General features: G+C 39.2%; 6 protein-coding genes and 3 long non-coding RNA genes across 12 annotated transcripts; 5 read left to right on the top strand and 4 right to left on the bottom strand.

The window, feature by feature from the left end:
* Positions 1–9,243: 9,243 nt before the first annotated feature.
* LOC117264995 (uncharacterized) lies at positions 9,244–11,286 on the bottom strand. Of its 2 annotated transcripts, none has more exons than XM_078163016.1 (4): positions 10,325–11,286; positions 10,046–10,164; positions 9,423–9,905; positions 9,244–9,339 (listed from the first exon to the last, which is right to left on the bottom strand). In XM_078163016.1, the coding sequence occupies exons 2-4, from the start codon at positions 10,057–10,059 to the stop codon at positions 9,306–9,308; spliced, it is 531 nt and encodes a 176-aa protein (XP_078019142.1). In that variant the 5' UTR covers positions 10,060–10,164; positions 10,325–11,286; the 3' UTR covers positions 9,244–9,305. The 2 variants fall into 2 exon arrangements, with proteins under 2 accessions (XP_078019142.1, XP_078019141.1); XM_078163015.1 differs by having other exon boundaries at positions 9,423–9,892.
* On the top strand, positions 11,280–24,182 carry LOC117264926 (neutral cholesterol ester hydrolase 1-like). Its single transcript, XM_033639252.2, has 5 exons — positions 11,280–11,512; positions 13,625–13,847; positions 13,989–14,058; positions 15,541–15,712; positions 16,672–24,182. Exons 1-5 carry the CDS (start codon positions 11,378–11,380, stop codon positions 17,290–17,292), a joined length of 1,221 nt encoding a protein of 406 aa, XP_033495143.1. The 5' UTR covers positions 11,280–11,377; the 3' UTR covers positions 17,293–24,182.
* On the bottom strand, positions 17,246–46,961 carry LOC144458988 (uncharacterized). The gene is made up of 2 exons (XR_013488305.1): positions 46,862–46,961; positions 17,246–17,393 (listed from the first exon to the last, which is right to left on the bottom strand). It is a non-coding gene; the product is annotated as an uncharacterized LOC144458988 (long non-coding RNA).
* LOC144458849 (uncharacterized) lies at positions 36,964–37,672 on the bottom strand. The gene is made up of 3 exons (XR_013488222.1): positions 37,598–37,672; positions 37,383–37,504; positions 36,964–37,183 (listed from the first exon to the last, which is right to left on the bottom strand). It is a non-coding gene; the product is annotated as an uncharacterized LOC144458849 (long non-coding RNA).
* On the top strand, positions 46,070–67,563 carry tnfsf10 (TNF superfamily member 10). The gene is made up of 6 exons (XM_033639097.2): positions 46,070–46,294; positions 47,288–47,413; positions 54,120–54,165; positions 54,370–54,486; positions 55,430–55,674; positions 62,802–67,563. The coding sequence occupies exons 1-6, from the start codon at positions 46,187–46,189 to the stop codon at positions 63,009–63,011; spliced, it is 852 nt and encodes a 283-aa protein (XP_033494988.1). The 5' UTR covers positions 46,070–46,186; the 3' UTR covers positions 63,012–67,563.
* Positions 67,564–71,281: 3,718 nt separating this feature from the next.
* Positions 71,282–79,987, bottom strand: msl2b (MSL complex subunit 2b). Its single transcript, XM_033639382.2, has 3 exons — positions 78,616–79,987; positions 75,101–76,473; positions 71,282–73,115 (listed from the first exon to the last, which is right to left on the bottom strand). Exons 1-3 carry the CDS (start codon positions 78,755–78,757, stop codon positions 72,816–72,818), a joined length of 1,815 nt encoding a protein of 604 aa, XP_033495273.1. The 5' UTR covers positions 78,758–79,987; the 3' UTR covers positions 71,282–72,815.
* Positions 79,988–89,977: 9,990 nt separating this feature from the next.
* LOC144458935 (uncharacterized) lies at positions 89,978–93,620 on the top strand. Of its 2 annotated transcripts, none has more exons than XR_013488272.1 (4): positions 89,978–90,116; positions 90,934–91,042; positions 91,881–91,950; positions 93,325–93,620. It is a non-coding gene; the product is annotated as an uncharacterized LOC144458935 (long non-coding RNA). The 2 variants fall into 2 exon arrangements; XR_013488271.1 differs by having other exon boundaries at positions 90,931–91,042; positions 93,325–93,613.
* A 2,278-nt stretch (positions 93,621–95,898) lies between these two features.
* On the top strand, positions 95,899–100,129 carry LOC144458938 (uncharacterized). 2 transcript variants are annotated; one of them, XM_078162823.1, is made up of 4 exons: positions 95,899–96,058; positions 97,982–98,096; positions 99,163–99,235; positions 99,885–100,129. In XM_078162823.1, exons 1-4 carry the CDS (start codon positions 95,986–95,988, stop codon positions 99,930–99,932), a joined length of 309 nt encoding a protein of 102 aa, XP_078018949.1. In that variant the 5' UTR covers positions 95,899–95,985; the 3' UTR covers positions 99,933–100,129. The 2 variants fall into 2 exon arrangements, with proteins under 2 accessions (XP_078018949.1, XP_078018948.1); XM_078162822.1 differs by having other exon boundaries at positions 95,900–96,058; positions 99,882–100,129.
* Positions 100,130–101,700: 1,571 nt separating this feature from the next.
* LOC144458928 (uncharacterized) lies at positions 101,701–105,986 on the top strand. The gene is made up of 4 exons (XM_078162774.1): positions 101,701–101,882; positions 102,773–102,890; positions 103,908–103,980; positions 105,079–105,986. The coding sequence occupies exons 1-4, from the start codon at positions 101,810–101,812 to the stop codon at positions 105,157–105,159; spliced, it is 345 nt and encodes a 114-aa protein (XP_078018900.1). The 5' UTR covers positions 101,701–101,809; the 3' UTR covers positions 105,160–105,986.
* The last annotated feature ends 6,787 nt before the right edge of the window (positions 105,987–112,773 follow it).

Here is a 112,773-nt window from a genome sequence, read left to right as displayed (position 1 = left end):
TATTGCATTGATTATGAGATAAAATATGTCATGTAGTCAGGGGTCATCACTTTACTCAATGATAGAAAAGGGGTCCCCGAAGGTCCCCGGCTTTATGCTGTAATGTGCATGTGCAAGTACTAACAGCTTCGACTAGTTCAAATCTACAGACGTCTTGTGGCCCACTGGGACACTCAGACCGAGGAGAAGGAGCTGAGGAAATTAGCACAAGTAGTTTTATTTTATGCTGCTCATGATGCAGCCTAGGCTGTCTTTGTGCCAAGCTAGCTTGGTGTTAGCATGCTAGCTTGTAGCATGCTGTGTGTGGACCAAGAGTAAACATAAACATGCTTCCAGACTATTTTTTGTTTGCTGGGTAAAATAGTGAAACAGAACCAAAAAAAAAGCACACCTTTGTTAGACTTTGTCTAAACCTACAGCTTTTAAAATTACAGTTGTAAAATGATGAAGCAGAGAATCCAATAGAAACGCCCATTCTGTCTGCTTGCACACCTTGAAACAAAACACCCACATATAGCCCACTGAAATGTTTGTGTACATTGAGAAGCACTGACGGGCAGCTGAATGAGGAGACATGCTGCTCATTTAACCAAAGTGAAAAGATGACTTGCATGAGAATAAAAGCAAAACCTTCAACTCTCAGCAGACCTTCAGTTTATCGTGTTCCTATAAAATCTAAATGTTAAAGTAAAACCATCTCTGGGCTCACTGGTTTTACTACAGAACAAAACTTAAGAGTCTAAAATCATCACTAACAGCTGGAGGCCGTTCTGCTGTTTTTGCATGATTCGATCCAACAGGTTTGAAGTTGAACCAAGCACCATCAAAAGAGGAACTTGATATTTGCCATGAGTAGCAACTATGGTGCCAACGCCCTGCTGACCAGGCCTTTTTTGTGGGGTGTGACATCTAATCACTTGTTTTCTTTATTCCTCAGGGTATTTAAAGTCACGAGGGACAAAGAGAGGCTAGGAAAAACTAAAATCAAAATGAAACTATGAAGGAGAGATTTAAATCAGGCCTGCAGTTGGTTTGAGGATAAAATCAGTTGTTCTTAAAATATTTGATTTGTGCATTGCATTGTTACCTAACCTACATAATGTTACATTAAATGTGCAACTTTATATATGTTACACCATTGATGGGGTGCTAAATTGTTCAATATCATATGAACTTTTGTATGAGGACTCGTTGTTTGGATGGGTCCTGAAGGGGTCATGGGAGATTGCCCATTCAGTCTACTGAAGCTTTGTGGACTTGGACTAGGCCTATGACCTCAGCGTGTCTTTTGAGGGGTACAGCAGTACTAAGGTGCACGGGCTGCTTTTGCTGAAAGTGAATTGTTCTCTGTAAATTCAAAGAGCTGTATGTGTATTCTCTGTAATCAGTCAGATGTATTCTGTGTTGGTGCTCAAGTTCATCAAGGTGGTCCTCTGTGCTTTTCATGGACCGAAGGGTGGTAGAGTGTCTGTTTTGTTTGACCTCAGGATTTCATTTGTGCTTTTTGCTGATTATGTAGTTCTGTTGGTCCTCCTTGACCCAACCAGAGTCAACACTTCCAAATCTGATACCACGACACTGATAAAACAGTGGATTGATTCAGGAGCAAGTTTCAACCCCAAGTGAAGGGGTTCTAGCATCTGAGAATATTGTCTGACAACCTGCATGTGTTTGGACTGTGGGAGGAAGCCAGAGTACCCAGAGAAAACCCACGCTAACGCAGGAAGAACATACAAGCTCCACACAGAAGGGTTCCCTCCTGGGATTTAACCAGGAACCCTCTTACTGTGAGGCGACAGCAAAAAACACCAAGTCACACTTAATGGGGCGCAGTGCCGATATTTTTTAGTCCAAAAAGTTTTTTTATTGGTTTTAATTACGGTTTCAGTTGTGCTTATTCATTGAATGTATCCATTAACATTTATGAACTCATCCTAACCACCTCAGGTAGTGAGGCAGAAATCTCAGTCCAAATTTTTTTTAGGAACAGTACCGCAACATATACATGTAGTTTGCTGGGATTTGGTGACATTGATCACAGGAAGGAGACACTGTTTCGAATATTTTTGCAAGCAGAGCTTTGGTAAACTGGGTTCTTTGCAGAATCCTGCACTGGATAAAACTGTGTCTAGCACAAATAGACTATCTGTGTACTCTCTGCAAAATCTCTTCCCAAACATCAACCAGAATCGTCACACCCAAATCCACCTCCGTAATAGTTTTAAGACACTCTGACAAATCAGAGAGCCTTGCTACACAGTGTTTACAAGACAGACCAAATTGAATTACGGGACCTTAACAGGCGGATGAACAGCTGTATCACGGTGACAACAGAGACCTGGCTGCACCAAAACATCCCAGACCTAGCTGTGGAGCTAGCAGGCCGCACAATCTTCCGGGCACACCGGCCGCACATCAGACTCCGCTAAGACCAGAGGAGGGGGTGTACATGTGTGTCGTCTATATTAACAACAACAGTTGGTGCACCGAGATTACCGTTGTTGAGAGACACTGCTGTTCAGACCTGGAGTTTTTACTGTTGAAGTGCAGAGCTTTTTACCCTCCCAGAGAAATCACCAAAGTGTTGGTAGCTGCTGTGTATATCCACCTGTGAGCTAGCGCTAATGTAGTTATGAGCAGGCTGCACCACAGGGTCAGCAGGCAGCAGAACACACACCCAGAGGGCTTCTTTATCGTGGCTAGTGATTTTCATCACACTCATTTAAAGACTGTGCTCCCCAGATTTTATAAGAACGTGGACATTAAAACAAGGACGGGCAGAACACTAGATCAGATCCAGCATTCCTGGAGCCTACAAAGCCCCTCCCCTCACCTCAGACACTCAGACCATCTTTCCCTGTTCCTGACACTTGCTTATAGGGCCCTCATCTGCAGGTCTAAGCCACAGCACAAGCCAGTGCAGCGCTGGACTGAAGAGGCCACACTATCCATCCCACACCTGGAGGAGATCTACTGGAGCCGTCTCCTCCGACGGGCCACAAAGATCCAGAATGACCCCGCCCACCCAGGACACTCTCTGTTCACCAGCCTCCCCTCTGGCAGGCTCAGACACTACTAGCTTACCTCCTAGTCCAATAATATGGACTACTGCAATAACTGCTCTCTTGCACCTTTTAACTATGCCTAGTATTTTTAGCTGTACTTTACTATACATACATACATACATACATACATACATACACACACACATACACACATAGATAGATAATAAATGTTGTTATGTTATGTTATTGCATGTGACAGAAGGTGGAGCTGAGCTGGAGCAGGCATTTGTTAGTATGAAGTGTGTTTTGGTTGTGGAGGTACAATGACAAAAGTGGTTTGAGGTGAAGGCACCGCTGTGGTGTTTGGTGTGATTGTGTAGCCGTGGGTGAGCGGGAGTCGAACCGTCAATCACGGAGTTTGAAGCAGGTGCGCATGCGTAGTATGTATTTCCAGTTTGAGCATGTGCATTAACCACTGGGTCACGACAGGAAAACGGGTCTGAAGATGTGAAAAAGTGGGTATAGTTCCAGCTCCCTATTAAACCAACAAGCTGTGGTTTTAATTGGGGCTATTATGATGCCAAGGCAGGCTGCAAGAAAAACAAAGAAAGAAAGACAGAAAGATGGCCAAAGGTGTAATTGGGCAAGATCCAATGTCTGTGATAATGTGGAGTGTTGAAAGAGACAAGTAGGCATTTAGTATGATGTGCACTTTGACTTATGAAGTGGTGATAGCACAGTGTGAAATCCTCCAGTCCAAGTGGCCTAAAAGTTGTAGGTATTATCAGCAGCAGATTGCATATAGACATATATGGCATAAGTGTGTTTGCATGAAATGGTGAGAAAAAAAAAGTGAGGTAGTTTGTCCAGCTTTATGTACCATGGTGCTCTCTGACATATCTGTCAGTTATAGCTTTGTGTCCTCTCCCTGTGCATCGCCTGGCATATGCAGTAATCCCCAGTGCCATACCGTTGCACATTTTTTTTCTCTCTTTTTTCTTTTTTTCCCCTCCGTGTCACCGCACATACCAGCAGTGCACTGCAGTCAAAGCACGAAGAGCGGATCCATGGTAACAGCCGGATTCATCCACTAACTACCTACTAAAAACATCCTGTAGGTCGAGGCCTATTTAATGTACATATCTGAAAAATAGATTTAAGATGTAGGGTGGTTGGAGAGCACGAATCACTGTGGAGAGTCTGATCAGGGCTCTGGTGGGTCTCAATAACCAAGCCGTGGGTTGCCGAGAGAGTTCTTTATTTTCTACTTGGCTGGTTCTTACAGGGCTTCTAGTTGTGGTTGTGTGTGTGGTTTCTAGGATGTACACAGAACAAACAGAGTGAAAACCCACACTACTGTAACCTTCATACAACAAAATGGTAGGCTAATGACCGATAGCAAGTTAACAGCGTCCTACATTAACACACTGCTTATTACTTAGCTCAAAGTAACTGCAATTCACAAATAATCATATTAATATCAAACTGAAGTCCACTTACAGGACATATGGACGCACACATCCCTCTTAAACTTAAAAACTAGAACCTGGAACACCAAAAAACCGACTGACAACTCTCAAAAACACCTGTAGTCTTCTCTCCCGTTCTGCTGCTGGCAAACTGGCTTGAACTGGCTCCTGTAGCCAGTCAGAACAGCGCCAGTGCACCACCTAGTGGCCAAGATGAGTATCTCCCTTCTCAGCTACCAGGCAAAAGGCAGCCTTTTCAACAATATCCTTGAACTTAAAAATCAGAGTACACCCCAACACCCACACACCCACCCGACGGCCTTTCTGGGATGCAAACAGGTTAATCACCAAATCAATAAACAATATAACACTGTATTTACCAACAGCATCCATTTAGGAATTGTCTAGTGCTGCAGACAGGGAATTACAATCAGTTGCAATATGGGCATGGACTAATAAGTTAGTTCTTCATCTATCAAAAACACAAAGTATAGTGTTTGATCAACGTTCAGACTTACAACATAGTTAAACCTGTCGGTACAGAGAGTGCCTGTGGAACAGGTAGTGGAAACCAAACTCCTTGGGGGGTGAGTGACATTAGACAGTAGATTGAAGTGGTCAAAACAGATAGAAGTTATGGGGAAAAGTCTGGCAGTTATACAGAGATATGCTAAATTCTTACCACAAGAATGTATCTCCCACATTGTTCAAACATTTGTTCTTGCCCTTTGAACTTGCCCCGAACTGTAATAGAAGAGTTAACATTATCAGAATGCATACAACCTTAAGTTAGCGATTGGTGAAGGACAAAATGGTTACTTCTCTGCTCAGTTTTATTAAAAAATATGTAATTGTCTGAAACCCTGAATATGCTTTACCATCATTTTTTTATTGTAGTAATGACTATAATATTAATACTGGGCATGCATCAAGACGTTGTTTTTCACTTCCTGTTTCAAAAACAAATGCAAGGCAACGTACTGTAATGTTCAGAGGAATGAAATTATGTTATTGTTTGCCATGGGACATTACACAACAAGTGTGGCTGTTTTTAAGAGATTAAAGAAATTCCTGGTGGCACAGAACACCAGCCCATCTCAAACAGAGTTACAACTAACAGAGTTAGTTTGTTACATAATATCTGACTGCATAAACCTTAATGTGAAACTTTCCTCATTTTTTTTATTCTCTCATCCACTGTATGATGTTTTTAGTAGTTCTACTATTGCCTTTGAGCTGTAAAATTAGTATTGTTTTTTCCTGACAATTTAGATATTGTGAGGATACTTAATGTCACTATTGTAATTATTGTCGTATGTAGTTTTATTTTGGTTAATCTATTGGTTTGTTTGTTTTTAATTATTGTGTTGTAGTTCTCCTGTTTTCTTGTTGTATTTTGTTCCTTTTTGCCTTGGATTTTTAATCATACATTTGTTTTACTCTATGATGTAATATTTGCTTGTGTGGATCTCAAAGAGTAGTTGCTGCCTTTGAAGTGGATAATGGGAATCCAAATGAATAAAAAAATAAAGTATATTTTGGTTCTTCCATTAAGCTGAGCGGTTTATAGGTTAGAGTCTCTGCTGGGTCCACTTGATATCTTTTTAATCTGGAAACAAAGTTTTAATTGGACCCGTTGGAACATTTTATCATCCTGTTACATGAATTGCAAAGTATTTCACAGATTAATAGTCAGATAACATGAATGATAAATATGGGGCGCCGGTGGCTTAGTGGTAGAGCAGGCGCCCCATGTACAAGGCTGTTGCCGCAGCGGCCTGGGTTTGACTCCAGCCTGTGGCCCTTTGCTGCATGTCACTCCCCCTCTCTCTCCCCCCTTCACGCTCATCTGTCCTATCGATTAAAGGCTTAAAAATGCCCAAAAATCTTTTTTTTTTTTTTTTTTTTTTTTAAATGGATAAATATGGTTTTAGATGGAAAGAAATGTCATTTCAGAGTGGAAAATGTGGCTCTGTTGCTTCAACATTCAAGAAAGGAAAGTATTTCTTTGAAATGTGCAAAATTAAGAAAGGGGGAAGTATGTCATAAGACAGATTCAGAGGGAGGTCATGTGATACACTACAAATAGTTTGAGTTAGGTGGAAATTATTAAGTATTTGTTGAGAAAAATGGAAAATGTAAATCTTCACCACAACAGAAAATTCCTTCTTAAACGTTATTACACAATCTGTGAAATTAGGAATTCTTGGTTGGTTACAGGACTGTTCTTGGCAAATAAACTCAAATTATTTCCAAGATCTCATTCTGAATAACATGGTGGGTTTGAGCTGAAGTAGCTGTTATGTGCTGCAGTTATCTTTCTTGCTGTAATGGACATGACAGTAAGTGACAAAGAATCAAAATCAAAACTTTGACCACAAACAGCTGCTCTCTCAGTAAGGATGCTGTCGCTGAAAGCAACTTCAGAGAACAATCTCCAACTCTTATTTTGTTGTTTGTTTGTTAGACAGGTTCATCGTGGCCCAACACCAGCTTCATGTAGGAGTATAGCCTATGCAGTAGCTGCTCGTGGTGAAATTGGGTGGGAGGGCTAACGCATTAGGCCTATGGCCTATAGCTACTGATCAATAGTTCAGATGCAGTAACATCACACTTCGACGGCCTTTCTGGGATGCAAACAGGTTAATCACCAAGTCATTTAAGTCTGATGATTTCTGGATTAATTTAGCCCAACTGGACAGTAAATCAAGGGGGCTTGTCACGACACCTGTCACTCACCATGTGACAACAATGACTGGAAGCTGATTCTAGGAGTATGGGCTGTAAACAAAATCAGCCCATTTAGATAAATCCTACGTTTTTGTGACTATTTTAGTGCTGCTGCTGCTGCTATAGGTTCCACCAAAAACAATCAGTTCTAAGGTTCAATAACTAATATTTTAATTTAATAATTTAATAATTTTCTCATCTTTATTGTAAAAGATAGGCAGGGCTTAGCCCTGCTAGCCCATTTATACTTGCAGTCTCTGCTGGCGTGTGAGCACAGGCCCCACTTGTGGACTTCAGGCCCTCATGCCACCCTCATGGCGTCTGTTTCTGACAGTTTGGGCAGAAACATGCACACGAGTGGCCTGCTGGAGGTCATTTTGTAGGGTTCTGGCAGTGCTCCTCCTGTTCCTCCTTGCACAAAGAAGCAGATAGCGGTCCTGCTGCTGGGTTGATGCTCCCCTACCGCCCCCTCCACCTCTCCTGGTGTACTGGCCTGTCTCCTGGTATCTCCTACATGCTCTTGACACGGTGCTGGGAGACACAGCAAACCCTCTGACCACTGTGCATATGGATGTGCCATCCTGGAGTAGCGGCACTACCTGAGCAACTTCTGTGGGCTGCAGATACTGCCTCATGGTACAATTAGTGGTGAGGGCACTGGAAAAATGCAAAACTAGCCAAGAATCAACCAGAAAGGATGCAGAGTGGGAAATGGTCTGTGGCCACCACCTGCCAAACCATTCCTAAATAGGGGTTGTCTTGGTAATTGCCTCTCCTTTCCACCTGTTGTCTGTCCAATTTGCACAACAGCAGGTGAAACTGATTCACAATCATTATTGGTTCCTAACTGGACATGTTGATATCCCAGTTTGACTTTTAAGTTACACTGATGTGTTCTTTATTTTGTTTTTGAGTAGCCTAGTGTATTATTAAAGATTTAACTACCCAGTATAAAAAGCCTTTCAACATAGTGATTACTTGTATGCCCTCTTCCACATGATCACACAAAATGTGCTGTTTGAATGACGAGGTCCGCACCATTACCATCTTGGCATACACCTGCAGTACACGGAGCAGGTGGAGTCTACACACCATTTGAAGGGAATTGTCAAATACACTGGATCTGCCGTTAATTTTACCAGAGCAGCATATGCGGCACCATGACCACATGGCTCATAAACAAATCAAGGGAAACACTGACCTTTGTTTTGAGCTGACAATTGACGTGGTTACTGCCGGTGGCCGACATTACACTCCATTAGTACATGTTAAGCAATGCACCGGCGCACTGAAATGGAGCGGCCCCACAACTTGCGTTTTTGATAGGTATTTTGGGAGGCTTTAATGTCTGAACAGAATCAGATAAGATGGAGGGCTTTGTTTTATTATCATCAGGCCTATTCTTACTTTAATATACACATTTATATTCTGAGATTCAGAGTTATTAATATTTGGGGCTGAAGCCTCGGACACCCAAGCCTACCAACGCCACTGCAAAACAGAATTTTTTAGTTGAGTTACCACCTGAAATGTAAATCCAATATTGACTCTTGAAGCATGTTGGCACCTACAATGAGGGTGAATGAGTTGATGAGTGATGTGTTGCAGTTAGAGTAGATTTTCATTCATTAACAAGGTGACTTCAAAAAGTCTGATCTCTCATATTTAGTGATTGTTGGTTTTGGCTTTTACTTTGTGACAGTTTACTTATGCATATATTGTTAAAGAGCCACACTAGAAGAATGTTGAAACATGTTAAGTCACCCTGTTGACATACAGCAACCTGAAATATTTTTAGTCTGGGCCTGTGATGCATTTGTGCATCAGCCCGTTAAATGCTCTGACTCCACCTGCTGGTGAAAATGAAGACCTGCTGACAGATGTAGATTTCAGAGGCGACACAGCAAAAGGCAATGTCTTAAGTATTTGACAAAAACAAAGAAATTCAGTTTACAATCAAAGACTAAGCATTAACTCCACATTTAAGATGCTGGAACCTGTATATTTCTAGAGTTAAAATAAAGATTCACTGAAGATATCCAAGGATAAAGTTATTTTATTGTAATTTGACTGGTCAATAAGGCTCAGTTAAAAGCAGTCTTCAAAGAACCCCCATTGTTGCAGTGCCTGAAACACTATAGATTTGAAAAATCTGCATTTGAAAGCGGTTAATTTAAAAAAAAAAAAAAAAAAAAAAAAAAAAGTGATCACAGCTTACCCACTTAAATCCATTTGAGGAGAGACTCCTTGGGCAAAAGTTGGGTAACTACTGTAGCGTGGCTGCTTGGGAAGGTAGAGGGGCTGTTGGGACCACTTGGGTTGGTAGCTAGGCACCTGCGGTCGCCGCTGAGGCTGCTTGGGCGGGTAGCTAGGCACCTGGGGCATCTGCGGCTCCTGCTTGGGTGGATAGCCAGGCACCTGGGGCATCTGCGGCCGCTGCTGAGGCTGCTTGGACATGTAGCCAGGCACCTGGGGCATCTGCTGCTGAGGCGCGTGGCTAGGCAGTTGCTGGGGCATCTGCGGCTGCTGGAGTTGATATCCAGACTCTGCTACCTGTGGCTGCTGCTGAAGCTGCTTGGGTGGGTAGCTAGGCACCTGGGGCATATGTGGCTGCTGAAGTACCTGGGGCGGGTAACTGGGCTGCTGGGGTGTCTGTGGCTGCTGATACTCAGACTCTGCTACCTGTGGCTGTTGAGGATAACTGGATGGAGGACATGATTTCTAGTACACATTGGTAGTTTGCTTGCTGGGATTCAGCAAGCAGTGTAGCGTGTAACTGAGAAATAGTTCTATGTTGCAGCTACTTGCCTTATTTGCATTTTAGGTTGAACCATCACCAACCTTAAGTGCTCCATGAAGATCCGTCTCCAGTGTTAAAGCCATTTGAGTCTAGTCGATAGCCTCCAACTGGCACTTCAGTAGGCCATCTCCATGCTTTCCAGCAGATCCAGTACTGTAAGCTGTAGAGCAAATATTTCAGTCCATGCATATGACCAGTTAAGTAGTTCCACAATGTGACTAAACTCACCTTTTGTTTGATGTCTTCCAACAGCTAACAAGGACAACAGCAAACATCAACACAAGACATCCCAGAAAACACAAAACACAGTTGAAACTTACCTGAAGAGAAACCTCATGGCTACAGCCACAGTTGTAGGTCAGTGAGGCAGCAGACTGAATCACTTCAGTCAGCTCCTACCAAACCACACAACTGAACCAGTCTGAAAACAAGAAGTAACTGGAGAAACACTGGAACTCTTTTTGAGCTCACTCACCTTGCCTTGTTGATTAAGTGGACACAGGTGTGAGTTGTTGAAGGCAGGTGTGGCTCATTATCTGACAGGAGATGTCTGCTGCATCATGGGAAATAGAAGAGGCTGGTTCACAGGCTTTTAGCATTTCATTGCATGAACATGATTGAAAAAGATCTTTGAGGTGTCCTGAGACAGTACAAGTTTCTGCTCAACTTCAACATTTGTGTTATTTCAACTATATTTATTGTACCAGACTTCAAATATTTGGTTCAGTAAATATCCAGAAGAGGGCAAAATGAACTCAGATCATCAAACTTCATCTACAGTAAAGTTTCTGCTTGACCAGATAAGTGTCTCATATTGTATCAATTAGAAATTTAAGTCAGACTGACAATGACTTTAATTTCATGGTTACATTCGGTAGATATTTAATAGGCTATTTCAAACAGAGGAAGGGTGAACATAATGCAGACCAATAATAGGCTAATTTCATAAAAGCATGTTTTTGAAAGTAAAAATTTATTTAAAATGATCGTCCTACATACAATTATAAATTTTGGAATAGCTATTCATTTCAAAAACGTAACATTTGTCCAACACGTTTCATTAAATACCGGTATACATAGTTTTTTTAATCGCTACAGGTCAGAAGAGCTACATTTCCCTTCAGCAACCACGTTACGCAATGCTTACACTACTTCCTATAAGGAAATGTCAAAATAAGAGCATTTTCAAATGTTGTCCGTCATCGCCGCTTTGAGATCGCTATAAACCCGAAACTCCGACTTTTATTTTGAAATCGGGGTCATTCCTCCGTGTTTCGTCGATCCCTGGCGGAGCCACCGATCGCCTGGAACCGGAGGAGTGTATTCCTGTATGAACGGTCAGCTTTAGGCAGGTAGCCTACAAGTCCGCCGCGATGAGGCTCCGTTTGGCCGGAGCCGTGCTGCTGTCGGCGGCCGCCTACTACGTCTACCTGCCGTTACCGAGCGGCGTGAGCGAGCCGTGGAAGCTGATGCTGCTGGACGCGCTGTTCCGGAGCTTCATGCAGGCGGTGAGAGCTGGAGGATGCAGTGACAGGAGAGCAGAGGAGGACAGGTTGATGTGAGACGACAGAGAGCTGTCGGGGTTAGATAAGAAGAGAAAATAACAGGAAAAACAGAGTATTCTGAAATGACAGTCAAAGAGAGTTTCATTACATTACAATACATTACGAGCATCACTTAAATGTGACAGAGGTTTAGATCAAAGGTGACATATAAGTAGGCTAATGCATAGTAATTGTAAACTCAGTGTACAAAATAAAGGAGAGTATGCTGTGCTGCACCATATTACAATAGATTAGAATAGATTTGGACTTGAGTAGGAAATCTTGTACGGTCTTTTGTCAAACATACGGCCCGTGGGCCAGAACCGGCCACCACAGGGTCCAGTCTGGCCCACTGGATGACTTTGCACACTTAATATTGATGCACTTGTGAAGGCAGAGAGTCGCCAGGTTTCAGGAGCAGGTTAAACAGCAAGTAGCCGACTTCATGTAAAATGCTGCTTTAGGGGCTGTTCACCCAACCACAATACAGTTCTCTGAAAAACAATGACTACTTATTGTGGTCATATATAGCAGGGATGCCAAAATAAGTGTGATGTGTTTTGGTCAAAAGTGTAGCTGCTGAATCTTGAATGATTTGGAGCTGGTGTATACTGTAGCTCGATTTTTTTGGGCGGACGAACAAATCATTACAGTAATCAAAGCGGGATGATATAAGAGCATGTATGACTTTCTCTGTGTTATTGAAGGCCAGAAGTGACCCACAATTGGAGATATTCCTCAGCTGGTAAAAACAAGACTGGACTACGTTCTTTACATGTTGCTCCAGGGTCAAATTACTGTCCAGAGTGAGGGAGTTGACCAGTGGCTGAATTTGCTCTGAGATATGTTCAGGGCCAATGATACCCGCCCACTGTTTCAGTCTCTCTATAAGAATGGAATGGACAGCACTGTCAGATGTTTTACTGGTCCATCCCCTTGGGATTAAATTGAGCTGAACGTTGCCCATGAACTAAAATGAGTCTGACACCCCTGGTCTATACCTTACATTAGAGGACAGTAGAATAGGATAAAAGAATTATATACTGTACCATACTTTTATATAGTAAATTAGAATAGAATCAAACAGAATAGACTTGAGTACATAACTATATACCACATCATACTGTAGATAAGAATACTAGAGTGCAATATATATGTATATACCATAGTAGATGAGAGTTGAACAGAATCAAATATCAGCCCATTGTACCATGCTACATTAAAGTGGATTAGAATAGAACATATTGTGCTTGGAATGTAAGATTGCAGTATTATAATAATTGGATAATAAAGTAATAATAATGATAATAATAATAATAATGTATACAATAATACATTATTATTACTTTATTATCCAGTTATTATAAAGTAATAACAACAATAATAATAATAATAATAATAATAATGTATACAATGATACATTTTTAATTAATATTAGAATTATTATTAAACTGTATTCTTTAATTTCCAGCCCAGTTGTACTGTGTCAGATGAATGTATCACCAAATTTGGTGATTTTTAATTTTTGAAATTAATTGAACGATTCAGTTCTTTTCAGGGTCAAGAAAATTCTCCCATATCTAAAGCTGATTAGTTTCTGAACATATAATGTGTAATGTAATGTAATGTGTATAATGTAACCCTGCTGCTGAATGCTGTAACTCCTGTGTAACATGTTAGTCTTATCTTAAGCTGCTGTTGCAATGTTAATGGCACACACCCGAACCCTATAATCTCATGTGGTGCAACAAGTTTAAAGTTAACACACACATGCAATGCACAGGACAGGTTTCCACGCCCTGCTAATTCTTTCCCTGCAGCACTGCTGGGTACATTTCTTTTCCACCTTACTCTAATGTTTTTGAATCCACACAATGGAGGGGAGAGGCTCCAGAGAGAGCAAGTAGATATTCTTAAACATTTCCTGAAGTTGCTTTGACACCTAAAGACTTTGTTTCTGTCAGTGAAGTTTTGATTTCATCGTCTTTCCTTCCCAAGGAATCAAAACTGTGTTTGCTCAGGTAGAGAAAACTCCCTCTTTCTGTTAAATAACTGCCACCTTTGTTTGTATTGCAGAGTGACGTGGCTCACGCTCTGGGTGTGTGCCATCGGGTCCACCTGTTGAACCGGGTGGTGTCATGGGTGGAGGAGATTGAGGCACACTCCTGCCCTGCTGTGCATGTGACCGACTCCTCACTGGGAGGTGTGCCCACTCGAGTCTTCCAGCCAAAGGGGGGGAAGCAGCTGAAAAGGGGAGTCATATATTTCCACGGTGGAGGATGGGCGCTGGGCAGTGGACGTGAGTGCTGATTTTCAAGCTCTTTTTTTTTTTTTTTTTTTTTTTTTAAGCTGCAGAAAATTTAATTCATTTCATTTATTTTATTCTCACCTACAGTTGGATTAAAACATTTCTCTTTTTTAAAAATTTCTATTATTGTAGGGATGAGATCTTATGACCTTCTTTGTCGGAAAATGGCGAAGGACCTGGACTCTGTCATCATGTCTGTCGAGTAAGTCTCATTAAAGCAAAGTTAATGTTGATTAGTTGTTGATATTTTGCTGATTGCTAAAAAACTCCAAATTAGACAATGAGTCATTACTTTCTCCTTTTCTTTTACTAGTTACATTTTCACTGGTGGCTTTTATTAATCAACTACAATCTTATATTCATTTCTGATTTCTAAAAGCCAATATTGACATTTATCAGTTAGAGGTGACTCATCATTTTCAAATTTTGTTTTAATAAAGTTGGGAATTAGTGTTGACAAAACAAGAGGAAAGGAAAGGTCTGTAATAACTACTAAGTGGACTGTTTAACAGACAAATATCTGAATTTAAAATGAAAAAGATATGTATATTTTTTGTAAATAACTTAAATGTACAATTAGGGCCATTCTAAGGTGGAAAATAATAAAACAAATATTTTTTGAAAAGTCGTTGTAAGGAGGTATTATTCCAAGATTTCCAGAATTTCTAAAACTTCTGAGGAAACAATTCGGATATTCTCTGAGATTAAAATGGTAAATATATGAGAAAAAGAAAATTGCAAGGAAAAACTCGAACATTGTCCAAGATTAAATGCGGCAAATTAATGAGAAAAACTCACAAATTTACAAGAATAAAACTTCAATGTTCTTTGAGATTTAAATGGAAGATTTACGAGAAAAAAAATAATCAAATATTCTCTGAGATTAAAAATGTAGATTTGTGAGAAAAAAAACTCACCAGTTTACAAGAAAAAAACCTGAATATTGACAAAGATTAAAGTGGTAAATTTACAAGAAAACCTTAAATATTCTCTGAGATTTAAATGGTAAATTAATGAGAATAAAACTCACAAATTAATTCTGTAAGATTAAAGTGGTCTGTTTACACAAAGACAATTGCAAATTTACATGAAAAAAAAAACTAAAATATTCTCTGAGATTAAATAAGTAAATTTACAAGAAAAATATGTATAAGTTTGCCAGGAAAAGAGTCCAAAGTGTAGCGATGTAGTTCCTAGACAAAGGGAAAAAAACAAAAACACATTTTTTTGCAACCGTCTCCAAACACACACAACTGCAGACACAAGATTTTGATTGTAAATTTGTGATTTAAAATTCTCAGAGAATATTCAAGTTTTTTCTTGTAAATGTTCTAATTTTCCAGCTCCAGAATTTTATTCTCTTTATTTATTTATTTTTTTATTTTTTTTTTATTTTTATTATTTATTGCCAGCTACAATGACCCTAAAACCCTATAATATTAATGGGGTCTGTCAGTCAAGCTTAACTTTTTATCACTTCGTTCGGGGACATAAAACATAGAAGAAAATCAATTTAAACCAAAAAGTTTCTCAGTGAAACAACATTTTGAACCTTTCTCATTAGTGGTTCTGTGTCATTTAAACTGGTAGACTGAAGCGCCAACACAACCCTGGCTTTTAGTCATGTTTCAAAGTATTATGTAACATAATAATGTTGTCTTCCTGTAATATCCTGTTGCTATAGTTACCGTCTTGCTCCAGAGGCGGTGTTCCCAGATCAGTACCATGATGCGTTGGCAGCAGCGCGGGCTTTCCTGTCAGCTCAGGTTTTAGAGCACTACAGCATCGATCCGGAGAGAGTGTGTGTATCTGGGGACAGCGCCGGGGGAAACCTGGCTGCTGCTGTGGCACAGGAGGTAGAGCAGCAAACACACACATAACACACACATCTCACAACATATTACATATTAGCAGCTTCATCTAGACGTATTCAGTTCTAGTTTGTAGGCACAGTATCCACATCTGGTCTCCACTGATAGTCTGAGACAACAGAAACATCAAACTGCTCTCACCCTGGTTCCTTTGGGACTTCCTTCACCCTGTAAACATACAACAGATCAGTTAGTCTTTTGAATTGTTTATTCATTATTCATGAGCTTGTGGTAGAGATCCCTTAGGTAAAATACAGCAATAACCAGATGAAGACAAATAACATGTTTGGTATAACAGCTGTTCAGCCTGCTCAAAGTGTGGCTTAGTTCATTTGACATTTTACACCCTGACAACATGACAGTTAGGGGTGAAACACTCGATGAATGGATGAAGGAAGTTGAAAGGTACTGTGTGATTAACTGTAAACATTTTTTTACTTTGCTACCCTCCCTTGTCAATCTAAGGGACACAGAGATGAATAGCACCAATTGGTGTCAGAACCAAAGGAGTGTAAGTGACATTTTGGATGAAAACAAGTTATATATATCAAATGAAAGCTCCTGATGAACTTTTTCTACTGCCAAAATTCTACTTGTGAATTCTAATCCAATTTAGAGTTATTTATAAAATACCAAAGGACAAAGGTTTTGGCACCAAAAAGAGCCAATGAGCACTTACTCACCTAAAAAAAATTCAAAGTTTTTTTGTTTTGACTGTCCTATAAAGTTGGTCAAATGTTAATTACATCCCTCTGGTTCTCAACCTCAAAACATACATCATCAGAATAAGTTAAATGATGCTGTTATCAATGGCTTTATATTGTATACAATAAATTTCAACCAAGACGTATCAGAATTCAGCTCTTTCAGCGTAAAAAGTTGATATTGGCCCTCAGAAACTTGTATCAGCTGAGTTGTGCTCTAAAGCCTGACTGTGTCCACAGCTCAGCTCAGATGACAGTCTGACACCGAAGTTCAAGCTCCAGGCACTGATCTACCCCGTGCTGCAGGCTCTCGACTTCTACACCCCATCCTACCAGCAGAACCGGGCCGTGCCCATCCTCTACAGGCCTGTCATGGCTCGTTTCTGGCTGCAGTACCTGGGCGCCGACACCTCCCTGGAGCCCCTCCTGCTTGCTAACAACCACAGCTCCCTGGACCAGACGGCCATCAGCGCCAGCATCCGCTCCAAGCTGGACTGGACTGCTTTGCTCCCGGCTGAGCGCAGGAAGAACTTCACGCCGGTTGTGAAAGAGACGGGATCGCCAGGGGTGATGGGTGAGGTACCTGAGCTGGTGGACGTGAGGGCGGCACCACTGCTAGCAGAGCAGGGAGTTCTGAGAAGGACACCTAAAGCATACGTGATGACCTGTGAATTTGACGTGCTAAGGGATGATGGGTTGATGTATGTCAGGCGCCTGCAGAACGCCGGCGTCACAGTGACCAGTGATCACTATGAGGATGGCTTTCATGGCTGCATGGTGTTTGCATTCCTGCCAATGATGTCTAGTGTTGGACAGAGGAGCATGAACAACTACATCCATTGGCTGGACCAGAATCTGTAGACAAACAAACCGCTCCAGATCATCCTGAACCGGGAGAGATTGTTTGCAGCGCCAAAGACGTCCTGGAGCAAAAAGTCAGGTACTTGAGGTCCTTGCTGGATCTGCAAAGAGGGAACATGGCTTTGATTAACACACATGATCCATTTTTGAACTAATGTATCCTTCAGCAGCAACATGTCCTGAGCAAAACACCAGACAAGAAATCAGATGCATAATCTGCACAATCTTTCAAATTTAAAAACATGGAAACAGAACCAACAAATTGAATTCAAGGCTTGTGATAACCTGCTGTTTACCAACGTGTTTGAGTAGACAAGCGGCTGCAATGCATTCACATACTCACCTGTGTACCTGTCCAACTGTAGGATACAAATTTATATCCACTAGTGGGCAAATCAGGGCCAAATCATCTGTAGCCCACACCAGAAAATCCTCCTTGAGAACTTCTGCCACAATGTCCATACAAACACATTTTTAAAGCAGGTTTATGGGCTCAGTGTAGCTGAACATCACTGAGTCAAATGGATCACAAAGCATCTTCACTAAATCCTGAAACCAAAATATTTCCAATCAGAAGTAACCAAAGAAACTGACGCTTAAGACCATAATATCAATGCAACCTTGTGGACAGTGATAATATACTTAAGGCTCATTATTTTCAAGAAAAAAAAAAAACACAATCTAGGATCTATGTCTTTGACTGCAGGATAAAACTGTATTAAAACACTAGACAAACATATAAAACAACATACAAGTATCACTCATTTATAATCCATGGTGTTCTCCAGCAATAGTATTGCTAATCGTATCAGTGATTAAAAATTTGTGGGGAAAAAAACACGCTAAAGGTTCATTATCCCTTAATTAAGATTGTAAAGAGGGTTCAATACCAAATAAATAATTGTGCAAAATGTTTCACAAGTATGCTAGAGTGCCAATTGTTTCAAAATTATGTAAACATTTTAAAATCGTGTATCATCACACACGTCAGGAGACATTTCACAGATTACCCTCAAATCATAAAACGAACACCTACATTTTTCTAAATTAGAAAATAATATTAGAAATCAGATTTTTTTTCAATGGCCATTGTATAATATAATGATATTCATTTGGAATATAATTAACAGGTAAAATTTATATTTCAAGCAACATTATGCAGTTTTTTTAAACCTTAAAATAAAAGCTTCAAAATCATGTTGATGGGACACTCCCACTGATTGCCTATTCTTGCAATATGTAAATTTGGTGACCAAGATTTAGAGCTTAACACTTTACAGTGTTTCCCATTCATTGATTCATTTTTTGTAGCCACTGAAAAAGCAACATTGACTGCCACATGATGGGTTTCCTTTTTTTACTATTTAAAATGGGTAAATTCTTATTTCTGCTCTTGGTTTCTTTTGAGAGAGGAGGCAAAAATCAGCTAGGTAGCCGCCACCCCACGGTCCCTCAGCCTTGCTCCCCGCCGCTAGGAGACTACTTCACCAGTGATTCACAGCTTTGGAGATGAACCTCCAGTGAGTGGCTGTAGCAACTAGAGTTGTTCCCATATCAATAACAGTACTAGAAATGCCTCTGATACAGTTTAAAATGCTAGATCAGATATCAGCCACTCCAGGACTCTATGCACTGATCTGATACCATGGAATTTATTTATAAACTTAAAAGTAGTTTCCTGGAAACCAATTCTTCTTCGCCACTTTTAAACAGTAGCCGACACAGCAAGTTGTGTTGCACAGCCACTGCCAACAGCTTTCTTTTTTTTTTATACGTTTGTTTGTATATCCCTTTGTATCATTCTCTGTCCCCTCTCAAAATTTGGAGGTTTTTGTTGGTTTATGAACGCAGCACAAGCGACACTTAGTTATTTTTTATCTCAGCAGCAGTTTGTGGAGTTTTCAGTTGCAGGGTGGATAATTGATAAGTCAATCTGATCAGTGCTGATCAAATCAAATCGACTGATGAGAACCTCTAGACCCAGAGCAATGAATGGTTAAGTTTCACCTTCACTGCACCTGGCATTCTGCTGCTCCCTCTGTGCCCAGAGTAGCGCTCAGTGCACTCCTAATGAACGGGCCGGCTAAAAAATAAAAAATCAATACATAGTGTTAGATGTTATCGTGATGTGCTGCTACAAATAAATGAATGTGTGGAAAACCCTGCAAGTTTAGGTATCAGAACATCTCCAGTAGCAACTCGAATTCAGCCAGTGCAAACCACAACCCTGGAGGTCACAGCAGGCTGGTGGTCAGCAGCAACACTGTGTCTAACTTGTATAGCAGCAGTTTGCTAATCTTGCGAGGAGTCAGGGCTGTCCGGGATCAGAAGCGCTGTGTTAGCGCTAGCTGAATTCAGGTTGCTACTGAGGGTCCATATTTACAACATTGGTGCAGATTCTGAAACTGTCAGGCTGCCAAATCCCAAAAATACCCAATTATGCATTATGTTGCACTAAAACATCAATAATACAAAAGCGCAAGGTTAAAATTTGATTTCAGGATTACCAATCGCAGCTCAACACCATGTTGTCTATCCAGGTAATGTTAATTCATTACTAGAGATAATTCCCGGCTCATTTCTCTGTTTTTTGGATACAAAATTAGGGAATAAATTTGGAAATAGATTTGGATTAAAACATATGTAAAAAAAAAAAAAAAAAAAAAAAAAAAAAAACAACCAATCTGCTCCTTTAAAAAAAAACCTGCAGTATCTTGAAAATGAAGAGCCTTGAATATTCTGCCTAATGAGCTCCTAATCTGATTAGTTTTAGAGGTCAAAGTCACTCAGTTTATCTTCAGCTTTTATTCTTTTATAATGCACTGAGGCACTGAAACAGTCTGCTCACACACACTTAACAGGCCAGTCAAGGTTACAGTGTGTGTGCGTGTATGTGTGTGTGTGTGTGTGTGTGTGTGTGTGTGTGTGTGTGTGTGTGTGTGGTAGAAGTGTGCCAGAGTTCACAGCTGTGTATACTCACTGGATTGTGCAATATTGTATGTTTGAAAGTCGCTCTCTGTAACTTCACTCTCTGATGACCACTGTACTGCAGAGCCAATGCAATGATGATGATGATAATAGCTGTGAAATGTATGCAAGAATTACTGTATCACCACGAGAGACGAGATCCCAAATGGACTATCATGTTTCTCTCCCGCCCTCCGCTGCTTGCCCAAAACTAATATAAAGACCCGACGACTGCAAGCGTCAGACAGATTCGGTTTTGGCTTTTGGCCCAAACGACAGCGAGCCAAGAGTTTAGCAGAAACACTGAGCTGAGTGTGGTCATTACTTCACATTATCCAGAAAGAAAAAATGTTGAAATTGTAACACTGGCTATCAGGAGATTTTCTTCTTTTCTTAAAGGGAAATTATTCTAGACAGTTTGTTCCTAACATGGATTTCTGCGAGCAATTACCCTCCATACATACATGCAATGCTGAAATGTAACTAAGTACATTTACTCAAGCCCTCAACTTGAGGTACTGTACTTGAGTCTTTCCATTTATACTTCTACTCCTCTACATCTCAGAGGTAATATTGTATTTTTCACTGCACTAAATTTTGTCTGACAGCATTAGTTACTTTTCAGATTTGCATCCCCTTCCTGCCCAGTGAAAACCATGTATCTCCAGGTGTGTTGATATTAAATGTTGAGAAAATTCTCCTCCTTCTTAAGCTAAATAAACTCTTTAAAACCCTCCTGGATCAGTTGGAAAATGCATCGTCACACAGCTGAAAACAGGGCTGTTTTTCTGACCCCATGAAAAGTTGACTTTTTAGAGATACATGATTCTCACAGGACAGCCACGCCACAAACATATGATGATCCTATAGAATATGAGTATTACTGTAGATTAAACTACCCAAAAGTATATAAAGGAGTTAAAATGAGCTCACCATCTACAGCAGTAAAATGACACATACACATGAATGCAGCAGGAATATTAACCCAGAAACATGAGAATAGGGGAACATTTTACTGCACCATCGATACTTTATTTTGTCTCAGTGACTAACGACATAAACATGAGCAGCATGTTTGCACTGACAGGCTCAGATTATTAATCTTAGTGTCTGACAACATTATGGAAAGGATTGAACCAGTCTCAAAGTCACTAAAATCCCCAAAACACCAGACTCCATTTAAATGAAGAGGAATTTTATCATTGGATAGCACAGTGGTTCCCAACTGGTGGGTCACTGGTCCATTCTGAATGGACTGCAAGTGACTTGTCTAGTTGGTAAAAAACAGACTTTATTTTTTACGTGCAGTAAATTTCCAACACAGAGCTTTTATTTTGAAGTGCTGTTTCCTGCCGTAGAGTGTGAGACTAATGAACAGCTACTTGATCGAGACAGCAGAATAACTCGATGACATGGCCAAATGCAAGTGTGACACTGAATTTATTAAACTGTGTGGACCTTGAACTAATGATTAAAGAGAAATCTGGCCCCTGTGGCTTGACCAGTTGGGAATCACCTGTATAGCACATTTCATTCAAAGTCAACAGAAAGAAAATAAAGCTCACAAAAGCTGATTTGTTTAATTGCTCCTCTATTCAAACAATCACCAATTCTGGTTTCCTTGAAATAAACCCCTAATTCATGCAGTTAGATGTGAAAATGTTCTGCATTTATTCACGCTTTTTTAACAGAATCTGGTGAGTTTGGCAATGGCGTTTGCAGGGCTGTTTCTGGTCAAACTTAAAGGATCCTACTCTTTAAGAATAATTGTCTATCTCTGTAGGGATCGTCTCCATATTGTTGTCAGACACTTATGATAATAATCTGAGCCTGTCAGTGGCAAAAACATACACTTTAAGGTGATGTACATTGAGGATGCACAAATGCCCCAAGTGGATACACTGCAGCTTTTTTTCGCCGCTGCTGGCTGCAGCCCTCTTGCTCAGTATTGGACCAGTTTAAAAAAGTGTTGTCCCCATTAGTCACTTAAACACAAAAATATGGGAAAATAGGGTCCATGTTGGAAAAAAAATTAAAGTTTTCCTTAAAGTTAGGTTTTAAATGCAGGACTTTTACTTGTAGAGGAGGAGTTTCACCAAAGTCAAGGATCTGAATACTATCACCACTGAATGTATAAGCACAGGTTTTGTACACCTATCAGTAAAAAGTGACTATGTTTGATATCCGTGTGAAGTGAAATATATCATTTATAAATAAGTAATATGAGTTTTAAAATTAGCTAAAGCGATGTGGATTATCGAGAAGGACTTTTGAATGTTTTGTAAGTGCTGTAATTTTATTGCTGTATGTGAAATGACACATTAAATAGTTTAATACTCTACAAATAATGTTTTTTATATAAGTTGGGGTTATGCAACAGGTTCTTTCAGCCAAGAGATACACAAAAGCAGCCCCAGATGTACTCCTGCAGCGCTAATAAATCCCTTGAAATAGCTGTTTTATTGGCTTCTGTGACAACTTTAGTGGTGTGGGGGGACCAGGGATCATTATATTTTTTTATGCGTCTTTTTTAAATAATGTAATAATGCACATGTATTAGTGTGAGAAAGTATTACATTCCTGGACAGTGTTTTTACTGTGTCAACAGGGACAAGAAGTGCTGCAGGAGATGTGCAGCAGCACCTGTAGAGGGCAAGCTCTGGTCGCCATTATTGGAGGTCCTCAGCTTTAATCGAGTATTTGGCATAGGACTTAAATCTTAGAGCAAGAATGATTGTTTTGTCTGCAGCATATGTATATGTGTATAGTAAACATCTGTCCAAATGACTCAGAAAGACAAAAGCTGATAGTGTGAATATTTGTAAAAACATGCAGTCAAATATCTAAACATCATATTTGTTTCTACAAATGGAATCACGTTTTCTTCTCCTAGTGCCTCCAGAAAACAAAGGCACGTGTGAAACTATCAGACAAAGCACTGAAATGATTATTCATCAAGTCTATCAATTAATCATCAATGTTTGAGTCACTTTTCAAGAAACATGCAAAAGAATTGTCCACTTTTCTCTGTTTTAAAATCATTGTAAACAGAATATTTTGGGGTTTTCTGACATTTTACAGACTGTGCTCATCGAGACTAATTGAGAAAACAATCAGGACAGTTTTCAATAATGGAATAATGAACACAATCTCTCCATTAGATCCATATAGCAGCTGTTTTGGAGCTACAAACCGATCACATGATCTTCGTCATCTAACAGATCTGTAGATGTTAAAATTTCCATTTATATTTCAGATTGTGACACACATTCACATTATAATTTTCAGATGTTAGACATGACAGGTGAAAACACACCATTTCACACATGAACATGAATATTTATGTGTGATCTATTTTTTATCAGGTGATGAATTTGTAATTTTTGGACATTTACATTTAAAATATAACATAAACTTCATTTTGAAGCTAATTTTTAAAGTCAGCAAACTCCAAGTGAAGTAAATAAAACTAAAATGCTTGATTTTGCCCATTATACATATCATATAATAAGACCGAGATGTTATGCAAATAATAAATATTTTCCTAAAATTATATTGTTTTGTCAGCGTAAACTTTCCAATCTGCAGTTCAGTTTTGTGTTGTTTGTTTGCTGCTGCAGAGGGCGAGCATGTTAACTTCCTGTTGGAGTGGTTGTGTTTATTATGTAACGCGCGACCTGATGTAAAGGAAACTTTACTTGGTGCACAAGCCAACCTGCAAAATGGCACCAGATGTGTTGGGTAGTGTGAACTTGTAATCACAGCTATAATAACTTTGCTATAATTATTAATTGATAACTGATGTAACAGGGTTTAAATCCTTCCAGAGGGTCAGCTACTGTATCTGTACACAATGTAAAATGTTCACAATTTACTATTTTGGGATTTATTTATGAATAAAATATTACAATGACACATTTAAAGGTTTTTTTGTGTCCATGTTCTGTGTTGACTCAACATTTACAAATGTTTTTTTTTTTTTTAAGGAAATAAACTGAAGTTAATATACAATAATAAACAGTCTGTAAATGTATTTTGTGAAAAATAATAAACAATTAAGTTATGGTTATTAGTTATACTTACAAGTTATTTGTATGTCAGATGCTGAATAAGCCCTTTTGAAAAAATGATTTTGAATTATAGTTCATGATGTTATTAATGGCTTTCACACTATATATTAGTAACAACATGCATTAGGAAATATAGTGTCTCCATTAAAAATATATTTTGTGTTCATTAAGTTGTAATATTTTAACTTTTTGTTATAACAAGTATTACAAATATTAATTCATTATAGTTTATTAAATTGTTTTAGTTTATATATTATGTATTATAATAATTAGTTATTATAGGTGTTAAAATTTTAAAAGTTATTCATTATTCCATTATAGTTTACTATGTTATGATCCATTGGTATTACATTTATTATATATTTTTTTTAATTAAAAAACAGTTTGTTAGTTACCAAATCATAGTGTAGGTATAAGTTACTGATTATGGTTATCATTATAGGTATTAAAAATACAGTTATCCCTTTAAAATTATACATTTCATTTTTTGAGTTGAAGTTTAAGTGTCAGTTACACCAGATAATTATTACAAATACAGCAAATTCCATTTGGAAACAGTTACTCTTTATTGACTCATAGTCTAGTTAAAAGATATTAATAATGGCTATCACTATTGGCATTAAAATATTAAAAGTTATGTTTTATTCTATTAAAGTTTATTAAGCTTTGATCAATAGGTATTAAATGTACTGTATATTTATTGAAAATATTATTAGTTATTAACTAATATATACGTTATATTAATTATAGTTATCATTAAAAGGTATTAAAATGTTGATGTCTCTTTAGAATTATTCATATTCACTTTAAAGTTGTAGTTTAAGTTGCAAGTTATTCATAATGGCTATCATTATAGGCATTTAAATATTAAAAGTTATTCATAATTCAATCAGTTTACTAAATTATGCAAGTTATGTATTAAAAATTTGGTTTTAAAAATGTAGTAATTCCTTTAAAATTCTAGCTTAAAGGTTAATAATACTTATTGTTACAAATATTTAAAATATTGCTAATTCCCTTTAAAAGTTTGTTATTTCTTAAAAAAAATTTTTCATGTCACTGTTTACAATTAATTATTATAAAAATATGTTTCTTCTTTAAAAAACATTGTGAAACATAGTAATTATAGTTCATGAATAATTTCCATTGGTACTTAAGCTACAGTGATCCCTTTAAATATATGAAGAGTTATAAATTAAAGGTGTCATCCATTATTTTTATGGGTCCGTATCTAATTTCAGTATAAAAGTCTGACACAGGAGATGGCGCCAAATCCTGCTCCTGAACACTGGCCTCCAATCAGTAACTCAGCTGTTAAATATGACTGTTGATATTATTTATCACGTGAATTGTATCTTTTATTCCCTTTCCTGTTGTTTTTATCTTATAGATTTATAGAGGTCGTAAAATTTCATGGATTTTCCCTGATGGATTTACACCCCCATGGTTTTTTAATCTCTGGACAGAAAGTCTTTGCTTTTGATTTACGCCTGTGATCTGACGTCCTGCGATATTCGAGGGTAATAAAAAACACGTAGGGGGTGAAAGATTTCTGCCAAACTTTCTCTCCATCTGTCATCCTGGTGAAAAACTGGTTTTAGGCTGGGCTCTGCACCTCCACACTGGATATCAAACAAACCTGTTGGCCTTCACTTTTTATCATTCTTTCACTTCTGCTCTCATCTTCAAACAAACTCTCGTCTGTCAAGTCAAAGCCTGCAGAGAAACAGAAACAAACCCCATCAGATGATTGCGTGACAGAATACAACATGCCTGTCAGATCATGTGATCAGAGAGGTGAGTAGGAACATGCTTCTCCTGACAGACTGGTCTGTTTGTTTGCCATTAGCAGCCAAATCTGCATCATCAGACCTGCATCTGGAGCGCCACAGGGCACACTCAGTGTGTGTCTGCACAGATCTAACACTGTTGATTAGTGTGCGATTGTCCATCAGGACTTGATTAGCAAAAAACTGTGTGTGTGTGTGTGTGTGTGTGTGAGGTTGGGTGGTGTATCAGTGAGGCAAGAGTCTGTCTGCAACACTACATCCTGCTGCCAAACAGGCTGCACAATTGAGTGCCAGCTCTGTTTGAGTATTCACTCACCCATTGTGTTTTCCAAAACCTCTTAATCCCATTTACAGTCACAGCAGAGCAGAGAGCATATCCCAGCATGCATGTGCTCTGTCTGCATATCACAGGGCAAGTCCACAATTCAAGATGGGATATGTCAAAACAGGTCAACAACTCTTGCATCAACAGCAGTCAGATGCAAATTTAGAGGAAACACCTGGTTTATCCTTTGCAGCCATCAGTATCCCACAATCCACTGTGCAACTGTTAACTCTTAAGGGACAGTTTACTAGCCTGGTGAGTCCGTTCTGACCTGACGACGTGAGCTTAACATTCTGTTTTGCTCTCTGTATCAGTCTGGACTCAGTGGTCTTACCAAGCTAACAGTTCACCCAAAAATCAAAATATATATTTTTCCTCTTAACTGTAGTGCTATTTATCAGTCCAGGTCATTATAGTGTGAGTTGCGGGGTGGTGGAGATATCGGCTGTAGAGATGTCTACCTTCTCTCCAATATTATTGAACTAGATGGCACTCAGCTTGTGACGCTCAAAGCACCAAAAAGTACATTTGACAGTAATGTCTCTTTCCAAAAATCATGACCCGCTAACTCAAGATAAACCTGTGAGCAGTTTCCGCCATAGACTATGTATGTAATGATAGACGACATGACAGCTCCCAAAAAGTGAAGCCGAAACAACCAAACCAACCTCTGGTGGCTGGCTGCAGAATAGGTCATAAAGCCTGCCCTCTCCATGTTAGTGAATGGGACATGTGCCAAACTAAACTCTCAAAGTTCACATCAAATACATTTTTCCCAAAGACGGTTTCTGTCATTTAAGGTAGTTGTTGTCACACTGCTGTGTGTTAGCGTAGTTGTTCTGATAAGTTTGGTTTTAATTATTTATTTAAAGCTATAAAATGGAGATGATCAACATGATCAACAACTGTGTGAGTCAATCAATGGGCTCACATTCAGTGGCACTGCTTGCGATTAGCTGGATGAGTGCATGGGTGGGAAAAATGATACTGTGAAGATCGCTAATTTGCAGACTTTAGCTCCAAATGACATCACTGGAGCAAGATGGCAGTGGCCATATCCAGGATATTTTAGCTTCTCTTCTGTACAGTGGGGGTAACTACTGCCATCAACTTTTTGTAGTGGCCAAATCCTGTAACTACAGCTTCCAGGCATGGATGGATTACTAAACAGGCCTAGCGGGCCCAGGCCCTGGAGCCCAAAATGTCAGGCCCCTGCAATGGTCTTCTTCTGCATAATGTCACTCAAATTACCAACCAGAAAGAGACATACAGAGATGCAAGGGGACTGCAAAGAGACACAAAATAACTACAAAAACAGGCAACACAACCACAAAGACACACAAAATGACCCTTAAAAAAAGAAACAAAATTACTTCAAAGAGACAAAACCACAAAAAGATGCACAATGACCAGGGCCGTAACGGTACATGTATTTGTGTCGAACCGTTAGGTATGCGACTTTCGGTTCGGCACGACCCTGTACCGAATTATTGGGCGCAGGATATTATTTTATTTTATTTTGTTTTATTTTAATTCCGTTTTTGCGAGCCGAACCATTTAAAATATCTAGTTCCCCGACGGACATAATTGAGTGACGGACCGAGTCCCGTAAATCTCCGCTTTCACTTTGTGCAGCGTATTCTTGCATTTTGACAACATGGCAAGTGAGCCTGACGAACCTGAAGACCCACCCGCAAACCTTAAGTCCTCCGTTCGGGAACACTTTGGTTTCAGGGTAAAATACGAAGATGGAAATAAACAAGTTGACAAGACAAAAGCAGTGTGCCGACACTGCAGAACAGCGGTCGGGTATGTACTTCAAAACACGTCTAACATGCTAACGCATCTAAAGCGACACCACCCGAGTTTGAACGTTAACCGGCACGACTAGAAAAAGCAATCTGGTGCAAACTATGATATTGTCGACGTTTAAAAAGAAAGAGCGTTTCCCTGACCATTGCACTAAAGAAATAACCAACGCCATTGGAGTTGAGTAAAATTGTTTAAGCTGCACTTTAGATATAAGCATGTTTTGTTTACTGCACTTTAACAAAGTGGGAAAGCTAAGTAAGTTCCTAGTAAAACTGAATCTGAGCAGGCTTTAAAGCTGACCAGCTGCACTATACTTTTTATTTTAATTGAGTAAAACTGTTTAAGCAGAAATTTATATTTATATTTTTCATTTAAAAAAATGTGTTAAAAAAACAGCAGGATTTTATTTTTCACTTTTATATTTCTATTTTCATTCAAACAATGTGAAAAAGCAGGATTTTATATATATTTGTTTCATTCAAAAATTGTGTAAAAAGAGTTAACTTGCTGTGGTGGTATGTTTTAATAAGGTTACCAATAAGTAAAAGATATTTAATAGTTGTCTATTTTTTTCATTACTGTACCGAAAAAAACTGAACCGTGACTTGTGTACCGAGGTACGTACCGAACCGAGATTTTTGTGTACCGTTACACCCCTAACAATGACTAAAGAAAGATGCCAAACAACAACAAAAAAAGAGACGAAACCACCACAAAGTTTGTGTGTCTTGGTCCTGTGTAGGAGAGGTAGTGGGCCCCTTTGCATATCTGTGCCCAGGGGTCAGTTGACTCCCAAGCTTACAGGTCCAACATGTGGCCATACCATGTGGCCCAAAAATAATTTTTCTCATAGACTTACATTGTGAAACTTGGCAATCCCTGCAAAAACTATCAGAATTTGAGGCATTCAGTCCAATAACATTTCAAAAGTCCTGGAGACGTGCGTGTATAAATCATTTTTATCTCTATTCAGGTTATTGAAGGGTTAAACTGGAGGATAGACACTTGACCAGCGAAGTCTCTAGTGCACTTGCCCAAGAAGTCAAACTTTTTTGGCTTCATGCACCACTGAGCAACTTTCACAGGAATGAACGTGGCCCCCCGCCTTAAACACTGTACCAGTTCTCTTGATACGAACATGCTGGATCACCTAGCACCACTGAGCCAGCTATTGTTACAGCTCAGCTGAGGAGGATGCCATTAATGTTTACATCTCGTGCTATCATGAACACAACCCTCTCCTCTATGATAGATGCATGCTTCCCTCTGAGCAGTGATTTGATTGGAGGGTCTAGTTCAATAAAAAGAAAACTGTTCCTATATGAAACTGCTCACAACAAGGTCTGTGAATTAGTAACCAGAACATGATTTCTGGAAAGAGACATTGCTGTCGAGTTTTTTAAATGATTTTTTTTTTTTTTTGAGCACTTTGAACACCACAAGCTGATTACCATCTAGTTCCATTATATTGGAGAGAAGGCAGACATCTCTATAGCTGATATCGCCAGCATTTGGCACCTCACACCAAAACAATCTAGATTGATAAATAGCACCACAGGTAAGAAGAATAATGTGTATTTTGATTGTGGAATAAACTGTCACTTTAAATGGTGCGTTCAGGGGAGCCTCTTAAACTCACAAACTGCTACCTACTACTTCTAAGTACCAAGATTTTGAGTGTTCACCCTGAACATTGACAAAAAATACCCAAAGATGTCAGTATGCAGAGTAAAAATGTTTTGAATTTTTGCTCACAGCTGCAGAAAATTAAAATGAATTGGTGATGGTGGTGAGACAGCTACAGAAAGATGCAGGAAAACAAAAGACAAATTAAATGGCTGTAAAAAAAATCCTCACTGTCTCTTTATGCAGTTTAGTTGGCAGTTTGATTGACGCACGTATTGTATCACTTCCTGTTTATATAAAATGTTAACTTTTTTTACATTAATTACAGAAATTATAATGCATACTAATACAGTTATGTATGCAGTATAGGAGTGAAACAAGATGTTTAAGTCAGGAAACATCACAGGATCACAACATGTTTACGAGGTGTTTGCACTGAGGTTGTCAACATTAAAAAATATCCGCAGGACATAAATAAAGAGAGCCAGATGTTACAGCTTCTCAAATGTGAGGATTTCCTGCTTTGTGAGGACTTTGGCTTTCGGACTGTTAATGCAGAAATGACATCTTGACAGCACATTGTCATAATTTTTTAACTGATTCTGAGGCCCTGCCTTTGGACAAAATCATAAACGTTTTTTTTTGTTGTTGAAAATGTTGTGATGTCAGAATAAACGTATTAAATGACCACAGACTATCTGACACACAGGAGTACTGTTTGGCTTCTGGAGCACCAAACATATTTAAGGTGTTGTGAGCTGCTTCCACTGTACTTAATGGCTATTTGAAAATGACATGATATGTCAAGGGCGAAGGTTTTGTTTCAGCACTGGGGTGAACAATTATGTAATTGAGGGTTTGGGGGTACCCGTTGGTACCCAACAGCTAACATGCAAAAAGCTGTGTAATGGGTAAAAATATGTTTATACATAAATTCACAGGCATGGGCATGGATAAAAATGAATAACATGGACATGGATAAAAATGAACTACATGCAGGCGACAATATATTTTTTATTTTTCAGAATTAAACAAATGAAAAATATGTGCAGTATATGTGAAGTATTTTGACATCAAAATCACTATTATCAAGCCACAATTATTTTTATTTTGAAAGTCAGTGACACAAATGGAACCTTTGATCCCGTTGTCACATTTGTTGTCACCAACATGGAGGACTCCAGTGATGAAACTTTGCAGCCTGAGGATGAGGTGGCAGCTTACATCGAGTTCAGGACACCCGAGGAGGATCCTTTTGAGGTTTTATGGTGGTGGAGGGAGCATGCTAAAATGTTTCCAAACCTTGCAGTGATTACTATTACTACTACTTCTATTAATGGGTGTGGGTAGGTGGAGCTTTGACTTAGACATAACAAGTTGGTTCTGGTACTGAGCTTTACAGGTATGGGTGGAAGCAGGTTTTCAAAAATGGACCCATGCAGGACTCTGTTTGGGAGGTCATTAGCTTATATTTTTCTTAAAGCATAATCCATCCCTGCTTCTGGGTCTAATCTGCAGACATTCCCAGAGGGGAATAAAAAAGAAAAGTTCATGCAGCTTCTCACTGTTCACACACTGGGGATGGGCATCAAGAACCGGTGCTTAATTAGTACCAGTTCCTGACATACAGTGCTACTTCTCGTATTTATGTAATGTTAATTAATTCTAACATAGCTGCCATTTTTAATGTCCTAACTGTCCCCTAGTGATGACGCAGCAACAGGAATCAAAGTTTGACATTGTGTGGCTGTGTCTTTACATTCTGTGCTCTCCAGTCATGGCTGACAGGGCAAAAGGTCAGGGGTAGAAATGCCTTACAAGCAACTCATGAGTAAAAATGTGCTCCTTTTTCTATACGTCTACTCTTTACTCAAGAATATTTTAGCACCTTTAATCTACTTTATACTTCACTACTTTCTTTGATGTTATGACAGTGACATTAACTTATCTTTTAGCTAGTGGTCTGTTGGGCTTTTAATTGTTCTGCTTTAGAACAGTGGTTCTCAACCAAGGGGTCCTTGAGGGAGTTTCAGGGGTTTCCAGGAAAACTGGAAATAGCTCATTGTCACTATTTAGGCAATTACAGAAGTGAGCCCAATGTGAGAAGGAGTCATAAGAGTAACTATTCTGACCAAAGGTTTCACCTCCTCCACGGTTAGCTCCTCAACTGTAGTTGACAACTAAAGAACTATGGTCTTAATATCTAACAACCAAAATTTATATCATCACTGCTTTAGAAAGTAGTTACCCTAAAGTAATGTCAACTTTAATGTTAATGTTAGTTTCATAATTCCGCCTATATGATTTATTTTAATGTTTTCTAATTATTTTCACACTGGTCAGCACACCCTAAATGGAAAGTAATGTGTAGCTACTTTAAGTAAGTTTTTAACCAGGTACTTTATTACTGTTACTTGAGAAAGTTTCTCAGTTAGGAATTTTTACTTTCACTTGAGTGATTTTTTTTTAAAAAGATATTTTTGGGGCTTTTTTACCTTTATTAGATAGGACAGATTTAGTGTGAAAGAGAGAGGGGGGATGACCTGCAGCAAAGGGCTGTGGGGGGGCTGGAATTGTACCCACAGCCTCTGCAACAAGGACACAGCCTTTAGTACACAGCGCCTGCTCTACCATGTGAGCTGAATGATTTTTAATGGGTGTTAGTGTTCTTTTACTTGAGTATAGATTGTGATATGAGACTCAATATGGTCTTAGATTTTGGATATCGTAATATTGTAAGTGTTGTCTTTTCCAGGATTTAATAGCTGTGTTATAATCCACCCTACTGATGATTATTTATCAAACATCTCTGTACAAATATTTTGTGAGATCACCAGTGGTCAACCCTACTATATAATCACAATATCGATATTGAGGTATTTGGTCTAAAATACAGTAACATTGTACAGTACAGGCCAAAAGTTTGGACACACCTTCTCATTCAATGCGTTTTCTTTATTTTCATGACTATTTACATTGTAGATTCTCACTGAAGGCATCAAAACTATGAATGAACACATGTGGAGTTATGTACTTAACAAAAAAAGGTGAAATAACTGAAAGCATGTTTTATATTCTAGTTTCTTCAAAATAGCCACCCTTTGCTCTGATTACTGCTTTGCACACTCTTGGCATTCTCTCCATGAGCTTCAAGAGGTAGTCACCTGAAATGGTTTCCACTTCACAGGTGTGCCTTATCAGGGTTAATTAGTGGAATTTCTTGCTTTATCAATGGGGTTGGGACCATCAGTTGTGTTGTGCAGAAGTCAGGTTAATACACAGCCGACAGCCCTATTGGACAACTGTTAAAATTCATATTATGGCAAGAACCAATCAGCTAACTAAAGAAAAACGAGTGGCCATCATTACTTTAAGAAATGAAGGTCAGTCAGTCCGGAAAATTGCAAAAACTTTAAATGTGTCCCCAAGTGGAGTCGCAAAAACCATCAAGCGCTACAACGAAACTGGCACACAGGAAGACCAAGAGTCACCTCTGCTTCTGAGGATAAGTTCATCTGAGTCACCAGCCTCAGAAATGGCAAGTTAACAGCAGCTCAGATCAGAGACCAGATGAATGCCACACAGAGTTCTAGCAGCAGACCCATCTCTAGAACAACTGTTAAGAGGAGACTGTGCCAATCAGGCCTTCATGGTCAAATAGCTGCTAGGAAACCACTGCTAAGGAGAGGCAACAAGCAGAAGAGATTTGTTTGGGCCAAGAAACACAAGGAATGGACATTAGACCAGTGGAAATCTGTGCTTTGGTCTGACGAGTCCAAATTTGAGATCTTTGGTTCCAACCGCCGTGTCTTTGTGAGACACAGAAAAGGTGAACGGATGGATTCCACATGCCTGGTTCCCACTGTGAAGCATGGAGGAGGAGGTGTGATGGTGTGGGGGTGTTTTGCTGGTGACACTGTTGGGGATTTATTCAAAATTGAAGGCACACTGAACCAGCATGGCTACCACAGCATCCTGCAGCGACATGCCATCCCATCCGGTTTGTGTTTAGTTGGACGATCATTTATTTTTCAACAGGACAATGACCCCAAACACACCTCCAGGCTGTGTAAGGGCTATTTGACCAAGAAGGAGAGTGATGGAGTGCTGCGGCAGATGACCTGGCCTCCACAGTCACCGGACCTGAACCCAATTGAGATGGTTTGGGGTGAGCTGGACCGCAGAGTGAAGGCAAAGGGGCCAACAAGTGCTAAACACCTCTGGGAACTCCTTCAAGACTGTTGGAAAACCATTTCAGGTGACTACCTCTTGAAGCTCATGGAGAGAATGCCAAGAGTGTGCAAAGCAGTAATCAGAGCAAAGGGTGGCTATTTTGAAGAAACTAGAATATCAAACATGTTTTTGTTATTTCACCTTTTTTTGTTAAGTACATAACTCCACGTGTTCATTCATAGTTTTGATGCCTTCAGTGAGAATCTACAATGTAAATAGTCATGAAAATACAGAAAACGCATTGAATGAGAAGGTGTGTCCAAACTTTTGGCCTGTACTGTATTTTCTCCATATCACCTGTCCCTAGACCTAAATACAAGTGAATGCCCATCCTTAGTTCACACTAATTTAAAACATCAGGTATGACTGACACATGCAGTGGTGGAATGTAACTAGGGACATTCACTCAGGTTTTGTGCTTAAGTACAAATTTGAGGTACTATGTAACTTTATACCTCTACTCCTCTACATCTCAGAGGTAAATATAGTCATTTTTAGCTTTAGCTATAGCTATTCAGCTTTAGTTACTTTACAGATTACAGATTTTCAGCCCCTTCCTGTCCAGTAAAAATCATGTATCTCCAGATGTGCTGATGTTGAATGTTTGTCATAAACTGAAAGATGACGTGTTCCTATATGTGTTGAGAAAATTCTCCTCCTTCTTAAGCTTAATAAACACTTTTAAAACCCTCCTGGATCAGCAGGAAAATCCATCGTCACAAAGCTGAAAACGGCTTTTTTCTGACTTTTTAGAGATACGTGGTTCTTACAGGACAGCCACACTACAAACATATGATGATCTTATAGAATATGATGCACTGCTGTAGATTAAACTACCAACAGTATATAAAGGAGTTAAAATGAGCTCAACCTTAAACATCTACAGCAGTACAATGCAACACACACATAAGTACTTTAGCTTTATTGTGCTGATAATATCTACATACTTTTTAAGGTTTTGAATGCCGGACTTTTACTTGTATTGGACTATTTTGACAGTGTGGTATCAGTACTTTTACTTAAGTGAAGAATGTGAGTACAGTGACACGTGAGAGGATCCAAACATTGATGAGACACTTTGAGCTGCAGTGTGAACATATATGTAGTACATGTATGTGTATGTGTGCAACCCCGTGGAGGCCTGACTTCCTCCCTGCCCCCTGGCGCTGCTCGTTAATCACAGGGTGATCATTTCTAAGACAAACAGAGGCGCCGGGAGCGAAAACAAACCGGTGAGAATGTGAAAGGAAAGCCGGAGCGGCGGGGAATTCATGAGGGAGAATGTTATCGCCGCGACTAAAGGTCATATTGTTCACTTCTTCCTGACAGGCAGAGAGAGAAAGAGAAGGGAGTGTAAGGCAATTTGGAAAGAGTTGGAGGGAGGGAGGGAGGGAGGACAGAGAAAGATTGTAGGGAGGAAGAGAAAACCACAGTGTGGGCCTCAAACTGCACAAGGACACATTCTGTATGTTACACATGCACAAAGACATGGAGATAAAACCACACACATTTACCCTACATGGCCAAAAGTATGTGGACACTTGAGCATTACACCCATGTGTGATTGTTAAACATGAGTGTCCAAAACCACGGGCATTACTTTGCTGCTGTTACAGACTCCACCCTAGATGTTGGATTCCCTGACAACAGGGATTTGATCCAGTTCGGCCACTTGGATGATAAAGTCTGGCTCACAGTTGGTGTTTCACTTCATCCCAGAGGTGTTGTATGGGGTTGAGATCAGGGCTCTCTGAAGAAGATGAAGAAGGTATCTATTATGAATATGCTTTTTTACAGCAAAGGGAAGCAAAACAGTGCATTATCCTGTAAATAATCTCTATATACAGATATCTGCATATGTCTGCAAAATCTGTTGGCAACAGGACAAGATTCATGCATTGGAAGTGCTGGTTTCCTTTTGTAGTCCAAGTACTATACCAATCATGTTCGATCAGCAATAGTCCGTGCGGAAAGCAAAAGAGGGTGAACATGTTGGCCAAATGTGGTCTGCTATTGTCTGACATCAGTTTAGCTTTATGTTGGCTTTTTTTGAAGTTTTAACTGCATTCATGTGCAGGTATCTGTTTACAGAGATTAGTCAAAATGACTGGCGCATGGAAGAGGAACTGATTGTCCAGATATCCACTTACTACACTCGATCTCCTGAAATACTGGCCCATATATTTATTTCATATATTTTATTTTGTTATATTTCCACAAGATGCTTTTATCATCAGTGTCAGACCGATAGACTATTCTGATATTGTCCTGTAAAATACATTAAAGCAGCTGTATATGACATTTAGAGCATATCTACGATTCACAGCCACCGCTGAGATTGCCTGCACACTCTCAACATGGAGGTGGCTGAGTTGTTGGCTAGCAGCTAACGGCGCTAACAGTGCTAACAATTGCAACAGTACTAACAGGGCTAACGGTGTTAATGTGGGGGAAATGCCTGACAACGCCATCCAAAATTCAGCAGTAACTGCCATGAGAGCCTAGTGCAGAGCGGTGACAATGAGCTAGCCAGTTGGAAACACACAGGGACTTACATGCAGATAATGACCTGACACACAAGGCCGATGGTTGGCTTTCTTTCTGCTGATTCAGCATGTTGAATTAACTCTGACTGGCACTTCAGCTCAGCTCACGAGAAGAAAAATGGAAATGAGGAAAGTCAACAAAGCTAAATACAAGAGGGAGTGAGACCAAAACAAACTTGTTTTATTGGGTAAGATAAATTTAAGCTTTTGAGCTCTTTAGCATGGCTTGTGTTATTGTTCACTGGCGCACGGTTAATATGTTTTGTTCTGTCAACATTGAATTCTGTTGTTAATGTGCTAAATAACATTGAGACAGTCTTCCGGTTTCCCATTTTGAATGACAATTACAGACTACTGCCATCTGCTGGTGTGGAGAGTTATTTCCTGTTATGCAGGTGCAGAACGTACATGTTGGTTGGCTGGCTGCGGCGACGTGAGGTAACACAGCAGGGGGCTACGTTGCCACCAGTTCTCTGAAGTCAGTTTGGTGTGTCTGGGCCTTAACATGCATGTGCTGCCAGACTGTCCACCAAAACAAAGAACAGAAAAGGTCAGATTACAGCACACACAGAGGGAGTGTGACTTCATTCTTTGCTCAAAACACCATTACTCTACTTTATTTACACATAGCAAATTGTGATTCAGCTTTATATTAATGCTTTTATTGGGTAAAGGCTGGGTGTGCCCTTCTTTTCTGTTTCCTGCGTTTTTCGTGTCTCACCTTAGATTCTGCCCTCCCCCCTCCTTGCCCTGAAGAGTGGTTGGGCACACCGGCATCGAGTGTTGAGGTCACAGTGGTTGACGAAAATCTCACTTTTGTGCAGGTGATGCAGGAGTTTGTGCCTCAAAATAGAGTGCAATTAACATTGGCTTTTTTATTAACTGTGTAACTGTGACCAGCTGTAACTATAAGTGCTTTAGTGTGCTAACTCTTACCATACTTTAACCAGAGCTGATTTGTAATAACCATAACTTTTCCCCAACCTGGACCATACAGTGGCTGCCATATGCAGATACTGTAATAAATGAGAATTTCAGCATGAGACGTAATCTGGGATTTTGCAAAATATTTCAATATTAATGTTCTTATGTGGTGAAGAGGTTGTGAAAGACTGAACAAAAGTATATGGATGGTTATGTCTCCATACTTTATCTGCTCTACATGGCCAAAAGAATAAGTCATACACACACAGAGGAACACTGTTGAACACTTAAACATTACCATAAATTTAAAAACTCAGAAATACTTTGACGCACGTTGAGACATGTAAACGTCTTGGACATGAGAACACACACACACACACACACACACACACCTATCTGGAGGGGGTCTGTCTCCCTCTCTTGGGAGTGTCAGCCTCCTCGATCACCCGTTTTTTTCTGAACTCTTGATTCCTGAAATGAAATGAAGCAGTGAGCAAGCAGCCTCAGCTTTGGCTCCATACACACACACAGTTACACACAGACACACACACACACACACACACAAGGAGGGGGGCCTACACACACACACACACACACACACACACACACACAGTAAGAGAGAACCTATTACATGCAGAGCAAAAACACACATACACACACATGCATGCACGCACGTATGCACACACACACACACACACACACACACACACACTCACACACACACACACACATACGTCAACATAAAAACCCCAAAATCTGACAAAAGCTAGTAGAGCCAAAAAAAGTTTGGAAACTTTGGAAAGTCCCCAAAAGTTTCCTGTTTGTTCATTGGTCAGCTCTCAGGTTTCCAGAGTGCCCATTGGTTGCTTTAGTTGTCCCACCTCACCCTTCCCGAGGTAGGTGTGTGTGTGTTTGGGCCAGATATCAGTGATATTGTTCAGCTCTGGGTACTGTGTTATTTCTAATAGTAAGGATAAAATTAACTCTGTGTGTGTGTGTGTGTGTGTGTCTGTGTGTGTTTACCTTGGCAAGCAGGCAGAGAGAGACAGATTTAGATTTACAGCATGTTAGTTTTCACAGTTATTGTTTTAAGAGATAATGCCAATGTTTATATTAATAATCTTAACATAACCTAAAAATAGGAGTCAGAAACTAAATAAATTAATGGTTTACCTTATATGGATTGGCTTTTTGTCTCAAAATCAGATGTGAGTCCCCATAATGTGACTGTACAAATCAGTGTTTGTCCCATGAACAGGATTAATACACAGATAAATCCACACTTTTATTGGTCTTAAGTAGAAGTACTCAATCACATACATCACAAAACAAGTTTATAAACTCAATAAAGAGAAACAACAGGAGGAAAATGAAAATTGGAGCCTTGGAACACAATACTTGTTCAGTGCAACACCTGTCTCTAAAAGCATCCAAACTGTTAGTCAGAGTCAAGACTATTAAAGTCCACCCTTATGTGAGCTGCAAGCTGTTCTGCCAACATCGTGTCTTCCATATGAATAACTTAGCAAGTCCACTCAGCTAGACAAACTTTACGCAAGATGTGTTTTTGTGTGTGCTGTATTTAAATAAACAACTGCAGTGAGATATCCGAGGTCTATCCACCTTATTTTTCACGGAAACACGGAGGCAAAACAGAACGCAGCCAGCTTCCGTTTTTTTGTGCGACACTTCCGGTCCAGCACTCTTACCACTGTGTAAATGGAATCCCCTTGTTGTTTACCTTGCTGAGTTTAGCTATATATATGTATATATCACATTTTTCACGTCACTATATCACTGTTTAGACTAATCTGATGTTTGTAAAGTCTATAAACACAATGACTGAACAAACATTAGTATTTTCTCTGTGTGTAATTAATAACATGGTTATCGTAGATTAGCTGGGCTAACCGTTAGCTGTTAGCCGTTAGCCGTGTCTGTAATAACTCACTAAACTCACAAAGTGGCCCGTGAAAAAAATATTTTCTCCAGCGGATGTCTTAGTTACAACATGATTGAGCTAAGTGGAGTAGTTTCATGTCGTATCCGACAACGGGAGGCTTTTAACGGATGACGATCCTGATGTTAGCTTTGCTGCTAGTGTTAACGTTAGCTGTCCCTGTCAGCTGCAGCCACTGATGCTTTCTAGACATCGTGATTTCCCAAAACTGAATAAATACCACACATAGCAACACAAAACTGCTTTGCTAGCTCAATCATGTTGTAACGGCTGGATGGTTGATGCGTATATGCTGATTCAGGTGCTATCAGAGCCGATCCGCGCATCACTATGGCTTAATGTTCAACTCAGTCAATTAAAACAACCCGTCCTGTGTTAGGAGTGTATGTCGCTGACAGAAAGAAAGAAAGAAAGAAAAGGGAAAAAAAGCAGCGTACACCTCACATATTTATTTCTCACAGTTGCGCACATGTGTGGCTGGCATGCAGAAGCACCGTCTGTGTCTGTGTGTCGAGGGTGCGAGCCGCAGCTTCAGCTGCTCAGGTAGAGAGGCTGTGTAGCCCGGTGTGTTTTTTCGCTGATTCGGTTCTGCAGGTTCTCTGCTGGTACACTGGAGACGGGGATCAAGCAGTTTGTCTCACTCGGGATAGATTGTGCTTTTTTGGTTCATAGTTTATGATTGACGTGCGATTTATTCGCGTTTAGAGGGAATAAATTTTCGTTATAACGGAAACGTGGGCACAGTTATCTAACGTTATACAAAATACACAGACTAACTAACTAACTAACTGATTGACTAACATAAACAACTGAAAATTGAAAAAAAATTAGCTTGCACCGTTAGCTCCGGTAAGGGAAAGCGGCTGACTGGAAGTCACGTACAAAAAAACGGAAGTTGATCACTATTTACTTCCGTGTTTGAAAATAAGGTGGATATCATTCCTCTACAAGTGGTACACCTGGGGTCCAGGTGGGCTGGACACCTGTTATTAGTCAATGAAAAAATGATCGTTCTTAATTTCTGGATTATCTCATATGGAAGCCCATTTCCACCAGTTTAACAAAACAAAACAAAAAAAAGATAAAAAAGACTTTTGATGAAAAACAGATCCTGTTATTAAGTCATTATAATGAGAAACTTTCTCAAAGTAATAAGTTAGTATCTCAAAGTAATGACTCAGTATCACAAAATAAAAATGTAGTATCTCAAAATAAGAAAGTTTCTCAAAATTCAAAGTTAGTATATCGAAATAATGAGAAGCTTTCGCAAAATAATAACGACAGTGGCATGCAAAAGTTTGGGCACCCCTGGTCACAGTTTCATTTACTGCAGATAGTTAAGTGAGAAGATGAACTGATCTCCAAAAGGAATGAAGTTAAAGATGAAACATGCTTTTCAACATCTTAAGCAAGATTAGAGTATTACTTTTGTTTTGTACAATTTTAGAGTGAAAAAAAATGAAAGGAGCACCAGGCAAAAGTTTGGGCACACCTAGACATTTGAGCTATAGACTCTTTTTTAAACTCTTCTTACAGGGTCTCAGATCATAATTAGCTTGTTAGGGCTCTGGCTTGCTTATAGTCACCATTAGGAAAGGCCAGGTGATGCTAATTTCAAAGATTCATTTGTAATGTCATTAAGAAATGGCCGTTAGCAGGAACTGTGGAGGTCAAGTTGAGGTCTGAAGACCAAGAAAAGTTTCTGAGAGAGCTGCTTGTAGGATTGTTAGGATTGTTAGAAAACCCCCGTTTTCCTGTGTCCTCACCACGAAATTCAGCGTCAGAAGTTTGCAAAGGAACATCTAAATAAGTCTGGTGCTTTTTGGAAACAAATCCTGTGGACTGATGAAGTTAAACCTTTTGGACTCAATGAGCAAAGGCATGTTTGGAGAAAAAAAGGTGCAGAGTTTCATAAAAAGGACACCTGTCCAACTGTTAAACACAGGAGTGGGGATTGATGATGCTTTGGGCTTGTGTTGCAGCCAGTGGCACAGGGAACATTTCACAGGTAGAGGGAAGAATGGATTCAGTTCAATTCCAGTAAATACTGGAAGCAAACATCACACCATCTGTAAAAAAGATGAAGATGAGGAGAGGGTGGCTTCTACAACAGGACAATAATCCTAAACACACCTCAAAATCCACAATGGACTGCCTCAAGAGGCACAAGCTGAAGGTTTTGCCATGGCCCTCACAATCCCCCGACCCAAACATCAATAAAAATCTGTGGACAGACCTCAAATAAGCAGTGCATGCAATACAGCCCAATAATCTCAGAAAACTAGGAGCCTTTTTAAGGACGGATGGGTGAAATCCTCCAACCAAGAAAAAAAGAAAGAACTGAAAGAGTCTTAGCTGGTTACAAAAAGCATCTGGAGCTGTGATACTTGCCAAAGGGGGCGCAGCTAAGTACTGACCATGCAGGGTGCCCAAACTTTTGCTTCAAGCCCCTTTTTGTTTTGTTATTTGAAACTGTAAAAGATTGAAATTAAAAAGTAATCTTGCTCAAAATACTGAAGAAATGTGTCATCTTAAACTTTTTGTCTTTTAATGATCAGTTCATCTTCTACTTACCTAACTACTCACAGTAAATGAAATCTCGACCAGGGGTGCCCAAAGTTTTGCATGCCACTGTAAGTGTCTAAAAATAATGAGAAGCTTTCTCAAAATAATGACTTAAAATGATAAGAAACTTTATTTTGTGATAAAATTCGGTCATTATTAAATTTAAGTTTGTCATTCTAATGACTTACAGGATCTTTTTTTTCATCACAGGCTAAGTTTTCATCTTATTTTTTTCTTTTACTGGCAGAAATGCATTTCCATACTTACATGTATTGCATTGTACAACATGCTGTAGCAATACTGTACCTACTTATGGTCAATGCAGAGAGAGATGTGGAGAGGCAGAGAGAACAAGGAGGACAAATGGAAAGAGATGGCTGAGAAATGGCATCTGAAAGACAGGAAAGGACAGACAAAGAGAAACGAATAAAGAGGCAGACAGACACAAAGAGAGCGAGGGAGAGGGGAGCGGGAGACAAAGTTTGGAAGGCGACTGAGGAGGGAGGGAGTCGACTTTGCGGGGGAGTTGGTCAGTTCTTGTCTTCGTATCCCTATCAAAACTTGGCCGCTGTTCAGAAATACACTCAGAGTGTGTGTCTCTAGCCTGCATTAATCACAATGTGGGGACTATAATCAGTTCACAATGTGGGACTTTAAGGCCATTTCTGGACAAAAAGCTTGTGCTCAGAAGGTAAAGATTTATTTAAGGGCTTGTTTTTCGGTTTAAGGTTCAGATAAGTCTCTCCAGCTTGTACCAAGGATGCTCTCATGGACGATGTTGACCTTCACATATTCTCTGTGCTCTTTATCACACACACACACACACACACACACACACACACACGGTTTACAGTCTGCGTTACCCCCAGCAGGCCCTTGCAGGCGTAGCAGAGTGAAACCTAAGCGCAGTGCATCTCCCTGGAGGGGACGGCGGGGCGTAGGAGCCAGATTGAGGCCAGATGTTGCAGATGCAGGAACGAGCCAACAGGACCAGGATCCATTTATAGGCTCAGCTTGCCTCACTGCACAAAATTGCATTGATAACGTGTCCAAAGCTGCTCATAGCACTGACCAATGCGCTTAACGTCAGGAGAAAAAGCCGTCACCGCTCACATTGTGTCACCCTGCTTGTACCAGTCTTGTTCTTTTTTATGTTGCACCATCCTCTGGCCTGAGATTTACTTTGTAAAATAGTTTGGATGTGCTCTAAAATGCTTGAGCGGTCAGTCTAAAAATAAGGCTACTTTTCCAAAGTTGACATTTTTTGAGACACAAGGGTTTTACGAGAAAGCAGCACCAAACTCACAGTGTGTTCAGAGGCAAAAGTGTGTCAATAATTAATATTTTGTGAGATAAAGGGATATGTAAGATGTTAATAACAAAATAAAAAAGAATGCAGAATTTATGGGGGGTGAAGAGTCAACATTTTAATAGTATTAATGAGGACGTAAAAAAAAGATTTACTTTTTCATTTTTCTTGAGGATATGGTGTCATTTTATTGTGTTATCTATTTACAGTACAAGACAAATTTAGAATAAAAATAGCAATTTAAAGGTGTCCAGAATTTCATATTTTCCATCACTTAGGCTACTGATACAACGCCACAGAGAGCAAACCTGCTGAATTTACTGCTCCAAACATTAAGTGTCAAAAAGTTTTTTTCTGGGAGAAACCCTCTGGCACAAAGGAAGGGACGTGTTTTAATTTTCAGTTTGTAATAAATACAAGAAGAAGAACAAGAAAATGAACTAGTTAGTATTAGTAATGGAAGCTACCATTGCTGAATTGGCAAAGAAAAAAAACACTTCTACCTACTGAAACTTCATCATCAACAACAACAACAACAACAACAACAAAAGAATCTAAAGCAGAAACAGAAAAACAGCTTATGCTTTGCTCAAAATAGTGTTGTTGGCTTCATCTGATAAAAAAAAATCACTTTAATAAAAGCAATGAAATTGTTCCTCTTTCTCTTCAACTGGCAAATTGTACAATATTATATGTATTATATGTATTAGCTGCCTCCCCCACTGATGCACTGCAGTGACTGTCTAACACAAAGAATGTAAGAATCTCCCAGATTAAAACGTTACTTTTGACTTCTGTATGTGGGCAGTTTCAATAAAATCTTCTATAATGATCAATCCAATGGCCAGAAAAATGTTGGCATTGTTCATTTCTGTAAACCACGGATGTGTTACATTTACAATATGTACGCTGGAACTCTTATGACAAAGTCAGTTCATATACAACATCACTTTAGAAATGTTGATGTGATACATATGAAATACATGTAACATATTGTAGTTTGCCGAAATATAGAATGCCAGCATTTTCTTTTGATGACTGGGCTGATCATATGTAATTCTATACCACTACACCAATATATATACAATATTATAATGTGGTAAACTTGCAGGAAAAATCAATTGAGAGACTATCAATGGATAAAATAACCTATTTTCAGTCAATCCAGCTGATTAAAATAACCAGCAAATTAAGGTGTTTCATCACATTAGATCACCACATGATTCCCGAGCGCGGCACCGCTGCTGCTCACCGCTCCCTCAGGGGATGGGTCAAATGCGGAGAACAAATTTCACACATTCAGGTGTGTGACAATCAGTGGAACTTTACCTTTACCTTTACCTTTACATTGATGCAAAGTTTATACAAAAATCCAATATTGGCATAATCAAGCTCCAACTTTGTGTCAACTTCAATATCATGATTTAATGAATCCACAGATGCAAAATCATGGGGAAAAAAATCATCTCACTATGACTTTTGGTATATTTCGTCATATCACCGAACCCTATCTTCAGCATATGACGTCATTTCTGATTGGTCCATCTGAATCTCCAGTCTTTTAAAGCATTTAAACCACGTGCCATTTATTCTGAATGATGTCAAAATGAAAGCCAGAAGATAAAGGTGAAGCAGAGGCTACAGGTCAACAAGTTAATTTACCAAGCTTGTTTTCTCACCACTGACTGACACAGGACTCAAGTTACCACCTTGTTTTGACGGTTACGGGGTCAACACTGTGAGTCAATGTGAAAAATTGTGTGACAAACGTTTTGTGTTTCATACTGACACCTCATCATCCATCCTCAAATTTCCTTCCAATGCACTTTATCCTTCAACAGGGTGGCAGGCAGCGATGTTGAGTAACATGTTTTTGTTATGCAGCTGGAGAAAAACTATAGAAGCTTCCTGCAATCTCCCATCATCAAAAGGCCCTTTAATTAGATATGTGTCCAAAAATATATCTCCAATGCCAGCTACTAGGACAGGGTTCACACATATGAGCACAGGCAAATAGTATCTGACCTATTTGTGTCCTTAAAAACCCCTTTTCTCACCTCACAATGACACATGATGGATGAACAGTGTAAGATAAGATAAATGTGGAGAGATGTGTAACTAAAACAGAAATGCCAGGAATTTGTTTATCTAGACAACTTGACATTTTGGATACATGTGATCTTAGTCAGCATACAGAAACAAATAAGCCAAAACCTTTGAAGAAAAGCCTGTGTTTTTCCCCAGAAAAGACCCCTTAGTAATGTAACCTAAACCAATGTTCAACTCTTCAGTGATGCAGAACATATATGATTTTATTGAGATAAGTGATTCAAACTTTAGTTTAAACTCTATAACATTGTAATAACAGTCATGTACGTGCCAAAATTCAGCTGCTGTGCCACTGTGTGCATGCATGACAACATTATCTGTGATCATGTTCTGATGTTAAATGTGTTTTTCTCTCAGTAAAGCTCGGCACACAGATCTACAGCGAAGATACGAGCGTTCACAATAAACTTGAAGGCTATCTGTGTTTTTCCAGCGCAGAAATGAAACAATAATCTCACCAGGAGAAATTCAAAGAGGGAAAATAGCTCTTGTTCTCCAGGCCGGCCCCGCCTCCTCCTCTACCTCCTCCTTCTGCATGCAGGGGACGGCGAGGGAGGGTAGAAGTTAAGGAGTCAGTCCTCTGCCATTGTTCTTGTTCTGTAAGTCTGAGAACGGGACGGGACGGCGCTGGTCGGGTACCGGACGGCGGTCTGTCGTTATGACGGGCTCCGGTCCGAAGCTCGGGGTGCTATTGCTGCTGGCGGTCCTGCTGCAGACTGTGGTCGTCACCATCACCGTACTGCACTTCACCACGGCTCTCAATTCGGTAAGGACAAAAGTGAAGGTTCGGGGTGAAAGAACCGGAGACGCACGGAGGCTTTTACGCATCGTCTTGAAGTGCGCACCGCGAGGTGGATGCAAAGTTTTTCAGCTTTTCAATGCAGCTTAAAAAAACTTTTTGTTGACCTTGAATGCTTAATTGTAACTTCTATAGACTTACGTGCGTGATATATTGCTGACAGTTTTGGGGGGGAATTGGTTTTTATGCGCTCTGGTTGTGTTGCTGCGCTCCAGAGCACAAACAGCCCAGAACACGTCTAATTTATTTTCCTGTTTTGTGCACAATGCAAGGCAGGCCACATTTACTGCTTTCACAATAAAATAGTTCAGTTTTGCACAATTCAGCTTCATGCAAGAACACACGCTTTGCTTTTCACTGCATTTGCAAAAGAAGGAGGACAAGGAAGTAAAACGCTTTGGCAGCTGCAGAGGTGGACTGTGCAGCTATTTTTATGATTAGCTGTGATTATCAGGAAGACTTGGTATGTGAAGACGTGTGTGTGTGTGTGTGTGTGTGTGTGTGTGTGTGTGTGTGTGTGTGTGTTGGACTCACTCTGCTTGTTTTGGTGAGGCTAGAGTCCTTTGGTTACCTGGATCCAGTCCAACTCAACCTCAGTCTGTGTTTACAGGAATTAATCATTAAACCAGATGAGATGCAGCAGAAATACATGAGGAAATGAAACCTAAACAAATGACAAGCAAAGAGGACAGACACATGCCAAGAAATTATGCTGACTCAGGGTTTCAAGCAAACTTTAACACAGTGGTTGTGAAGGTGTAAAAGAAAGTTTATGCCTTATTTTTCATCAAATTATGCTACAAATGTATGCCCTAAAGTTTACATCAGTGAAAATCAGTGTCTGCATCAAACAAAAGGAACTAAAAGGAATACCTACCTTGGGTGTGTTTGATGAGAAATTAAAATAGACGTCCTTTCTAATTGTTTGATGTCCTTCTTGACATTTGCACTCTGTTGCAGATGAAGGAGACGTTTGCCAGGAGCAGTGTTTCCTGTCTGACGGGCACTGACCTGCAGAGCATCACAGCTGTTCGGGGGGATCCGTGCTGGCAGGTCACTCAGCAGCTTCACCTGCTCATTGAGAAGGTACAGTGAAGTGACAATAACCCCAAACACTTCCAAACTCACAAGTGAAATCTCAAAACCTGATTTTGATTCTCACGTTAAGGCTGTATAAAGTATTACTTCACCGCCCTACAGCACAGAATGACCTTTGCGTATCAGTATTTGTTGATCAGTGATGATTATTTGGCCAGCTGCTGAGATTTCTGGCTTTCAAAGCTCCATTTTTTTTCTCAGCCTGCTGTGGATCAAAAACTCCCCACCCACTGGAGTTTGGAGACATTACTAATCCCCCCACACTTAAGCTGCATAGGCCAACAAAGAAAATAATAAATCAGCTTTAATGTTATCATTGTTATCACACAGTCTGTTTCTGATTGTACTTTTTACAGCTGGGAGTTTTACGCTGATGATTACATTTGAGTCGAGGTTTCCTCATTTCATATAAAGGGTAACTTCAGTATGTATTAACCCGGACCCTATCTTCCCATGTTTTTGTATCGGAGTGACTAATAGGAACAACTTTTGAAACTAATGCAGTATTGAGTGAGAGGGTTGCAGCTGGCAGCTGTTAAACCGACTGCAATGTAACCACCGAAAGCATATTTGCATCAATCTACGTCTACTAAAAGAGTTTGTTTTTGCTACTGACAGGCTCAGATTATTATTCTAAGTGTCTGACAACATTATGGAATGGATCCCTACAGAGACAGACCTTTTATAAAAAAGTAAGATCCTTTTTGTTTAACAGACTCAAAACCACCAACGCCAAACCCACCAGACTCCATTTAAATAAACATTATTTCTGTCATTGTAAAACACACTTCATTCAAAGTCAACAGAAGAAAAACAAAACTCACAGAAACCATCTCGGTTCATCTTTCCACTGTTCCAACAACCACCAATTCTGGTTTGCTAAAATAACCCCTCAATTCACTCAGTTAGATGTGAGAATATGCCGGCCCTATACACGCTAAAATTACTGTTTATTTAAATGGAGTCTGGTGGGTTTGGAAATGGCAATATTGGGGCTGTTTCTGGTTAAACAAAAAGGATCCTACTTTTTAACAAACAGGTCTATCTCTGTAGGGATCCTTTCCATAATGTTGTCAGATACTTTGAGTAACAATCTGAGCCTGTCAGTTGCAAAAACAAGCATCTGAAATGGACGTAAATTGACTATGTGAATATGCTCTAAGTGGTTAAATTGCAGCCTGTTTCACTGCTGCTGGCTGCAACGCTCTCTCTCCATACTGGACCAATTTGTGAAGGTGTCATTCCCGTCAGTCACTCAGAAACAAAACAATGGGAGAAAAGGGTCCATGTTGAAAAATACTGTGGAAGAGTGAGCATGGATCTGACTCACAAGCCACTTATATAATGCCTGTTCAAGGTGGGAATGTCACGCTGTTATTCTGCCCTGCTGTTCTGTATAAAAGGTATGATCACAGAATGGGGACACACAGTTGTCTTGGCTTTAAGCTGGCAGTGGAGGTAGTTACAACACCAAATTGATGCCTGTGTAAAAGGGGGCAGCTGGCAGGACGGGACCATGGGCAGGACGGATGGGACATTTCCACGATGTATTATGTGTGTGACCCATCAGTGGGATATTTAATACACAGCTAGCAGCAGTCACAGCTAACTAAAAGATCACAAGCAGCAATCGTAAATGTCCACAAATTGGGAAAACAATGAGGTCCAGGAGCTCCTGACCCTCCAAGCAGAGGACGAGATCAGCTGCTGTATGACAGGGATAGTAAATAATTGTTATTGCCGTATTATACTGTTATTGTTTAGAAAGCACTGTCAACGCGTATGTGATATGACACTAGAGGCCAACACTGTTGTCTAACATTTCATGCCCCTTTTGTGTTAGGAATGCCAGCATGCTGTCTAAAATCATACACTAGGGTGACGTTATGCCGGTGAGCTTTGGTTCTGTATAAGAAAGCAAACCTGGTGTAATGAAGCTCATTGTTGCTGTCCTATCACGGGACCTCTTCAGGCTGTGGTGGCGCCTCACAGACAGACTGTCAGTCAAAGCGGCCACGCTTTTAATTATGCAAAACTTTAAGCTGTAATAATGTTGAAACAAGTGAGTTACATAAAAAGGGTCAGTCCCAGAGGTTGCTACTTGAGTTTTACCAAAATATTCACCTGAGCATTAAATGCGGATTAATCCGCCGCTAAAAATAGTCCCCAACAGATGCGCTACTTCATCCTGTTTGTTTAATAAAAAGCTCCAGTGACCAGCTGTTTTAGGAGACTTTCTGAAAAATGAAAGTATAAATTAGTTTGGTGATTTTATAGATTAACGTCTTCAGTAGGAATCAGTAAGCGTGGGGTGTAACAGACAGGCTGTAACACATAGCTGGATATCACAAAGTCTGCCACGATATGATTTCGATTCGATTCACCTCAGAGGCCTGCGATCGATGAGACCATGTCTGTAAATATTCTGATTGTAATTTGGCTGCTTCCTGATGTCTGTCTGGCGCTACTAGCACTGTTTGAATGTTTAGGGAGGAGGTGTGTTGGGCAAAAATGGTGACAAAGAAGTGCCATAGGAAAATCAAATTAAAGGCATATCTTAAAGATAACGATATAATCAATGTTTTTACTTTGCATCAGTCATATTGTGGATCATTGACCACTGAGTGGATATATCTATCCAGATCGGTGTATTTTCACAACCCCAGTCTTTTCCTGGGATTTTTTCGACAAAATGGAGCAACAAAATGACTTGTTAGGACTTAAGATCCTTGTAAGTACATTAGTGAAGAAATCACAAAGTAATTATTATTATTATTATTATAATTATTATTATTATCATAATTATGAGGGGCTTCCTGTGCTGCTGATCTCTGCACATTGGTAGGAGAAGAAAAATGCTGAAATGATCCAAATCACTGTCTGCAGATACACAATGAGCTCCTTCATAGCTGGAGATGTGATGTGATCCTGTGTGGTTTAATCAGCACAGGAATGTGTTCACCTGCCCTGCTCTCTCTCTCTCTCTCTCTCTCTCTCTCTCTCTCTCTCTCTCACACACACACACACACACACACACACACACATATATGCATGCACACATACTGAACGTATTCTTTTTCCTTTACTTGCTATTTGTGCATATTGTTTGTTTTTGTTCCCCTCTCCTCTGACTGACTTTGCTGCTCTCTTGAATAACACACAGCGGGTATTTTCTGACTCAGTTGCTTGATTAAATTTAGTTCAGAATATAAACATAATGCTGGGACAGTCTTAGCCAGAACATCAGGTTTCTGCTTTTAACGCAGAATGCAGAGTGAAAGCACATTTAAGGCTCCTGCAAAGTCAAAAAAGACGTTTTGTTATCCTGTGCAGTGCTATTTTTTGTTATCTGTAAAAATACATTTTCCACATGTTTTCCATCAAACGTATTTTATTGAGCTGCTTTATTGCTAAACCAAGGGGGCATACATCGTAGCATATGTGAAAAAAACATGATTTAAAGTTGCTTCTGAAGACTGGTGTCTGCCAGAAATGGGAGAAACATTCAGATGGATTTTGAATTGAATTAAAAAGCATCAAACATGAGCTTGTGCATGTTGAAGCCCTTCCTTATATGTCATGGGCATCTTGCATTTGGGGGCAGATAAATCAACCCCACAGACAGTTCCCTCAGATAAAACCTGCAGGTCTTCCTTTGAATTTCATCCCCTCAAAATGAAGTCGTAATAACTTAAAGAGAAAATAAGTGTTATACAGACATGGTTTACCCATAAATTCTGGCTCCTGCTGACAGACTGCAGGTAAACTCAGCTCATAAATGAGTTGTTTTCTTTCACCTCCCTCTCAGTTATTGCTGAAGCTGTAAAAATATTTTTAAAGGGGAAACCATTAACCTTTGCAACCTCTACTGGCAACCAACAGGATCCGCAACAACACTAGTGAAACTTTTCTCCTTCTTTACAAATGCTATTAATTACAATTAAAATGTAACATTATGAGTAAACATCTAATTAAAATGTTGTATCTCTGTTCTCTAATGCGTTCAGAATGGCTTTCTTTTCATCAAGTTTTTTTCTTTTAAGTTTTTGGAAACATACTGACATAAACACATGCAGAATCCACTACAGCTTAGAAAATCGTTTTCATCAGTTTGGCAGACAGTGCATCTTTTTTCAAGCCAGTTGGTCGGGTGAAGGAACGTAAAACACGAGGAACTGGGAGAGGGGTCGATTACTAGGGGAGGCTCTGTTACAGACCTGAACATGAAGACTCCATTTTATTCCTGATCCTGATCAGCAGAAGTTCAGGGTTAAAGCCAAACAAAGGGCTGCTTGGCACAGGGTTCCTACGTTGTATGGAAATAGACTTTAGTAAATTCCAGGTGTGTAGAAATATGGAAAAAACAAAAGAGATTATGGAAAAATGTTTGTGTTTCCAGACTATTGCCTGTATTCTCTTTTCTGAAATACAAAATTCAGAATTCCTAAAAATAAGTCAATCATACAACGCAGCCAAATTGTTTACCACTGTGTGGGGAGTGCTGTTCAGAGCAAACTGAATTTCCTCAAAAGCAAGGCGAGAAGTATGGCATGCGATTGAAGCACACAGCTGCCTCTGCGCATACAGTATGTCACAGAAAGAAAATGCAGCAAAATCTTTCAATTGCATCAAAAACATTAAGCTTGTCTGAACATTTATGCAGTGTTATCAGTTATAAAGAGTAAACAGACTTTCTTTTCTGAGTAAGGAGACATTATGGCTGCTTTAATCGTCGTTTCCATGGACGGTGAATAAACAAGGCTGCAGATACGCCGTAAAAATTAAATTATTTAACTTTTTTCATTTTCGGTTCCTATTTATTAAAGAGATAGAATTATGGGGGAACTAATAGAAAATTATGTATTCAATATGTTAAAGGTCCAGTGTGTAAGATTTAGGGAGATTTAGTGGCACCTAGTGGTGAGGATTGCAGATTGCAACCAAATGAAACTTCTTCCGGTTAGAATTCCTTCAGTGTTCATTGTTTGGGAGTTTTTTTTCCCAGGAGCCTAATTATCCGCAGAGGTCTCTTCCTCTTTAAAACAAACTGAACAGGTGATTTAAACTGGTAAAAATTGTTTCACGTTACAAATCAGTGTTTCTTATATGCTGTTCAGCACGTCGCAGGTGGGCTGCTAGTCTAGCACCTGCTAATCTGTGCTCACCTTATTTCTCCTATAACTTAAGATCCAGACATTCAGGAGGTTTTTATCGTGAGCCGAATTATCCGCAGAGGTCTCTTCCTCTCTAAAACAAACTGAACAGGTGATTTAAACTGGTAAAAATTGTTTCACGTTACAAATCAGTGTTTCTTATATGCTGTTCAGCACGTCGCAGGTGGGCTGCTAGTCTAGCACCTGCTAATCTGTGCTCACCTTATTTCTCCTATAACTTAAGATCCAGACATTCAGGAGGTTTTTATCGTGAGCCGAATTATCCGCAGAGGTCTCTTCTTCTCCAAAACAAATGAAAATGGTGATTTAAACTGGTAAAAACACTGAATAAAACAGTTTCGCGATAAAAATCTGTGTTTTTCCAATGCTGTTTGGCACGTCCTTGTAAAAACCTCCTTAACAATAGATGAACAAGGAATTCTGACAGGGAGAAGTTTCAGCTGGTGGTAATGTGCAATCCTCACCACTGGACGCCACTAAATCACCCTAAATCTTACACACTAGACCTTTAGGTTTATTTTAACTTAGGTTTATTCCCACACATAAAATTCACCTCTGCAATGCCTTTTGATTATTTTATCAAGACATTTGTCATGGAACACTTCTACATAAACACATATATATAGTATAGTACAGTATGGCAATAGAGACAGAGCATATATAAGTCCCGCCCCCCACCGGAAGAAAAAACAACTCATTGCTCTTCATTGACTTTGTATTGAGTGAAGGTGTCTCTTTGTCTTTTTGCTAATTTGACAGAAAGACGGTATTGGTTGAAGCTAACTAAACTTTGCAAGGCCTGGTTTTGATCTTTGTTAGCTTAAATGATTACCTGGTGATTTGATCAAATAGCTGTAAATATCAAAGTATGTCATTACTGGCCATTTAGTGGGATCCTTTTTCCAAGATGAGTAATGTAACGAGAGAGGACACTGAGATAGACGGACAATATAGAGTTTGTCAGTGTAACTTTTCCTCTCTAGTAGACACAAGGTGCTAAATAATCCTTTGATATGCTCATATCTAAGATGTTTTAAGGTTTTTAGGGCCCTGCAGCCATCATGTTAGCTTGTTAGCCCTTGGTTGCATAATAGATTTAGATACACTCTGGTCTTGGTCATAACTTGGTTTCTGTTTAGCTGGTCTTGACTACAACACTGGGGAAAATAATGCAAGCAAAGGTAGCACTTGTTGGTTTACTTCCTCTTTGGGCAGAGATTCATTTATCTGGGTTTAGTATAAATTGATTTGTATGAGCTACAGTACTGAGCTACAGTCTTCTCACAGTTATTTGGCAACATAATGGAAAACATACATGTTAACAGCTGGATGTTAAAACATCTTTTTTACATAATAAACATCAAGCTTTTTATACTCATATGTCAAATATGGTCTCAAAAATCTACAGAGAAGTCTGGAAACATATGTCGTTTTGACATGTAAAATATCCACTCATAAATTTAGTTTTGGGTTGTTTGTTTTAAGGCTTTAATAAATGTTTTCTGCTGTTCACCCTGCAGTCTCTGTCTCAGCGTTACCAGAAGCAGATTTCGTCGGCAGTCAGAGGTGAGAGAACTGAACCGTATGTTGAAAATACTTTTTTTTTTTTTGACAATCTGGTTCTGTTTAGGAGTCTAAAGCAGTTGCAGCATCTCACTGTTCCTTTCAAATCAATTTCCTTCAAAAACTTGAGCTTGGTGGTTTGTTAACACACGTTATTTGTTCATGGGCACATTGTCATACTGTTTCTTTCCTTTTTTCCCATGTTAGATGAAGTATCTCGGGTGCTGCCCTCGCTCGTGATGGTGGACAGAGCTTCACCTCGCCCTAAAGTTGCAGCCCATGTCACGGGCAGCTTTGTGCCCAAACTGGAGCAAGAGGGAGGAGGTGAGTCCTGCAGAAATTAACTGTGTCTGAATTTAACAAACACCTTAAGCTGTGGTTTGATTTCACATTACCTCATGATCCATTGATGATCAGGAGAAACTGAAAACCTGCAAACTTTGATTTACTTATTGTGGTCTGGAAGGAATAAATAGGTTTGCTTTGGTTTATAGTGCCATCCACAGGCACAGGCCAATATTTCTTTGCACCGAAGTACATTGTAAATTCATCTATTTTAATGAATTCAGTCTTTCTCTTAACTAATGAAAACCTGCAGACTGAAACATTGCACCTTAATAAAATTGACTGAAACTGTGTAGTTTTGCAATAAAAGATAATCGTACCAAAGATGTTTTTTGCAAGAAAAAGTACATTTTCTTCAATGTTTTACTAAAGATCTAAAGGATGAAAAGTTAGGAATTATAAAAAATGTAAACACTACCAAGGCAAAATAATGAGATACCGTATCATGTTATTTAACTGTCCTCTCTGTCATAATATTAGTGACTTACAGAATCAGAATTCATGCACAGAAAATCTCATAATTTCTGCTCACAAGGAGTATTTTTGTTTTATTAACTCAAACTTTTTATTTCTTTGAACCCAGCAGTTTTTACTATCACATAATTTTAACCTAAAATGCCAAAAAATTTGACTTAGCAAAGTAAAGTTTTGCTCAAAATCTCATAATTTTGGCTCATGAGGAGTATTTTTATTGTTATCAACCCTATCTTTCATTACTTCTCATCCATTTAAAGGGATACTTTGCTGATTTTTAACCAGCTTTGTATTAAAACAATGTGGGTAGTATGTGTAAATGAACTGGTAAACTTCCCTCTATTTAACAAGTGCCTAAATATCCCTCCTTGCCCCCGGTGAAACTCCACTCTCCAAATCCTCATCTTTTAGTTGGTGATTTTATTCTGAATGTGTGTGTTCTCCACAGCTCCGGTCTCCACTGGGCGTCGAGTTCAGGGCCAGAAGATCTCATGGTGGGAGGGGCAGAAGGGGCTGGCCTTCCTCCAAGACGTCCAGCTGGTGGACGGGGAGCTGGTGGTGCCGCAGCCCGGCCTCTACTACGTCTACGCCCAGACGTACTTCAGACACACCCACTCCCTGGAGGAGGAGGGCGAGGATGGCGAGGAGGCGGAAGACAGAGGGAGACCCCTGCTGCAGTACGTCTATAAAAAGGTAATGATGATTTCAACTGAATCTCTGCTGGCACTGTGTTGAGTGATTTTGCTGCTTCAGCCTGTTCTGTTGCTGCTCCTTCCTTGACTCATCAGCTGCCATTTAATGCTGGATTCTGACTCACCTCTTTTGTCGAATGTCACTTTAATAAAAGTTTAAAATGCACTTTGCCTCATGGACAAGTGTTCAACTAAACTTTATTTATTTATTTATTTAGTTATTTATTAAGCCTCTGACATGCAGCCTTTCAAGACTAAAAATGACAATAATAAAATAATAAAATGTAAATAGAACAAAATGGAACATACACCAAAAATAATATGAAATCCAGTGATTAAAACTTGAAAACTATGGCTATAACATTACTCCAAATTAAGTCAGATCAAAACCATAGGTCCTTTAATCAAATGTCCTCTGATTATCTGTCTAATCTTCATTGATTTTACCTCTTCAGTTAACTATTTTAAAAATAGATCGCATAAATTTTGGTCAACAAAAGATATTTTGTGTAATTTTAAAGCTGATATGTGATTGTAGGTGCAATTACTGTGATTGTAAACATGTACACTGTGGTATTGTTTTGTTGTATGACTAGTTTGTTGTAGTTCGAGGGTCTAGTGTGGAGAGATTATATCCTGTACCAGCTCAATAAAATTCTGCAGAAGTCAGTCTCCACACTTGTATCTTCAGATTTATTTATTTTTGCATCTGCACCGGCGATAGCTGTATGCATTATGTTTTGAGTTGTCCGTCCATCCCATTCTGGTGAACGTGATATCTCAAGAATGCCTTGAGGGATTTTTACAAAATTTGGCTCAAACGTCCCCTTGGACTCAACAATGTACTGATTAGATTTTGGTGGTCATGAGTCAAAGGTCAAGGTCACTGTGACTTTGTCTGTCTCATTCTCATGAACGTGATATCTCAAGATCATCGTGAGGGAATTTCTTCAAATTTGGCACAAATGTCCACTTGGACTGAAGACTAAACTGATTAGAATTTGTGGTCAAAATTCAAAGGTCAAGGTCAGTGTGACCTCACAAAACATGTTTTTGGCCATAGCTCAAGAATTCTTGCAGTAATTATGACAAAACTTCACACAAATGTCTAATAGGATAACATGATGAAGTTATGACATTTTATATCCAAAAGGTCAAAGGTCAACTTCACCTTGACATTATAATATTCTGGATAAAACCTCTTTCTGGCCATTATTCAACATCATATCTCAGGAACAGAATGGGGGCACTTAGTCAGATACTGAATTGGTGACACTAATCTTGGGTGTCCACCTTGAAACTGTGCTGAATGTATAGATCGTCTGTGCTGTCATATTTTGACAGACATGGATGTAAACTGTAGAGAAACATGACTGGTGCACAGAGGCATATAACCGTTGGGCTGTAATTCTAGCTTGCATTTTTTATTTGACACTAGACAGTAGACTGACAGACAGGAAATGTGTGGAAACAGTGAGGGAACTTTCATGCAACAAAGGTCTCCAGCCAGAATTAAACGGAGGACATTGTGTTTCCACGATGTGCAACCCGATTGTCTGCAAATTATATTTTAATCTCTTAGTTTTTGTTGCACTGAACAGAGCAGACTGATGATTCACAGCAGAGGAGTAACTCAGGATGAGGGTCTGACTAATCAAATCATGTGACTCATGTGAATCCAGACAGTGAGTACGTGTTGCATCACAGCGTGGGAAAAATCCAGGAACAATCGCTATCTGCTTTGTCAGATAAAACTAATGAACTAACTGCTGTTACTGTAAATTAAATAGCTAAACTAAGCATGATAAACCGTTCATGCAAAGTTTTTTAATGTAAAAAATCCTGACTCAGCAAAACAACATGTTGTTGTTATGTTGAGTTACATCAGACAAACTTTAAAAAGTTAAAATAGTTCATTATAGAAATGAATACTGAAGGAGTTTAATGATTTAAAGATATTTTACCACAGCAACTGAGGAATATGATTTGCAGTGTTTTCTGTTAGGTTTGTGTATTAATGGCAAACAAATTGGAAGTCATATCAACATGCTTTGAATTTCCTTTACATTTGGATCACAGATGTGTGACTTCAAGGAATTTAAACACAAACCAAATGTGATGTTTTCATATAGCAAACTGCAGGGTTTCTAAAATTGTCCAAATCCTCCAGATTCTGACCAAAGCTGCTGCCCATTTGAGTCTGAGGTCTCAGGTTTCCTCAGATCCGTCATTTCACCTGTGTAATAAATAGTCAAACAGTGTTCAGTTATGTCCTTGTTCTTGTCGGTTGCATCATTAGAAAGTTGTGCTGTATGAGAAAAGTGATTATTACGGACAGATAAAATCTAGCAAAAGTTTCTAGGGCTGGACCCGAACATTTGACTATTTGGGTATTTGTACGTTGGGTAGGTAGTCTGTTTTCAGTTTTGGGATATGTTTTTGCTTCTGATATCGTTTTATAATTATATCGTCATTTTTTTTCTGACCTTAGTTTGCCGTCATTTTTTGGCGTCTGTTGTTATGTTGCTGCTGGGGTTTCTTGCCTCTGCTTTGCTGTGTTTGTCAAAGCACTTTGCAAACTCTGTTTTTTAAGGTGCCACATAAATGAAATTATTTTTATTATTAGAATTAAATATAGTGTTCCCCATACACTGATTTATATCAATGTCAATGTTTATCACCACATATTGATTTTCTGTGGGGATTTTTCTTTTTAAATTGAGTGAAATCTTATTTCATTGTGGAGTTGTGCACTGCCTCTCCGTGCTCCTTTCATCATAAGAGCTCCACCTGCACACATACAGTGACAGGGCTAACAGTTAGGATCATACAGCTAATGTTACCTTCAGCTGGGCATACACTATACCATTGGAGCCAGTTTTAGAAATGTTGTTGAATACTAGCTCCCACTGTACGAAATAATAACAATCCAACATCAGTCAACGACCTGCGTGTTCACACTGTACACATAAAATAGAAAATAAAACTGCTCATCTGCCCCTGCTGACTGTTCTGGCTCTTGACTATTGTCAATAAAGATTCGTCTGAAAGCTCCAGGGCTGCAGGCAGGGGCGCCGCCAGGAATTTTGGGCCCAATGAAAAAAAAATCACACTGGGCCCCCCCTGCACAGCTGTTGTCACCACATCTCCTGGACCTAACTGACCCATTAAAAGCTTTACATAACTCTTAACTTTGAAGGCTTGCAACTGCCTTGCTTCTTGTAGCTCAATACTGCCAGTACAATATTTACTGCTAGTGAGTTGTACATGCAACAGTCTGCATACAGTATGCAATTCACTATTTGATGCGAGATTAAAAGCCACCATAAAAAAATGCGCTAAAGGCCATCTTTTACAGTCTAAATGTAATTTTTATTGTAAAATCCCAAAATGGAAAATTCTCTGAACATTAATGAAAGACTTAAAAAAATAACTTAAATATACATTAATTTTTCAATCAAAATAAATTAAGATCATCATCTCAAAATAATGAAAACAGCAGATTTTTGATGCCAATAAATGAACGCCACTGAATCACCACCACTAGATTGCATACATTAGATACATGCTTTTGTTGTGTGTGTGTGTGTGTGTGTGCAAGCTGCTCAAATAAATTGCCCTTCATGGGAATAATAGTCTGTATCTATAGATGCCATTTAATGGCCATAATTCAGTGTAAATGAAAGCATCTAACTGGATTATTTTAACATTAATACAGGCTGAGTTAGGCTACTTAATGTTTCCAACTGTCCAGCATCCAGTACAGACAGTTGTAGGCTGTTTTTGTTTCATAATAATCATTATGTGGAAAAATAATTTGTTTGAATTTCTGTCATTAAAAAGTATTTCATTTTCTTTTTTGTAATAGTAAAAAAGAGCAAGAGAGAGAGAGAAATTCCCACAGACTCCCTGCAATGATGCTAACTGCCATGTGTTGCTCACCGTCTTCATTGGGACGGGGAGGGATAAAGTTATGGGCAGACAGGGCTGCTGCTTCTGACTCATCTGTTGTTGAGTCTGGTAAAAGGGGCAGGGACAACTGGTTTAATATGAATATCTTGCTAAACATTTACCTGCACTGATTAAATGTAGGTTAAAAAGGAGTGAAATGTAGGCTAACGCTAGCCTGTAGCTAGCTTATTTCACTATGGACATTAAGCTAACAGCTTCATTTCTACCACTCAGAGTGTAGGCTACCCACCTTTCTTGGAGAAAAACTGGCTCACATATTGACACTGTATCTTTTGCCTCTTCTCTCTCTCCTTTCTCTCTTTCCTTTAGTGAAAACAGGATTTTCTTTTAGTGCTAGGTAGCATGATGATGACTGTAATATTCTAGCGCAACTGCTGACTGCTACTAGGCACCGTCAACGCCAGTGCGCTAAGGCAGGACCAAACCATTTCATGCAGATACAGGGGGGTGGTCAGTCAATATGGATGGTTACTTTTTGGTCAATGGGGATATTTAACTTTTACTGACAAAAACAAGTAAAAACAAAGAGATCATTCATTTTATTACTATATTTGAAAAAAATATAAGTTTAATAATTTTATTTTATTTTTTTTTACCTATTTTTGGGGCCCCTGTCAGTCAGGGGCCCTTGGAATTGTCCTAACTTTTGGCGCCACTGGTTGCAGGCAGGTGGAAGTGTGTTTGCTAGTGGAGGCACGGTTCACAATAATGTAGAGTCAGACGTCCCAAAAAGAACTTAAAAGTCAGTTTCTGCAAAGACTGGTCAGTCCAGTCAGCAGAACCAACAAACTAGCTAGGTATACACTGTACAAGTGAGAAAAAAGGCACTGATCTTGGGTAATCAACTCGTGGTTCTGCTTCAACTGTGCAAGAGCCTGAAGATGGCCTACCAGAATTTCCAACATGTCAGAAATTCATCTGAACATCTTACGGCTGGTCAGGATCAGCTGATCGGGCTGTGATTGATCCTCACTCCACCATGTACACTTCACAGCAAAGGACGAAGCTGAAATTCAAACACTTGAATGAGTTGTAGTGCTCAGGAATCGGGTCAGAAACAGGCTCAAATCTTACAGTGTATACCCAGCTTAATGGTTATTCACTGGTTTAATAACAGAGTCGAGCAATTTTGGTGTGAGTTTGCTTTGAAGCTTTTGATTACTACCAAAGCTCCAGAGTCCAAAAAAAAAAGGTATATCCCTGAGAGTTTCCACTCTCATTTTTTCAGATCACAAACTATAAGCATGTGGACTACTGCTTATTCTGTGTCTTTTTTTTTCTTTCTTAAAAACAGTGGTCATTATTAAAAAGGATAGAGGAAGGCATCTTTCATTGTGCTGCAAGAGGGGAATCTTTGACCACTGAAAGATTGAAGAAAGCAAAAGCATTTGTCAAGAACGTGTGTATTATTCAAAAACAATGACGATTAGATCTTGTCTTAGTTTCAACAAATGATGCCAACTAAAAATCCAGGAAAGTTATTAATAAATCAGCTGTTTTACAGACTGATTCTGTGGTTCATAAACAGTCGTCTTTATGACCAGGGGTCCGTTTCACAAAGCAGGTTCAACAAACTCTGAGTCTAATCCTGAACTCTGAGTTGATCTACTCTGAGATAGGAAACTCTGAGTTTCCGGTTCCAGAACAGCTGATTTGAATCAGTTTAATCAACTCGGAGTAGTTTCACCTGGAGTTAAGCACGTGCACCACAACTATAAAAAGCCAGCATCAATGGAGCCCCGATTCGACGAGTCACCATGGCAACGGGGATGGGGAGGGCTGCGTTTTTCACCCCACTAGAATAAGAAATCTTAATGCACTCATACTGCGAGTTTGAACACGTTTTCAAAAAGAAGTGCAACACCGCTACAGCTGCAAAAGAGAGGGCGACGGCATGGGAGAATGCATAAGTTTAAATGTAGTCCTTTGCAATCACAATAATATTACGGGGGAAAACTGCTTGAATGGTAGCCTATTCGTTTATTTCATTTAGGTGCAATCCCGCGGGGGAGAAGCGCACTTGGCAGCAGTTTAGGATGAAATATAAAAACATTGTTCAAACAGGTAAGACCTCGGCATAATCTCATGGGGGTACCTCATTTTGATCATGTTTTACATTGTAAAGTAAATATTAAGTGGCTGTTTGACTGTGCAGTTGTTTTATCCTAACATAATGCTGTTTTCATACACATAAATGTCTTCTCATCTATATCATGTTCTGTTAAATAATTAAGCCTATTTAAACTAACACAGACTTCTACTCAGCCAACAGAAAGAAGGCAGATGCCTGTAAAACGAGCACACTTTTCTGACCGCCCTGCATACAGTTGCCTTACTCAAGTGCTCAGCGTCTCATTCAGTCATTGTATAAAAAACTTCCATTTGCAAAGAAACGCAGCGCAGCACACAATATCTGCTGGGATGTGAGAGCATGACTATGATTGGTAATCTTGCAAATGTAAGGACGGATTAGGTTGTGTATGTAGATGATGGACTGTGACGTGAAACGGTACAGCTCAAAAAGATAATTGTGTGGAAATGCTAAAACATCTATGCACGGTCTGATAACCATCTCCCGACGAATATTTAATTCTCTGCGCAGTAATGCTGCACCTTCATCCACTGATCGTTATCAAAAAGACATGCCATGTTAGTGAAAAAAGTCGCCACCTACTGTGCCTAATGGACTTCTAATATATTGACTCTGATTTTTTTTTAATGACAGACGGCAGAACTAGGCTACGCCAAAACTCGCCTGCTGACTGAATGAATGAGGAAATCAAATGGAATGTGTGGCTCTGAAAGAGGGCGGAGACAGAGAGAAACTCGAGGTTCATTGAGAAAAACCTGGTCCCGACCAGGTTAGGTTCATAGAGTCTGTTACTATGGTAACTGACCGAGAGCTTAAGTTACCTCTCTCTCTGAAACAGGCTAGAGTTACCCCTCTTTCTCTGGTTTGAGTTACCTCCCTTTTTGAAACAGAAAACTCAGAGTTTCCCTCATTTCAGGGTTAACAGACTCTGAGTTTTCACTAAACCTGCTTTGAGAAACGGACCCCTGATAGCTGCGATTCATCCAACCTGCACACTCAGCATGTATGCCTCCACACATATCAGACCTTCATGACCGCTCACTCACCTCTCCTTCTCCCTCCAGGTGAGCTCCTACCCAGTTCCCATCCTGCTAATGAAGACGAGCCGAACCTCCTGCTGGTCCCGGGGCTCCCAGTTTTCTCTGCACTCCGCTCACCAAGGGGGGCTGTTCCCGCTCAGCACTGGCGACCGCCTGTTCGTCACAGTGACCAACGCCTCCGCTGTGGACATGGACGAAAAGAGCAGTTTCTTTGGGGCGTTTCTCATCAGCTAGACAATCAGATGAGGGATCGACTGTCATGTTTTTAATGTTGGTGATGGATGAATCTGCAGCCTCTTGACTTCTACTATTAATGAACCCAGAAAAACTGCAACAGAGAGTCGATTTGGAGGTTTGTCTTACTTTTTTTGTTTCAGGATCACAAGCCAAAAGAAAATTAACAACACTGGTTTCATGGGTAGAGAAGAGACTGGTATGGATTTGGGGCTGTGTGTATGAGTGAGAGCTAAGACTATTAAAGTTAGTATGGCTTTGACTCGACAGAGATTAGTTTCTGTTGTACAAACATTTCTTTAAGGCAGAAGTTCCCTAAATTTTTACAGGTAAATTTAAGTGCAGAGCAGCAGATTTTCTGCATTAACTTTCCTAACTGGTCTTTAACAGCTAAGAGGAAATTTTCGACTACATGATGGTTTGGTCGTGGTTAGTTAACCTACACTGTTCTGAGCTGATATTCTGTACACAAAGGTTTAATTCAGATGTGATTTGCCTCGGTATCTTCATGCCATTTTACTCTGACGCCTGATTTATTAGTGGTTTTGTCCTGTCACTTGGGTTTTTTGGCTTTTTCCTCAGTAAATCCTTGAAGCAGTTATGCACAAATAGCACACAATGACAGGCATTGGTTGGTGTTATAACCTCAAGCGCTGGCCCCATATATCAAAATTTGTTTAAGTCAGTGGTTTTCCAGACATGTTTAAGGGTTCAAGCCTGAAGGGCTGTTTTTTGTTTTTGTGCAGGTTTATTATTTTTCTTCAGAAATGTTTTTGCAAATCCCCATGAGATGGTACATGGCAGACACGTGAAATTTTCACCAATGTAGGGTGTTTTGAACAAATGCTGCTCAACAAAATTGACCCTGATTAGCCTGACTGGGATGCTGTAAAGAAAGGTCAACTTTGAAAAGTCACAACTCATTCAGTGTAAGCTTTACACAGAACTTGCTACAAAAACCACTAAAGTCCACGTCTGGATTTTCTACCATTTGTTTGAAAATCACATTTTTGACATCTACTCCTGAACCGTAGGTCTGACTTTTACAAAATTTTCTGTGAATCATTATTCGACGAAGTTTATCAAAGTGTTTGAAAAGCTTGTTGGTATCTTACAGTGTTTTGAATATATTGACCAATAGAGGTGTAGCTTAGTACATAAATAGACCTAACTCCGTAACAGTTGGGCCAATCATCATAGAACTTACAGGATATGTCCAGTAAGTCAGTTATGTCATTCACACAAATAAAATATTTGGGTCCAAACAATATACAAAAAAAAAACCCTCCTATGTAAGATGAACACGTTAGTAAAAGCACTAAAAGGTAACTGATAACACAGAGTCCCATTATTCAGTCACGGCCTACATAAGTATCTTAAACATACCCTTAAAGTTTAATTCAAATTGACCAAAAGGGGGCGCTAGGGATGCAAAAAAAAAAAAGGGCGTGGAATAACACACATCAGACTAAGAATCAGAAATTATTTGTTCAATATTATGAAACTCGCAAGATATGTTTCATAATAGTGTTGAACAACTTTTGTACGATAATTCAAAATTGCTCAGAAGGGGGCGTCACCAGTTCCAGACAGGGCAGTTGGCCTGGGGCAAAATTTGGCCATAAATCAATGACAAAGCATCACCAAACTTGGTAGATATTTTTAATTAAAGTCGTTGAAACATGTCCCCGAAATGTTTTTTAAAATTGACCAACAGGGGGCAACAACACTGCTGAAGAACAGCGTGGCCTGGCACAGGTTTGGTTATAATAGAATGAGCATCTGTCTGATGTCATAAAATCTGTTAATTATCTTTCATGAAGGTGTTGGAAACTGTCAAAGGTCTCGATCCTTTGCAGTTTTCAGATTTTAACAGTCCGTGTTGGCTTGAACCCCAGAAATGCCACAGGGGCTACATTACTTTTTTTGGATTGTCAGGTGTCCCTTCAGCGTGTCTGTAATATCTAATGATAATCTTCCATAGCTAGACTGTCTTTTCAAATTTTAAATGTTGTTTTAGACGCAAAGCACTTTGTGAAATTGGCTTGTAACTCAACTCACAAAGTCACAAACTCACCCATAACAGCTCACAGATTCTGCACATGCTGACCTGCGCCACCAATAGGAAAGGACAGTTGTAGCAGTTTAGACTTTTGGGTACTTTGCATACATTACACTCAATCCCATCTTACTAATTTTGTAGCAAATGCTGCAAAATTGGGGTCTGCCCTAAAGAATTGTTTGTATAAAACTCTTACCAGCTGAACATTTGTGATTATCTGTGTCCCTGGATGTGTGTTTGTGTAAAGATGTAAATATTGTGCTATGTTTTGTATTTTTGTTTTTCCATTAAGCTTGCAAATTCTGGGTCTGGGGCTCTCCATGAACTCTCTTCTTCTTAAGTTTCCCTCAGTGAGATGTTGAACATGAGGATGGAAGCATTACTGTCTGAGACTGTTTACTGGTTTGTGGGCCTGTGCTACCATTACAGGCTTTTCAGACAATTAGTTGACGGCCATGTTGAAAGATTAAAGGTGTAAAATCACCACCTTTTCCTTCAGGAGGATTACAGTACCAATTTTAAAGCACCCCCCCTTACATATCCAGCTTTGTGTTGTGTTTCTGTTGGCTGCTGGGCCACAGTCTCTCCCTCTGCTGCTGGCTCGTCCATTGTAACCGTTCTCCAAATGGTGCATTAAACTTTCCCGAAACGGTTGGTATTCTCGGGCATTCATGTCATGCTGGATTAGCTGCAGATGTGACCTGCAGACTTGGAAAACAATCATGCACATCAGCATACAAACAGTAGAAATGTGGGATTTTGTTTTTGTCTATAGCTCCTGTTTTCCATGTGATGTATCGAACTGTTTGTAATGAACACTGCAGTAAATCCTCTGAAGCTCAAGGACATATAAACCAAAATGATCAGTTATGTTTGACTTAAAGGGAGCTGGATGTATCAGTGGATATAACCGGGGTCATTCCTGATTTAGGAAATATTCATTCTTAACTTAAACTCTACTTACTGGATTTCTCCTTGGACTCAAAGCTGTATCTTGTGACCTTCATCAACAATTTACATGTACCACTGCCTGTCATTAGTGACCAGTTTCATACTTAGGTCAGGTGAACAACCTCCATGACAACTTGGACAAATTCATCAAGAACAAGTTGTTTTCCGGGGCATCAGTGGCTTAGTGGTAGAGCAGGCGCCCCATGTACAAGGCTGTTGCTGCAGCAGCCTGGGTTTGACTCCAGCCTGTGGCCCTTTGCTGCATGTCACTCCCCCTCTTTCTCCCCCCTTCACACTTGTCTGTCCTATCAAATAAATGCCCCCAAAAAATATTAAAAAAAAGAACAAGTTGTTTTCCTCACACGAATAGAAAGAAGAATCCAAAAAACAGGGAAAATCTTCATGAATTGACGTCATAGGGGTCTGCGTTTAACAACAGCAAGCTGTGTGATGCTAACAGTTAACCCTGTCACTGTGTGTGTGTGACTGTACCAGTCAAAGAAGTTCAGTCCTGTAGAGAGGGGGGCTGAGTGAATGAATACACTGCACACAGCTCTACAATGAAATGATTTCAGTAGTCATAATTTGCAGTAAAGTTGCAGTGATTGATCAAAAAAACAAAGTCACAGAATGCACAGAATCGGCTTAATTTGGGTTAATGGTGATCACAACGTTGCAAAATCCTGGAGGGACTAGGTTTCAGCAAAGCCGCTGGATAAATGAGACTTGGATTATTGTGAGTTATGTGAGAGTTTGCAAAAAGATGTCTTGATATAGTTTTGCTGTTGTTAAATGCAGACCCCCTTTACTTTAATTCTTAAGGAATATGGTCCATTTTTGGATTCGCCATTCATGGCGGAGGCGTGCGAGAAAAGTAACATTTCTAGGAGGAGGGAGTTTTCCTCTGATTCATTTAAGTCATAAAGATTTTTACCATAATGATTTTCAATCAAGTTTTAAGTTCTCATTTTTCCTATATGAATGCAGCGTTTACTGATACACTTATGTAAATATCACAACACAAGGTCTTTTTAATTTCTTGTTTTTGCAACAAATGTATAGACTTTCTTTAATTGTTTTTTTTTATGTTGGTATGATTGCAGAGGGGAATTTATACTCTAAACATGATGAAAAATCATGGTTTAAAGTTGATATGAGTTGATAAGTATAGTTTGTACAGACATAAATCTGCAGTTTTGAGTCAACTAATTGTGAGGTGGATGTTTACAGAGCTGTCTACGTTTTATCTTTTACATCTGATGAGTGAAACAATAACCTGAGACACTGATGTAAATGCAGCCAGTGCCCTTCAGTACGTTCAACCTCCATATGGAATAACTTAAAAGATCCACCTGCAATCAGTCCTCTTTGTCAGCTGGACCTCGAACACCTAAAAAAGACACAGCTGCACACAGATGAGAATGTGGACAAATAAACAGAATTTGAATTGTTTGCCGGATAGACCAAAACTAAATGTGAATGTAAATAACCTGGTGGTTTTGTCTGTAAATATGTGAAATAAAGACACTATAAGAGGAACTTACAAATCCTTTGATACTTTCTCACACAGCACTTTACTCACAAAACATCTTGCGCTCATCTGGATATCTGAGGTTGTTCCCAGTTTTCATATTTATAGTCAGTTGATCAGTCATGCCAGGGTGTCACCCTCAATCAAGCCGAAGTAAAACAGAAGAGGTGCTTAAAATTAAGTTTAAACATCTACAGTCCCATCACTAAAACTGAGCACACTGCATGCTTTGATGAGGACGGCCTAAAGCTCCAGAACAAGTGAGTCAGCAGACCTTTAGTTGAGATAATTTTGTTGAGAGTCATGCCACGTATGGCCAACAATGAAACCAAGACATACAAATAGACTATGTTTTCAGGCAGTTTTCACAAAAGTATTACTCCTACTGGATACTTGGTTAGTGTTTGTTGTATTTAAAACATGATCATTTATATTTCTTTTGCACATTTCTGCATCCACTAGGAGTAAAAAACAATTTTAAAAAGATGATGTTAATGTTCATTCATTCATTCATTCATTCATCTTCTAACCGCTTCATTCTCTTGAGGGTCGCAGGGGGGCTGGAGCCTATCCCAGCTGACATCAGGCGAGAGGCAGGGTACACCCTGGACAGGTCGCCAGACCAGCTGACACATAGAGACAGACAACCATTTACACTCACATTCACACCTACGGACAATTTAGAGTTATCAATTAACCTAGTCCCCAATCTGCATGTCTTTGGACTGTGGGAGGAACCCGGAGTGCCGGGAGAGAACCCACGCTGACACGGGGAGAACATGCAAACTCTGCACAGAAAGGCTCCCACACCCAGGATCGAACCGGCAACCCTCTTGCTGTGAGGCGAGAGTGCTAACTACCACACCACCGTGCCGCCCGATGTTAATGTTATTTATTTAAAATTAAAATATTTTTTAATATTTCGATTATCTTAAATTTGCATAACTGATCAACAGACCAGAAAACAACCACAGACACACTAATGAGGGCATTAAAAAATCTGGTGAATAATCCTGGTGTCCTGAAGTATAGTGCAAGAATTGTTTCAAGTTTTAAAGCTCTGCAGTTTGCCAAAAATCAAGTAATTATAACAGCGGGTGATCCGTTAGTAAAAGCCTGGATTATTTAACCTCACTTCAAATGCCTCAGACTAAGGGCACAGTCATAAAAACACTTACTATGTATCAGTCTGGCACTGACTTTAAAGCATGAGAGAAAATGAAACTGATTATACTTTAACTATATTCTCGATGCATTTGATTATAAATTAATTTTTGGATGTTAGTGTGAAAAACAATGCAGCAACATAAGAATGTAGGCATATGCTTATTTAAGCCTTGGAGGTAGATGTGGAAAGTTATCTACAGACGATTACTGTAACCGTTCATTTCTAACCCTTACCCTAACACACAACAAAATTCTATGATTTCTCCAAAACTTTCAATGATTTTTACTACTTAGATGCTTTTTCAAGGGCTTGAAAATTAAATTGTGAAAATCTATGACTTTCCCAGTTTTTCCATGACTTTGTATAAAAAGTTTGTTTGCAAGGAGCCAAACGGTGAGATAATTACAAAGGGTGGCAGAATAAAAGCAACCTTTCCCCTGATCAGTCCTCTTAATATGGTTTATTAAAAGTTACTCATCATTTTAAAGGCTTGTCTGCCACCTGCTGGTGCCCAAAGGCACTCTGTGGGTTCCACTACCCACACTACCATACTACTTAGTATGCCAGAAAAATATTTAGTATGTCTCATCCCATGATATGTCAAATGCGGTATGACAGAAATACCAAGATGGGCGACTGCATGTGGTCACAATTTGCATAATGCAAGCAAACAGGTTTTTCTGGCTATTCTGACTCAAAATATAATCACAGAGGACACAACAAAACAACAACAAACGGACATAACTAGGAAAATACCAACAGAGAAGTGCATATGTATTGCAAATTACTGAGGAGTTACACTAAACACATTACAAAGAAAAGACAGCAGAGAGTTCTGGGCTGACCTCTGTCTCTGGTGAGCTCAACTAATGGTGCTTTGTATCTCCAAGGTTACATTACTTAATACCGTTCAGCAAGGGGGTCAGAGTTCAAGGGGCAGTGTTATCATGAAGTAGTTTGCACACTGCATACAACAGTACATTTTTTTGTAAGGGCGGCTACAGAACATACTGATGATAAAAAGAAAACGTAGGCTATGCAGTTCAGAATGTAGAGTATTTTCAGTATGATAGGGGGGAAACGCCACAACATTTGTTGTGATTGGTCTCAAGTCTTGAAATGAGGTATGGACATACTTTAGTCAAGTATCTAACAGTTTAACTTTAATATTTCTAGATCACATGAAATGTCACACTTGGATCTATGTCAGGATTTTCGCAAAATCTGGAAAAACACCAACACTGTGTCTATTGGCTCATTTATGGCCATAACTGAAATTTTGAATTTCTCAGCACAAATCTGAAGAAAATTTTCAAAATCCGTAAAACCATTATTATTTTGTCTTTAGATGGCTGTTTTTTCTATATATTCCATTTTATGTAAGTAAAAACCGTCGTTCCATGTGCCAACTAAATATAGTATGTTCAGAAAACGGCTGCATCTCAGAAACTACACGCACATTCAAGTATTTTTATATCTGTGAATTCATAACAAGTTGAATATCAAAGATGTGCACACACATGGAGTGTAAAAAAATAAGTAAATACAGCTTGTCCACAGACACTTAGATTTAATGCTTTTTAAGAAAATGTTTAAATTTCAGACCGATTTTTAGACAAATAGTATAAAGGTAGGTCATATATATTTGGTCCCATGCAGAGGTAGGTTTTATGTAGGAATATGGTTATTGTAGAGTTGGGTTCATCTACATTTTTCCAACAGGAAGGGGTCTCAGAGTGGAGGGGAAAGTGGAACTGATTACCCAGGGCCCCAAAGGGAGGGTGGCCCTCCAAAACCCTGAGATGAAAAGTTTGGTTTTGTTTGCATTTTTTATTTCTTATAAATTATTGTGCCATAACTAAATCAAAATTGGTTGAATCAATCAGTTGAAGGACTGAACTTAAAAAAAAAACATAGCAGAAGCTCTCTGTGGCCCCTCTCGTCCCTTAAAGGGCCAAATTGCTTTAGTCGGTCCCTGCCGCTGGATTCGTCTGGAGCCGAGTGAGTGACTGCTTATGCTGCTGGAGCACCAGCTTACACTGTTCTATCTTTCTCCAAGAAAAGGTACCCGGGGATCCGACTAAGAAAAGAAAGGGCAGAAGGAAAGGGAGAGAAAGCAAACTATGAAGCAAAAAAAAATATCAAAAGGTGTGTGAGAGACATGGAAGGCCAGCAGGCCCTACATACTGCTTATGCATTGGTCCCAGAGGCAGTACTAGGTTCAGTGGTAGGCTTAAGGATTTGTAACATTAGAAACATAGACTTTTATGCAGAAGAGCTTCATTTTAACAAAATAAATTAAAAGATGGGTAAATGAAACTAGATAAAATGGTTGTGGCAATTAACACTGCAGAAATTCAAGTTAATGAATATTTAATTAGCCTACCTTTAAAGCCGATCATTTTTAGACTTAAGACCTGCAGACATGAAGCTCAATGCTGCCCTCCAGTGTCTACCTGAAGCACTGCAGGCCCAACCAACAACACCTTGCAGCTCCTCAGAAGAGTGGACACTTCAGACTTCAGCCAGAGTGAAACAAATAATCACATAACACTTGGTAAGTTTTTGATTTTCTTTCTTTTTTGTGGAAATATGTTACAGTTATATTACAGGTATTTAAATGCCCCGAGGGAGAACAAAAACTGTTTTAGAGACTAACACTAAGAAGGAGACAGCAACTTAACTGAGACAGGAACAGTCCCGACCGGATCGACAGACTCAACAGGCAGAGTGGGCGAAACCGCCGCCCCACACTTAACCTATGTTAGGAGACGTCCAATAAATACTGCAAATGTTGTTAACGCAACTTATTAAAATAAAAAAACAAAACAAAACAAAAAACGAGGAAAACAGGTGTGCTCTCCTTCTAGAGTCCTTTGTGGTATTTAGCAGCAAGTGTGTAGCTTCCAGAAACCAAAAACTTGTGAATAACAACGTGCGGGGCCTGCAATCAACCAGAGTCTTTAACACAAGCAAGGACAGATCAGAAATGTGGTGGTTTTAAGATGTGTGTGGAAAAAGTGGGAAAAGTGCTGAATACAAGAACACACAAATGATTAAACAGGTTAACTTACATCCTTGATAATCCAACAGCAAACCAGAGACAGAAGTTCTGTCCTCCACCAGCCACAATGGTTGGTTGACCTCTAAATTCACCATCCTATCAGTTTTATATACGTTTTTAGTATACAATAACATCTTAGAATAATGTGTGGGTGTCTGACAGTAGCTCACAGAGTATAAACATTCAACAGACAAAACTGAAACTTACATTTGGCTGGTGGTGTTAAATTCATGTCCTGCTTCTTGCAGTGAAAGTTATCAAAAATGTTATTGTAAATGTTTATGTTTTAGCATTATGTTGAGGTTGTGTTCTTCAAGAGTCTTTTTCTGTAATTTCTAGTGGTGGAGCAGAATTGACAAAATACAATCTACCTGTGTGAAAATATTCTGGTTGAATGCAGCTCTGCCCCTGCACCATCTTCCATTGGTTTTTAATGTAACTTATAAAATATATCATAAAACGTCTTCTTAAATGGAAACTGAAACGTCCATGTACAAAAAGTTTTCTTTTATATAAATTACACCAGTCTCTGATGATGATGATGATGATGTCTCTGTTCCTGCTAATACAGTTCATCTCTAAGCCAAACCCTTCCCCTCATACATACACACTCACATGCACGCCCGCACATGTGCACACGCACACGCACACACACACACACACACACAAAACGGCGTGCGACCGTGGTCAACACTCCCAACTTAGCTACACAACATGCTCTACACATTACCCATAGTAGAGAAGAAAACAAAAACTATCCGCACTGAAAGGAAATCTCTGAACATACAGTAACGCTACATCTCCTCTTTCTTCTTCACACTGTATCTGTATGCAAGACCACAAGCATGGTGCAGTTTCGGGCGATGGGTAGAGGGTGACTCCTCAGCTTCAGCTGGTGACCCTCACTATCGCCTGTCACTGTAGCTGCCTTGTTCTGGCTCCGCCACTGCAGGTCCCTGGCACGCCCAGATGGATAACGCCCAGCTGGCGGGGCGGGGAATGTGACTGACCGGAGGAGGGGCGAGACCTCAGCAGTCAAACCGCATCTCCAGTGAATCGTCAAAGCCCCTGTTGTCGTGCCCGGCCCCCGATAGGAAGGTGGCCGTGACAGGTGCCCCTGTAGCCGTGGTGACGTTGAGAAGGGTGTTGCCGGGTGAGCTGGTGGCCGGGCTACGGAGGGCTGCTGCGGTGATACTGGTGAGGTTGATGCCCAGCGTAAGACGAGTCTGTTCCAGAGCTTTCTCTGGCACAGCGAAGGCCTCCAGCTTCTTCTCTCCATTGGCCATGTAGGAGTTCTGGCAGCCACGGCAGATACAGTCCAAACACGCCTAGAAAAGCGATCAGAATTAATAACACTGTGATCTAATTAATAATTACAACAACATAAAAGATCATCCAAAGACTGAGTGCATTTACATAGACACAATAACACGTTTATGAGGCTTATCCTGGTTATAATCATATTCAGGCTACGCTGTTTACATGAGCACAGAGAACTACCAACCTGGTTTGGATTTCTGCACTCTATTTGCACAGGCGCTGTGATATTTACAAATAGCAACCACCTGACAACTCAACTCTTTATTTCTTCTCTGCTCTTAACACCTATCACCGTTCTCTCTCAACCACACACACACACTTTGTACTGAGCTAATGCTATTCCTGAAAGAGGCTAAGGTTACACTACTCTTTATACACTGTCCTCTTCGACAGGTATCAACCCATCATTCACCGCATAGGACAGGGGAGCAGTGGATGAAGACGCGCGGCCTCTTCCATTACCGAAAGAAAAAAACACACTGTTTCTTCATCGCTGTAGAAGTGAGATGCTTTTGCTGCTGCCTCTGTTTGTGTTACTGTTCCATGACTTAACTGAAGCCGCGCCTGAGTAGGTGGTCGGCCACGCTCAGTAAGTGGGGTAAGGTGTATACATGCAACAGTATTCTAGTTTCTTTTGGGCAACTCCAGGTGGCATATTTGGGTTTCTCACAAACTGGATATGGTCTTTGAAAACAAGATATGGTGTTTACATGATCAAACACAAACGGGATACTCCAAAAACCTGATCATAAACAGGTTGTCCATGTTGATGTATACACACTCACTATCTCATAACAGAAAGACTACTTCATAAATTGTTAGTTTAAAAGATTAGGAATGAACTGTCAAACCAAAGGTGGAAAAGTAACTAAAATACTTACTCATGTACTTCACTTTAGTTGAATTTTGAGGTACTTGTGCCAATACTTTTGGACTTTCACTTAAGTAGAAATCTAAATGCATATTTTTTACTTGTAACAAAGTATTTTTACATTCCGATATTGCTACTCTTACTTAAGTACCAGATCGCTGTACTTCTCCCCCCCCCCTTCTGAATAAAACAAAAGGAGGTGTTCATAATTAAGCTTCCATATCTACAGTCCCCTGACAAATGAACAAACTACATGTGCTGATGAGGACTCTGTGATGTGGTCAAAAGCTCCAGAACAAGCAAGTCAGCTGACCTTGAGTTCATAGTGTCAAACGAAAGGTTTAAGGTTCAAATCATAAGACACACACTATTTACCTGTTATCTGCTGTAGATTTAGATATGAACACAATACAGCTGCTAATTTTTCATCAACCATAAAATACATTTATCAACTTCTGTAGGAAAAACAAAAACTTTTAACCAGTGTGTTCTGTTTTTTTTTTTGTTAAGTCAAATATTTGTTCACAAAACTGCAAAGCAAAGTAGTCTAGCTCAAACAATTCAGAAACAAATAATTTACTCAGGATTCTTAGAACATCCTCATATATCTTAATTTTGCTATTAATTAAGAAATAGTATGTTAGTTTGATTTCTAAGTTGTTAAATTAATTGTTGTAACAGATATTCGTGGTGTCATTTTTAGGTGCAAACACTGCATGTGTGCTGTGTGTGTGGGAGGTTGCCATGAAAAGAAAATCACTGTGAAAGAGTGCTGCTGTGGTTTTAACAGTCTGGAAACCACTGCTGTAGACGTCTAACTTCCCTAACAGCTAAAACTCTTTATCACTATGTCAACAATATTTCCTCCCCATGCATAACTCCCACAGAAACAAATTAGCCGTAAAACTATAGTACAATGTAAACAAAGACAAGCAGTCACTTAAATGTAATGAGCCCCCAGGTGGAAATTCATTTTGTTTGATGATTTTAGCAATTTAGATAAATACATTTCCACATATTAGTGGTTCTGGCTGTGGCAGCAGCAACAGACACACAGCACATTGGGTGGGGGTTTGTGCTGTAATTAAAAGAGGCCTGGAGCTTCATCAGCCGTGTTCTCACCTTGCGGTTGGAGTAGCAAGGGCAGCGCTGCCCCCTACAGGTCAACACCGAGGGGTTCTGTGTGGCTCGGCCGCACTTGCAGCCCTTCTTCTCCACAGGCTTCTTATACAGTGGCTTCGAGGGGCTGGGTGGGTGTGTCAGGGGGTGAGCATGGGGGTGTGGGGGTACTCTGTCACGGGGTTGTGCACGGGGCTTGGGGGCCCCCTGCCTGGCCTTGGTGTAAGCCTTTTTGGGGCCCCCATGGTGCTCCACTGGCTTTTTCAACGCCTTGTTGGGGACGAGCACAGTCTTGCCCACCTTGGGGGGACCACCGTTAGGCACTGGGGCCAGGTGTGGGTGGGGCGTGGCTTGTGGGAACTTGGGCTCCTGTTTGGTGGTAGCACCGGGGTTAGGGTGATAGGGGGAGCTGTTGGCACCGAGGGGAGGACCTCGCAAGAGGCTAGAGATGGGAAGGGGCTGCACCTTTTCACTGTCGCTTTCTGAGCGGGAGCGTTTGCGGTGGTACCGAGGGGGGACACAGGGGATGACAGTGGAAGGCTGAGGGGGAGGTTGCAGTGAAGGCTGCGGGTGAGGTTGGAGTGGGCGAGGGCTGTTCCCTCGTGGGAGGGAGGGGATGAGGCGGGAGGAGTCAGGGCCAGGGCAGTGAGGCCCGTTGAGGCTGGACTGAGGTACAGAGGGGGGGCAGTCTGGCTGGGGGTTGGGGTCAGGGTCAGTGTCTGTCTCCAGAGTCCTGAGCACTTCCTCAACACTCAACAACAACGACCCCCCGCCATGTTTCAGGTCATCCCCAAAAGTGCTGATGTCACAAAGTCCTGCCTCCCCAGTCCCTGTGACGCTCACACACACTGGGATCTCCTCTGAGAAGCTCTCCTGCTTTGCAACACCTCCACTTGTTTCTATGGTGATGGGTTGCAGTGTGTCCGAACTGACCAGGCCGTTACAATCGTGCAGCCCGTTTACGCTGACAGGGCTTGGTTCCTCCACCTTGAGATCCTTTGTTAGTGGAGCTTCATCAGGCTGGACCACATCGGAGGAGGAGGCCGTCTGCGACAGGCTGACTGAATCTGAAATGTCCTCCGCCTCTGGCTCGCTCTCAGCCAGAGTGAGGCCCTCGTTGAGGATGGCCTGGAGGTCTGGTGAGTCGCTCGCTGCGCTGGCTATGTGTGGAGCGAGCGGCGACTGGGTAATGTAGAGGCAGAGCTTCCTGTAACAGTGGACAAGCAAGGAGAGCTGCCTGTTTTCCTCAAAGCGGGAATAGTCCTTACACCAACTACAGGATGGCTTCAGCTGCATCCTCTGACCCTTACAGCCTCGACAGACATAATGCTGACATGATGAGTCGGTGGGGGCGATGGGGTCCTGCAGCAAGTTACCTACAGATAATAGAAAGAGCAAATATAGAAGACATTAATACATTACACATTTCACAGGAACAGTGCAGAACAGCTCACACTGATGATTAATTCACAGACTTTCGCAGGCACCAGAAAAAGCAACACAGCTTGACATCATGATAAATATGGCAATAAAATTCTGATCTAACCAACAAATATGGCACATAACTGTCCAAACAAACCGATGATCTGATAAATTATGGCCATGGCTTTGGAAAGTGTCAGTGTAGTGAAAGAATAATTAGGATTTACAAATGATTGCTTCCTCTTTTGCTGTGTTTTTATAGCTTCCTAAAACAGTTTGTAAACCTAAGCAGTGCCTGGCAATCTGCCAGACTGGATGACAACCCCTCTTTGAGAGGAGCTTCCTTAGCAACGCTGGTCACTAGGGAGTGCAGCTGCAGATAGGAGAAAAAAAAGGATGAAGGTCCATTCATGAGAAACAACCAACCTTACACACTCTGCACTGCCTGTCTGATAAATCCCACGTAGCGGCAGAAAAATCTATATTTAACACAATGTATGGACTGCCTTGATATTGATTTATTATTTATGCAGTGGAGGTGGAGGTTATCTGGGAGTGCAATAAAGCTGCTCTCCTCAATAAAATCGCAGCAACACAAATATCTCCTTTACCTCATGAGATATTCCCTGTATAAGGAAGAGTTGCTACATATGCATAAGCAGTGAAAACCAGGCATCAGAGGTCAGATTTATTTTCCAACTGACATTAGCAGCCTATTTTATCCTGTACATTTAAAGCCATCGATATCTAACGCTGTGCACAAATTATATTAAGTACTGCAGTTTTTAAAATTTCTGTGCATATATTTTACTTTGATGTGTATTTGGGGATGAGGAGGGTGTGAAAGAGATTAGGTGCATAATATCCAGTATGTGGAGGGACTGTTATTCAACACGATAAACAGAGATACGCCCCGATGCTGCCAAATCGCACACAGAGGGGGGTGTGTCATGATGGGTGTATCTGAGACTTATGATGCGTTCACAGCGCGTTGGAAACAGCGCAGTTGAATTTCCAAAACACACCTGGTACGATTCTCAGACTTCACAGTGGTGGGAGAAATATCCAAATATTTTACTTATAAACACAGGTAAATATTTATAGCTATATGTACGTAAATATTAAAAATTAGTACTTATTATGCACACAGTTTTTTATTTATTATTATCGATGCATAACATTCATTGCAACTGGGTTTTTTTTTATTTTTATTTTCATGCACTTTGCAACTCTGTTAAGATAAATGCTATAAAAATAAAGTTATTACTAAAGTTATTACCTTGTAAATTATCCCTTACATATGAGTTACATTGTATTAAGTATTAGATTGTTATTTTAACAATCTATCTTATTTTGAATAACTTAAAATCACTTCTCATAGCCTATCTTGATTTGACTTCCATTTCTTATATATTGTCTTTTTCTCATTATTAAGTGTTTTATAGTATTTCATTCTCTGTACTTTGCCTGATTTTATTTAATTGTGCTGTTTTTTTTTTACATTATTAAACTTATTCCGTTATATTTTGAAGAAAACAAACAACACAGAAACCCAAGTGATACATACGTGTCAACTTGACACAAAACACATTTAAAATAAATAAAACACAAATCAAAAATGGGGGGGGGGGTCCTCCTTAAGTAACTGTTTATATGTTTAAAACTTTATTTTCCAAAGTAAAGCTTTTCTTGATTTATTGAAAAGGGTCAACATCATATATATTTAATGATAAATATCAATTTGCAAATTAATCAGTACCTATGACTGATTTACCATACGAGTGATGAGAAATAAGCTGTACAATATACCCCTATGAAAATGTCAATATTAAAATAAGTACAAGTACCTTAAAATGAACCTAAGTGCAGCATTTTAGGTTGTTTCCTTCCCACCACTGCTTGGCTCATAATTTATTACGAGTGAGGGTTGAGATATTTCCGACTGTACCTGAAAGCAGCATTATTTAAAAGGTTCGCTCCCTTCGCGAGCACAGCTGACAACAACGCACGTTACCGACAACCTCTCCAAAAACACCCCTTTATACACTATACACATTGAGATAATAAAAAAAAACAAATGAAATCCACACACTTACCGCAAACCAAGCAGGACAGGGACTGACGGAAAAACGGTAGCAGCTTGCAGAGCTCCGCAAGGGCCCGGGGGTCTCGGGGGTCGCACTGCAGCACCGAACGGCTCGCGGACACGTAGAGAGAGGTCGCATTCACCGGGTTCATCTCAGCTGCCTGTCCCGGGGCTCCCGTCCGGTGCGGTCCGTTAAGATGTATTAATACGTTAAAACACCAAAGTCACACAAAAACACATACAAACTAAACGATGGCGGCGGCGGTAGACCAGCAACTCCTGGGTTCTGTCCGGTAAAATCACTGTTTTTTTCAACGGAGTCTGGTGGCTTTGAGGAGAGCATATGTGGATACAACTGCTTCAGTTCCCCGTCGGTAAATCCCACATATATAGCAGTCTGCGCAGGGAGCAATCGAGGTTACTCATCCCAAGTCACATCCAATCCATCCTCAATGTGATGTCCCAGCTCTGAATGCACTGCTGCGTTTGATCGGGAAGATTACAAGTGCATTGGCAAGCAGGCCGTGCATGCATATATATTCACCCAAGTCGGTTCTGTGTGAATCCATACAATCCGTGAGTTATGATTAGACAAAGCATCGTGTGGCGCTCTTTCCTCCGTCAGTGGCCTTTTAACGTTACTTACAGCTGGTTAGCTAGCAGCAGCAGCTCCGAAATTCAAACAGGGGCTTTCGTGACAAAGTGCTCCGGTTTGCAGTGGTTTCCCTTCGATAATTCCATAGTCCACATGCATGCTCGTCCCGGGTCTTCACGTCCGTCCAGCGCTAGTGTCACACAATGCATTTATTATCTCACACCGAGGCTGCCGTATCTCCTATTTGGCTCGGCAGTGCAGCCCCAGCAGGCTCGTTATGGTTGTGTTATTGTTCGCGGAGATTCAAGGCGGCTCGAAAACAAAACAGGCCGCCCCGGCTTCAAACGCTCCTCCTGGGCGACTAATACCGACAGCAGCACGTCGATATGAAGGGAAATGGGTGATGGAGACGTTGTGGTTATTAAAACAAAAATAATTTCCACCCAACGGCGCTTTTGTCGGTGTAAAGAAAAATAAACCAGCGGAAGCACCGGGCTCTGGTGACAGTGCTCGCCGTCTGAGCTGCACCGGGAAGCCGGCTACAAAAGCAGGCCGCTTCCCCTCTTCTCGGGATTAGCGGGGGTCTCTCGTTCTCGCTGCTCGCCTCGGTTGGAGTGTAACAGAATAACCGAGGGCTTTAGCCGAAATTATGTCCTCTTGCAGCTTTTGGTAGACCTCCAGAGTGTCAGAGAAGACCAAAAGTGAAATAAATCCCTATTTGTGCACGTTGCTATCGTTAGCCGCGGAGTATTCCTCATACCTCCTGTCGCTTTTCCACACATAAACAAGGGGGCGCTGTTTCCCAGATCTCGCGAGAATACACGGAACGCGGTTTATTTAAAAAAAAAAATAATGGAATGACATCGATGGTGGAAACGGTTTTTACAAGTCTTATATTTACCCAGATTTGTAATTTAATTAATAAACCCAATTAATCAACAAACCAAGTTTCAAAGAACAATAATACTAACTGTAATAAAAGCCATTTTTACAATGAGTAAACCAACACCAGTTTGAATGATACTCCTGGGACCAGAAAAAATAATTAAAATAACCTTCTTAAGGAAAATAAATCAAAATGGAGATATCTGTTTTTGACAAAGACCTTTGTTTATCTTAGAATTTCTTTTAAATGTTGAAATGTTATTTCATTTATTCACAGAAAAAAATAAATAAATAAATCTTCCTATGTTTAGGTAAATTTTATATTTATGAATGTTGTCAGTTTACAACTGACTTGGAACATTATTTTGAAGTACTACAGGGCCAAATTATGAATGAATGAATGAATGAATGAATGAATGAATAAGACAACATGGATTTACAATGGCATATTGTATTGTTCCCCTATCTTTCTTTGTTAGCCTCCATGTTTTTGCAAATGTTTGTATGAACCACCTTAACTTAAAAAAAGATATGATAGATTGAATTAATCTTATTAACTTAATGCATGTTACACAGGCATAAATTCATTTATAATTTCACAAAAACAGCCCAGTTTGTGTTCATAATCAACTTGTTAAAATGATTGTCAGAGTTTAACTGCTTTTTTTGTTGTTACACAATAACTTTCCATTTAGAAATAGCTACTAGTTCACACTCATTTATGAATGTAATATATGAGGCATTCCTCAGTCACTGTTTCACTGACCTGATGACTAATTTGGTATTAGATTGCAGTCATAGTTGAATTTTATTGCACGCTGGTTACCAGTATTTCATGTCAAGGCTTTAAGAGTCACAAGGTCAAATATGGAGCTTTTCTCATGAATTTAAGGAGAAAATAATTGCATCATGCAGTTAGTTTCGCAACTGTCAGAGTAGAAACAGTTTCACAATCTTTCAATCGACTTGTAAAACATCTTCAACAAAACCAAACACGTAAAGCAGTTCTTTATTCAATAACACTTTAAATTAAATTGGGGAACTGACATTTGTTACTGATGAATATATATTACTCATGATTATGATTTTTTGGGCACCTTAATTTTATTCTAAAATTGAATAATTGCATATGTATGCCCACAGGGATTAATAAAGGCTCTGCTCCTAAATTATTACTGTGTATAAACCCTTTTACACTCCCTCTACAAGGCAGGAATTTCACACCATTATTCCATCTCGCCGTGCTGTGTAAAATGGTACAATCTCAGAATGAGGGTGGTGGTGGTGGTGGCAGAGTTGTCTTGCCTTTTAGCTGGCATCAGAGGTAGGAACGGTGCCAAAATAACCTCTGTATAAACGGGACAGCCAGCAGGATGGGATCACATTTTGACAACATGTTATGCATGACACCCACTGCCAGGAGATTTAAATAGTAGCTAGCAGTTAGCAACTAACTAATAAAAAGAACAGCAGCTGAAAATGTATGCAAATTGGGAAAACACTGAGGTCCAGGAAGTTCCTTACCACCCATGCAGGGGACGAGATCAACCGCCATATAACAGGGATGGCAAATGATTGTTAGTGCCTTGTTAATACAATTGCTATTGTTTATAAAGTACTGCTGACACGTATATGTCACACAAGAGGTGGGTCGCATTTGTGTGACATGTCATGCCCGTCTCGCCAGCATGCTGTCTAAAATCATACACTGGAACAGCATTATGCTGCTGTTGTTTGGTTCTGAGAAAAAAAAGAAAGAAAAAAAGCGGTATAAAGAAGGGACTTGTTAGCGGCCCTAGTGTGCTCTCTGTGTAAGAAGGGCTGATGTGTCATATTGCTGCACCTATTTCAGCAGGTCTTTTTCACAGCAGACACTTTGAGTTGTTGGTGTCATTAATAATATAACAGCTGTGGTCTATTAAAGTGTTTCAGTACAGTACCTGGACGCTGAAACTGAAGCAGCTAAATAGAAATCAGCTATCATTAATTTTATCATTAACACATGATTTTCCGACTGTGACAAGTCAAAAGTGTCTTTTGTGAAAAAGGTTTATTTGTGAAAACTCATTGTGCTTGCTCAGTTTGTAAAGTTTCAGTGTTGATGCTTCAGTGATGCATGTTTTCAGTAGCCAGGATCTTAGCAATACTGTGGCTAAGAATTTTTGACAAGACACCAACCGAACCCTGTACGTTTTTCTGAGTATTTTAGGAAATCACAATATTGTACATCTAATCTTTTCCTTTGACTGTTTAATTATATTTTCTGTACATTGTGGGCCCTATCTTACTCCAAGCGTACATTGTCAGTTTTAGTCATTTTAACAGCCAGCGCCCACGCTGTGTAAGAAGCAAATGTATTTCTGCCCATCTGTGCACCCTAAACTAGCAAACTGGAGTTGGACATGCCCTAAAGGCACTTGCAACTTTAGACCATGTAGCCTAGATAGTTTAAATAGGGCCAAATATCTTTTTCTACTGTATGTTGGTCCAAAGTAATGTCATTGTGGTGAATACTAAATTAGTTTAATTTTTATTTTCTTGCCTAAAAACAGTGAATTGTTTTGAATCAGCCTTAAAAACCCAACATGAGCCAACACACATACATGTGTAATAATAGAATGTAAACCCCCCAATTTCCAGAAATATTACAGAGGACATGACCTCTTTTGTTAGCAACAGTCCTGCTTATTCCTGTATGTTTAAATGTGTGGTGATAACGTTGTGCAGTTCAGAGATGAAAACGCTATGCGGTGCTGTCTAAGTACGAGTAGGGTGAATCAAGACAGGGCAAAAAGGGAAGAGAGAACTCATCATGGAAGTCTTTTGCAATTTCTGTTTATCTGTAAAAATAATTACAAACCAACACCCCCGTAAAGACAAGCTGATAAGTAGGCTGACACAATTGTATGATGCAAACACTCTGATACAATCTATCAATGCGCCACCTCGCCCTCGTCTTCTTATTTCTTCCTCTTTCCTTTGTTTCGCTCTATCTTGCACTTACTGTTCACACATGAGGCCACTGACCACATGGGACTTTCCACTTTGGGCATTGTGTTGAGGGGCAAAAATATCTCACATTGTCAACTATATCATGTTTTTGCCTTCAGTTAGAGCTGCAGTCAATTAATCAATTACCTGATTGACAGATAATTATTTCTGAACTATTATGATAACTGATTAATTGTTTCAGTCACTTCTCAGCGAAAAGTAGCTCAGTGGTTAGAGCAGGTGTCCAGAAACCCCCCAAAATAACCCCAACAAAGGATCTGCTGCATTTTTGTTCATATATGACAGAAAAATAAATATCAGTAAGTTTCTAACTGTTGGTCATCAATGTGGTACTGTTGTCAAAAATATTGATTTATCGCTACAAAATGACTGAAAATTTGAAACAGTTTTCATACTAATTTTCCAGTTTTGATACACTGATACCAGCCGCACTTTCTTGCTCCCTCTTATTGTTAATGTTTACTACAATAATTGCGCTGTTCTCTGCTACTAACCAAGAAAAGAAAAGTCACTGTTGTCATGTTGTAATAATTATATAAGTTATATTAATCTTTGAAAATAAATAAATAAATCTTGTATGCCCTCGATTTCAATTTCTTTCCCCACATATCTCAAATGGTATAAAACATTGATATTTTTGAAGGTATTGTAGTGAAGTCAGAAATTCCAGTATCATGGCAACACTACACTGTGGGCTTGGAGAACCTGCAAATGATTAATTGACTAATGGGAAAAATGATTAGCAGATTAATCACTATGAAAGCAATTGTTAGTTGCTATTAGTTGAAACATTTTTTCAATTGTTAGTTGAAAAAAATACTTTTCCCAAAGATCCTAGTAATTTTATTTCATTTAATCACACTGAAGTTAAAAATACATATTTAGCAGTAGTAAAGTAGCAGTAAGTAAAGTCACAGTCCCACTAACTAAAGTCTTTGAAGCTACTCACTTAAGGAGACTCAGGAATATGAAGGGCATGTCAGGCTTACAACCAGGTTTTTGATGGTGAGCATTTTAAAGGGGCTCTATGCAAAATTCGGAGTGCATGAGTTGCCTGCACACAGTTTCAACAAGGAGGTGGCTAAGCTGGCAGCTAGTAGCTAGTAGCTAATGTTGCCAACTCCATAAACTGGGCTAAACAATGGCAACAATTCTGACACGGCTAACTGTGATAACCGGGTGGAACCAGAGGGTTGGTGCTACACTTCTGCAACAAGACTGTCCTGATTTCAGCAGTAACCACTGTATGAGTGCAGTGCAAGGTGGCACTACCATGCAAGTGCAGCTGGACCAGCTTACCACAACAAACCACAGAGAAACTCAGGTTACAACACACACAGAGTGAGCATGACTTCATTCTCTGCTCAGGCGTCATTATACCACTATATCTTTACACAGCAAATAGTGGTTTGCTGCTATATTAATTCTCAAAATGTGGCATACAAAACTTTTAATAGTGCAGTAATATTTTTCACTTTTCTTGCAGCCAACTTTTCAGTTTAGACATAAATGAGATCTTGAATAGAATTTTAAGTAAAGTTCTGAGAGTTCAGATTGTGACCGGTGGTACAAAATGTATTTCAGATAATTTCATATCAGAACTGAAAACTAAAGCTTTTACTGACCTTTCTAATGTCACAGCAGCACACAAATCATACAAAATGTTTGCATGTGTTACAGTAGAAAAACATAAAATTTAACTGTACTGTCAGGCTTTTTAGTGTATTTAAAAGTTCAGTATGTAAAATTTAGAGATTAAGTGGCGTCTAGCAGTGAGGATTGCAGATTACAATCAGCTAAAACTTCTCCAGGTTAGAATTCCTTCAGTATTAATTGCTTAGGAGGTTTTTACCAGGAGCTGTATCATTAACAGAAGTCTCTTTCTCTCCAAAACAACAAACCTGATGATTAAAACCAGTAAAAGCACTGAATAAAGAAGTTTTATGTTTCATATCAGTGTTTCTCTGATGTTACTTGGCATGTCAGAGATGGACCGTTTGCCCAGCACCTGCTAATGCGTGCTCACCTTTTTCCTCTGATAATTTAAGATTCAGGCGGCACGGTGGTGTGCTGGTTAGCACTGTCGCCTCACAGCAAGAGGGTTACTGGTTCGATCCCGGGTTTGGGAGCCCTTCTGTGCAGAGTTTGCATGTTCTCCCCATGTCATCATTCTCTCCGGGCACTCCGGCTTCCTCCAGCCCCCCCCCGCGACCCTAAAGAGGATGAAGCGGTTAGAAGATGGATGGATGGATGGACGAATTTAAGATTCAGGCAATCAGGAGGTTTTTACTGGTAGCCTAATTATTCGCAGAGGTCTCTTTCTCTCCAAAGTAAACAGACCAGGTGATTTAAAACAGTGAAAAAAACGTTCATGTCACAAATCAGTGTTTTTCTGACGCTTTCATCACAGAGGGGCTGCTAAATATGGTGGCCGACGTGAAGACACAAATGATTTTGTCTCGATCCAGTGTTTGATTTGGCTGTTTTGGGCTACTGTAGAAACATGGCAGTGCAACATGGTGGACTGTCTAGACGAGGACCTGCTCCCTATGTAGATATAAACGGCTCACAAACACAACGGTTCTTATTTTCAGGCGATTATACACCAAAGAAAACATACTTATTATGCTATGTTTCATGTCTGCCAGTAAATCCCCCTAAATCCTACACACTGGACCTTTAATGCTTCTCAGCAGTTTTGTCCATCACAGAAAAGCATGCACTTTTATGTCAACTGTAACAGCCAACTCCTTTTTCTGGTAAAGACTTGTGAGATGTGGTTAAAAGCTCAGGAAGTGGACGCATGAATGGAAACTACTTGGTCACACACACACCGTCACATAATTTCACAGGCACAAAAATGTCTTTTAAATATTTTGGATGCTGCTGCATTCCATGTATGTGAGTAACTCCGCTTTTAGGGTTATCAGCAGCGTCTCATGCCACTATGACTGTTTTTAAAAGTTATTATGGTAACAGAGGATGTTTAAATATAGCTGCTTTGTGAGTCTATGAGTTATTCTTAGTGTGTCTCTAACCGGGCCCATGAGTTTGGGTGATTCCCCTTTTCTTGCACTCACATATTACCAAGAAAACCTGAGCCATAATGATGTCCTTTCCACTGAAATAACCAGTGTAATTAGCTATGGCCATGAGGTCATTAGGAAATATTTGTCATCATACTTATCCTAATAGGTTGCACCCTATAGTCTGCATGACTTAGCAGGAAGACATTATACAGTGTCACTGTGGTGTTACATAGCTTATTCACTGGGGTCAAACAAACAAGTTTACCAAATTCACCAAATACAGCAGGAGTTTAAATTTTGGGTCTTTCTGTTTATTTGTCAGCATAAACTCAATAGCACCAACTCACTCATCTTTGTTTCGTCATCATGCAAACATACACTTGTTTTATGTTTTTGTCTTTTAGGTTTTGTCTGTGTTTTTCTCTGTTTTATACAAACATAATTTTATCTTGACCATGTTTTCTAAATGACAAATACACTTGAAGTTAAACTTGTCAGAGTTATTTTTCCGCTGTAGCTTGTTACAATTCATGCTGGTGTTGTTTTGTGATTGGAGATCAAACCCTGCAGTGTCATGGATTACTGCTTACTTTTAGGTACTCAAAAAGCATCAAAGCCACATTTTAACTACTGAATCTCATAAATGTGGATGTTCTTTGTCAATTTCCCCCAATTTGGTTTAAAAGATTAAAAAAGAAACCCTGCAATATAAACCGAGGTCATGTATATTCACTTAGCTGGACAGTTGCATCAAATGGAAAACTTCATGTCATGCACATCATCGTATTCACCTTATCTTTGCCTGAACTACAGGGAGCATTGCATGATTTTTTGCTTTTACTTCTGTTTTAGAGTGATGTGTAATTATTTTGCTTAGTGTTGCAGCTTTATCATCCTTTACTTATCAAAAAGCTGTTTCTAAACTTTAAAAAAAAAAGCTGTTATCAAGTTTTAATCATTCTTCAGGCGAAAAAGTAACCATTTGGATTCCCAAAATGTGATCAGTTTATCCAGATAATGCCTATTTGGAAATCTGCACATGCATTCAGAGCTGATGGCTGAGTGAGATGAAGTGGCAACCTCCAGGGCTGAAAAATGAAGCCAACACAGAAGTACCAAAAATTGTAGTTTTAAACTGGGCTAAACAATGGCAACAGTGCTGGTCCCAGAAGACAGTCAATCCCCATAGACCTCCATGTTAAAATGCCCAGCTTTAGTAGAAATAAACATGTTAACATTCTGCTATAGCTCCTCCACAGCGCCAGCCTCTCGCCCAAATATGGTCACTTTTGGCTCCAAAGTAAATAAAAATGTCCACATATGTGATTTCAAGCCATTTCTATATGTTGTCCTCCCAGTCACTGATGGATGTTGGATGTGCTGCTGTAAAACCATCTGACTGCTGCAGTGTAGCTGCTGAATGTTCCCAAATCCATTCATTGTTTACAATGACGACCAAAGCTAGTGCTGAACCAGGAGAACAAAAACAACCTCATCAGAACCGGAAGATCAAAAAGGAGCAGGGCAGCATAAGGTGAATAGGCGACATATTTTGGATACACAGACAACCAAACAGTATTTGAAAACTTTGAGATCTTGACTTGAATTTTAATAGAAGACGTCATGGACTTAGATATCATTACTAAGCTGATGATACACAACTGTTTCTTTGCACAAAGATTTTCCACCCGCCTCCTCATCCACTCATCATCATCATCATTTAAATTCACATTTCGTAAGCACTTTGTTTGATAATGTGTGCCTTCGATGGAGTTACAGTGCCTTTATATTGTTATTCTCTGTACAATTCTAATGTGTTTTCTTTTCTTTTCTTGGTTATATTGTTATTTTCTTACATTTTTTAATTGCAATTATAATTTAAATATAAATCTGGATAACATCCAATATGCATTACCGTAGTTGGTTTGATTTTTTTGCTTGTTTTCTGTCAGTTAAGGGTGCTTGGGTTACTTGAATGGTGCTTTAAATGGAATTTAGTATTATTAATAATAATAATACATTTCAGTGAATATTTGGTGACAAAAAATGTTTAACTGTCTGTGCCCTTAATTCCAGATTATATGGGAAAATGTTGCTGGGGACTGTGAATGTGAAACACTCTCACCTGTGTTGATAAGCACTTCAGAGCAGAGGAGGATTTAATGGAGGAACTTTACATCCAACTGTTTGTTATCTCTGTGGCCAGCAGCAGCAGCAGCAACCAATGAGTTGAAGTGTGAAGCTCCCACGTGTTTGATGTTCTGTAGTTGTGATAAAGAGTTGGAAGAAAATCCATCAGTCGACATTTTTAAACTAGAATTACTGACTTGCGGTTGTATGCCTCCACCAACCAGTGTTGTTAGTTTACAACCATGTCTGTCCAGACTCTTGCAATAAAGACTTTGAAGGAATTTAATAAATAGTATTAAGTGTACTTTCTGGTGAAATGTGAAAGCTTCAGCAGCACAGTTTCAAGATTTGTGTCGCCAATTCATTGTTTGACCAAATGTCTCACCTTCTGTGTTGCTAAGGGTGAGTTATGGCCAGAAAAGTGTTCTTGTAGAATATTATGATGTCACAGTGAAGCTGACCTTTGACCTTTTGGATAGAAAACATCATCACTTCATAATTTTAATTAAATTAAATTTTAATTAAATTTTGTTAGAGTTAGTGTATAAATTCTTAAGTTCTGACCCAATAAGTGTTTGTGAGGTCACAGTGACCTTGACCTTTGACCACCACATTCTTTTCAGTTAATTTTTGAGTCCATGTAGACGTTTGTGCCAAATTTGAGTAAATTCCCTTGAGATGTTCTTGAGATAATGTGTTCACAAAAATGAGACAGATGCAAGGTCACAGTGACCTTAAGCTTTAACCACCAAATTTTTAAAGAGTTCATTGTTGAGTCTAAATGGACGTTTGAGCCACATTTGAAGAAACTGCTTGTAGGTGCTGCTGCGGTATCATGTTCATGAGAATGGGATGGATGGAGAGACGGACAGATGGATGAATGAAATGCCTCTGGCCATGGCTGGATCACCGGCAGGGAGGCATAAAAGTCTAAAAATTTAAATAATTTCCCAGCTCTTTTAATTCTTTTTCTACTACTGACACCTGAAATAATTATGACTTAATTCTTGACTCACAGGAAATTTTGAGTGTTACATTTGTCACACTGCTTTTACATTTGTTGGGTTAACACCAGTGTAGAAGTTCTTGTCAACAAGCAATTAACAAAATGTAAATGACTTAGTTTTAATTTCTTTTTCTTTCTTTCTTTCATTCACTCATTCATTCATTCATCCATCCATGTATGATCTGAGCATTTCAACCTACACAAAATGTTTTACTCAAACCTCTTCACCTGTGAGTATTTGTCAGAGAATTATATTTGTCACTGAAACACTTCTTGCTACAAGTTGTTTGTAATTTTATTATCTACATATATTATTCTGTTTGGGGGCATTAACATTGACCTTGATTGGAATAAATCGTCCAAAATCATGAAAAACAACCAAGACCAAAAGTATGTAGACAAATGTGTAATGAGGTGGTTATATAGTATATATGATCATGTTTCAGGCAGTTAGGATTCGAGCTTCAGTGTAATGTGAATGTCAGGTAACAGCAAGATGATGAGTCCTGCAACAACGTCACACACAACCTGAACATATATGGGCATGATAGACACCTCCGTATGCACGAGAGTGCCCTGTCTTGTCATCACTGCAGCATGATTATTTCCACTGAAGGAACATTGTGCATGACAACAATGCTTCCCCTTTCCACATGTGAGAAGATGTATATAAGATCCCCACTGTCTGGTTCATTCATCATTAGACTTTGGCGAGTTCAACTGAAAAACAAAGCAGTCTGAAGCTGAGTTCCAGAGACATTTTGAAGATTTGAAGATGTGGACCACACTCTCTGTCAGCCGCTGGATTTGTCTGCTCACCCTGGCTGTGATGATGCTCTCTGCTGCATCGCAAGGTAAAACTCAACTCATGTTGTCCTCTGCTTTATTTGATGTGTGCAGCTTTTGCCTTCTGGAATTTGACTCCAACACAGAAATGGTGTTAGGGTTACATGATTAGATAATTAATCGATCAGTGAATTGACAGAAAACTATTTTATACAGTGATTTTCAAAGCAAAAATGCAGAATATTTGCTGGTTCTTAGTTCTTCTATGTGACAATTTGATGCTTTTATTTATGGTATATGACAATGATGTGAATACCTTTAGGTTTTGGACTGTTGGTTGGACAAAAAAAGAAATCTAAAAATGTTACACTGGGCTCTGACTAAATTATAACAAGCATTTTCCTCTATTTTCTGGCACCTAATTGGCAGATCTTTCATGAGAATAATCATTAACTATAGCACTGACAAAAAGGCAATTACAGAGTGCAAATACATTAAAAAAATAATTAAGGATTATTACTGTGATTATTACTTTTATTACTGTGTTGTTTTCAATTACATACCTGTAATTTAACACAGCCTTGTCCATCTAGAATTTGTTTAAGATAAACCAATTCCTGTGATAAAATATAAGATAAGAGAAAATGGTCCTCAGTTTGTGACAAATTTAATAATGCATGTGATTTGGTCATAAAAATTCCACACCAGCAGTTATTTAGGGAAGTGTAACTATGGCTACAGTGAGTCTTTGAGTAATCACATTTCATGAGTACCTCCCATAGTGTAACAGGCCACTCTTATTACACTGATGACTAGAAACTAATGCTGTAACATTGACTAATGACAGTATTTCCTCTCTTTGTGTGTGTAATTGTTTTGCAGTAGGTGTGCATATACCCTGCACCTGCAGTGGAAACCTCACCAATAAGAAGATCCACGTTATCAAAAAGTGTTATGAACAGATAGCACGCCTGGACTGCAATCACGCCTTTGTGTAAGCATTAAATCTGGGTAGAGATGCACCGATTGCAATTTTCTTGGCTGATTCCAATATCTGATTTCTTAAGTCTGACCTGCTGATTCCAAATTTCTTTCTTTCCAAGAACTATAATTGACGGCATGCACAGACATATTTGGAACTTCTCTTTAAGGCCACTGGAAACTTGGCTTGAAATAATAAAAATGCATAATATGATATCAAAGATGAGTGCCTCACTGGGTATCCATTAGAACACGTAGTTCAAAAACAGCTCATTTGGCTGCTCATCCCATTTCTCAGGATTGTTGGGGCGTGATCAGATTCCATTTGACTGACAGCTCCCTTTCAGTCACAAGCACTGAAATGTTTTGCTGCCAAGGAATAAAACACCAAATCTATCAAATGCAGCCTACTTCGTGAGAGAACTAATTGGATTGACTAGCAAACTACGTAAGCCCACCCAAATCTGTATCAGTCAATCTGTATTGATAGGCACAGGATCAGCTATATCTGACACTGACCAGCCTGTCATGGCTGATCAAGCTGAAAATCAGCCGATCCTAATCACTAGCCAATCGATTGATGCATCTTTTATTATAGAAAAAACATCCAGTAACAACCTCTCTCCCATGTTTTCTTCCACTTTCTTCACTGCTGGTTTCATCCTGAAACAGAAAAAAATATTAACACATTATTGAGCTTCATTAAAGTCTAATTTGTCTGCACAAGGAAATCTGTAAAATTATAAATGTTTGCGTGGTTTCCAACTTATGATCTTGATATGAACAACAGGGGGGAAATGAACAAACATTCAGGGGATGAAAACATCTAATTGTTTTGTTTCTCTTTCTAGGATATCAAACAAGAAGGGTCGGTTTTGCATCAAACCAGATGCTGAGTGGCTGCAAAAAAAGATAAAGACGGTGAGAATCAGACATCTACCCAATCAGTCTTCATGAGTTTATTATTTAGCAAACAAAATCTGGTAAGAAGTCTGGATTCATGCCAATCACTGTAGTTCTACATGCTTGGCACACAGGGGAAGTTTCAGTTGGTTTCAATGTGCAACCTCACAGGTAGATTTCACTAAATCTTACACACTAGACCATAAAGTAGAATTTTCATACTTGTACTTGACTTAAGCACTTCCATTTGCTACTACTTTCTACTTCAACTCTGCTTCATTCCAGATGGACATCTAGTATTTTTTACTCATTTATCTGATAGCTTTAGTTAGTTTGCAGATTAAGATTTTATATACAAACAAAAGCAGCTGCAGCATTCTTCTATTGAATGTAATGTTAGTCAAGTTCAGGCAGCTCTTACCTTTCACTTTTGCTGCTTTTGCCCAACTCCACGTAAACAGGTCTTATCACTATATTTGGTCTTATTGGCACAAAAAACATAGGCAATTGTTTTTTTTTAACTTTGTCTGTGGTACTCTGCATCTCATCAACACTCTCAAACTCCACTGTATCAACACTTACTAAGTTAAAAAGTGATTGAAGTAGTCTGAAGTACAGTGTCTAACTCAGTGCTCCATAAACAACCATGCGAGTGACGTCACCAACGCGCTAATCGTAACATGGCTGCGTCCTGCTCCTGCTGGCGAAACGGAGAAATACAATCTAGTTTTCAAGCAAATCTAGGTGGATATCAAATTTGATTGCAGTGTCATATTTTGCCTAAGGTAAAGTTCAAACAAACCTCAGTCATATTGATCAATGTTTCACCTCCTCTTTAAACAAAACCACAAAACAGCAAATGATGTAGTTAAATTAGTTCGACCTCATGAATGCAGGGCTTTTACTTGTAACAGTCTATTTTCACAAAGTGGTATCACTGAGTTACTTAAGTAAAGAATCTCAGAACATTGTGCGCACTGTTCTGTAAAAATTCCTGATAATCAGTGCATGATCAGGTCTACATCTGTTGAAACATACTCAATTAAAAGTGCAAAACTGTCTCTTTTCTTTTAAAGAATAGTTTACCATGAGTCACCCGGAGTGGTAAAATAGACTGAACTGGTGAAATGCATTCAACAACAGAACTGTTGTTCACTCAATAACTTTTGAGTTTGAAATTAAGTGTTTTAAATGTAAGTGGTGCAAAGTACTGACCCACATGTTTGAAGTTGGTGGAGAATCACATTCATCGGGTGTGAAGACAAGTAGAAAAAACTATGAACAAACAGAAAATGAATTTCTCAGTGCAACAAATGAATGAAGTATTTCTGTTTTTCATGTACTTTTCTAATTGAACATTTCCTGTTCTCTATCCCCTTCTCCACACTGCAGGATAACCTAAACTGTCCTCCTGACCTGTCCTTTTAAAAGAAGTCCTGGATGAAAAATGTCCCAGCAATGCAGCTACTCAGAACATTTTCTGCTGATTTCCTATTTATTTCTTTTGCACAGATATCTATTTAAAACGTAATTTATTTTTTTATTTATCTTTCTGTAAAAACTGAATTGTTTGGTACAATTTTCTAAAGTTGTCAAAGAGAGTAAGGGCAGAGTTGTTCTTTTGTTTTGTTTAACATGGAACCAAAAATAAATAAGTGCATTTAAAATGTGATTGAGTCTTGTTATTCTACATGTATGATGTACAGTGGGGATTCCCTCCATGAGTGGGGATTTCTTTGCTGACTCAGTGTCACATGTCTTTCAAACCAGACGGTAGGGATTGTAATAAAGCAGGTATAAATAGAAACTTAAAGCAAAAGCATTTAAAAGATACAGAATTGACAGGACAATACCAAATAAGGGATGAAAACAGCCAAAATAATAAAAATAAGATGATAAAAGTGGCATTAACATCAATATAGACAATATGGGGAAATCTTAACTTAGATGTAAGAGATAACTTACAGTTGTTATGGTCAGATGTTGTATAAACATGTTACTCACACTAATAATTCAATATACAGTGCACTATATGGGTAAAAGTATGTGGACACGGAACCATTACACTCATATGTGATAGCTGAACACACTATTCAGACACCATGTTCAGTACTTTGCTGCTCTAACCACTGCAGCAGGGATTTCATCCCATCCAGACACAAGTGTGTGTGTGTGTGTGTGTGTGTGTGTGTTTAACTCACAAAACTATCAGTGAGTTAAAATGTCCTTGTCCAATCTGAAAACATAATGCCTTTGGCTACGGCTATCGCTGGCACAGAGGCATACAAAAGAGCATTGTGACAATTTTGATGTTGACTACCATGACAACGATCAAAGCTTCAAAGCATTCAGGTCAGCCCTATTAAGCACTTGCCCCACACCGGCCACCAAGTTTCTTAATTTGGTAGCCAAAATGTAAACTTGTATGAAAACAATACAGAAAAGGCAAATTAATGTAACTTCACACTGCCCTCCCTAACTGTGACACTTCAATAAATGAAAAGACATTAACAGAGTGAAAAAATACAACTAGTTATTTAAACTGAAAACTCAAGTTCTTTGTAAACATATGGTACATACACCAATCAGCCAAAACATTAAAGCCCCTGACAGGTGAAATGAACACTGATCATCTTGTTACAATGTAGTGTTCTGCTGGGAAACCTTGGGTCCTGGCATTCATGTGGATGCTTCTTAATGGCACTCCACTCACCCAAACACTGTTGCAGACCAAGCAAACCCCCTCATGACAACAGCACTCCATGATGGCAGTGGCCCCCCCAGCAGGACAATGCGCCATGCCACACTGCAAAAACTGCTCAGGAATGACCCAAGGAACGTGACAAAGAGCTAAAGGCATTGACCTGGCTTCCAAAGTCGCCAGTTCCCAATCCAATTGTGCATCTGTGGGACGTGCCAATACCCCAGACATACCGCCTATCCACGGCGGGGCCTCTATGGAGTGAATATAGCTCTGACATGTCAAGATATGGACAAGGGAAGTCTGGCATCAGGGTCTTCATGGCAGATCCTTTGAGTCCTGTGGGTTGCGAGATAACATAACAGCATGTCCCAAGGATGCTTGATTGGATTTGGAGCTGGGGAATTGGAGGCCAGGTCAAGGACTTAAGCTCTTTGTCATGTTCCTTGGGCCATTCCTGAGCAGTTTTTGTGGTGTGGTGTGGCATGACACAATGGTGTTTGGGTGGGTGGTGTGTGTCAAGGGGCATCCACAGGAATGCTAGGATCCCACGTTTCCCAGCAGACATTGCACTGTAACAAGATGATCAATGTTATTTACTTCACCCGTCAGTAGTTTTAATGTCTTGGCTGATCGGTGTATATTCTCTCACAGTCTCTTTGTTCACAGTCTTTTTCATTCATTTTCATAGCACTGTTTGTCGTTTTCTGAGAATGTTGAACTTAACGGCACAAATGAATCAGGATGTTTGTGGAACTGTAACGTTATGTTGCCGAAGGTTCACAGTATAGGGATTTTTAAATTGTATTTAATCTTTTTTTAATCTCACTGAGACATGCAGTGTCATTCTCAAGAGAGAACTGATAAAACTTGGTGGCCACACAGTAACTTTTTGTGGTGCCAGGCTATGGTTAATGTCAAACCCTGCAGGACAGGCAGTCATTGTTTTTGCTGTAATCTGAAACACCATTATATTTATATATTTGAATGGAGTGTTGACATGCTTTTAGTGTGTATTATCAAGTAGGTGACATCAGTGAAGAAGAGGCTGATCTCTGATACGATATTCTCAATAAACCAACGAACCTAAACATATACAGATGTGATCAACAAACTCATCACAACATCTTCTGGGTGTATGTGAGCGTCTGTTAATATACTGTCATCAACTTAACATAGATATTTAGAATACACACATTGCGCATGACAACAATGGTTCCTCATTCAGTGTGAGGCTGCAATATATAAGATCACACTCCTCTGGTTCACTCCTCATTAGACTTTGAGCAGTAAGTAACTGAATATCGATTTACACACCCAGAGTCATTTTTGGTGCCGTGCTGCATTTGAAGATGTGGAAGACTCTCTCTGTCAGGATCGGTCTGCTCACTCTGGCTGTGGTGATGCTCTTCTCTGCACCAGAAGGTACTGTTCCTCATGCATGGTGCTTGCATTGTTTTGAATAGAGTGAAAAAAGTAATAATAGCCACTAGAGTGCAGTACTTTATTGTGATTGTAGCTCAGGTCTTAGTTTTGGATGTTCCCAACAACTAATTCCCCTGACATTTAAACGAAAGTTTCAATTTAATTTATGCTGCTAAAATGTGTGGTATTATGAGCAAGTCACTAAATACAAGTCAGTGAATAACATTTATTGAAAACAATATTATTTATGAAAATAAGTTTTTAGGAAACAATATTATTACAACTGAATTTATAGGGAGAACACAATAGCATAAAATAATCATTGTAACATTAAGTTTAAACAACTAGTCCTTCTGATGCTGCTAATCACGCATATCCCCAGTCACAACCTTAGGTTGTAATAACCAATATCTAAAACATTTTTCAACCACAAGGAACCCTCCATGGAATTATTTTTAGTTTAAAAGATTATTTTTTGGGTCAGTTTCCCTTTATTGACAGTGCAGTTTGAGGTAGACAGAGAGGGTGGGAGAAAGAAGGGGGATGATATACGCAGCAAAGGACAGCAATCGAACCCAAGCTTTTGCAAAGGTCTCATCCTATATAGGGTGCACAGCCTACCAGGTGAGCTATAGGTGACAGAAGTTTAAAGAGATCCATTTACTAAAATTTATTCCAGCAAAGTCAGAACTCTATAATTGTGTCCTATAGTCTCTCCCAAAATCTAATTGAATAAAATCAACAATGTGCATTTCCCTATAATTTATTTTATATTTATTATAATTTTTAAAAGTAGGATATTTCTAACTAGAACCCCTTTCCCACTGCACAAAAAGCCCACTAACACCCGCTAACATCTAGGTTTGTACGTTATGTGAAAAGTGACAATCAGTGTTCCCTCCTGGGATCTTGGAGATATCTTTACAATACATAGAATAAGTCCTGGCACAATGAACTTCAGGCTTACATTTCAAGAAAACAAGACTAAATCTTCTGAATACACTAAATAGAAATGCTGCCTTTAAATAAAATGCAAAGAGAGTTTTGAGTTCCTCTTCTCTTTATTTTATCTATTTACTTATTTTCAACATTTTTATGTACTTCCTTTCCTAGAGAGAGGAATGGGTTTGTGTGTGCCAGTAATATGAATCCTTGCTTGAATGGACTTAGTGCCACTCTCATGAACATGTGTAGGTGCTCAGTGAAGGGCCAGGAACGGTACTTTTTTAATGTCATAGCGGAGAACGCCAACTCACAGCTGCAAGTTGATCCAAACATGTTCAAGCCATGTCATGCTTCTTTGGTTAGAGCAGGAAGTAGCACCGTCACCTCTCTCACATCTCTGTTACACTGTTGCTCTGTCTGGCCAAAGCACAGTAAAAAAAAACAAAAAAAAAACCAACTTGATTGTCTCAGTAAAGTGAAGCTGTCACTGTATTAACTGTATTAGCTGCGCCTGTGGTCTATAGCTGTGACCTCTGGAGAAAAAACTATGCTACATGAAGAATATTATTTAATCTCATTAATTTATCAGAACATGGTCATGGGTCTGGGCTGTGACCTGTCATTTGGTAATGCTTGCTTTACAGTAGAGATTATAGTAGAGGTGCAACATTATTCATTAGGCTATATATTTGTAAATGAAACATGTGATTTTTAGTGGGGTTAGAACATTACTAATACAGAAATGTACATAATTACTACATGTTTGTAAAGCTGCCATTATGAAAAGCATAAAAAACAATAAGAACAAATTTCATTATATTTTATTGGTTGAAAGACTTATTACTTCATTATTTCTTCCCACTTTAAGTTAAAGAGTTCAACAGTGTATCGCGCTCACTGTTTTGTTGGTAATAATAAATTCTTCAATAATAAGAGTGTCGCTCCTTCTCTTTATGTGTGTGTGTTGGTCTGTCACAGTGGATGCAAATATACATCTACCCTGCTGTTATGGAGGTCGCCGCAGGACAAAAGAACCGATCGATAAGTGTTATACACAGGAACCAAGAGACGGCTGCCACATCTATGCCTACCTGTAAGCACAGAATGCCTTTTTCCATCACCAGTTTTTTAATCTGTTTAAGAACTGTTTTACCTCACGACTTCAAAACAACACTCAGAGACAACCATCTTCTTCCTCCACTGTGGCCTTTGTCCTGAAATGAAAAGAAAAAGAAATGATGGTGAAATGATAGTTTAGATTTTTTTTAAGTAGGGTTGTAGAGGTACTCATCCATAGACAATGTAATACCTATATGGCGGTCAGCACGCCCCTAGTTTGGAGAAGCAGGCAGGAGTACTGTCTGGGAAGGTAAGCAACATACTGCTGTGGATAGGAACAAGCAAAACGTGTTTAAGTTCCACCTAAAAAAACTTTTCTTTACCTTTTTTATATGTTGTTTGGCATTTTTCATGCATAACTGATTCTGAGAGTGAGATGTGAAAGAGGGCAGGACCTGCAGCAAAGGTCCTATTTACACCTCTGACAGAAACAGTAATTTTACCTTCCAGAACACAGAAGTTGCTGGTTTAGCGTTGCCTCGATCAGTACGTTAGATTGTTGTTTAGCTTACATTCACCCAAGTCACACAGTAACACAAACTAACTGATCAAGACAGTGGTAGACCAGCAACCTCTGTGTTCTGCGAGGTAAACTTAGCATAAAGGAGCATAGAGCATAGGTAATGGCTTCAGTTCCCTGTTGCAAATGTCTGATGGCAAGATAAAGCAGTGAAAATATTCTAAATGTAGCGTACACTTAAACTGATGTTGATTTTTTTAGGTGGGACTTTTTTTGGTGGCTAAAAATTATTTTGCCGCTGCCCCTGTCCACAGCAGTACATTGCTAAACTTCTTTGGCGGTACTCCTGCTGCTTCTCCACATGCCATCTCCAGTGGACAATATAGTGACTACAATTAAGTACCTTATACAGCCCCAATTTAAAAAAAAAATCCAAACTCGCTCTCTCTGAGATCTTGCTCAACAACAGAGGAAAACTGAGCTGCACTGTTATCTAAATGTTTAATTAGAGGGATTGTGGAAAAAAGCATCAGCCAAATGATTTTGTGGTAATAAAAATGCCTCTATATCCTGTTTCCAGGCTTAAAACTTCAGCAGGTGCTTGGCAGTGTATCTTGTATAAGTCCAAGTGGTTCAACCAGATGATACTGGCGGTGAGTCTGAAGACACACTTACAGCTCTGTGAGGCTGCGAGAGAGCTAATGCTAACATGCTGAGGTTAGGTTAAGAAGGTATAATGATTATCATGATCACTGTCTTAATTTAGCAGGTTAGCATGCTAATATTGTTAATTAGCACTGAGCATGAAGTACAGCTGAGGCTGATGTTTCATTACTTTTGCAGATTAGTTTGGTGGCGAAAAGGCCTAGAAATGTTTGACAGTTAACATCAGGTTAGAAGCAAAACTTGTTTACTTAGATTGAACAATCTTGAATGGGGCAGAGTGACAAGAGCAGAGTGTTCTAAAACAAACATTGTGTGACACTGGGGCAGAACAAGCTGTATTAAGATGAAATAAGTGCAAGGAAACACCCTCACCCACACACACATACACACATGGAAAGTTAGGTATGATGTCTGTCTGAGGAGGAGTATAAGAATATTTGGTGAACTGTTCTGTCTCATTGTTGCGTTATGTGAAGTTGTAAGCAATAAAGTACCCACAAAGGCTGTAAGACCGACCTCAAGTCAGAGAGTCGTTCTTTGACATTAATCATGAAAACAAGTATAATTTCATAAATTTCGTTACATTTTTTTGTCTAATTGATCATTTTCTTTTCTCTCTGTCTTCTCTCACAGAAGAAAATCAATTGCCCTCCTGCCACTGAGAATTCAAAATGGCAGATTTGAAGTCCTGGATGACGTTACTGCATAATCAAAACATCAAGGCAAAGGAGCTACTCGTAACATTATCTGCTAAATGTATCGATTCATGAATGTAATTTTATGCAGCTTTAAAACCAATTTCAGTAACGTTAAATTGACTCTGACAGTAACAGCAGTGTTCTTTATTTGGAGCTGAACAAGAATAAATCATGTTCAATGGACTTAAAATGCAGTTGACTCATGTTTATCACACATTCAAAAATCTGGTTTTGACTGGTAGCACAGCGAAGACTTACTGAGAATAAATGATGTCACTACAGTCAGCTGTTCCATCAGCGGCAAATAAGCATCATGAGTACTTCAGCTTCCTAAAAGCATGGGCGTATTATGAGACAATGGGCCCCTGGGCACAGATATGTGAAGGGCCCCACCACCTACATTTCTACACAGGTGCAAGACACACAGACTGTGTGGTGGTTTTGCATCTTTTGTGGCCATTATGCATCTTTGTGTTTTCTGTGTTTATTTGGGGTCTTTTTTTGGTCATTTTATATCTTGTAGTTGTTTGGGTGTCTTTGAGTTAATTGTGTGTCTCTGATTTAAGGGTCTCATTGAGGTAATTTCATGTCTCTTTGGGGTAATCTTGTATCTTTTTAGATTGTTTCATATCACTTTGTTGTCATTTTGTGTCTCCTTGTGGCTGTCTTGCATCTTTGTAGTCATTTAGGTCTCTCTGAGGTAAGATTGTATCCTACTGAGGTAATTTTATGTTTCTTTGACATAATCTTATGTCTTTATTGATGGGTTTTGTGTAACTTTGTTGTCATTTTGTGTCTCCTGTACTTATTTTTATGTCTCTTTGCTATTCCTTTGCATCTCTTCATGGTCTTTTTGTGTCTCTTTGTGGCCCTTCTGAGTCTTTTCCTGGTCAGTATACCTGTTAATTTGAGTGACATTTTGCAGGGCATTTTGCCTTTATTTGATAGTGGAAAGATGAGAACAGAGAGAAAACCAATGTATCCTATTTTGTATGGCCATTTTCTGCAAGTGACACTCAAAATGTTACTGCCTTATTTATTTGTTGGGGGAAAAAATATGTGTAAGTAAGTAAAATTTTATTTATATAGCACCCTTCACAGCATGAATGCACACTGACAGTGTTCATCTTTATATGATAAGGTTATCATATAAACACAACATGTGTTTATAAAGCTTTCACTTATCATATCAGACTATCCCATCCAATTTCATCCTATCCTATCCGATCCTGTCCCGTCCCGTCCCGTCCCGTCCCTCCCATCCCATCCTATCCTATCCCATCCCATCCTATCCTATACCATTCCATTCTGCCATTAAGGTTAATAAACATTTCTCAACAGGCCAAATTGTTCTGCAGAAATAATTTTCTGTTGAGTGCAAAAAAGCAAACAAACCAAAGAAAAGTAATTTTTCAGGGTGCAAAGTTAAATGCACATTTGAAATAGCAAAGGAGAAACACTTTTAAAAAAGTGATTTCAATATAATCTGTTGTGAGGAACTCTACTTCAAAGAAAAGTAAAAGTACAATTGTAATCTTCTTTTTTTTCTAAAGTTGGCTTTTAAGAATATGTCAAAAAACATTACTCTTAATTGCAGAGGAGGATGAACTCTGCTAAAACGAACCTGAACATATATGGACATGAGTGACAAACTCCACTGTCCTCTGGGTGTGTGTCTCTCCACAAACACTGCGCATGACAACAATGGTTCCTCATTTTGTGTGAAGCTGCAGTGTATAATAGCACACCTCTCTGGTTAAGTCATCATCAGTCTTAGACTTTGGCGAGTCCAGCAGTTAGTAACTGAAGGAAGAAGCAGTTTACGGATCCAGAGTCAGTTTTGGTGCCGTGCAGTGTTTGAAGATGTGGACGACTCTCTCTGTCAGGATCTTTCTGCTCACTCTGGCTGTGGTGATGTTCTTCTCTGCATCAAATGGTACAGTTATGCTCTTATTGAATTTGCAGTGTTTTGAATAAGACTCTATTAACCAACTGAGGGCTGATCTTCAATGTGATTATGGGTGTGTGCTGAAAGTTATGTGGCACAGTATATCATGTTATTATTATTATTTTTTTTTTTAAAATCTTAGCATTGAGTATTACATGAAAGGTTTTCTTCCACTGCCATACACAATGAGTAAACTACTGGTTCCCACCCAGGGCATCCTGACCCCCAGTAGGGGTCGCCAAGGCTCCAGAGGCCTTCTAAATTTTAAAGGATGTAATACCCAACCAAAATAAGCATATGAACATAGTTTTTTTTTTTGTTTTTTTTTAATACGACAAAACCCACTAAAATAGGCTACAGACTACTACTTGTGTTTGCTTTATTTTATTTATTTATTTATTTATTTTTGGTGTCATTCACACAAACAGGTTAGTAAACAGTACAAAGCAGCATCGCAGCCAGTCTCAATTTGTATTGGTGTTTATGCACTGCTTGGGCAGAGACAGACGGTATTTTGTGGTGGCACGTCATTGCATCTCGCAGGTTACGGGCACGGTGGGTGAAGACCTACGCACAAGCTATATGTACAGAGCCTTCACTCTGCTAAACAGCCTAATCATGCATTAGTAAAGTATTATTTATTATATTTATTAATTTATTTCCACTTCTGTTAAAATGAATTACAGCCTGATATCAACATGCATACAGAGGAGAAAACTAAAAAAAAAAAAAAAAAAATGTTTGTAAAGCATGTGGGAGCATATTCTCTGGATACCTCCCATCGTGTAATAGAGTGTCATGCTTGTTATTTTGATGAGTAAAAAAATGTGTTAATGGTATCACTGAATAATGACAATATCTCTCTCCCTCTGATACAGTTGATTCACAAATACATTTTCGCTGCTGTGACAAGCTCAAAGCTCCAAAGTCTATTGACAAAATCAAGCAGTGCTATGAACAGAAAAACCGAACCGACTGCAATTACCATGCCTTTGTGTAAGTACAGCAAGCTTTTTTCTTTAAACATACATATATCTGAAATAAATATCTCTATTCATCCCTCTCGAATGTCATCAAACTATAGAGACATACCACTGCAAAGTTGTTCTCCCTGACCTCCTTCACTGCAGTCTTCTTCCTGAAATGGGAAAAAATTGTTATTCCTATTGGAATTATCAGCAGTAGAAAAAGTACTCAGATCTTGAACTTAAACGAATATTTCACTCCCAAAATGATCATTTGTGGGGCGTTGGTGGCTTAGTGGTAGAGCAGGCACCACATGTACAAGGCTGTTGCCGCAGCAGCCCGGGTTCGACCACAGCCTGTGGCCCTTTGCTGCATGTCACTCCCTCTCTCTTTCCCCCTTTCACGCTTGTCTGTCCTATCCATTAAAGGCTAAAAATGCCCCAAAAAATATCTTAAAAAAAAAGAACATTTGTATATTAATTATCAACCGATTACTTACCATGTGTCACTTTGAATTTGTGCAGTTTTTCTCACATGCCTCCACAGTGAACCCATAAGGTAAAATGTTGAAACACATGTTCAAACAATTAGTCCATTTAACAAATTCTCATCAAAAAGATGATTTTGCATCACTTTATGATGAATATCACTGCTTCATATAAAGCCTCTTAATCGATAAGCTTCAATTTGAGCCTAAATTAACCTTTCTACCATAAAAAATTACACTTGCTTTGGCCAAAATTCTTCACAATACCTCAAATAAGAGAAAACAGAAATTTCCGTCACTGCCCTTCCAGAGGCTAGTACGGGCTAGTGGAGGTATAGACTTTAAAAGTTTTATGTAAATAATAAATATAACAACATATAATAAGGCTACAACATGACAGGCTCCCGGCCTAAATGTTTGTCTGATGATCTTTGCAACAACAACAGAAGAAAACTGGAAAACTTCTCTAAATTAATTATAAATAACCACTATGGGACTATACTACTCAGGTGACTATGAAAGTTTTCTGATTGTCTTATTTCTCTGTTTCCTGTTTCTAGGATTGAAACGGAAGACGGTAAAATACACTGTGTCAAACCAACTCCCCCGTGGCTCAAGAATCGGATAAAAGCGGTGAGAATTAACCATTAAAAACAGTCTGTGTAAACTACAATGGTGTGCTTCAGTTAGGGTTTGAAGAATGAAAATTATTTGTAATTTTGCAGGTTGAAAGGCTCAGTCAAAGTGAATATGACTTTCCTGAGGTTGTGTTGATTACATTACTGTTTAGCTTGCAACCAGGCAGCCTAGAGCTCGAATTTCCTGAAAATTTCCTAATCATTTCCTTAGAAATAGAACTATGAAATCAGGGTTACTTCAGCACAGGACAAAATAGATTTAAGACTTAAAAAGCCTTTTTTAATGCCACTCCGAATGTAATCTCAAGAGCAGTTTTAAAACTACCAAAACTCAAGGAAAGCTGTAAAGCTGTGGTCAGCATGATAGGATAGCTAGCTAGAAAATGGATCCTCTGCTCTGATCATACTGGCCAAAAACACAATATGACTGTTATTGGTTCCGCTATCCTGATCTATGTGATGCCAATGCAAGAGGCATTCAGTCCATTATTGCAAAAATAGTAGACACTACCAATCATTATGAGATTCTACAATGCAACATCAGAAAAAAATATGTATCACAACATTTTTTAGACTTTTGAAAGATTTAAGAAACTTTTTACAATTAAAGCCTTCATTTTTGGATTATTGATTTCAATACCCTTTAAGATTTTTAAGGGGTCCACGGGAACCCTGATGTAATTTGTTACCAAATTTAGGAAAAATAAGATTTCCCTTAAGAGAAAAGCTGTCTTTAAAGCCGAATACATATTATATTGTTGAACTGTACGCTTTCCTGTTGACATATTTCACGTTTGCATGTTCAGCTTACCTGCACACTGACTAAAAGCGAGCATTTAATTGGAATTAATTCAAACGTGTATGAATTCAATGCAATCTCACTCTACCCTGTGATGATTATTATTAGTGAGCTAGAGCTGTAAAATAAAATATCACCAAAGAATTTGAGAGGTAATGCATTTGAAATAAGTGCAATTAATAATTATGCTTTCAGTATATTAGTACAACAGATCACTAAAACAAATTTATCAGGATATAATGATGTATAATGATGATATAATGATTTCTCTCCCTCTCTCTCTTTACACCACAGAAAGAATTAGAGTGTCCTCCAGAATTCTCCAAAACCTTAAGAAGATTTTTTCTAGTCCTGGATGAAGATGATCTGGAATAGCAAAAACAATGCAGCAAAGCAACAACCGAGAATAACTTATAGCTGATTTACTACTTATTGCTTTAACTTAGATGTGTATTTTTAAAATTGCTTTAAGGGGTTCAAGCCTGGGCTGAAACCTGACTGTTTTTGTGCTAGATTTTTTAGACCTAACACCACAACAGTTTGGCCAATCATCATGAAACTGGCAGGATAGGACCACAAAAGTACCTGAAACATAACCTGAAAGTTTCATTGAAATCCAGCTCTAGGGGGCACTACAAATGAAAAAAAAAAAAAAAAAAAAAAGTGGGCGTGGTATAACATAAGTCAGAATATAAATCGTAAATTGTAAAATGATGTAAAATTATTGTGGCTCAATTGAGGGCGCCACCAGTTTCAAACAAGTGCACTGACCTAGCACAAAGTTTTGCCATAAATCAATGATAGTTTGTCCAAACATCACCAAACTTGGTAGATATTTTTAATTAAGCTGTTGAAGCATGTCCCATAAAGTTTCTGCAATTGACCAATAGGGGGCGACGGTGTTGCCTAAGAAAAACGTGGCTTGACACAGATTCAGTTGTAAATGAATTAACATGTCTGATCGTCATAAAACCTGTTAGTTAACTTTAACGCAGGTGTCATCAGCTGTCAAAAGCCTTGATCCTTCTCAGCTTCTCATGATGCATGCTGGTTTGAACCCTGAATCACCACTTGTGGCAATATTTCTACAAGATTTCTGAAGCTTTTATACCTTTTTTTCATTATATTGAAAAGTGGCAGAGTTTGTCCTTTTTTTGGGAAATGTAAATGGAAACCAAAATAAAACTCAGATGACTTTTAAATGTGACTGAATCTTAAATTTTCTATGTGTTTTCGGTCTATGTTTAGTGCTTGAGTATACTGTAGGGCTTCCACTGCATAAATGGGGATTTCTGTGCTGAGTCTGTGCAGTAAAAATGGAAACACTGAATCTATGAATAATTGTTAGTGAGTTATTCTTAGCTGGACCTCACTGACCACACCCGCTCCGAATGCATCTGTGTGCACTTGTACTGTACATGTGTTTTATTAATGGTGTCATTATATGAATTACCAAAGGTTTGGATATTCTCTTCTTTATCCTGAGTTATCTCACAACACAGTTTAAATAAAAAAGACCAGCAGGTGCAGATTACTTGAATTAACTTAACACTGGAGAAACTGAGGTTGGGGGTGCAGAGAAGGTGCTTATTTTGTTAAGTTAATTGTACAAGGAGATAAAAACAAATGTTCTACAGACGGTACATAAGCAACAGTTTTCACACAAGTTTACCATATCTACACGTGGTGTTCACAACCTGTTTGTGCTGCCCCTAGGTGGACAAGTAAACAAATTAATCAGTTATTGCAAGTTTAATGATGCGTTCCATTTGATAGTGTTACAGTAATACAAGTCAGAAAACTAAGATATTATTAGCAATACCAGTTCCAACCAGGTAAGCCACTGTTACCAGTTGATGACAATGCATTACACTGTATTTTTGTAGCTACATGTCCACAGACAGAGGTTGGACAGGACTGTGTGAACAACTGTTTTAGTGAGACACTAGTATAACAAGTGTAAATAAACTGTATATTACTACAGCTACCACTACTGTTGATGGGTGGGGTAGCCATATTGGATGTTGAGGTAGGGGTTGGTGAGGTTCCTCTGCCTTTACAAGTTGGTAATCTGACTTAGAGGACCTTCCAGTTGAAATTTCCGAATAGGAACTCGGAAATCCCAACTTTCCAGTACAAACGGAACGCACCATAAACATCCTTGATCATATAGGACACGTTGTTAAACTCCACTGCTGCAATTGTTTCCACACAATGTCAGAAAATGTGATCCTACATCTGCGTTTTGTGTTTTTTAACAGTTACATGCAGTTACATACATAACTACACATATACCTGGACAGAAGTGCTTAATTTGTCCAATCCGCTAAAAACACTACAGTATTTTACAAACGTATGCTAAAGTATGCTGACTGATGTCTATGGTTACATTTCCAGTGACATGCCATTGTGTAGATGCCATTGCATTTTTCAATAAGCATATCAAGAAATTACATGTGTAACTTATTCAACAATTTATTATTTGTGGTCATCACTTTTGGGTGCTCTTGTCAATATGCAGCTGGAAAGTACAAATACTGTTTCCAGTGTCTACCTTTGCAAATCAAGGAGGCTCCAATATAGAATCAGCATCATGATGAGACTGATCTGCAATTAGTTTTTTTTTTTGTTCTGACTAGAGGGTCTGTGGGTAGAGGCTGTCATATGCTGTGCAGACTGTAAAGTAAATTGAGGCAAATATTGTATCCTGGGCTGTACAAACTAGAATTACTGCCCCCCCCCCAGTTGGTCAGGTGACCCAAGTGCATCCAGGGTCAGATGGACATGTTCAAACGGTGGAAGTCAGAGTCAAGGATCATACCTGCTGTGTGCAGTTATGACATAATTAGCGAATGAATTCTTGAGTTATAGCCAAAAACATGCCTTGACCTTTGACCACCAAATTCTAATCAGTTTATTTGTTAGTCCAAGTAGATGTTTGCGCAAAATTTGATAAGAATTCCTTTAAGATGCTCTGGAAATATCATATTCACAAGAACGAGACTGATGCAAGGTCACACTGACCTTGACCTTTGACCACCAAAATCTAATCAGTTCATTGTTGAGTCCAAGTGGACGTTTGTGCCAAATCTGAAGAAACTCCCAAGGTGTTCTTGAAATGTCACGTTCACCAGAATGGAACAGATGCACAGTACAGACATATGGGCGTGCAGACGTATGGACAACCCAAAAACATAATGTATCGCTTGCGAGTAGGCATAAAAACTTTATTTATCTTTGAAGGGCAATTCTTGGGGCAGGCATAGTAAAGGAAAAATAACTAGTTACTGGGATTAAAATGTAAAAGAAGAAAGAAAGGGCATAAGACTGAGTGAGTATAGAACTTAAATCCCTTCCAGTACATTTATTTCATGTTCTTCTTCATCTATTTACCATTAATTTTCTCTTTTTTATTAGGCTACCTGTTGTATCTGTATGTAAAATGGAACTGTGCACCTCAAGTTTGGCAATAGGGATTTTCTAATGCAATAATGCTAATTACATTTTAATGCAGATTAGTTTGCAATGATAGTTTATGGCTTTATATCATATTTGTAAGTTAGACCATTTGCATGCAGGCCCTTTCAGGTTCATTAGAGGAAGGAATACAACGCAGCCATATATAACTACATGTCATTCCAGTGTGTTTATCTATGGCTATGATCGGGGGGGATGTCTGCAAGTTGCTGATATAGATATTTCAGAAAAACCCAATGTGTCCTCAAACCGTCAGTTTTAATTGAATACCTGATAAAAACACTGACAAACCATTATTGCTAAAGCATGACATGAGCCTTTTTATGTTGAAACACTAAGACAGGTTGATAACTGAGTGGTGGCATGTTAACGCCTTGTTAGAGAGACAACAGGAAAACCGTGTCATGGTGACAGGACAGATAAAGCAATGACGAAGAGGAAGAGGTATGTTTGGCCAAACCCCAACCATGATATTAAATAAGATAGCTGCTTCACATTATTGTTTGTCTGCATGAACATGGTGTCAACACAGAATTATAATCTATATTCTGTATTTGACCAAATGTAAGGGAAGACAGACTGAGAAATTAAAAAAAAAAATTAAATGTAGGAAAGACTTCAACAATAAACTATATACATTTAGATTAATAAGAAACCTTTCACCATTTTGTACTTTATAGTTTTGTATGCATTCAATGATTTTATGCCTTGGCACTGGCGATAGCCATAGCCGGAGGAATTATGTTTTCACATTGTCAGTCCGTCCATCCCTTTATCCCATTTTTTGAATATGATATCTCAAGAACACCTTAAGGGAATTTTTTCAAATTTTACACAAATAAAAAAGAATTCTTACACTTATTATGACAAAGCTTCACACAAATGTCTAACAGGATAAAGGATAAATGATGATATTTTATATTCAAAGGTTGACTTTCACTGGGACATCATAATGCTCTGCAAAACAGTTCGAAGTTTCCATTTGAACGTAGAGTGTGCAATTTCTGGGAAATATTGTTGATGTCCCCCTCGCTCCCCCCGTCCTTCTCTTTATACATCCATTTCCCCTGTACTGTTCATGAACTCATCACGATACTTTTGTGTGGTACAGTCAGCACCACTTTCTTTCCCATTTACAGAGCCAGGGCTGTGTATGGGAACCTGAATATTCTGTGCACACACAGAACAGACAGCTAACGGACTGTGAAGAGGAGGAGTGCGTTGGATTCGAATCACAGACTCTTTAATCCAGTGCACACGACAGACAATGCATAGCAATTTTATTATTTACCCAAACACTACTGCTAACACCTTCATTTGGGATAATGCTACATGAGAGTGGACAAGTAGAATATGCTAAAAAAAAAAGGCTTTTAAGTTCTGACAGAGGTCACCTCTACAAGACAAGACCACAAAATTGTAACTTCTCAGATTACTAAAACCAATTGACTTGCAGTGAACCTGGGACTTTTAGTGGGTCTGGGGTCCGAGAGCATATTCCTGCCAGCCTTGATTATATGGTATCCCAGCATGCATTGTGTGCAAAGCAGAGACAACCGGTTGATTTGTCGTAACATTTCCCGTATAACCCTTTTTGCTCTTCCACATTTAGACCATGTGGCTGCAGGTGTTATTTCAACCACTTGGTGGCAACAAAGTTGTGATTAAAAACTGATCTGTGAATCCCATGACTGCTGTCTCCACAGACTGGGGGTGCATCTGGAATGGTTATTCTCTTTTACTTTAAGTCGGTACTGCAGCTTCCCTTAAAAAGTAGGCACTGTTGCATGCAATATGCTCACCATCAGGACATACTGCTTCCTCACAACATTACACCCTGAGCTTTGACCCTCATACACATATATCTGTTACCAGCATTCACCGGCATTTTGCCAGAGACAGAGGTCAACCTGGACAGCTCTGATATTGTTATTTTGCAGTAAGTAATAACTGCATACATTGTAGATTCTAACATATAATATTGCTGATAGTAAAAATTACAGAGGCCATACATTCTCTGTCATTGTTATTTAACACTTATGCCCTTTGTTGTTGGTTATATTTATGATTATTTTATTCAAATAAACATTAGTATTCCTATTATTACCAGTCGACTGGCCATCAATCACCTGAATGCGCTGTCATTCATCATTTCGACAAAATCTGACTGGATGTAATAGAACATCCTGGTATTTCTGGCACACTGCATTTGACATATTATGTGTTGGGATAAAGTTAGTCTTTTTCTTGCATACTATATAGTATGATAGTATGAGTACTGGAATGCACAGTTGGTGTTTCAGCTGCTGACTTTATCTGTCTAGTTCCAATGTTGCTGATGTATGAAAATCTGAACAAAAAGTGTGAGGGTAACACTGAACACTTGATAGTTTTGGAATGAAATGTGGCTCAAAAATACAATTCCTGGCCATGGGGAAACTAGTCCTTGAAACTCTGAACAATGCACACAAGTGCCATCAGATCCTATACCAAGTGCTGCTTAGACTCAAACGATGTGTAGTTTTTCTTTATTTTTTATTATTTTTTGTTTTAGCATTTTCCTCAAGACAGTTATGGATGAAGGTGTGGATTGACTTCATACTCCACTTCAGATATGTCAGCAGGTTCCTTTTTTGACCAGCAGGTGGAGTCAGAGAGTCAAGGGGCTCATGCAGAAAGGCCCAGACTAAAAATATTTCTGGTTTCTGTGAAGCAACAGGGTGACCGTTTTAACATGTTCTAACATGTTTTAACATTCTTCTAGTGTGGCTCTTTTTACAGATTTAAATTCATGAGTAAATAAATTGTATCAAATGTAACTTCCTCTGAATTTTCATTTGTTAAAATAAAATTTGAATTAAAAAACTTCTGAAGAATCAACACTTACTCAATATGAGATCAGACTTTTTGAAGTAGCCTTATGAATGAATACAAATCTTTTCTAACGACATCACAGATCACATCATCATTTAATTACCGTAAATGTACTGCAGGTGTCAATATGATTCATCAAAACGCATCAAGTGGAAACAAATATGACTCCAAATTAATTATCTTGTTGCTCTGTAACTGCTGGATATGAATAAGCAACTGTTTGCTAACAACTTCACCATATTAACTTAAAAGGTGATGATATGTTTATGTTGTGTTCACAAGTTTTTTGTTATTCCAGGTTTAAAACAAATGCTTCTAATGTCACCTAAACTTGTACATGAAGCTGGTGTTGGGCGACAATGAACCTGTCTTGATCTCAGAACCAGCAAATTACGAGGCTTTGCCCCCAAGGCTGAGTGAAAACTATCCAAACTATTGATGCCTTGAAACAAACTAACGAGAACCAACAAAATAAAGAGTCTGACATCGCTCTCTGAAGTTGTTTACAGCAGTAACATCGCTACTGAGGGGGCAGCTGTTTGTGGTCAAAGTGTTTTCATTTTTACCCTTCGTCACTTACTGTCACATCATTACAGCAAGAATGAGACAGCTGCAGCAGGTGTGAACATAGCAGCTACTTCAGCTCAAACTCACAATGTTATTCAGAATGAGATCTTAAAAATTATTTGTTAATTTAGTGAGAGATTATCTGAAACATGTGGAACTGATGAAGAATTCAGGAAATAAAAAGTAGTTACTGTTTGTGAACATGTAGTAAAGGTGAAAGTAAAATCCAACCTCTGATTCACTCAAGTTTGGCATTTCACCTCGCTATATTTGTGTTTTTGCAGTTGTGTTGTGTGTGGCCTGAGCACTGTGGGGGTACATAAACATAAATGTTTCAAACACAGAAAAAAAAGACAGACAAAAAAGAAGAGGAAAATACAGGCAAAGGGAAGAGTCTCTGCAGATAAATACACCACCATACACTGAGAGTGGGTCATAGGTGGCAATTGCAAGGGATTACTTCTATCAGGGGTGGGGAAAAATCAATATAGCATAATATTGCAATATTTTGCATACTGTATCAATAGTGGGACACCAAGTATTGATTTTGATTTAATGTATAAATTAATAATATTGCTAATAAAAATAAAACTTTTGATAGCCTAATAGAATAATAAAATCTATTGCTTTTCAGTCCACTACATACATTTTGCTGCAATAAAAAATGATTGAAGAGAGATGAACAGACTGAAAGGGTATTGACAAAGTTTGCAGACATAATTTGCAGTTGAAAAATGTTATAAATTACAATATATTTATAGATGTTATCGTAATACTCAGCATGTTGCAAAACATTTAAAACTGCAATATTGTATAGTGATCATGGGGCCTCTGGTGAGTCCCACCCCGAGAGTCTATACATTGTTTTTTAGGAAAATCCTGCATAATATAACTTTAAGGACTGTCTTTAAAAAGAGAAGTCTCATTTATAGATTGTGAAATCAAGTTTATGTAGGCTTTTACCTCAAAATGTGTCAAGAATTTCCAACAAACATAGAATAATTACATCCTAAAGTTAAGCTTGAAGTTCTTTCCCGACACTGGAAACAGTAGTTTGATTAAACAATCCCA

This window comes from Epinephelus lanceolatus, chromosome 20 (assembly GCF_041903045.1).
Source record: "Epinephelus lanceolatus isolate andai-2023 chromosome 20, ASM4190304v1, whole genome shotgun sequence".
NCBI lineage: Eukaryota > Metazoa > Chordata > Actinopteri > Perciformes > Serranidae > Epinephelus > Epinephelus lanceolatus.
Note: the sequence above shows the minus strand (reverse complement) of the source record. Positions and strands in the feature narration are given on the sequence as shown.

What these genes read in the sequence shown, in the direction of transcription:
- LOC117264995 (XM_078163015.1), bottom strand. Translation starts at nt 10,087, where the DNA reads ATGGCTTTAACACTGGAGACGGATCTTCATGGAGCACTTAAG. An exon ending in ATCTTCATGGAGCACTTAAG is followed by an intron (nt 9,893 to 10,045) that starts GTTGGTGATGGT and finishes TATCCTCAACAG; the next exon opens with CCACAGGTAGCAGAGTCTGA. An exon ending in CCTCAAATGGATTTAAGTGG is followed by an intron (nt 9,340 to 9,422) that starts GTAAGCTGTGAT and finishes TCAAATCTATAG; the next exon opens with TGTTTCAGGCACTGCAACAA.
- LOC117264926 (XM_033639252.2), top strand. Translation starts at nt 11,378, where the DNA reads ATGAGGCTCCGTTTGGCCGGAGCCGTGCTGCTGTCGGCGGCCGCCTAC. An exon ending in TCCGGAGCTTCATGCAGGCG is followed by an intron (nt 11,513 to 13,624) that starts GTGAGAGCTGGA and finishes TTTGTATTGCAG; the next exon opens with AGTGACGTGGCTCACGCTCT. An exon ending in TCTGTCATCATGTCTGTCGA is followed by an intron (nt 14,059 to 15,540) that starts GTAAGTCTCATT and finishes CTGTTGCTATAG; the next exon opens with TTACCGTCTTGCTCCAGAGG.
- tnfsf10 (XM_033639097.2), top strand. Translation starts at nt 46,187, where the DNA reads ATGACGGGCTCCGGTCCGAAGCTCGGGGTGCTATTGCTGCTGGCGGTC. An exon ending in ACTGGAGCAAGAGGGAGGAG is followed by an intron (nt 54,487 to 55,429) that starts GTGAGTCCTGCA and finishes TGTTCTCCACAG; the next exon opens with CTCCGGTCTCCACTGGGCGT. An exon ending in TGCAGTACGTCTATAAAAAG is followed by an intron (nt 55,675 to 62,801) that starts GTAATGATGATT and finishes TTCTCCCTCCAG; the next exon opens with GTGAGCTCCTACCCAGTTCC.
- msl2b (XM_033639382.2), bottom strand. Translation starts at nt 78,757, where the DNA reads ATGAACCCGGTGAATGCGACCTCTCTCTACGTGTCCGCGAGCCGTTCG. An exon ending in CCTGTCCTGCTTGGTTTGCG is followed by an intron (nt 76,474 to 78,615) that starts GTAAGTGTGTGG and finishes TATTATCTGTAG; the next exon opens with GTAACTTGCTGCAGGACCCC. An exon ending in CTTGCTACTCCAACCGCAAG is followed by an intron (nt 73,116 to 75,100) that starts GTGAGAACACGG and finishes TCGCTTTTCTAG; the next exon opens with GCGTGTTTGGACTGTATCTG.
- LOC144458938 (XM_078162822.1), top strand. Translation starts at nt 95,986, where the DNA reads ATGTGGAAGACTCTCTCTGTCAGGATCGGTCTGCTCACTCTGGCTGTG. An exon ending in GCTCTTCTCTGCACCAGAAG is followed by an intron (nt 96,059 to 97,981) that starts GTACTGTTCCTC and finishes GGTCTGTCACAG; the next exon opens with TGGATGCAAATATACATCTA. An exon ending in TCAACCAGATGATACTGGCG is followed by an intron (nt 99,236 to 99,881) that starts GTGAGTCTGAAG and finishes CTTCTCTCACAG; the next exon opens with AAGAAAATCAATTGCCCTCC.
- LOC144458928 (XM_078162774.1), top strand. Translation starts at nt 101,810, where the DNA reads ATGTGGACGACTCTCTCTGTCAGGATCTTTCTGCTCACTCTGGCTGTG. An exon ending in GTTCTTCTCTGCATCAAATG is followed by an intron (nt 101,883 to 102,772) that starts GTACAGTTATGC and finishes CCTCTGATACAG; the next exon opens with TTGATTCACAAATACATTTT. An exon ending in TCAAGAATCGGATAAAAGCG is followed by an intron (nt 103,981 to 105,078) that starts GTGAGAATTAAC and finishes TTTACACCACAG; the next exon opens with AAAGAATTAGAGTGTCCTCC.